At 28.1% G+C, this 135023-nt stretch overlaps 2 protein-coding genes across 5 annotated transcripts; one reads left to right on the forward strand and one right to left on the reverse strand.

The window, feature by feature from the left end:
* The first annotated feature begins 39108 nt into the window (after positions 1-39108).
* On the forward strand, positions 39109-120937 carry LOC129957419 (enoyl-CoA hydratase EchA19-like). Of its 4 annotated transcripts, none has more exons than XM_056069729.1 (8): positions 39109-39222; positions 96638-96960; positions 102383-102544; positions 105531-105613; positions 108444-108588; positions 111410-111559; positions 114109-114282; positions 120686-120937. In XM_056069729.1, exons 2-8 carry the CDS (start codon positions 96768-96770, stop codon positions 120766-120768), a joined length of 990 nt encoding a protein of 329 aa, XP_055925704.1. In that variant the 5' UTR covers positions 39109-39222; positions 96638-96767; the 3' UTR covers positions 120769-120937. The 4 variants fall into 4 exon arrangements, with proteins under 4 accessions (XP_055925704.1, XP_055925705.1, XP_055925703.1 ...); XM_056069730.1 differs by lacking the exon at positions 39109-39222 and adding an exon at positions 86330-86481 and having other exon boundaries at positions 96695-96960; XM_056069728.1 differs by lacking the exon at positions 39109-39222 and adding an exon at positions 86331-86481.
* LOC129956721 (uncharacterized) lies at positions 57674-58309 on the reverse strand. The gene has a single exon (XM_056068656.1). It carries the CDS (start codon positions 58307-58309, stop codon positions 57674-57676), a length of 636 nt encoding a protein of 211 aa, XP_055924631.1.
* Positions 120938-135023: the final 14086 nt, after the last annotated feature.

Genomic DNA, 135023 nt, shown 5'->3' on the forward strand with positions numbered 1-135023 from the left:
ATTGTTTTGATTTTTGGTTTAATCCTTCGTCAGTTTTCATAACGTTTAACATGGTTCGATAATATCAAAAAAAAAAAATGGTAAAGTGCTCATATTTCAGCCATTGTGCTTGAAATAATCTTAAAATAATCAAAATTTAACAGAAAAATTATGTGTTTCAAAAATCATTTTTTAATAAACATAGCAGCCAATATTCAAAATACCACAATTCCATCAAAATATTTATCAAAAACAAATGAGAAAAGATTTTGTTTTCACCGGTTATCTTTTAAATCAACCTAAAAATCTCAATATGTCGCTAAGATGATCATCGAATAAATATTCCACTGGCTCTTTTCCTCTAAAACTTCAGTTTCTTATATGTGTGTTTTTTCTTGCCCATATTCATAACGCTTAATATGGTCCGATAATATCAAAAACAAATAATAACGTGTTTATATTTCAAATATAATGTTTGAAATAATCTTAACATCAACAAAATTTCCATCAAAAATTAACTATATTTATTTTTAATCAATTATCTTTTTGATTATCTTTTGAATTAATCTAAAAATCACAATATGTAGCTAGAATGCTTATCGAATAATATTCCACTGGCTGTTTTCCTCTAAAACTTCAGATGCTTTTATGTGTTTTCTCTTTCGTCAGTATTTATAACACCTAATATGGTCTAACAATATCAAAAACAAATGGTAATGGTGTTTAAAATAATCTTAACATAATCAAAATTTAAAACCAAAAAATAACAAAAAAATTCTGTGTTTGTGACATCATTTTTTTTTAATAATCATAGCAACCAACATTCAAAATCACCTCAAGATCACTAAAATATTTATAAAAAACTAATGGGAGAGACTTTTGTTTTCGCCATTTATCTTTTTAATCAGCCTAAAAATCTCAATATATCTCTGAGATAATTACCAAATAAATATTCCTCTGGTTATTTTCCTCTTAAACTTCAATTTCTTGTGTACGTTTTATATTTCGTGAGTATTCATAACACTTAACATAGTCCGATGATTTCAAAAACAAATAGATTTCTTTGTTTGTGATAAAGAAAAAGAGAGTTTCTTATCCAAAAGATCAAACAAAAACAATAGACAGTAAAGTAAATCCAAAGGAGGGCTGGAATTCCGAGTAAACAAATAAATATGCCATTCTGGAATGGCAACAATAGTCTCCGGAATCATCCTCCATTTCAAAAGCCAGAAATAGGTGACCTCAATAAAAAAAAAATCCATGATTGCTATTCTACGGAGGCTTTAAATCTTGATTCAGGATATTTTATTTCCTTCCAAAAAATTTATGTATATTGACTGGGATTAGACGCTATCTGAAGAATTCTTCGTATCTAGTTTATTTTAAACTCGGCAATAACTGTTTTTATTTCATCCATTCTCTTCTTTTTATTCAACAATAGAGTCCCCCCCCAAAAAAAAGCACTGATGGTAATAAAGATATCCTTTTAAAAAGAAGCAGTGCGTTTTAAAAAAATTAATGTTGTTTCTTAAAAAAAAAAAATATTTTCCTGTCATTTTAAAAATGTTCTTTCATTTTAATCACGGATTAATTTCTAATTTCAACCAGCGGAAATAGTCCCCCCCCCCTAAAAGGTCTCCTCCTTTCTCGCAAACTCTCTAATAAACATGTCATACCAGAGAACTCATTGCCTGGCATTGACGAATTACGAAATATTACCTTTTGGCATGAATTAGTATTTTTGCTGAATCTCTCTTGCCATTCTTGGCGAGTGTTTTGGCGATTAATCCTTGGCATGCGTTAATGGTATCCGAAAATCAAATATTTGTTCTAGACCCGTATTTCTCAACCTATTGAAACAAAAATTTGATTCAAAACTGCACTTGTAGTAACAAAATTCGAAACGTAATTTGATATATTTGAATCATTGCATTTTTGAATTAACGCTTTTAAATGTTTCTGAAAATACAGACTACCCATTGCTGACAGTCAACCCATTGTTGAATTTCGCTCTAACTTTGATAAACTTACATTATTGGCCTTAAATATGTGCATCCAATTTTATCAATCTAGCTCTCTCAGTTTCTAATTGTTGTGCTAAGTTATATTCGAACAGCCGGTCAGACTTCCTTTGAACATATTTTACTGAAAACTGCAAACTGGATCTAAAGACTGCATACCAATTCAATCGTCTAACTAAAAGCATTTCTGAGTTATCTTTGTCACAGACAGATAGACAGACATTTTCCAAAAATTCGTTTTTCTAACTCAGGGTCGTCTAAAACGCGGAAATTCGTCAAAATCTAGACTTCAAATTTTTGGTCAATTTCTATACTTTCTCTATACTACATATACCAGAAAATAAAAAAGGAAAAAAATAAATCGCTTTAAAAGTTAGCTGATTAATTCTCCGAATTCAATTTCTATCTAATTTGGTGACTAATTACCTTTTATCGAATTGTCGGTCAAGGGCATTAAATTTCTTCTAGTGTAAGACTTCCTTTCTAGAATTAATTGCAGTATTACTGACGGCATTTAACAAACTGTAAAGCATTTAGTAAGAAATTGCAATTTAAAACGCGCTCTTAGAAGAAAAAAAAATCGGATATAAAAAAAACGACGATTCTTTATTCTAACTGACATCCGGAAATCCATTTAAATGCTAAAAAAATACGATAAAAAGTAGGTATTTGCAAAACTTTCCTCCATATTGACGATACAATTTTTGCTATGACGAATGCTGATGCCATTTGACGTTAAAAAATTTTTTAAAATGTTAGAAATTAAAAAAAAAAACATATAATGTTCCGTCATAACAGAAACAAAAGTTTAAGGCAGTCCAGAAGTAATAAAAAAATATTGCAAGAGAAAATAAAACACGTCAAGCCATCTCTAGAACAGAAAAGTTAATTAAGTGATGTTTATTTTTTTACTCGCTTGCAAAAATGAGCTGCAAAAAAATAACAATAGTCGTTTGCGAATTAACAAAACTTTATGATGGCTCTTCAACTAACCATTCATATTTTTTATTTACTTCATTTTGTTTTTGTTTTTATATTTGTAGCTTTACTTGTTTTTTTTTTTCGTTTATTTTTTCATTTTCAACTTTATTACATATTTTTAAGCTTTATGGAAAAGTATGACAGCCTCATTTCTTTTGTAGAAGAGGCAGCCTTTCGTCGGGAAATGGAGAAAATAATGTTATTATGTTTATAATCTAACCAAAACCTCCATCAAATTACTTTTTGCAAGGAACGCATTAAATTATGGGCCATGTGTTTTAAGAAATAATGGTCATTAAATTGGTTTTCGTTATTTTCTATTACAAGAACGCCGTTTTTAATTCTTAATGTCAACTTTTGATAAATAAGTCATTATTTATTTCCCCTTAAAACTTAAATATTAAAAAGCGTGTTATGTTTTATGACATAAAATAAAATTCTAAATGGTCATAACATAATTGTGAGACCATAATTTTGTTTCATATGTGATTTTTTTTCTGTACAGCCAGTCTACCTCGCCAACAGTGAACGAAGCAATATTACATGATAGTAACTGTAAGGAATTATAATAAATGTAGGATTAAAGATAAATAAGTTGAATGACGAATTAAATAATTTTATAAACAAATAAAATAATTCACAAAATCAAGTTCAACTAGTCTTGAGCACTTTATCATAAAGAATAATTTTAATTATTATTGTTTTTAAAAGATAGTTTTAAAAGTTTAATAGAAAAAAAACTTAAATGAATTAAAGTTGCAAATCGCCGTTTTGGCAACCGTTTGAGCATAAAATACACGATTAATTCTTTTGAAAAAGAAAACTGAACCGTATTAAACCAAGTTCATATAATATCTGCCTCATTTTTTTATTCATTAAGTTTAAATCATAAAGTCAAAAGTTAAATTGAAAGACATAATTGAAATAAGTTTTGGAACTACCATTTATCGCTATTTCAAATCGAAACATTAATTAAAACAAAATATTCTATTTAATTTTTTTACAGTTTTAAAAGCATTAGGAAATAGCATTCCATATTGAAGTTGATTGAAAACTTTGCAATAAGATAGGGTTTTTCTTTTTTGTGTATCTAAAATTTGCATACTTTCAAAACAGAAAACTTACAACTGTTATTCTTTTGTAGTTAATTTCCGAATAATTGTTTGATAAATTTTCTTGAAAATTTCCATTCAAATCCAACGAATTGAAATTTTGCAATCAGAATTCCTTTTTTTTAAGTTTTTGGTATCCACGTCTTGCCAACATTTCATACTGATCATCGATTAATATAATTCAAAAAATAGGTATCATCTCCAGTTGTTTCAAATAAGATTAACAGTTTTCAATAATAGAGGACAAACTGTTTTCTTTTTAAGATAAATTGGAAACAACATTTGCCACTTTGTCAGATTTGTGAAACACAAAGGAAAATTGCAAAGTGCTTGAGAAGACAATTTTCTCATTTAAAATGATAAATACTCTTAGAACTTAGTTATCTTTCGTTTAACACTAAAGAAATAAAAATTCTTTTCAACTCTCGGGATAATGCTTCGAAATTTAATCACATTCTTGTTTAGAAGCTAATTATCGTCTGTCGAATTGTCGTTAGTGAGCTACAATTTCTTCTTGTAAAAAAATCGTCTTTTAAATTTAATTGCGGTGTTAGGGAAAATCATGTATCAAATTTTAAAGCATTATTAAAAGCTAACAATTTTCAAAATGTGTTTGAATAAAGCAAAAACATCGTGAAACCGATTTGCTTGTTAAAATGGCGCATCTTTATTAAATATGGTAATGTTTATACGCTGGATACTACATATAAATTTTAATATACATCACTTAAAACACTGTTCAGAAAAGATCGATGAATTTAGAATTATCATATTTCGCCTACAGTTATTTCTAAAATAGTAAGAGTTCAAGAAAAATTATTTTTAAAAGTTTTAATTACGCTTTAAAACTTTTAATCAAAACTTTAACCATTTTAGTCATTATTTTCGGAAGATATTATTGTAAATACCACTTTTCCATCACATTAAATATATAAAAACCAGCTTTTCAGTGATGCTAATTTTAATCTTGCATAATGTTTTATAATATTTAAATAATTTTTCAAAATATTTGTAAACATATTTTACAGTTATGCTGTACAGTGTTTTAGCTACTGTGTTTATATTTTAACGAATATGTAGGGTTGTTTTACTGCACAAAAAGTCTCCTGGTAAAGAAGATAGTTTTACAGGCATAGTAATGGATTCCGAATGGATGTCAAATAAGTGATCCTTGGCCTTCGTGACAAGCTTGGCGGTGAAATTGGCCATTAAAATGAAGGACCCAGAATTTTCGAGAATCTTGGCGACACAAATAGCGTTTTAAAGCAAAAATATTGAAATTAAATACTACGAGCTTCATTAAAAATTACTGCTAATTTTTTTTTGTTGTTGTTTTCCCCAGACTGTCGTTTTATTAATGAAGAGAGCTTTAAAATGATTCATTTATTTATTTATTTTCTTTTCGTAAGATATTTTTTAAGAATATTATGGGGGTTTTTTTCGTTGCTTAAAATTCAAGATGATAAAAAAAAAAGCATGAAAAGCTTTAGATATTATTCTTAATTCTTAACTATGAAACTTAAGAAATATTTTTTATTTCTTAATTATGAAAGATTAAAAGCAAATTTGCGATATATATACATGAAATATAAATCATATGTCACGCCGTCGTTTGATATCAGCTTAAAAATACAAGGCACATGAATTAATGTGCACTTATAATAACAAAAAAAATCACTTTTAGTTTAAAAAAAATATTTTTTACTTTGTATTTAATAGATAAGAACTACAATACTTTTAATTCTCAACTAAAAAAATTATAAGCAAATTTGCGATTAATATTACATTTAAAAAAATGTTTATGTCAGTCATATGCTTATGGTCGAATGGAATCAATTTGATGTCAGCATTCAAACCGATTTTTCATAATTAAAAATAGAAAAATAGTTTTAAAAAATCGGAAAATTTAAATTCAAGATAAATAACTTTTAGAGACAAATTATATTTCATATAGCAGGGAATATGTTATACTATTAATTTCGAACTAAGAAAAAAAATTCACAGACAAATTAATTTTTTAAAACTAAACTAATTTTATATATCATATATGTGATCAGTACACAAAATACTATAAATCATGTAATAAACCGTCGTTTGATATCAGCTTAAAAATACTAGGCACGTTAATTAATGTACTCTTTTTTAATAACAAAAAAATCACTTTTGGTTTAAAATATACAATTTTCACTTTGTATTTGATATCTTCCAAGTTCATAAAAAACGACGTGGGATGTAATTATGTTTATCCGCGATATATGATCGCATCAGTTTATATATTATCCAAATTTTTCCTCTTGTTATTATTATTAAATTTATTTAAAATATTTTCTTAATTATTATAATATTATCCATGAAATTTTAAGTATGTTGGTAAAAATTCAAAGAGCCATAGAGTTGTGTAAATGCCCATTTTAATGCTTTTTACTTTGAAATACAATCTTTATTTAATTAATTATCATGAAAGCTTCCTCAAAAGCTTCCTTATTCTTCAAAATTTGAAAATAAATGGGAAGTATTTAGATCAACAAAATTTAGTTAACAACGTATGTGTAATGTAAAAGTATATTTAATATTAGCACTATACTCAATGGTAAAGACTCAGAAAATGAATGGATTTTTCATTTAATTTATAATATTAAATATGAATACCATTTTCTATAATTATTTTTTAATAATACATAAAATTCTTTTAATTTTAGCTACTTTGTTTTTAATTAAAACGAAAATTTAGATTCCACCAAACGATTTTTTAATAAAGGTTTTTTTATACGGTCAAATTTAGATTTTAGATTCTACCAAACGATTATTAAAAACTATGAAAGATTTTTTTTGTTGTAAATTGCCAACAGTTGGAAGAAAATGACAAAAATTAATTGAAAATTGAAAGTTATTATTTAGAAGAAAACTAATAAAATGATTTCAAATATTTATAAAAGGAATGGCAATGATAAAAATAAACTAGCTTTTTCTGAGAAGGAAAATATAGCTTTTTGTTTATAAAAAAAGCAGCTAGATATTTAATGACTTTACTAAGATTTTCCTAACCGTCATAGTATTAGAGAATATGTGCAAAAAAAATCTATTTAGGAGTTTGAATTTCTATAACGAGAAATTATTTATGCATGTTTACTTTCATTTATATAAATTCGATATATATACATATAAAAAAAAAGAATATATAGATTTAAAGAATTCCAGTTCCTGCCTCAAATGTAATTTACAACACATATAAACTACACAATAATTGTACACAGTTGGTAAGAATCGCGGATTACAAAATAAGAGAATTCACAATTTTAAGTTAGTAAATAAAATTTATTGATATTCTTTAGCAAAATTTTTACAAAACAGCTACGTATGTGTACGAAAAACATATGTCCGAGAAAGCAATGTTTCAAATAGAAAATTATTTTGAGTTCTTGAACTGATGTTCTTAAAACATAATTTGCTCATGTTTTTTTTATTATTATTATTAAAGGAACAATTTATTTTTAATAAATGAGCTAGAGAAATACCAAATTTACAAATATGATATGCAAAAAAAAGTTTTAATAATTCCAAATGAATATACAACAAGGCCTCAAGTAAGATACCATTTTTAATTTCTTTTTTTCTAAAAATTTTTCCTGAAAAAACATTTGAGCGTAGAATTTAATTTATCATTTTTTTTCTCCGTGTTCTATATAGGCAGAAAAAAGCACACATTTTTCACAAAGTCCCAGTGGGCAACACCTCCACAAAGCCTTGATTAATTTCTCCCATATTCTAAATTTTTAATTGAGTATTCTCTTTCGTCAAAATGCTTTCAGAAATAAAACTTTAATTGCAAATTCAGAAATTAATAAAAAGCTAGGACTGCTGCAAAATCTTCACAGTTCTTTCTTCTTAATTTCAAAGGAGATGATATTGAAATGATGCATTAATTTAATTTAATTTCTTTCAGCGAGCAGGTGAATATTTTGGAAAAGCCTTATAAAAAAGTCTTCAATTAAATTTTTTCTCCATTCTGCAGATTTAGGAGCTTTGATGTGCTTTAGGCATTTGAATTAATATATGGTATTCAACTTCTCTTAATATTTGAAGTAATCCTTGAATAAAAAGTAATTCGTAGTTAGAAAAAAGCATTTTTTTAAACTTGAAAACTTTTGTGCTTATCTTGTAGTATCTGAATAAATATTCTCAAAGGAAATACTTATTAATTCGATATATATTGCGGATATTTTATGGAAAGATAGCCTTTTTAGAATCGAAATATATTTTTAGAAATTAATTTATTTTTATACTAACTCGTATGCACGGTGTCTTTTGAGATTGAAATACTTTCATATTTAAAATTAGTATTTAAGAACTACTGTTATATAAAATTTTGCAATACATAAAATCGTTTCATCTTCTGAAATGTTTTTAATTAAAATGAGAATATCAATTAAAATAGATTATTTTTTAAAAACTCTTATACTTTTTTTTTCGCTCTAAGATTTTTGTATTTGCTGTATCAGTACTTAAATTTTGTTCGCAAGTACTGAGATGCATAAAAATGTTGTTAATGAATGCTTCAAGATAACTAATTAAAAATTGTAGTGTAATTAAGAAAAAAGCTTGAAAATAAGAGATATTAATCGTTGTTCATGACATAAATTATTAATCATTTGTTTTTAAATATTTATTATGTTCTTTTATAAGTTTATAAATGTGTTCTGGCAATTGATCTTTATATCTATTTTGATTCTTCAATAATAAAAAAAACTGCATAAAAATGTCATTAATATTTTGTATAAAAATGATTTTGGAAAAATGTATAACCATTTGAAAAGGAAAATGTTCAGAATTACATTTAAGTCACTGAAAAAGCAATAAATCAAACTTTAACAGGACTTAAAACCAGCGTCTGTGAGACAAAATGGTTGTTGATTCTTCACGGAAAATTAAAACATTCTTACTAAATTTTTAAAATTAAATGAAATTTAAAGTGTTGGGTTTTGAAAAATCGACTTATTATTGTATTATAAATTACTTATTTATAATATAATAACTTTTTCATAATAACTTACTTATTTATAATTACTTTGAATCGCAGAAGATACAGACATAAATACTGGGAGATTTTAAGAGCAATAATTTCTTTAATATAATTAAATCAATTTTAGAATTTATTTATCTAATTTAAATTTTGGGGAATTTTTTAAATAAAATAAAAAAACGTTGCCAAAAATATTTTAAAATGTAACAGAACTACCAAAAATTAAATGTTGAATAGCTCAAAGTCTGACTGTTGCCTAGTAAGGTAATATGAAGAAATTTCATCATTTCAAAATCGTCTGCAATGAATCGTTTCTTGCATCATGGCAAAGTGATAAAATGAAGAGTAAAACTGAAGAAAAAAATTGATAAATATTTTCAAATATTAAGACAATATAAAAAATTATTCTAATCGGAAAATTTGTTCTTAAATTACTGCCGAAAGACTGCGAAATTCTGGTTAATTTTAAATTCATTGAATATTTAATTATTTTATGCATTTCTAAAAATTAACAATATTCTCTTCCACGTCTTAAATAATAAGTTGTTTTAGAAGAACTTCAGTTATTTTAGAGGCGATGTAGAAAATGCATAGATCACAACAATGACTTTTATTTATATGAAGATTTAAACATACGTAGCTTAATTTATTATTCAAGCGAATCATTTAAATTGCTTTTTGTATACTTTTATCGTTTAAATTACTTTTTATTGCCACTCTATGCATCATAACAAATAAGTAATATTTCTATGATTAATTTAATTATATATATACAGTGGCTCAAACATTGAGAGTACACCTTACTTTTACTTGATAAATCTGACTTTCAATATAAATAACACATTATCGGGAAGTGCAAACATGTTTTTATTTTTACACATAACAAATGGTTTAATTTAGAATAGAAATAAAGAAAAATCAACGAAAAACTTCTAAAAGGAAAAATTTCAGAAGCATTTTAAATAAACATATGCAGATTTTCACCTCAACAAATTGGGAATACAGATGGTGTTCGCACATTTTTATACGATTTTGATGGAGTGTATAGAAAAAGATTACCTTCATATTTTGAGCATTAAATGTTCAGTTTGATAGCCCTTGTTCTTAACTATCATTCTAAATCATAATTTATTTGATATGATATTCCACCTTGGCTTTTAGATCGTTTCTGAATAAGAATAACCTCTTCAGAAAGAGCTCAAATGTATCTTTCCATCCATTGCCTTTTTAAAAGCGATATTTTGAATATAAACAAAAATTCTAAATATCAGACAATAAATAAAACTTTCAAAAGATTAATTGCTGTGAAAAAATGTAACTTATGTTTTATATTCAGACTATTTTTTCTTTCGGCAAAATAAAATTGTCTGAAAAATGTGCGAACTTACGAAAAATATGTCTAAACTATATACTTATAATAAAGCTCAATGTGTATGTGTGTGTGTGTGTTGGCTCTCTACAGGCCAGGTCATTTGACATACAGCTATCAAATTTGGTACATGTATACCTTAGAGGTCGGGAATGTGCACCTGGGGTCCCTTTTTTTGAAATTTTAATTAGAATTTTAATTATTAATTAAAAATTAACTTTCCCGCCAAAAAAATCTTCCATTTTCCTCACTGCCAACTTTTCCGCCAAAAAAAATCTTCCATTTTCCCCACCGCCAAATGAGTAAGGCTTCAGTTTTCTTTTTCTCCCAACAGTAATGAGGCTAGGGTTAACATTTTTCGGCGGATTATTTCAGACGATTCTGTTTATTTTCTTAATATTTTATGCATTTAAAATTAAACATTGTTAATTAATCCACGTTCAAGATTCATTCTGAAGTACTTTTGAATTAAAATAACACAGAATAAAGGAAATTAAAAATGTCTAATCTGCATAGCGTTACCCCAACTGGCGTAGAAAAATTCACGTATTTGCGTTAACGTAACTGGCGAAGAAAATTCACGCATGCGCATTGCGTTCTGATTGCTGGCATGGCAACCAACGGATGATTTAAATTATTTTTAGGTTAGTTGCAGGCTTTTGTAAGTAAATTGTATTTATCTTAGTTATATATTTTTTGTATATGCTTATAGTTTTAAGTACATCGTTTTTTAAGTAGTTTTTTTAAACCTGTTTTCCACCGATTATTTTAAACGATTCATTTTATTTTCTTAGTGTTTGATGCATTTAAAATGAAACATTGTTAATGAATCGATCTGTTCATGATGAATCTGAGAAATTTTTGTTGACAAATTCTTGTGATATTACATAAATTAAGAAAGATATTCTTTAGTGCCCATAAAGTGTAAACGCTCAGTGACTCTATTATCAGTAATCATATTATTAAAAAAATGCTTTGTTTCAGTAAAAAATATTATTATATTAATTGCAGATTAATCATTTACACTTTAATTTAAAGCATAATTTCTACGAGGGGTGACAGGAAATGAGAGAGATACATATCACGCTATGATTGAAGGCCTTTATAATATTATGAGTGAATTATGTGACTATCAAAATGTGAAGTTTTAAAATATTTTGATGAAGAATCTATTAAAGTTGGAATTGCATAAAATATTTAATGGTACGACCGGAGTTTACCTGCTTGGCGAAATTTTTAAAAATCGCCAACATTGGTCTTGCAAAATGTTCAAAAGCAAAGGAGCAGATGTTCAATTATAGTGCATAATAAAGATTGCCAGCTTTGGCGCGTTATCGCAACTTGGCGAAGCAGGGGGTTAAACTCCGGTTCAACCTATTTAATTATTAAAATTTGAACGAACATGAAGATTGGCGAACCGGCTGGTCGCCAAAGGCGTCTAGTTACTAATAAATATTTTCCACTGCTACTTTAATCTAATTTTGCGTAATCTTATCTTAAACTTTTTGAAAAATTATTTATGTGCGATTAAGTTTGTGAGATTAACTTAAAGTCAAACTTTTAATTGGAAAATGGCTCCTCGAAGAGAAACCAGTATTGATGTAAGAAAATTCGTATTAAGATTATTTAAAAAAGGAAAATCTTATCGTCAAATAGCTGAAATTGTTGGTAGAAGTCACACTTGTGACCAGAAAATCATTGTAAAATTTAAAAATGATGGATTGATTGAAAATAAATGTGGAAGAGGAAAGAAAGGTATTCTGAGTGATGTAACTAAAAGGAAAATTCTGAAAGAAATCAAGTTTGATCCTAAAGTAAGTGCAGTCAAACTTGCTGCAGAAATTTCTCAAATCGTAGGCAGAAGTGTAAGTGCTGAAACTGCGCGAAATGTAATTAGACAAGCTGGATATAAAAGTCGAGTTGTTAGAAAGAAACCTTTCATCAGTTTGCAAAATCTGAAAAAGCGTTTGGAGTTTGCAGAAACTCATCAACTGAAGACTAATAACTTTTGGAAGAAAGTTATATTTAGTGATGAAAGTAAATTCAACATTTTTGGCAGTGACGGCCGTCGCACCGTATGGAGAAAGCCTAATACAGCTCCAAATCCAAACAATGTACCTCCTACAGTTAAACATGGTGGTGTCTCCATCATGATTTGGGGTTGTATGGCTTCATCCGGGGTAGGAAATTTAATTTTTATAGATGGCATTATGAACCATATGGTTTACTAAGTTATATTTCACAGCAATCTGAAGGAAGGTGCTAAAAATGTGAGTTCAGATGGAAATTTCATTTTCCAGCAGGAAAATGACCCGAAACACACGGCACATAATGTCAAAATGTGGTAAATTTTTCATTGTAAACAGCAATTACACACACCACCACAATCGCCCGACATCAATGTCAATGAAAATATGTGGGCCATACTCGAAAAAGCAGTCCAGAAGCACAAAATTAGAAACAAACCCCATTTAAAGCAAGTGTTGCAAGAAGAATGGAGAAAAATATCTTCAGATACCACTCAAAAGTTGGTCGAATAGATGCCGCGACGTTTAGAGGCCATTATAAAAGCCAAAGGGCATGCAACTAAGTATTGACAATAGCTTTGTATGCGAAATATTACAAAAATTTCATGGGTGTATTCTCAATTTTTTGAGGTAAAAATCTGAGTATGTTTATTTAAAATGCTTCTAAAATTTTTCCTTTTAGACGTTTTTTGTTTATTTTTCTATGTTTTTACCTTAAATTAAACCATTTGTCATGTGTAAAAATAAAAACATGTTTGAACTTCTCGGTAATGTGTTATTTATATTTAAAGTCAGATTTATCAAGTAAAAGTAAGGTGTACTCTCAATTTTTTGAGCCAATATATATATATATATATATATTACTTTCTAGTATACGTAGTATAGAAAAAGTAAAATAATCGTCGAAAAATTCGAACTCGAGATTTTCAAGAATCTCCATGCTTTTGACCACCCTGAGTTCGAAAAACACATTTCAGAAAATGTCCGTCTATCTGTTTGTGACAAAGGTAAATCAAAAATGCTTTGGGTTGGACTACTGTAAACTCAGTTGCAGATTTCTGTCAAGTTTTGAGTAAAATCTGTGTGTCTAAGACAAAATAGAAGGAGATGTTATCCTTCCAAACGAACAGCAGTAAATTCCTTCAACCATTAAATAAAAAGACTCGTAGAAAAAAAAGCATGGGAAAAAATGATACAATCATCTTAATTCTAGTAACATAATTCCTTCTACGTTACAATGCTGCTGCCGAAGTTTAATATTAATTATTAAACAAACTTTAAAAATGCATGATATTTTGTCAAAACAAAAACAAAATTTTTCAGAGGAGCTGAATTGGGACAAAAACAATCGTGCCGGAAGAAAATTAAACATACTCCAAAATCGTCTGCAGAAAAAAATTAATTAACTGTTGTATTTTTTTTTTTTTATTCTGACAGATGAAAATGTTGCAAACAATAATAATAAAAAAAAACTTTTATGAATATTAAAACACTTTCATCATATCTGTTTCTAAAATCAGTGGTACTTTATTCCTCTGTTCAATTTTATCCATTTTGATATTATTTTCATCTTTATTATTAAATTAACAGTACTTTTTTTTTAAAATTAAAAGATATATTTTTTAAATTTGTAAAATGAAATCACGACCACAGTTAATTTGTAATAAAATCCTCTTTTGACTGTTTGTAAGAAAAATGAATTGGGAAAAAATTACGTAATATTTTAAATCTAATTTAACACCCATTAAACGACTTTTAAAAAATACATTTATTTCGATACATTTAAAAAACCGATTCTCATTATGTTTGTGTTAATAGTTTTGGATTTAAATAAAGATATTTTAATTCTTAATATCTGCTATTGAATTTAAGTCATTAATTATTTTCGTCTAGATGATTCCTAAAAAATTATTGTTTCTTACTTCAATTAATAATTTAACTAACTGAAAAGGAAAAATAAAATTCATAATTTTCATGCCGATGTATATAATACATCAATATGAAGTTGTATTATCAAAGTAAACTATTTCAGTTTGATTTTCACAAAATTGTAACGGAATTTCATGCTTTTTATAATAATTCCCTGCTGAAAATAGTTTAAATTATAATTATAATTTGAAAAATAATTTTTATAATTTATAAAAGCTTTTATTATAAATATTGATTTATTGAAACATAATATATAAAAAGAATGAATGAACATAAAAAAATAAGAAGAATTATTAAAGATATGAGACATTATATACTTTTTAATAAATGACATGGTGAAATTAAAGTATATTTCTAAAGTTTCAATGAAGCGAGTAAAATTAAAATGCACTAAATTTTTTACTTTTTTTCAAAAAAAAATCCAATTTTGAGCAACCATTTTTCAGTAGTTTTCCGCAATTTATTATTCATTTTTAATTTAAGTCTAAGGAATCAATAAAAACTGCCAATAAATCATCAAAAACTATTCCTCAGGAAAAACTTCTAAAAATTAGAACTTTCGAGGCATATAAAAATAAGTTTCAGAAAAGAAAAAAAAACATTATTTAAGAAAATATTCTTTTACAGATGTTTATTTGGAGGAACTTGAATCCTGATTTATTATTTTTTTTTATATTTTTCTTTCTTTGCATAAAAAAATTTTAAAAATATCCCATTAAACATATCAAAGGTATTTTCATTAATTTCTCTCAATTTTAAAATGTTAAATTGAGTTCTCTATAAATTTTACTAAAAATTTTACGGACATGAGATAGTTATTGAAAACTTAGAAACTTAATGAGAAACAAGATTAATTAAAACTTCTTTTTCAGTGTATTTTTCTCTCAATTTTAAAGAGCAAAATTCGTGAAAAGTTACATTAATTTAAATTAATCCACTTTCTTTTAGTTACACAAAATGGAATTTATGGAAATTTTTTTAAAAAGATCAAATAAAAAAGTTATTGTGAAAACGATTCCCTTTTCAGTACCTTTTGAAATATGATGTACTTTAGACAGCTGGGTTGTAATCAGGGTTTGAAATTATAAATTTTATGCAATTTATTACTTACTAGCCGCCTTTGGCGACCAGCCGGTTCGCCAATCTTAATGTTCGTTAAAATTTTAATGATTAAATATTTTATGCAATTTCTACTTTAATAGCTTCCTCATCAAAATATTTTAAAACTTCAAATTTTGATAGTCATACAATTCATTCATAATATTATAAAGGCCTTTAGTCATAACGTAATATGTATCTCTCTCATTTTCTGTTAGCACCCGTAGAATTTATGCTTTAAATTAAAGTGGAAAGAATTAATCTTCAATTAATATAATAATATTTTTTACTGAAACAAAGCATTTTTTTTTATAATCTGATTACTGAAAATAGAGTCACTCAGCGTTTAAACTTTATGGGCACTTAAGAATATCTTTTTTAATTTATGTAATATCTCAAAATTTTGCCAACAAAATTTTCTTAGATTCATTATGAGCAGATCGATTCATTAACAATGTTTAAATTTAAATGCATCAAACACTAAGAAAATAAAACGAATCGTTTAAAATAAACGGTTGAAAACATGATTTAAAAAAACTACTTAAATAACGATGTACTTAAAACTATAAGCATATACAAAAAATATATAACTAACATAAATACAATTTACTTACAAAAGCATGCAACTAACCCAAAAATAATTTAAATCATCCGTTGATAATGGTTGTCATGGCAACAATCAGAACACAATGCGCATGCGTGAATTTTCTTCGCCAGTTACGTAACGCAAATACGTGATTTTTTCTACGCCTGTTGGGGTAACGCTATGCGGATTAGAAATATTTAATTTCCTTTATTCTGTTTTATTTTAATTCAAAAGTACTTCAGAATGAATCTGAAAGATCGATTAATTAATAATGTTTAATTTTAAATGCATCAAACATTAAGAAAATAAACAGAATCGATTGAAATAATCCGCCAAAAACTTTTAATCCTAGCCTCATTACTGTTGGGAGAAAAAAAAACTGAAGCCTTTCTCATTTGGCGGTGGGGAAAATGGAAGATTTTTTTGGCGGAAAATTCGAAAAAAGGAACCCCAGGTGCACATTCCCAACCTCCAAGGTATACATGTACCAAATTTGGTAGCTGTAGGTCAAACGGTCTGGCCTGTAGAGCGCCAACACACACACACACACATTGAGCTTTATTATAAGTATATAGATTACAAACGGCCACCTTGTTCCAAGACGATGTACAAATTTTAGGGAATGGAACTATATTTATCGTTTAAAAAAGTCTTTATTGTGATAAAACATTCGCGATCGTGAAGAAAGAGCATATTTCTCTATTCGTTCCAGAATTCAATGAGATTCTACACCGCATAGGGGTGATACTGCGTGAGCAAAAGGAAGCATTTTTTCAGAGTTCTTTGTTAGGAGAGATTTTCTTTTTTTTTTTTTTTTTTTTTTTAAGAATTTTTCCGGTGCTGGGTTGCATTTTGTTTTTAGATTATATTAAATATTTTTTTCAAATTTGAAACTACATATGCTTCTATTTAGTACTTAGTAAAAAGCAAACATTTTCTATTTGTCATCTTAAATTAAAGCAACGCTGAAAAACATGCTTTGTTTTCTATTCTATTATTATTTATTATTTTTATGTTTTCTATTATTTATTTTAGAGATTCATTCCAGAGAATCCGTTTATAAAATTGAGATACTCTCTAAAATAAGCGAAAATCAAGCTATTCTGAAAGCTTTTGGTTATTTCAATATAGCTTAAAAGCTATTTGACAGAAATGGATAAAAATTGGAACAGTGATGTTTTAAGTCTTAGTCCTTTGACTGACATCAAAAATTTTATGATTTTTTTTTATTACAACTAATATGGCAAACAAAGCATAAAAAAAATTAAAAACAACGTAACTTTTTTTCCTCTTTATCAAATATCTTTAACCCCCGGAAATTATTTTAAGAGAATAATTTCAGAGAGTAGAATCTTGAAATATATTGAAAAAGACTTGAACTTTCATTTAATTTAAGAAACTCATAATTTATCAATCATTTTCTCAAAATTACAAAACCTTATGCGAATTTGAACTTTTTATTCTGGAGAAATTACATATGCACTCGAAATCCAATGCTGTTATTTGAAAAGGCCAAGTTTGTGTAAATCTAATCATAGAAATGGTCCCTTACAGAAGAAAATATTTTATACACTTATAGAGAACATACTTCTATAGCGACAGGCATTTATCGCTTTATTGTACGATAATTAGTTTCTAAATAAAGAGCACTGTCCGAAAATATTTTTGACGGACTCTACAGTGTATTCAACACTAAACAAAATTAAGAGCAGTAAACATGTTTGAAAAGATAATTTCATTTTGCAACATTTTCAAACTCTGAAAATGCTATTAAAACTTCATTATCATTTATTTAAAAGAGGCGGAAGAAATAAAGTTCTTTAAACCTTTTCCAAATGATGCTTTAAATTTAATTGCAATCCAATTTGGAAACTAATTATCTAGCATCGAATTATACCCGGAGGACTCTAATTTTCTTCTAAAATAGAACAAGTAATAAGATCCTATTTTGGAGTTAATAATAGCATTTAGTGAATTCTAAGTTATTTAATAAAAAGATTTCAATTTGCAAACGATTTCCAAAAAAATATCGAAACTAAAACACGAAAGTTGCAATTTTTATTCTTTCAAACTGTCAACAGAAAGTTCATTCAAAGATAAAAAAATTTTTAAAGGCGAGAAAAAATTTGAAAAAGTTCTTCTTCATATTGAGGTACAATTTCTTCCATGACAAATGCTGGCTTCGGACTTTTTGACGTCCAAAATTTAAAAAAGTAAAGGAAGAAAAAAAACAGATAATGCTATGTCATAACAGAAACAGAACCTTTCGGTTGAAATGAAGCAGAAAAAATCTCGCAAAGAAAAAAAAGTAAAATAAATTCCAAAGTCCTCTTTATGATTGAAAAGTTAATTAACTGATGTGTATTTTTTCCTTACTGAAAAAAATCTGCTAAAAGAACAAAATAAGAATAATCGTGAGTAAATTAACAAAAACTTTATGATGGCTCTTTGTAAAAACAAATTGATCATGGATAATTTTTTCATTCTTTTATTAGCTTACATTTTTATTCTTTCATGCATTATTCTTCTTTTGTAACCTATTTCCGTTTGGCCAAATTTTCAGCTTTATTACCCATTTTTAATTTCATAAAATAATATGACAGTCTCATTTCTTTTGAAACATAGATGCATATGGCTGTCTTTTGTATAAAAGTAAACATTATGATGTTTTTTTTCATCTAGTTGTAATGTCCGCCAAATGACTTTTTTGTTAAGAAGAGCATTAAATTATGTAGAGTGTGTTTCAAGAAATAATGGTCATTAAATTGTTTTCGTTATTTTTTATTTAAGAAAAGTCGTTTTAACTATTAATGTCAAATTATAAATGCTTTTTTTTTCTCTTTACAACAGAATTCTAAAAATATTTTAGTTTCATATTTTAATAAGTAATTCACCAAAATAAAGCTTAAGGGTAGTAAAAAAAGAGTTAAAGATGCATCATGCTTGTTTAAATTTACAATGAATTATAATAAACAAACAAATTTACATTAAATATTTAGGAAATTATGTTGATGAATTTAATTCATAACATATACTTAAAATCATTAAGTTAATACAAGCATTCTATTATATTGTAGTGTTTATTTTAATGGGAAACTAAAATTGTGCATAGAATAAAAATAAAAAAAAATTTAAAACATTGAAATATTATCTCTTTCAATAAAATTTGTGCAAGTATTTATCGTTCGACTTTCTATGATAGAGATATATTTTAAAAATAAAAAATGCGCATCTCGAAGAATTTAAAAAAATTTTGTTTAAACAAAAATAAAACAAAAGATAGATGCGTTTCTCCATAACTTCAGAAAATTTTATGCTCAAATAAATTTACACCTTTTTGAAAATTGAAAATTTCATTTGAATAAGGAACTTGGCGTCTTCTAATTATTTTGTCTTGTTTTGTTAAATTGATGAAAATTTGTTAAATTGATCTGGAATATATTTTTATGCATAATTTGCACCAATACTTTCAATTGCATTAATAAAATGTTAGCTATTTTCATTGTTTATTCAAGAATCTAATTGCACAAAATATCTATCCTTTATAGAAAATTGTTTTTAAAAAATCTGTAATTTATTTTTTCATATTCTTTGATCATATCTAGCTGAATTTTAAATTTTATTGTCATTTTTCATCAAATTTTTGTGAATTCTATTAAAGGAACCCACTAAAATATTATGCAATATATTCGATAACCTGAACAGTAACACTTGCTATCCCTTTTGTTCTTTTTAACATCATAATTAAATCACTAACATGCTGTTAGACTTTCTCATATTAAACATGTAAAATGCGCTGCACCATTTAAATATTGGAATAACAATGCTTTTTACACCCCTGTCTCCACCAATAATAAAAAAGAATGTGTCTGATTCTCTCTGTGTGTTGGTGCTTGACAAGAAAATCTATTAGAACTAGAATTATCAAGTTTGGAATAGCTATAATTTGGAAGATGAGAAAATGGGACTCTGAACAATTACTTTTTGAAATTTTAATGTGCTAATTTTGGCTTAAAAATTAAGAGAAATTTTCATATTTTCCCGTTAAGCCTTATTACAGCAAAAATGCAATATTTACAAAATTTTTATAATTTATAAAATTTTAGTGATGCCAATTATACAGTCTTAAATATTTGTGTAATTTTAATTATTGTTCAAAAATGTGAATATATTTAACTGTGAAACTACGAATATATTTAACTGGAATGAAAATTGAATCGTTTTCATTTTTACTACAAATATTTCATCCTGGAATTTTCTTTTTTTTTTAGGTTTTTGATAATTTAGGTGTGAAGTTTTTACTCGTTTTTTTATATTAAATAGGTTTCGGTTTTAAGCATGTTTCAATGATATTCTTTTTAATTCCGTGGCAACTGCATTTCAGATTTAATTTAAAAGTAATCAAAGATTAATAATTTTTAAATTTCATTGTAGACATTTCTGTAATATAATTGGATACATAAAATGTTTTAAAGCTATTCTTTGTATTAAAGTTTTGCTTTATTACTGTAATACATTTATTTATATGGAAACAGCGAAATCCATATTGAATAATCATCAGAAGCATTTACAATATGTAAGTCAAGAAATAATTTTCTTTAATTCATATAAAGCTCCAGTGTTGAAAGATTCCACTACCTTTCATTTCTCTATTTTATGAAAGGATTCTTTAATTCAGCAAATATGTATTGTATTAGTATGATATAATTATGTTTATAAATATACTACCTTGACTTCATTACAGGTTGTATACAAAATAAACAAAACAGATGTGAGGCATTTCAAAGCGTTTCCCTTAAATACTTTATCAATTTAATGTTTGAAAATACAAACATAGATTTAAAAACATGAATATTAAGGTATGAATAAGAGATATGAATGAAATAAAACACCACCACTAGTCTTATCGAACCATCAAGTCATCAAAGGTGTTTGATCATAAATGAAATTCAAGATTAAAATAAATACCGTTACGCAATCAGGACTATCTTCAAACTACGTATTATTTTATTATGATGCGTTTGATAAAAACAAATGTACAAAATATATATTCTCTTATACTTTGATTTATTATTTTATTACATTTAATAATTCGAGTTGCAGACAATTCAATTTCACATTGCAAATACATTTATTAGACAAATGCACGGTTGCAATGATTGAAAGCTATTTCTTGACATATCATATCGTTAAAAACTGTAATATTGCTTCGCTGTGTAATTTGTGTCATGGTAAGAAAGATAATTATGGTCAGTCAATATTTGCATTGTCAATGACCCTTGGCGACTTTTTGGCGGCTTGTCAACGAATATGGTGATTTTGCAACACAAATGAAGGTTTCAAAAATTGCAAAAAAAATTTTTTGCCTTATTTTGATTAGAAGCGAAGATACGCTATCCCTCAAGAAACTTCTTCGCCCTATTATTGAGACATTAAAAAACTAGTTGTTGTCGCAGGTATTCTCTTTGTGGGATACTAATCTTTAGCGAATTCTCTCCGAATGATTTATGCGTTTGTGGTTGTTTAATAACGATTTGCTACTTGTGTATTAATGATTTCTGCAATTGCTGTTTTCTGTACTCCTCAGCTGTGTTTTGTTACCTCTGTTTCATGGTTTCGTGCAGAATAAAATTTCTTTTTCCTAAAATGAGGCTGTTGGGCTTTCCAAAATGCATCTACCTGATGTATTTTCTATAACTGTATTTACTACACAATTCTTGTTTTTTTTTTTTTTTTTTTTTTTTTTTGTTATTTATTGCTTTGTAATACAATGCGTAAGAAATAGCGTGCATATTAGTGTTTTGTTAATTTTCTAAAACGAAAATAAGCTGCTTGTTGATCATCTACGAAAACTTTTAAATTCAGAACTTTTTTTTTTCTTTTAACTTAGAACTAAATGAAAGCAATTCATTATTGTGAAACAGTGTTGGATGAAATATAAGAAAGGTAGTCGAAGTAGCAATTCATTTTTATTAAAAAATGCATTCGCGTCAATAAATCAAAATTGTTTCTGTTTTCCTGTTATTTGCAGTTTTTTTTAAAAATCATCTGCTCCTCCGTTTTCTGGAAAGCAGAAAATTAACAATTGCATTGATTTGTTTTTACATCATATGAGTGTTATGTGTTTTTTAATTATGGTTACTGAATTTGGTAAAAACTATTTTTCAGATTCGTTCTGAAGTACTTTTGAATTAAAATAACACAGAATAAAGGAGGCGAAGAAAATTCACGCATGCGCATTGTTCTGATTGTTGTCATGACAACCACTTTCAACGGATGATTTAAATTATTTTTAGGTTAGTTGCATGCTTTTGTAAGTAAATTGTATTTATGTTAGTTATATATATATATTTGTATATGCTTATAGTTTTAAGTATATTGTTTTTTAAGTAGTTTTTTTTAGACTGTTTTTACTGATTTAAATTATTTTTAGGTTAGTTGCATGCTTTTGTAATTAAATTGTATTTATGTTAGTTATATATATTTTTTGTATATGCTTATAGTTTTAAGTGCATCGTTTTTTAAGTAGTTTTTTTAAACCTGTTTTAGACCGATTATTTTAAACGATTCATTTTATTTTCTTAGTGTTTAAAGCATTTAAAATGAAACATTGTTAATGAATCGATCTGTTCATGATGAATCTGAGAAATTTTTGTTGACAAATTCTTGAGATATTACATAAATTAAGAAAGATATTCTTTAGTGCCCATAAAGTGTAAACGCTCAGTGACTCTATTATCAGTAATCATATTATTAAAAAAAATGCTTTGTTTCAGTAAAAAATATTATTATATTAATTGCAGATTAATCATTTACACTTTAATTTAAAGCATAAATTCTACGAGGAGTAACAGAAAATTAGAGAGATATATATCACGTTATGACTGAAGTCCTTTATAATATTATGAGTGAATTAATTATATGACTATCAAAATTTGAAGTTTTAAAATATTTTGCTGAGGAATCTATTAAAGTTGGAATTGCATAAAATATATAATTATTAAAATTTTAACGAACATTAAGATTGGCGAACCGGCTGGTCGCCAAAGGCGGCTAGTAATGAATAAAATTGAAAAATATGAATTGAATGATCCGCTACATATTTCAATCATACTATATACTAATCATACGCAACAGGGAATGAATAATATGTAGTATGGATAAAACTGAGATTGATAATAATGAATAAAACTGGAAAATATGAATTAAATGAAATGATACGCTACATATTTCAATTTTACTATATATTATCCATACGCAACTGTGAATGAATAATATGTAATATGGATAAAACTGAGATTGATAATAATGAATAAAACTGGAAAATATGAATTAAATGGAATGATACGCTACATATTTCAATCATACTATATATTAATCATACGCAACAGGGAATGAATAATATGTAATATGGATAAAACTGAGATTGATAATAATGAATAAAACTGGAAAATATGAATTAAATGAAATGATACGCTACATATTTCAATCATACTATATATTATCCATACGCAACTGTGAATGAATGATATGTAGTATGGATAAAACTGAGATTGATAATCTATACTCATAATAAAGCTCAATGTGTGTGTGTGTGTGTTGGCGCTCTACAGGCCAGGTCATTTGACATACAGCTATCAAATTTGGTACATGTATAGCTTAGAGGTCGGGAATGTGCACCTGGGGTCCCTTGTTTTGAAATTTTAATTAGAATTTTAATTATTAATTAAAAACTAACTTTCTTACCAAAAAAATCTTCCATTTTCCCCACCGCCAACTTTTCCGCCAAAAAAAAATCTTCCCTTTTCCCCACTGCCAAATGAGTAAGGCTTCAGTTTCTTTTTTCTCCCAACAGTAATGAGGCTATGGTTAATATTTTTCGGTGGATTATTTTAAACGAGTTTGTTTATTTTCTTAATGTTTGATGCATTTAAAATTAAATATTGTTAATTAATCCATGTTTCAGATTTGTTCTGAAGTACTTTTGAATTAAAATAACACAGAATAAAGGAGGCGAAGAAAATTCACGCATGCGCATTGTTCTGATTGTTGTCATGACAACCACTTTCAACGGATGATTTAAATTATTTTTAGGTTAGTTGCATGCTTTTGTAAGTAAATTGTATTTATGTTAGTTATATATATATATTTGTATATGCTTATAGTTTTAAGTATATTGTTTTTTAAGTAGTTTTTTTTAGACTGTTTTTACTGATTTAAATTATTTTTAGGTTAGTTGCATGCTTTTGTAATTAAATTGTATTTATGTTAGTTATATATATTTTTTGTATATGCTTATAGTTTTAAGTGCATCGTTTTTTAAGTAGTTTTTTTAAACCTGTTTTAGACCGATTATTTTAAACGATTCATTTTATTTTCTTAGTGTTTAAAGCATTTAAAATGAAACATTGTTAATGAATCGATCTGTTCATGATGAATCTGAGAAATTTTTGTTGACATATTCTTGAGATATTACATAAATTAAGAAAGATATTCTTTAGTGCCCATAAAGTGTAAACGCTCAGTGACTCTATTATCAGTAATCATATTATTAAAAAAAATGCTTTGTTTCAGTAAAAAATATTATTATATTAATTGCAGATTAATCATTTACACTTTAATTTAAAGCATAAATTCTACGAGGAGTAACAGAAAATTAGAGAGAGATATATCACGTTATGACTGAAGTCCTTTATAATATTATGAGTGAATTAATTATATGACTATCAAAACTTGAAGTTTTAAAATATTTTGCTGAGGAATCTATTAAAGTTGGAATTGCATAAAATATTTAATTATTAAAATTTTAACGAACATTAAGATTGGCGAACCGGCTGGTCGCCAAAGGCGGCTAGTAATGAATAAAATTGAAAAATATGAATTGAATGATCCGCTACATATTTCAATCATACTATATACTAATCATACGCAACAGGGAATGAATAATATGTAGTATGGATAAAACTGAGATTGATAATAATGAATAAAACTGGAAAATATGAATTAAATGAAATGATACGCTACATATTTCAATCATACTATATATTATCCATACGCAACTGTGAATGAATAATATGTAGTATGGATAAAACTGAGATTGATAATAATGAATAAAACTGTAAAATATGAATTAAATGAAATGATACGCTACATATTTCAATTTTACTATATATTATCCATACGCAACTGTGAATGAATAATATGTAATATGGATAAAACTGAGATTGATAATAATGAATAAAACTGGAAAATATGAATTAAATGGAATGATACGCTACATATTTCAATCATACTATATATTAATCATACGCAACAGGGAATGAATAATATGTAATATGGATAAAACTGAGATTGATAATAATGAATAAAACTGGAAAATATGAATTAAATGAAATGATACGCTACATATTTCAATCATACTATATATTATCCATACGCAACTGTGAATGAATGATATGTAGTATGGATAAAACTGAGATTGATAATAATGAATAAAACGGGAAAATATGAATTAAATGGAATGATACGCTACATATTTCAATCATACTATATATTAATCATACGCAACAGGGAATGAATAATATGTAGTAAGGATAAAACTGAAATTGTTAATAATGGATAAAAGTGGAAAATATGAATTAAATGGAATGATATGCTAGATATTTCAATCATACAACATATTATTGATATGCAACTATGGATGAATAATATGTAATATGGATAAAACTGGATATGATAAAAATGGAGAAGGCTGGAAAATATGAATTAAATGGAATGAGTCTACGATATATAAGTTCAATAAAACTACATATTATTCATACGCAACTTGGGATGAATGATATGTAATATGGATACTACTTTGAAAATTTACAAAGAATTTTCGAAAGGTACAAATTAATCGAAAAAGAAATATACAGTTTAGAAGAAAGTGAATAACACCGATGCAAAATTCTGTGGAGATTTTAGGCTATATAAGGATAAAAAAGTTCTGCGTCTTAGAATCTTGAAAAACTGCAAATAATGCCATAGAAGTTTCTGCTTTCAATGCTGCAAGAATTTAAGTTTTGAAAATGTTTCATGAATTTATTTTCACTGCTTAGAATTGATAGAGATTTTTGCGCAGGAGAAAGCTGAGTCAACTAAATTGCAGTCAATGAATTCCACTAATCAATTTTTCAAGTCAATTTAGATTACTTTTATTAGCAGTAATGTGGAACTTCTTAAAATATGATATAACCTTTTTTTTCCAAGAACTTTCTTTCTTGATTTACTTAACATCCAAATAAAAATTCGATTATCTAGACTCAAAATAAATGCAGTTATTTTCTTCTGAAATAATCGTGCACCGGAAATGTCTTATTCGGAAATAATACTAAAACAACAGGCGATAAAATAGATTCGAATAAGCAGCTGGAATTCTGAGTAAACAAACAAATATACTCATCCGAAACGACAACAATGGCGTCTGGAATCATCCACCATTTCGAAAGCTAGAAATAAATAGCCTCAATAAAAAAATTCCTAAATTGGATTGCCACGGGGTTTTAAATCTTAATTTAGGACAACAAAACCCATACTATCTTTATTTTATTTCAAGAAATTTATTCATCTTGAATGGGATTAGACATTTCCAAAAAAGAATTTACTGAACTTATTTATTTATTTAAAATATTTTCACCGCTGTCTTTATTTGATAAATTATTATTTCTTTCAAATGCTACGTTTGCTATTTCATTATACTTGATTACAGTTGATATTAATCTATATACTTATAATAAAGCTCGATGTGTGTGTGTGTGTGTGTGTTGGCGCTCTACAGGCCAAGTCATTTGACCTACAGCTATCAAATTTGGTACATGTATACCTTAGAGGTCGGGAATGTGCACCTGGGGTCCATTTTTTTGAAATTCCATTTTCCTCACCGCCAAATGAGTAAGGCTTCAGTTTTTTTTCTCCCAACAGTAATGAGGCTAGGGTAACATTTTTTGGCGGATTATTTCAAACGATTCTGTTTATTTTCTTAATGTTTTTTGCATTTAAAATTAAACATTGTTAATGAATCCATGTTTCAGATTCATTCTGAAGTATTTTTGAATTAAAATAACACAGAATAAAGGAAATTAAAAATGTATAATCTGCATAGCGTTACCCCCAACTGGAGTAGAATTTGCGTTACCGTAACTGGCGAAGAAAATTCACGCATGCGCCTTGTGTTCTGATTGTTGCCATGACAACCATTATCAAAGGATGATTTAAATTATTTTTAGGTTAGTTGCATGCTTTTGTAAGTAAATTGTATTTATGTTAGTTATATATTTTTTGTATATGCTTATAGTTTTAAGTACATCGTTTTTTAAGTAGTTTTTTTTTAATCTGTTTTCAATGATTTAAATTAATTTTAGGTTAGTTGCATGCTTTTGTAATTAAATTGTATTTATGTTAGTTATATATTTTTTGTATATGCTTATAGTTTTAAGTACGTCGTTTTTTAAGTAGTTTTTTTAAACCTTTTTCGACCGATTATTTTAAACGATTCATTTTATTTTCTTAGTGTTTGATGCATTTAAAATGAAACATTGTTAATGAATCGATCTGTTCATGATGAATCTGAGAAAATTTTGTTGACAAATTCTTGAGATATTACATAAATTAAGAAAGATATTCTTTAGTGCCCATAAGGTTTAAACGCTCAGTGACTCTATTATCAGTAATCATATTATTAAAAAAATGCTTTGTTTCAGTAAAAAATATTATTATATTGATTGCAGATTAATCATTTACACTATAATTTAAAGCATAAATTCTACGAGGGGTAACAGAAAATCAGAGAGATACATATCACGTTATGACTTTATAATATCATGAGAGAATTATATGACTATCAAAATTTGAAGCTTTAAAATATTTTGCTAAAGAATCTATTAAAGTTGGAATTGGATAAAATATTTAATGGTACGACCGGAGTTTAACCCCCTGCTTGGCTCAATTTTTAAAAATCTCCAACAACGGCCTTGCGAAATGTTCAAAAGAAAAAGGAGCAGATGTCCAATTATAGTGCATAATAAAGATTGCCAACTTTGGCGCGTTATTGCAACTTGGCAAAGAAGGGGGTTAAACTCCGGTTCAACCTATTTAATTATTAAAATTTAAACGAACATTAAGATTTTCCAACCGGCTCGTCGCCAAAGGCGGCTAGTCTCATATAAAATACACCTCAATAAAAACACGAAAACGAGTGCATCTGTAATAAGTTTCGAAACTGAATTAAATAATGGTTTGAATAGTTATCTGCCCATTATCTAGTTTATTATCAGCTCATTATCTATATTTATCATTATTTGTCCCTATATTAGTCTCAGTATATTATCTCTGTACTAACGAACAATTTTTACCTTATATCTAATAGCATTCAGTAAAAAAAGATGATTTGGTTGAATTAAATGAACTCTTAAAAGAATTCTACAATCTTTATTACCAAAAACTTTTAAACGAAGTAATAAATTCTAAAATCAAACATTGAAATTGAAATACACTTCCTTATTAACTACAATTTTAAAATTGAAATCGTTACTTAAATCTCAAGTTAATCATTCAAAAAAAATGTTCACTATAAGAAAAATATGAAACAAAACACAACAAATCGAACAGGTAATTTAAGAGTTTTATTCGAATGAACAACTATAAAAGGAACATCTGGTTTAATTATTAATCCTAAAGTACTCTATTTACTGAAAAAAACTCTTCTTTCGTTTGATACGTGATTTAATCATCAATTCAGTTTTATTTGGATTTTTTTATTTCACCTTTAAATTAAATAGTTATATCAATTGTTCAATTATTTGAGCATAAAGTGTTAAGTTTTACTTGAAGTTTTTCGGTGAAAATAGTTGCAGATCAAATTAATAATATTAAGGAATTTAAAAGAATAAATATTTGATTTTTAATTTGTTTATTAATGAATACATTAATGCCGAATATTAAAAAGATATTGTGCATCTGAAAATGAGTAGTGCTTTTTTTTATATGTTTAGGAATCATGCGTCAAATAATATGAGACGTTGTTTTAGAAAGGCATTTTATGTGAAAAAACTAATCATATAATATTTAACAGTTTATATTAAGAATAAATTTTTAAAAAAAACTTACATTAAAAACCTATTTATACAATTCTCAAAGACTAAAGTAAAAACTTCTACAAATAAAAATTGGGTGTATAATCAAAATCTTGATAAGCAACTTCGTTTATTGCATATTATTATTACTAATGCTAATTCATTTAAACGTACTTATTTTAAATTTTTTCTAAGATTGTGCTAATATAATCTGCATAATTTTGGGAGCAAAAATTAAAAATTTATCAAAAATGTAATAAAAATCATACATTTATGGCATAAATTGAAAATAAATTATATATTCCACAGTTTATACGACTTATGGACTTGCCGGTAGGCAATAAGTAAAGGGAAACCTTTAATGTCGATTAATATGGTGATTGTGCATGCAACATTTTCAAGTTCAAGAAATAATTTTCTATTAGTGTTTTGATAAAAAAAAAATTAATTCGAAGGTGTTCTATAATCTATTGCATTTTTAAAGAAAGGTAAAATAACTTTTTTCACACTGTTCTTCATTGTCGGCTAAATTAACATCACAGAATTTGTCTTTATGGATTTATCAATTCTGAATAATTCTGAAGTTATGATATCATATCACCTTTCGAATACCCCTCGATGATAATTTGAGCACTCATAATAATCCAGAAGACTTCAACAACGAAAACAACGTATAACTGAAACTTTGCGCCATATAAATGAAATATTTATTACTACAATGTTATGAGTAAATTCGGATATGATGAAGATATAAACAGTGCCTTCTTATAAATAAAATCAGCGGGGGTGGTCTCCACAACTCTCTAGGACAGATGCCATCCCCCTACCCCTCATATGTGGAGTACTCATACATATGTAGAGTATGTGTACGCAGATAATGAAGTCGAGAATGCATTGCATGGCACTGACGAACAATAGTTAGGAAAGCCATACATCTGAGCTCCGACCCACCACGAAGGCACACGGAAAAATTACTGGATGACAGAACCGCAGCAACAGTAACACTGGTAGGAACTGTGGTTGAATCCTAAGGACCATCACCGGCGACGTTACAACCCTCCACGAAGGTAGTATGTCCCTACATCAATGGGAGGAGCCAGATCCCCCACCTATTTGTGTACCTTACAAGGTTGCGAGATCCAACCCCCATGCCGAAAGCATCTTAGCCTCATTTCGAATTGCCCCCCGGGGATTTACAATAGTTAGGAAATATCGATCTCTCATGTGATTTTTGCATTTTTAATGATATTAGCTTGCAATCATTAACGAGATCTTTGGCATCCACTTAGGACACAATTCAAATCAAAAGACTGAAGCCAAAATTTGACAAAGAACTACAATTGTAGTCTTAAGATTATGTATAAAATATCATTTATTTAAATCATCATGTTTTTGAATCATTGCGTTTACATAATTACGTAAGTACCGCCCAAAAGACGGTCAGCCCTTTAGCAAATTTCCTTCAAAGTTTAATAGATTTACATCTGAGAAGCAAAACCAATAAACCAAATTTCATTTATCTAAACTGATACGTTTTGAATTATCGCTTTTCTATGTATGGAAAATATAGATAAATCACCTCAACACACCTTAAAAGATTATATATATATATATGAATCTACTTTGAATAAATTTTGTTTGACAGAAATCATCAATCTTGCAATAAAATTCAATGTGCTAAATTTCAAGTATCTAGCTCAAACAGTTATTTTAGTTATCATGTTCACAGACACATAATTACAGAAATAAAAGTGTCCGGATCTGAAATATGAAAGCTCATTAAAATTTCGAGAGCGAATTTTTATCGATTACAATATTTTCCTTTTACATGTACCGTACACAAGAAAGTAAAGAACCGAAAAGCAATCACTTTTCCCGTTAAACACATTACACATAATTTTATGCATTTCTTGTAAAATGTAATTTGTTGAGCATTACTGTTAAAACATGTAAATGTAACATATTTTTTTATTTGCGATTTTTCCACATGAAACTACCATATGCCACCTTTTCTACAAAAGAAATGAAAGTGCCAAACGATTCTATAAAATATAAGATGGGTAATAAAGCCGAAAGCTTTATCAAAATGGACAAAGTTTTTAAATAACCGATTCAAGCAAGAAATAAAATGGCATGCTATTGAAAAAATGCCCTATGGTTTCATGAAGAACCATTATAAAATATTCTTAATTTGCTCGCTCTTATCATTATTATTATTTTACATTTTTTTTCAACAATCTTGCAACAATAACGAACTGCAGTTAATTAACTTTTCTTTCCTAAAAAAACATTAGCGTGTTTATTTTCTTTTAGCTTCATTTTTTCTCCTTCTGTTTCACCAAAAATGTTTGTTTTTATTAAGATGAAACATTATTTTTTTTTCTTTCCTTTACTTCTTAAAATAATAGTCATGAAAGGATCCAACACAATAATTTGTCATTCAAAATATAGATTATCAATCAGGAAAACAATTTAGAATTTTTTTCCTTTCTTCTTAAATTTTACCATTGAATATATTCGTTGTTGTATTGAAAATTAGCGTCATTTTTTTCTGTCAGTGTTTTTTCCTTACAATGAGTTGGGAAATTACAATCCTCTGCTAAATACTTTAGTATTTTTAAAATCTTTTATGAAATAGTATAATTAAGTTGAAATTAGAGTTTGTTAATTAATCTATGCTAGAAGAAAATTGCGCCTCAGGAAATACAGCTCGATGTAACATAATTAGTTTCCCGATTGGACTGCAATTAAATTCGAAAAAGAATATAGAAAGCATTTAAATTTTTTTCTTGCGTGCTGCTTCAACAGAAAATGGATGGAACTTCAAAAGTAATATTATCGCTTTGCCTTTTCAAATGCATTAACTAACCCTAACTACAATGTATGAAATATCTGTTTTGATATAATTTATCATTAAATGAATAGTTTGCATTCTATTGGAAAATTTACGCGTCTATATTCAAAGGAATTTCAATAAATATATCTCTGTGTTATTTAAAATTTAATTTCATTGTTATAAATAGGATTATATATATAGTGAATGAAACAATTGAGAGTACACCTTACTTTTCCTTCATAAATCCAACTTTCATTATAAATAACACATTAACTAAAAGTGCAAACATGTTTTCATTTTAACACATAATAAATGGTTTAATTTAAAGTAAAAACAAAGAATAATCAACGGAAAATTTCTAAATTGAAAAGTTTCAGAAGCATTTTAAATAAACATATGCAGACTTTTATCTCAAAAAATTGATTATATAACAATGAAATTTTTATAATATCTCGCTTAGAAAGAAAGTGTAAGTATTTAGTTGCATGTGTTTTGGCTTATATAATAGCATTTAAACATCGTAGTACCGATTTGACCCATTTTTGGTGGTATCTGAAGATATTTTACCCCATTCTTTTAGCAAAACTTGTTTTAAATGGGTTTTATTTCTAGTTTTGTGTTTTTGGACCACTGTTTCAAGTGTGGCCCTCAGACATTCAATGGCATTGATGTCTGAGTACTGTGGTGATGTGTGTAACTACTGTTTACAAGGAAAACGATACCACATTTTAATGTTATATGCAGTATGTTTGTGGTCATTGAGGCAGAAAAATGAAATTTCATTCTAAACCCAAATTTTTAGAACTTTCATTTAAATTGCTGCGAACATATGATTTATCTAACCTGCTGAAGAAATTTCTCAAATCATAGGCAGAAGTGTAAGTGTTGAAACCGTGCAAAAGTAATTAGACAAGCTGGATATAAAAGTCGAATTGTTAGAGAGAAACCGTTCATCAGCTTGAAGCATTTGAAGTTTGCAAAAACTCATCAACTGAAGACCAATAACTTTCGGAAGAAAGTTATATTTAATTATGAAAGAAAATTCAACATTTTTGGATGTGACAGTCGTCTCACTATATGGATAAAGCCTAATATTGCTTTCGATCCAAACAGTTTACGTCCTACAGTTAAACATGGCCGTGTCTCCATCATGATTTGGAGTTGTATGGCTTCATCCGGAGTAGAATATTTAGTTTTTATAGATGGCATCATGAACCATATGATTTACTTTGCTATATTTCACACCAATCTAAAGAAAGATGCTAAAAATGTGGATTTAGATTGAAATTTCATTTTCCTGCAGGTAAACGACCTCAAACATACTGCACATAACATTAAAATGTGGTATATTTTTCATTGTAAACAGCAATTACACACACTTCCGCAGTACCTCGACATCAAAACCATTGAATATATGTGGGCCACATTCGAATCAATGGTCCAAAAACACAAAATTAGAAACAAAACCCATTTAAAACAAGTGGTGCAAGGAGAAAGGGGTAAAATATCTTCAGATATCACCAAAAATGGGTCAAATGGGTATCACGACGTTTAGAGGCCATTATAAAAATCAAAATACATGCAACATACTTACACTTTCTTTCTATGCAAAATATTACAAAAATTTCAATGGTGTATTCTCAATTTTTTGAGGCAAAATTCTGCGCATGTTTATTTTAAATGCTTCTAAAAATTTTCAATTTAGAAATTTTTCGTTGATTTTTCTTTATTTTTACTCTAAATTAAACCATCTGTTATGTGTGAAAATAAAAACATCTTTGCACTTCTTGTTAATGTGTTATTTATATTGAAAGTCGGATTTATGAAGGAAAAGTAAGGTGTACTCTCAATTGTTTGAGAGACTGCATATAGTATATAATGTAATCATTTGAGATATCGTTATTGGAATAAAAGCAATATTTATGACTTCGGTGACAATTTTGATAACCAAGAATATCGACCTTTCTTTCTTAAAGTAATAATTTGGAAAGCATTTATTTAAAATTTCATTTTGTTGTCTGATAAGACTGAAAAATATCAATTTAATGGAATCTGTCTACTACAAATTACCTCACTTGCAAATTACTCGTAATGTTTTATAATATGATATAAAAGCGAAAGTAAAAATTCTACTTCGGAGTTTATATCTAATGGCAATTTTTCGCACTATTTTTAACAGTGGAAAGAGCATCATTTTGAATGGTTTAATGGAACAACAAAATAAAATTTTTAAATAAATTCTTAAAAATAAAAGCATTGTTACAGTTTTGTTTTAATCTAAATTTTTTAAAAATTAGAAAAATTATACGATATTAAAAATGTCATTAGTTAAAAGATATTTGTTTTAGTTACATGGAAAGAATAAAAATCATTGTATGAGATAATATTTTAGAAAGAAACACCGGAAACATCAAACGATTAATTTTTAAGTAAAATATTTTAAAAGTAAAATTTCTGTTTCAGGTTTTATATCTAAGGCAATTTTTCACATTAATTTTAACATCGGCAAAGGCACGCATTTTAAATGTCTGATGGAACAACGAAATTTGTTTAAAAAATATTTTCCTAAAATTAAAAATATTGTTACAGATTCTGTATTATTAAAATTAGAAAAACTATATAGTATTAAAATTCTCAGTAATAATAAGGTATCTGTTTCAATTATATTTGAGAAATAAAAATCATTTTTGTGTGATAATATTTTTGTAAGAAGAGCCGAAAAGACCAAACGATTATTTTTAACTAACATATTTTAATTCACCTTTGAACTTTTATAAGTTAACAGCGATATTTGTCCTGTCGAACAAATATTTATCTTAAAATAGATGTATTTAACTGGATTTACTTCGAGATAAGTAATGATATTTCTAGTGAAGCTATGAAAGCCTAGTGCTAATCATAAAAGATAAGCGCCATAATGATGACACGGGTGATGTTTTCCTTAAAAAATGACCAACACCAGTCCATTCTCCAGCTCCTCCAACAAGAGGTACATCCCGTCAGTGGTGTCAATACAATCTCATCACTATTGCAATATCTTCAAGGGAAGTAATAAGCTACTTATTTGTTCGGCAAAGTTTTATGCATATGCTTCTCTTGAATTTTTCTACCTTTTCCGATATAATGTGAAAATCTATGTTTAGAGATTAAATACTAAAGATTCAGGTGAATTTCCTTCTCGAATTAAAAAAAAAATGTAATTTACATTGCAATTTAAAAAAATTTTTCCCATATTCCATTTATATATGTACTCGTTTTAAAGATGAATTCTTTCACTTCCTCCGACATAATGCCTAGATATAGTTTTAGAGACTAATTATCAAAGCTCAGATAAATTCTCTTCTAGAATTTCAAAAAAATATTTAAAGTTACATTACAATTTTGAATCCAATAATAGTAATTTTTAAAAACATTTTTAAATATTACTTTATTACATTTTTAAATATTACTAACACATACTCCGTTTATACATTATTAGAACATTACAAGAATTCACCTCCTATTAGAGGTGAATTCTTTGCTCAACTTGAGGTAATTGAGGTTCACCTCCTATTAGAGGTGAATTCTTTCACTTCTTTCGACATTAGAGACTAAGTAATAAAGGTTCATGTGAATTCTCTTCTCAAATTTTTTTTAAAAAAATTGTAATTTACATTATAATTGTTAATCAAATATTTATAATTTTTTAAAATATTTTTTTTAATTTTGAGCAATATTTTTCGTTACTTTAATTACACATTATTCTTGCACATATGTTGCGTACGCGTTATCTACGCTGCTTAAGTAAGAATAAATTTTAAAAATAAAATGAAGGTAGACAAAACATGCCTAAAATATTTTGGTGAATCTGATCCTCCCATGCGCGTGCTGAACTTTGAGCATACGCAAACAATTCAGCTGCCAAACAAAAGCGGAAGTATAACTGAATTTCTTTCATGCCGGTACACTTGACCTATGTAAATGAGAGCTGAGAATAAAAGTATAGTTTAAAATCCGCATGAATCGTTTTTATTTTTAATTCTGAAGATGAATATTTGGCAATTATATCAACGATAGTAAACAAACTTCAGATAACCGCTGCTATTTCCCCATAATGTGATCACATAACGAATGTTTCAGATTAGTGATTCACATCTCCTTTAAATTTTATCAAAATAAATAAAGCATTGAATAACAACGTCTAATCTCTTTTTTAAAGCTGATTATCGACGAATGATTCTCTGTCAAAAATTAAAGAATCAAAAGTGATTGTCAATCAATTCTTCTCACTCCTGGACGGTGAGAAAATAATTTACTTTCTTGTATTCAAAGAGTACAAAGAACAAAGTATTGTAATTGTTGAAACATTCGAACTAGAGATTTTGTCGAATCTTCTCGTGTCAGACTTTCCTAAATCCAAAAAAGACATATTTGGAATTATGTCTGTCTCTCTGAGTTCTATCAGTGAGTACACATTAACTAAAAAAGGTTCCGAGATATACTTATAAAATTTGGTATATGGCTTCTTCTCCAAATATGTAGATTTCTGACAAATATTGAATGACATCTAGTAAAATCCAGGTATAAGTAAACATAAAAATCGCAAAAATTAAGAATTAGATAGATAAAATGTGATATATAGGGTTAGTATCTAAAATGTGGATACATATCAAATTCAGGACAAAATTTGCCAAAGGATTGTCCGTCTGTCGGTCTTTACTTTTGCTTACATGCAAACGAGATAATACAAAAGGGTAACAATTTTAATGTAATTAGGGTTACAATTTTAGCATCTAAAATGTAGATTCTTATCAAATTTGGAACAAAATCTGTCAAACTGTGAACCATCTGTCGGTCTGTGCACTCGAATTCATGTAAACACAATAACTCGAAAATGCAGTGGCTGAAATAAAGGAAATGTGGATGTGATGTGAATACAGTTATAATTTTATGTAAAATATTGGTTTAAATCTGTTAGAAAAAGGCAACCAAAATGCAAATTCAAATTTTTTGGCACTTGTGTACTAACTGCATGTCAGTGCTAAACAAATAATCGAAGATCGCACGCAATATTCAGTAAAAACTTTAGATTCACGCCAAAGATTTAGATTACATAGTTGTTGCTCATCAATGTCATGAAATTAATATTCAAGCTTGGTTTTCTTTTCTATACCACTTAACACATAATTGCCAGGTGTGAGATATTGAAAATGAAAATCTGAGCTCTCGTGTCAATTATGGCCTTGCACAAGATCATCAATTTCATGCGGGAGAAAATAGTAAAAGTACCTTTATTAGAGAATATGCGAGAAGCTTTTGTGAAACCAGTTCCACTAGTTTTGGTAAAAAATATTGAAACTATTTGATAGATAGACAAATAAATGTTTCCAATATTATATAAAAGCCATATAAAATTGGTATTTTGGGCTTTGATATATTATTGATGTTTCAATAATTGCATAAAATATTTTAAAAATTATAATAATATGTATTTTTTTATATATATTTTCAAAAATATCAATTGACATTTAAGTAATAGATCAATAAATTGAACAATATAGTAACAATATTTCGGTAACATTTTGCTAATTACTGAATTCATATTTAATACATTGGAGTATTCTGTTTATGTCGAGACATAAAATTACATTTTTAAATTCAGTTTCATAAATATCGTAATTCGTAAAAGTAACTGAAAAGGAATAAAATTACTAAAATACATTTATTATTGGTATTCTTCCATAAGATTTCAGTTTATATTCCTTTTCACCGTTGAAAGAAATTAAATTAAATTAATTTATCGTTTTTTGAATCCCTCTTAAATTAAGATGAAAGTTGGGAAAATATTACGGTGATCCCATTTTTCATTAAATTCCAAGCAGGCAATTAACCGCGAAAATTTTATTGAAATGTAAAAGCTCAAATTAAAAACTTTAAATATAAGCAAAACTGATAAAATTTCGTTAGAATGTTTTATTTTTTTAAGGAAAAAAAATGGTATTTTTAAATTTTGGTTTATAAAACTGATATGCTAATTTATTCATGGCTACACATAGTGGAAAAACTTTTTTTAAAGTCCTATTTTTCTGTTGAGAATATTACAGTTTTTTATAGAAGTATTAATTGAGTTGATTTTCATAAAATCGTTTTAATATTTCAGCTGACATTTAATTGACAATAAATTTCTCAAATTAATTTTAAAAAATAGTTACACAGAATGAATGTTATTAAAAATTCAATCAAACAATTGTTTTATTTTTATTTTTAACTGTAATTATTTATTTTTAACTGTTACTCTCCTGATTTTAGTTGCAATCGCACGTTGCAACTTTAACAATAATATTTTTAATTGTCTCATTAAAATTGTCATTCAATTTAGGAATTTTTATAAAATGCTGGTTAATGCTAAATTTGTGATTAATTGTAATTCTTTCATTGAAGTTGCTGAATCTTTTGTAAATACTACAAATACTTTTTTTTGCATCTGTCTCATATTATTAGATGATCTAACACTCACAGTTTCTTTTTCTCACAATTTTTGTCAATCACAACATGAAACCACAATTTAAAATGAAAATAAAAAAGGAATTTAAAACTCATTTTTAATGGAAGAAAAACGAAGACAGTATTCATTCTCTAGAAGTTTATTAAAAAAAAGTTTTAAAAAAAACTTCCGTTATCTAATTTTTATATCTGAATGATGTATAGCTTATTATGATGACAAAATAACATATGCAGATTTAGAACTTGCTATATTCTGACCCCATTTTTGTAACCGCATGCAAAATTATTTTATTCAGTCAATGATAAAATTCGACGAATTTTGAATCCTCTTTTCTTTATTTTTTTTATATTTATATATCAAAAAGATACATTCACCATGACAGGTGAATCAGGTGGCTTCATCTTCTCGTCGGCCACCTGCTTTGGAAGAAATTCTATACAACAAAGAAGAAAAAATAAAATAACACCTGCAACTTGGTATTATTCATAAATTTATTGTTAAACTCAGCTCGCTTTGAAACTGAAATGTGTCAATATATCTATTTGTATGCAAAACAATCATTGTGATTGCATAACGGAATAAATAAAAGCGAATTATTCTAAAAGAAACTGTCAAAATTAGGTACCGCATTACTTCTAAGATGATGTTATTAAACAGGAATTAGAAAGGTAAAAATTCCAATTTTTCATAATTCTTACATTCTAGTAATAGTTTCAAAAAATAGTAAAATTTTGATTTTTCTAAATTATCTAACTTTCATTTCTGTAAAGATTGATATACTAATCTCATTTTCATAGAGTTAATTTAAGCAGGTTAAATTCTTCATAAACATATAACAAATTTTGCCTTATTAAACATGCATATACGAAGAAGAATTTAGTTTTTACAATGTAGCTTTAATATTTAATCGAAAATATTAATGCCAGCTTCAAACTGCATTCATTATTTAATAGGTATAGGCAAATTGCTATTAGAAAATATGCTGCATTTATGGAAAGCAGAAAACTAATATTTTTAAGACAAATTATCTTCACCAATATTTAGGTCATTGCAAATCAATATTATCATTTACAATTTTACTTCTGTCTTTATTGGATTGGTTACAATTTATCAAAAAGTAAAACTGATTGGAAATATCTATTTTACCAATTTATAATTGCTTAATAAAAGTTAATTTAGATTATATTTTGACTATGAGAAAATAAATGTCTTTATCTAGTTAATTTCACTAGAATTTCCTCGATGTTAGAAATGAAAGAATTCAGAAGTAAAGTTACTAAAAACTTATAGAATTTTGTTGAATACTTTTTCCAGAACTTCATAAAACGCCTTCATTCACAAAATATATATGAATTAATACATAAAAAATTTAATAAAGATGCTAGGATATATATATTAAAATTCAAGGAAGTTAATAACTTCAGCATATGTCTAATTTAATCAGTGGAAGTTTCTCGCATTTTCTCTAATAAGCTTATTATACTGCAGAACGACTTACATGGAATTGGCTTACAAAAGTAACGAAAACTTTTGGCGGGAATTTAGCATTTTGATTCAATCTAACTTGTAATACTTCGCGAGTTAGTCGACGATTAATCCCTGGCATGCGTTAATAGCATCTTAAAATCGAATTTTTGCTCAACCGATTGGATCAAAGATTTGACACAAAACTGCAACTATAGTCACAAAATTCTATACAAGATATATTTAAAGATATCTTGTACAGAATTGCAATTTTGAATTATAGCATTTATATGTTTCTGAAAGTACAGACGGAGAGACAATAAACCTGTGGTTGAATTTCACTCAAAATTTGGCAGGTGCCTACCCCATATATGTTAATTCTGTGTCCCGAATCTTATCTATCTAGCTGTCTTCGTTTTTTACTTATTGCTATAACTTGCGGACAAACTTCTTCTAAAGAGATTTTGCTCAAAATTTAATAGAAATCTGCAAATTTTGTGTAAAGACTGTACACCAAATTTCAATCGTCTTGATCAAAGCGGTTTTTAGTTAACCTTTTCACAGACTGACTAACAGGCAAATATTTTTCGAAGGGTTTTTTTTTTTTTTTTTTTTTTCGAATTCAAAGTTGTCTAAAACTCTTAATTTCTCTATACTACGTATATGAGAAATTAAAAAATAAATAACGCATAAAAGAGTGCTATAATAAACGAAATTGTCGGATGTTGAGTCAATTATAATATCAAACATGTTTATTTGTAGAATTCTATGCCAAAATCTGACACTGAAGTATAAAATAGCATTAATTAGTATAAGTAGCTAAAACATACATTTATAAACAACGGCGTGTATGTTTCATAATAATAGCTAAAAATTTAATAATTTTGGAATGGAACATATACTGGGAAATACTAAAAATGCTAAAAAGAGAAACTGGGTTAACTAAGCGTTTGAAAAAGGATTCTTGCGACGTTACTAGAAAGAAATTTTTTTAATACGAAATTAAATGAACTGAAATAAGTACCATTTTGATTTCTAACAATCACGTCTGTTGTCCACTTTCTTGAAGTTTCTGAAAAGAATAATTATAGTAAATAGCATTTCTGAAAATTAATTTCTTGAAATTATAGAAAATGGCATAATTGCATAAGCCATTAACTATAATATAAAGAAGAGACATAGAACTTTGTTTTGTTGTTGTTTCTTATGACACTTGCCATAGACAAGCCCGCTGTTACGAAGACAGCGATTTTAAGCCGGTGGGGGAGGGTCTCTTGTTTTTATAGTAGCGCCATCTAGGGCCAAGAGAACGACTTAGCTACACACACGTCACAATCCAGTACCCCCAGTGGTATTTCTCTCGACATGGAGGACTTTGTGACCACGACAGTTTTATACGCGCATTAGCCACCAAGCACGCGGAGAATCTTCGGTCGGCGGGGTTCGAACTCGCAATCTAAGAAACTCGAATCCAACTCTCTATCAGCCAGGCTATCCCGACCTAGAACTGTGATTTAAATGGATTTAAACCTATACCCCCAACAGTGGTAAAAAGGATGGCTCAGTGTTTTCCTTAAATATGGGAATATTAATATTTTTAATATAATATTAACCATGAGCATAAGGACAGAATCATGTTTCTACAAAAAATATAATGTTCGCAAAAGTCAAAATTAAATTAATTTATATCTGGAATATTTATTTTCAATTTGTCTTGTTGAAATAAATATTAAATCAAATAAAACCAACGATATCCCATTTTATTTTTAAGATTCTAAAACGCCCTTGTCTCTTCTGCCCTAGCTTTGTCTCAATGTATCAATATAATTAAGCAAAGTAACTGAAAGATAAATAAAATTTCAGAATTTTTAAGCTCAGAAAATGTCCGCTGTCAACCATAAGCATCTTTATCAATTTCAATTTCTTCCAAAATAACTTCGGAAAATCCCAGCTGCAGGTAAAACTTCCACGAGAATTGTTATTTATCATAAAAGAGCTCTCGGCTCAGAGCACATTTAAGCCTTGAAGTGTGAGTGAAACTATTCTAATTAAATGAGAGGAACAGTTTTCAACAAACTATCACACAAAACGCTGAGAGAGAAAATTATATTCTATTCATTTTCATTTTCGCCTTCAAAATAAAGATTAACGACTGCAGGTCCGCGCAGCGCTCTCTGGTGGTAAGGTAAAGATCTAGAGTTTTGACGAACAAAATGAACTGCGTTTTGAAAGTTTCTGGAAAAGGAAATCATTTTGATAAATTGCTTAATTAAGGAAAAAATCCATCACGGGGAAATAACAGGAAATTCTTCGCGCAAACTCTTCCCTCCTTTATTGCAGTTTGTTCTGACCTTGATTTTAATTTTCGCTGAGAAGTAATTACAAAGGAATTTTGATTGGTTCAGGAGAAAATAATGGAATTGCTTTCACGTCATAAAATAAATAGAATGTAAGGTAACCAATCAAAAAGGAACGTGAAATTCCTTTATGAGATGAGCTTTATATAGCTTACTACGAGTGGAGGAAATAAGTAATTCAAAATGGATGTTCCTTACTTAAATTATTAGTATTATAGAACTGTAGAATTGTATTTAAAATGTATTGTTCTATCAAATTTTTCGTGAAAGAACGGGCTTGGCGCACTGGATGGTAACTACATAAATAACTCAAAATCTAATTTATCTTACAAAACATTAAAAAACTTTTTTCTTTGCAAATACATTTTTGTAAATCGTATTTAAATGTACAAAGAAGTGTATTTCGTATACTTAGTACTTCTGTATACTTTATAAGAAGTATACAAGCAGAAAGTATTGTAATCGAGATTTTATTGAATCTTAGTGCTTTAGACCTCCCTGAGACCGAAAAGCACGCTTCAGTAATCATGTCTTTCTATGAATGTCTTACCTCAAAAATATTTTAAGGACGGATGAAATTTGGTATATAGATTTACCACCAAATCTGTAGAAATCTCCATCAAATTTTGAATGAAATCTATTCAATAGAAATCCACCTATCTGGTTGTCCGAGAATAAATGAACACGATATCTACAAATCTAAAGAGCTAGATGGATAAAATTTGGTACACAGATTTAGTATTTAAAACATAGATTTCAATCAAATTTGGAACCAGATCCGTCAAGGGGTTGACGGTCTATCAGTCGGTACATTTGCAAGCATGCAGTAACCTTCGGTTCGTCTAGAAAACATATCCTATTGGAAGCTTATAAAATATAAATAACACTTACACTTGTGTTTTCGAGAAGATTTTTCTCATCTGGGATTATAATTCGTCGTCAGATGGCTGTCAGTTTTGTTGCCAATCTCCGCAGTCCGCGCTAAGTATCCATAAATAATATCTGTAAATCTCTCTTTCTCGAGATTATACTAACATACTAATATTACAGATTCATAGCAATATTAAATATTAATTTAACCCTCTTTTAACAGTTTCGTTGCACAGTTATGGAGACTAATCTGATGTTTAAAAATCCAGTTATTCTTCTCGCAGATTTGATTTTGAAAGTATTTTTATTGCTGTTTCTACATAATATATACAAACATAATCTTTAAATGTTTATTTAATACTATATTATGTTCTATACTTTAAAAAATCAATATAAAATGAATTGATGTCGAAATATTCAGCTTAAAAATTCACCCTTATAGGCTATTAATAACATAATTTTGTAAGTCATGCAAATAATGCTGCCATAGAAAAATAAATAAATAAGTAAAAAAATGCAATATCTTTTTCAGACAAAAGAAGAGGAACAAAAAAAGCGTTTATGTAAGAATTGACTAAAAAATTCTTAAAGCAAAAACTGTTATGGTTCTTTAGCTTAAAAGGAACATTTTGGCGTAATTAATAGACGACGTAAACAGCATTATAATGTTGTTTTTGAGAAAAGAGATGTTTTTCCTATTTATCGCCGTCGACGTTCTTACACATAATGATGCACTAAGGGACTCTAGTCTTTATTTTTTCTTTTTTTTTCATGTTAAAATAAAAACTAATATCGCTTTTTTTCCTCGAAAAGAGCAGCATATTTATTTCTAATTCTTCTTTGAACCAGCAAATCATAATTGCGCAAAAATTACTATGGTTATTGCCAAGAGACATTAATAGCTATTTTTTCGTCTGCGTTTATTTTCTTCTTTTAACAATAGCCATTTTTTTATACAATGTGAAGTTTTTTTCCCATTAACTATATTTTAATATCTGAGGAAATAGTTTATTTTCTCTATAATATTTTCAGAAGACCGCTGGGTAATTATTAAAAGAATATGCAGTTTGAAAGCTTTATAAGTAAAGTAGAATATTATTTTTTTATTTGTTTTTTAAGTTTACTATAATTTGTAGTATTATATTACTTTTAGTTTTAAAATTTTATTGGGGGGATTGATTTTTGTAGAAGTACTTTAGAGCATTACTCCTAAAATATAATAATTTGAGTTTCTTTTTATGATTTAAACAGTGATTTGCAAGAGAATAAGGATTAAACTTAAATAAAGGTTTAATTTCTGTCGTAAGGAATGATAGCAGTTTATGCAGGGGGATTCAAAATTCATGGTACAAATTTGAAGTGGACGTAGAGAACAAAGAAACGAATAATATGTACATAGAAATCCCAAGTCGCATTCTTTTTTCTTTTTTTTTTTGTCATAAATTCAGAGTGCCTCAATTCAACTGCAACAAATTTTTTCGTTTCTAACTTTTACATTAGCGAAAATATTTTCATAAGATTTTCAATAGCGGCACTTTTATTTTAAGCAGTCATTTATTGTAATAGACATGTATGGACACGGTTCAGGCGGGAAACGTAGGAAACAACATGAAAGGAAAGAAGAAATGGTGTTATTCGTTTGTTCAGTTACCGGTAGGAGGCAGTAGGTGGCTAGGGTTTGAGAGTTAGGACGTGGTGAGTAGTTACTAAACATAAATCTTAGGCGTGAATCTAGCGATCTTGCTGAATCCAGCAAGCGACCTTTAGCAACTTTTTGGAACCAAAATTTGAAATTTAATTATAATCACAAGATCATCCCAAATTTCATTTATTTAATTCCTTACATTTTTGAGGTATTGAGTTTATATGCATGATAAAGTATCCACCGATAGACGATCAGGCTTTTGACAGATTTATTTTTAAATTTGTAAAGAATCTTCATTTTAGATGCTGAACCTGTGTTCCACATTTTATTTATCAATCTCATTACGTTTTGTAATTATCGTGTGCAATTCTACTTTGCCAGCCGGACAGACAGTCTTCCTCTGGATGGATTTGGTTCAAGATTCGATAGATATATAAAAATGTGCTGTAAAATTCATATACCAAATTTTATCTTCCTAGGTCAAAGCATTTTTGAGCAGTTGCCTTCACTGTCAAACATAATTCCAAAAATATGTTTTTTGATCTCAAGGATGTCTACAGCCTGAGATTTTTCAAAACTTCTAGAACGATTTTTTTATCGTAACAGTATTTTCTCTTTGTATACACTTCATATGCAAAAAAATAAAAAAAAGATAAAATCAAATTGTCGATATAATTCATCGCAGTTGAAAATCGGAGCATAGTTAACGTACTGAAAATAGTTGTTTAAAAATTTCAAACGATAAGAAAAAAAAGAAGAAAAATCTAAAACTGACTGGCTTAAGTTAGTAATCGTATTATAAACAAAAAACATAGAATCAGTGATTAAAAACAAAAAAAAAATTAACTTCTCGTAGTTCAATTTCATTCTATTACTCATTCAGTCGATATTTCATCTCTCCTCAAAATTGTTCTGAAAATAAAAATTTAATATACATTAAAGAATACTTCAAATATATTTCCATCGACCTTCGTTTGAAAAAGTGAAGAAAAGCGTCGAAAAAACTGGTACAAACGGTGAAAAGCGATTTCAATTAAAGGTTAATATCAGTTCACTGAACAATGTTTTAAATAAGAGCAGTTTTTTTTTTCTTATTAAAGGGAAAGAAAGATGAAAAATATTCTCTTTTTCTATCTTTAATTAATAAAACATCCATTAATAATATTGAAATGGAAAAAAAAAATCAAAGGAAGGAAAAAAGCTTTTAATCTCTTATGTTAAATATCGTGTTTTAATCTCCAGAAAAGTACTTGTCTTTTAAGTTTCACCTGCCTTTTTTCACACAGTTTGGTTGAATTTCATTTTTTTTTCTTTAGTTTTTTCCCCGTTGATTGGATATTTTGGCGGAAATATGTTTTCAATTTAAATGATCCCCACTTAAAAATTACAAGTATGCTGCTTCATGAAGTAAAAAAAAATTAATTAAATGTGCGGTGATATTTTCTTTTTCTGATTATTATATTTATCACCAAATATTATATCTTTTAATTCTTTGTTGGAAAGGTTGGCCTACACTGGAGTTAAGGGAAATTAGAGTACGAAATATATCAGGGAATTTTTTTTCCATTCTCTGCTTCAAAACCTCATTTTTTTATATGAATTTGCTCGAGAATCATATTAGAGAGAAATTACAAAAAGAATGAATCTTAAAACAGAATAAGAGCAGAGAATTTATTTAAAACAAATTCTAAACATGAAACTTATAAAACTGGGCTTTTGCATTTCTAAATAAAAAAATGAAGGATAAATATTGAATTTGCATACAACGGGCCTTTTGTAAAAAAAATTATGCAATATAAATCAGGATTATAATAAATACAATAACTGATAGCACTTCGAAGCCATAAATCATGAGTATGATTAATAAGCACTTTGAATCCATGAATCATGAATAGGATAAATACATTACCTGTTAGCACTTTGCAGCCATGAATCATGAATAGGATGAATACAACAAGTGATATCAGTTTGAATCTATAAATCATGAGTATGGCAAATACAAAAATGATATCACTTTGAATCCATAAATCATGAGTATGATAAATACAATAAGTGATATCACTTTGAATCTATAAATCATGAATATTATAAATACAGTAATTAAAATCATTTTGAATGAAGCATGAATATTATAAATACAATAATTGAAATCATTTTGAATGAAGCATGAATAGGATAAATACAATAACTGATACCACTTTGAAGCCATACTTTTGTGGTGAATAGCATATAAGCCAGTTAACAACTACGCTGCATAGGCAATTGCTTTTGCATAATGGTTATGTTACTAGACTGCGAACACAAGGTCCCAGATTCTATCCTCGCGCATATCGATCCCTCAAATTGGTGACCTCGGACGATGAACTTCGATCTTCGTACAGCTGTTGTGGCGCCATCTACCCACAGCAAATCAAAGTCGTCAGACTCACTTGACGTAGCAACCACTCACCCACACACACTCGCTACTCAACTGGGCAGAGGCCCATTAGATAACAGCTAAAATACATCACCACTCAACAGCCATATCGTTCGTCTCACTGGAGGGAGAGTCTGTGGTGAATAGCATGTAAGCCAGTTAACAACTACGCTGCATGGGTAATTGCTTTTGCATAATGGTTATGCTACTAGACTGCGAACCACAAGGTCCCAGATTTTATCCTCGCGCATATCGATCCCTCAAATTGGTGACCTCGGACGATGAACTTCGATCTTCGTACAGCTGTTGTGGCGCCATCTACCCACAGCAAATCAAAGTCGTCAGACTCACTTGACGTAGCAACCACTCACCCACACGCACTCGCTACTCAACTGGGCAGAGGCCCATTAGACAACAGCTAAAATACATCACCACTCAACAGCCATATCGTTCGTCTCACTGGAGGGAGAGTCTGTGGTGAATAACATATAAGCCAGTTAACAACTACGCTGCATGGGTAATTGCTTTTGCATAATGGTTATGTTACTGGACTGCGAACCACATGGTCCCAGGTTCTATCCTCGCGCATTACAATCCGCTACATTTTCCTGCAAGGTGCTCATCGCAAGATGCTTTGAAAGCATGGATCGTCTTGCCCAGATGAGTTTTGGAAGTGAAATAAGACGTATTAGGGTTCAGAAGACATTCCTGTCAGGGTAGAAATGTGTGGAAAGCTCCGAGAATTATAGTCTGAAACTGACAGCCAAAGAAAATTTATTTAGAATTCAGTATGTGTATATATGTATATGCATATTGAATATTCCTCTTTCCTCCAAAATCACTCAATTCTTTCTTGAAATTCAATACTCACTGAGGAGTATGCCCAAAATAAGAAAGACATTTCTTAGATATGAACATGTGACAACTCTTTCTGCAGAATATTTAGTGTCAGAGAATATTAATAATGAATTGTTTGTTTGTTCCTCATAAAACTATTGCCTGATTGTCAGACTCCCGCAAAAGCTGCATACAATCATCCCTGTGCAAAAATAACATTCTGTAAATATTATCCAGTAATTTGAAGGATTTACCCTTGAACCTTACCGATAGTCATTGAAGGGATACCTCATAACAGGAAGTATTTTCCAGTTATCTGAAAAGTATGTTTTGGACCGTTTATTCATCATACAACAACAGTTTTTCCACAGCCGGTTAATCAAGAAATGCTAGTTGTATTGATATTTATTGCAAAAAAAAAACTTTCATCATGGTGCGAGTTAAAAAATGTTGTCATACGACAATCTTCATACGACAACAATTATCCAAAACCGATTGACCATTCTGATGATGAAGATTTGGTAAATGTATGAATTGCTCGCATGGTATTGTAGAACAATAGTTGCGAAAAATATATTCTTTTTCGTGTGAATATTGAATTTTTATTGAATCTATTGCGCGAATACGTATTTTTTGGCTCCTTTTTTGCCGATCAATTCACACCAAAACCTGATATGAAACTACAGTTGTAATCACAAGGCAACATATCGAAATTTTTTTTATACACGTCACTGTGTTTATGAATTGTCGCATTTATATGCATGCGAAAGTACACATTTTCAAACAGTTAGCTGTTTGACGAATTTGGTTATAAATTTGATAAGTATCAATATTTTAAATGATAAACCTGTGAAGCAAATTTTATTTACCTCTCTCTATGGTTTTATAATTATAGAATTCACTTGTATTCGAACAAGCAGACGGACAGACTTCCTAAGAGTGAATTTCGTTGAAAATTATCTACAAAAATCTACATGAAATCTACAAAATTTGGTTGCAATTCCATATACCACATTTCAGCCATCTAGCTTAAAGTGGTGTGTTCACACATAGATGGAATGACTGATAAACAGACATAATGATAAAAATATGTTTTTTAGTTTCAAAGAGGTCTGAAACATGAAGATTTGCCACAATCTTGTTCAAGATTTTTGTCGCCAATATTTCCTCTATACTTCGTACATGAGAAAGAAAAAATGCATAAAAGTAAATACTTTTTTCAATTCCTACTGTTAGTTCACACTCTCTTTATATATATCTTGTTCAAATTTTCAATCGTCAATAAAATATTTTTTATTCATCCACTCAAGTTCAAATACATTTTTTTAAACTTGTAGTGGATGACACTTGATGTTAATACAGTTTTTTTTTCAAATATTAATTAATTAATTAAATTTGTCCAGTAATTTCTATTTGGTCGCCAAATTCGTCATCATGTCGCCAAGTTAAATTGATATATTACAAGCAATGAATGATTACAATTATTGAGTTATTGCCACTTAATATTGTAATTCTGTCATATGCATATACATATTTATTTTAATTGTAATTATTTATTAAAAAAATAACTAAAATAAAAAAAAATGTTGATCTAAATAGGAATTCACTTAAAAAAAATTGTTTTATATATTACTTGTTTACAAAGATTCTAGGTAATTTTACGGTGCTTTGCTATTATGTAACTTTGAAATAAATAAATGAATTTTATCTTTTCAGTACAATGGAAATATTCGCATTATTGAAAAATGTGTGAGTTCAAATTTTCAACAAAAAAAACACTTTCTTTATATTAACTTCCCATTTGATAAAACATCCAAAACCGATGCCACTCCCCTGTCAAATTATCGAATTCCTCTATGAAAGTCATAATGAGGCAAAAATTTTTTCTGCTGATAAAAATAACATTTTTTTTCCTTTCAAAACACTCTCTATCTTCTATTTATATTTATAATACCCCCATCAAAGCTTTCTCTTCGAATTCGATGCGAATTAATTTTCCCTTTACAGGTAAAATACAGCTCAGTCAGCACTCAATTTCTAGAGAAAAACACCCACCCTAAGTATCGGATAAACTCCGCGGCAATTAAGGGCCATCCTTGCGAAAGCTTATTAATAATAAAGTAATAAGGAGTTTCTGATTTTTTTTCCACTTAGATGAAAGATGAAATCAATAATTCATCAGAATAGTAAACGAACCGTGAAGCTGCAGCTACTTAGGTAACTTTAGGAGAAAGAAAATATTATTTTTTCTCGCTAGTAAAGACATTATGATGGGAAAAAATGGGTCGTTTCTTAATTTTTTTTATGTGTTAGTCTTTTGCATCTTATCATTGAAAATAGAAGGGTGTGGTCGATGCTTTTAAGGAGAAAAACATTAGATCAGTTTTATGAAATATATAACATTAAAAAGGGGAGAAATACATAATTATTTAAAACGATTACACCAATTACATATGAGTATAGCTTCTTTATAAACTATTATTGATTATTCAAATTATAACTTCTTTGTGATCTGTTATACGATTATTTAAAATGATTACACTGGTTACAAATGACTATAACTTCTTTGTAAACTATTGTTGATTATTCAAAACGATTACACCGGTTTAAAACGGCTACAACTTCAAGTTATTCAAAACGATTACACTAATTACTATGGCTATTACTTCTTTATAAAACAATATTGATTATTCAAATTATTTGTACATAGCATTGTTAAAATGACCATAACTTTTTTGTGAACTGTTATAGAATTAACTTTTATACGATTATTTAAAATGATTACACAAGTTACAAATGGCTGTAACTTCTTTGTAAATTATTATTGTTTATTCAAAATGGTTACACCGGTTACAAATGGTTATAACTTCTTTGAAACCTATTGTTTGTTATTCAAAACTATTGCACTGGTTTCAAATGGCTATAACATCTTTGTAAACTATTTTTGGTTATTCAAAACTATTGCCTCGGTTACATATGGCTGTAAATTCTTTGGTAATTATTATCGGTTATTCGATACGAATCTACCGGTCTGCAAATGACTATAACATCTTAATAAATGATTGAATGAAAAATTGTGAATACAATACAGAAGAAAACTAAACTTTTTCACTTGCATAATAATTGTTCCCGTGATTTTTTGGTCATTTAGGTAGTTTATTTCATAGCAGACACAGTGAAAAATGTTCGAACCATTAAATGACTTTCGATAGAAACATACATATGGTTATTTAAAAGCTCTGAAATTATTTCTTGTATCTTCATTCCATTAAGATAAGTAGAGCTCTTGTCTTAATAGCACCTATCCGGACAAAAGCGAACGAAGTATTGCCTCCCAAGATAGTAAATTGGTCTAATGTAAGAATGCCCCCGTGTGACCAAGACATGTTGACAAGACATAGCAATTATAACTTATTCAAGCTTTGTTTTTCTTCTTGCCATAAACTATAAGGACTTTATAATCATTTATAATTTCAAAAATCTTTTTAGCAATGTCTCGCATTTTCAGCACAATTGAAAAATAAACAAAAAAATGTTGCTCTCTTTAGAGGCAAACGTCTATTAATGATGATATTATAGTAAGCTTCCTTCTTCTTTATCACTAAGTATACACAGAATGCCGATTTAAATTTTGAGTACCCCCATTCTAACTTTGAAACGACAATATTTATAATCATAAAAGTGGTCCTAATTGTAATATATCTAGACTATACAATCAAACTATTTATGAAATATCTAGCCGGGTAATTCCACGATAACACAGAACAGAAAAAAAAATCTTCTCTCACAAACAGAAAAAAAAATCAAGAGAAAAATTGTAATTGTAATTAAGTACAAATTTCTCATTTACTCAAGTAACAATCATATTTCTGTTTACATTTTTTTACATGTCTCCAAATCTTTAACATCAAGATACAAAATGGATTGATTTCCTCCTTTCCGGTTTAAATTCAGCTCTATATAACTGTATATCAGAATATTTCTCCACCGAAACAGTTTCCTCAAATTATTAAATAGAACTCAACAGCAATTAAGTGAAATTAATGAAAAGCAATTAATGAAACAGCCTATTAATAATAAAATAATAAGGATTTTTTCATTAAAAAAATAAATAAACAATTCATTGAAATAGCAAACGATTTTTAACACTGCAAAATGAGCAAGAGAAGAAATATTATTTTTCTCGCTGTAAATACTTAAGGATAAAACATTAATCTTGTCATATTTTTTGCTTCGTGTTGTTAGTATTTCTTGGCATATTAGAATAGGTAGAAATTGATATTTGCACTTTCAGTTAAAAACAATTATTTTTAAGATGGATTAGATTATTTTTCTTAAAATTTTTTTTCTGTCAAGAATAAATTAACAACTCATCGAAACAGCAAACGATTTGTAACATTTCAAAATGAGCTAGAGAAGAAATATTATTTTTCTTGCTGTAAATACTTAAGAATAAAATTATTCTTATTCTTGTCATATTTCTTGTTTCGTGATGTTAATATTTTTTGGCATATTCGCATAAACGATTTGAACTGATATTTGTTGTTTCAGTTAAAAATAATTATATCATTTTTAAGATTGACCATATCAGTTAAAAGTTCTCAGATTTGATATATCCTGCATGCTCGTCCACAGAAATTCAAAATCTTGTTGTTGTTGTTTTTTTAATTTGATACCTTGTAAGTAAAATAAAAAAAAGATACGAAATCTCATAAAAGTATTTTTTAATTAGAATTATTTGTAATCATTGTATCCAATATGGAATGTTTTTAAATCATAAAATGAAATATTTCAATTTATATCGTTAAATTAGATCCTAGATGAAACTTTTAATCCTAACTAAATATATATTGTAGTAAATAATGGTAAAATAACATCTTATGAAGTCTGATGCACCAATTGAATCTGTTTCACTCTAAACCAATTTTGGTAAATCAATCATTCTATTTACTGATTTAGGCACAAATAGCTTAATTTATAAAATATTTGAATTATTTTTGCTATTAGTTTCAAATTGGCTGTTTTAGATCACAATAGCTTGTATCCTATATTTATTTTTAAAAAATAGCATGGCTAAAAATCCAGGTTCTCAAAAATATAATGTACTGAAATGCATTACAAATTTCATCACTTTATTGGCAATTTTCTTATATTTATACCTTCCTTTTTAATATACTTATAATCATATCTGTCTAAACTTCCATTTCTGAATTCAATCAAGAAACTTCTGTCACATGAAATATTTAATACTGGTTGTTTTGTTTTTTCTTAAATTGAAACATTAACTATTACTACATCCTGGCATAAACTAATGTGACCACCACCAAAATGTGCCATTATCAGAAATAAGGAAGGGTAGGGCAACAAAAATGAAAAATATATACTTACGGATCTGATAAATAAATATTAAAGCAAAATGTTAAAATGACGAAATTTTAAGTTCATGTTGAAATTCTTTTTTAATTTTATGAATCATGCTGAATTTTTAGGGTCACACTCAAAGTACAGAAAGCTGTACCAATTGTATAACCAAAAATTAATATATTCCTTAAGTTGCATATATACTAGACTTTGAGAACACTTGATCTATCATAACAATCAAATTCTATGAAGTAAAACTATTAATCTTTTGTCTGAATATAGTATTTTTACCAAATCTATTGCATGATCTTTGACGATTTTTCCCTGGTAGACAGTTAACCGTATCCGAAATTTTCATTTGCGTTTTAGACGCGTTTTCTCCAACCGATTGAAATAAAAATTTGCTGAAAAAATTTGCTGCACAAAGCTGAACTTGTAGTCACAAAATGCCGTATTAAATTTGATACATTTAAGTCATTGCATTTTTGAATTAGCGCGCTTACACGTTTATGAAAGTACAGACCGACAGACAATCAACTCTTGGTCCGCGGTGGCTTGATGGTAAGGTCTCGGCTTCGGAACCGGAGGGTTTCAGGTTCGAGACCCGATTCCACCGAAGAACCGTCGTGTAATGGGGTCAGTTGCACGTTAAATCCGTCATGACCAAACGTCCTCCCGCTGGTGTGGTGTGGAGAGGGGGGTGCCAGCGGAGGTGTCGTCCTCGTCATCTGACCCCGGTTCAAAATGACGAGGTCCGTCCCAAAATAGCCCTATTGTTGCTTCAAACGGGACGTCAATATAACTAGACTAAACAATCAACTCTTTGTTGAATTTGGCATAAATTTCAGCAGATGTAAATGCTATAAGTGTTGTACCGAATTTCATCTACCTAGCTCTTTTAGTTTTGTAATTATCGTGTTAACTTACATTCGGGCAGCCGGATAGACAAACTTTTTCTCAACGGATTTTACTCAAAATATGATGGAAATCAACAAATTTGGTGCAAAGTATATCAAATTCATCCTGCTTCTTCAAAGCGTTTTTGAGTCATCATTGTCACAGACAGATAGATGGACAAACATTTTCCAAAAATGTGTTTGCCAAACTCAGGGTGGTCTAAAACATGGAAATTCGCCAAAATCTCGAGTTCGAATTTTTTAACGATTACTATACTTCTTCTATACAACGTATACGAGAAAGTAAAAAGAGCTAGTGTGCCATTATTAGTTGCTCGAAATGACCTTGGAGAGTTTGAGATTTCACTCCAATACACGACAATTAGTTGACTTTCTGAAAGCTGGCAATCAATAGTCTACACCTACATCCGATCTACATCCGATCAATAGTCTAGTCTACATCCGATCTCCCTTGAAATAAAAGTAGGTATACATCCACAAGCTAGCAATTAGCATCTAAACGATGGAAGTTTTTGAATAATTCTGTTTAAGATCATAGCCAATGGATGCAGCCCGCAACTTCTTCTACAGATTTATATTCCTCCGTCGCATAGGGCCGCGGTGAACTAGTAGTAAGGTCTCGACTTCAGAACCGGAGGAATTCCGGTTGAAGACCCGATTCCACCGTTGAACAGATGTGCAAGCACTTCTGGAGGACGTTAAATCATTTCGGGGCCAAAAGTCCTCTCGCTTGCGTGGCGGGAGTTCTGGAAGGGAGTGCCAGCTCAAGCGTCGTCCTCGTCTTCCGATCGCGGTTCAAAATTACGAAGTCCGTCTCAAAATAATCCTAGCGTTGCTTTAAAACGAGACTCTAATATAACTGAATTGACTTTCTCAACTGCAATTCGACTTTACCCAAAATGCTGATGGTGGATTCTGGCTGTTATTGTGTTATTCAAAACGCATAAAATTCTTATTCCTTTCGTTTGGTTGAAACCTTTTCATGGACCTACCGTTGAAAGTTCTGTTTCGCATCCTGCTTAATTTAAATAGCTACTTGGACAATCTTTGAGATATATTCGATAATTAAAAAAAAAATGGGATTCGAAATTTAAATTTGGAACATTATAAAATGTTAAAGTTCTGGAATCGATTCATCCATTTTAATTTTGTTTTTAAAATTTAGTCATATTTATATACTAGTCGCCTTTGGTGACCAGCCGGTTCGCCAGTATTAATGCTCTCTTAAATGTTCATTTAGTATATTATGTAACTTTTTCTCATAATAGGATTTTCAACAAAAATTTTTAAGCATTAAATTTTGATAGTCATATCATTCATTTATACTATTACGTAGACTTTAAGCCATTCTGTTTCTTGTACTACGCATCTCTCTCTAATTTTCTATTAGCCCCCGTAAAATTCAATTTTAAATTAAAATTGAAATGATAAAACCTCGATTAATATAAAAACGTCTCTTTAGTGAATCCACACGTCTTTAAAAAAAAATGAGAACTGAAATCAGAGTCGTTCGGCATTGAAGTCTTATGTGCACTACAGAGTAATTTTCATAATTTATAATACTTCAAAGAATTCTTCAACAAAAATTTCACAAATTCAGTGAAAAATTCAGTTTTTAATTTTATTTTTAAAAGGATATAAATGCAGTCAATAATAATGTTTTAGGTTTATAAATATATTTCAAAAAATTATGAAATTTAAATTTTAGGCAGTCTTTTGGCCTTAAGGAATCATATTCTTCTAAATTTTCTTGACTCTCCAAATTTCAAATAAATAAATAAACTTTTCTATCTTCTGCATTCAAATCTAGCTGATTCCTTAAATTCTTAATCTATATCTATATCTTAATATACTTATAAATAAAGCTCAATGTGTGTGTGTGTGTGTTGGCGCTCTACAGGCCAGGTCATTTGACATGCAGCTACCAAATTTGGTACATGTATACCTTAGAGGTCGGGAATGTGCACCTGGGGTCCCTTTTTTGAAATTTTAATTAGAATTTTAATTATTAATTAAAAACTAACTTTCCCGCCAAAAAAATCTTCCATTTTCCCCACCGCCAACTTTCTCGCCAAAAAAATCTTCCATTTTCCCCACCGCCAAATGAGTAAAGCTTCAGGGTTGTTGTTTTTTTCTCCCAACAGTAATGAAGCTAGGGTTAACATTTTTCGGCCGATTATTTCAAACGATTCTGTTTATTTTCTTAATGTTTTATGCATTTAAAATTAAACATTGTTAATGAATCCATGTTTCAGTTTCTTTCTGAAGTCCTTTAGAATTAAAATAAGACAAAATGAAGGAAATTAAAAATGTCTAATCTGCATAGCGTTACCCCAACTGGCGTAGAAAAATTCAAGCATTTGCATTACCGTAACTAGGGAAGAAAATTCACGCATGCGCATTGTGTTCTGATTGTTGACATGACAACCATAATCAACGGATGATTTAAATTATTTTTAGGTTAGGTACATGCTTTTGTAATTAAATTGTATTTATGTTAGTTATATATATTTTTATATATGCTTATAATTTTAAGTACATCGTTTTTTAAACCTGTTTCCAACCGATTATTTTAAAGGATTCATTTTATTTTCTTAGTGTTTGATGCATTTAAAATGAAACATTGTTAATGAATCGATCTGTTCATGATGAATCTGAGAAAATTTTGTTAACAAATTCTTGAGATATTATATAAATTAAGAAAGATATTCTTTAGTGCCCATAAAGTTTAAACGCCCAGTGAATCTGTTATCAGTAATCATATTATTAAAAAAAAAATGCTTTGTTTCAGTAAAAAATATTATTATATTAATTGCAGATTAATCATTTACACTTTAATTTAAAGCATAAATTCTACGAGAGGTAACAGAAAATGAGAGAGATACATATTACGTTATGACGAATATGTCACGAAGATTGGAAATAACAAGGCTGTTAGGTTGAACAAGTAATCAGATTTATTCAAGCAAAGTAACTCTCAAGCGTACAGGACCGATAACTCGCCCACAACTGGTGACACTTGACTTTATATACACTCTCAGAATGTTCGAGAAACATCCAGATAGAGCATTTAAAGAAAGATCTAGAATCAACTAGAAACTAGAGAAATAATAAATAACATTTTAAATTAAAATTCCAGTCTTTGGATAAAACTGACTTGGCTGGTATTCGAACCTGGGTCGTGAAGGTCTACAGTCTCGTGTCTTGCCAACCAAGCCACAGGAATTGATATCAGTAGTTCATTATGCGGCATTACTCCCCTTCAAATAAAGACAGCGCCCCGCTGTCAATCAGGTTAAGGGCTTTTACTCTGGAACGTGTCATGGGACCCTTGTAAATTTCTTGATTTTCGGCAGGTACGACATTTTCATTTTGACTGTCCTCAATTTCAATTTGCTTGTCGGGATCATGGTATGGTTTCATTCGCATTCGGGATTCAGGGTCAAAATCTTGCACCTCGTATGTTACGTCTGATAAACGGCGTAAAACCTGGTAAGGCCCAAAGTACCTCCTTAAGAGCTTCTCGGAGAGTCCAACTTTTCGGACTGGAGTATAAATCCATACGAGATCTCCAGGAGCATAAGATACCATTCGGTGTTTGGCGTTGTAACGTCGACGGTCTTTATCTTGGGCACCCAGGGTTCGCACTCGGGCTAACTGTCTTGATTCTTCAGCCCTAGCAACCATCTTAGCGACGTAATCATCATCTACATCATTGGGAGAGAATGGCAACATTGTATCTAACGTCGTTTCGGCGTCGCGTCCATGAAGTAAAAAGAAAGGCGTAAAACCTGTCGTCTCCTGTTTAGCGGTATTATAAGCAAAGGACACAAACGGTAAAATTTCGTCCCAATTTTTCTGCTCTGTATCCACATACATGGACAGCATGTCGGTCAAAGTTTTATTAAAGCGTTCTGTCAGTCCATTTGTTTGAGGGTGATACGCCGTCGTGAAACGATGATCGATATTGCACAGGTCAACAAGGGTGGAAACAAGTCTTGCTCGGAAAACGGCTCCCCGATCCGAAATAATTACTCGTGGAGCTCCATGTTTTAGAATAATTTCTTCGAGCAAGAACTTTGCTACTTCTTCGACTTCGGCGGTCGGCAAGGCTTTTGTTATGGCATATCGTGTCAAATAATCTGTGCAGACTATGATCCATTTGTTTCCCCGACCAGATTTTAGGAAATCTTCCGAGGAGATCAACCCCAATGCGATGGAAAGGTGCTATAGCTGGAGGGATGGAAACTAATCGTCCAGGTGGTCGTTGAGGAATAGGTTTTCGTCTTTGGCAATCCCGACAATGCATGACATATCGGACAACATTTCGGTACATCCCTGGCCACCAAAATCTTTTGCGGATTCGGTCGTAAGTTTTTGCGAAACCAAGGTGGCCTGCCGTAGGAGCGTCATGGAAGTGTCGAAGTATGTCGACTCGTAGATGTTTCGGAATGACTGGTAGCCACTTTTGTCCAGCTGGATCAAAATTCTTTCTGTATAGAACCCCGTCAATTAATTCAAATCCTTTCTTTTCTATGGATCGGCTGTTGTTGTCAATGTTAATTTTTACAAGGTCTGGATCTTTTTTCTGTTCTATTGCAAGGTTCATACTCGTGGTAACGGCTAGGGATTTGTCTGTTGTATGAGTCTCATCTTCCACTGGATTTCTCGAGAGAGTGTCGGCATCCCTATGCTTCTTACCGGTTTTATATTGAATGGAAAAATCATGTTCTTGAAGTCGAAGGGCCCATCTTGCAAGCCTTCCTGAAGGATCCTTTAAACTCATAAGCCAGCACAACGAATGATGGTCGGTTTTAACTGTAAAATGTTTTCCGAATATATATGGCCTAAATTTGTTGATTGCCCACACAATGGCGAGGCATTCCCGTTCGGTAGTGGAATAATTTCTTTCGGCTTTTGTCAAAGTTCTGGAGGCGTATGCGATTACTTTTTCAGCTTTATTCTGGATTTGCACCAAGACAGCTCCAATACCATAACCACTGGCATCCGTATTAATTTCTGTAGGGGCATTTTCGTCGTACATTCCTAATACAGGATCAGACGTAAGGGCTTTCTTCAGACTGTTAAAAGCTTTCATTTCTTCATGACCCCAATGAAACTCCGCACCACCTTTTAGCAGCATCTGCAAGGGTTCAGCGAGATAACAAAAGTTCTTGATAAATCGCCGGAAGTATGAGCAAAGGCCAAGAAAACTCCGTATATCATGTTCGTTTTTAGGGGTAGGAAAATTGCTAACGGCTTTCTTGGTGTGTTTTTGACGGTCACCAAAAAGTCCTAGTAATCCATTTTTAAACGCTTCCCAGGAATTCAAGTTGTCTTCGTTGTTTTCAAACCACTGCTTAGCAGTGCCATCTAGGAAGAAATATACATTGGCGAGACACACCATGTCATCCCACTTGTTGAAATGGGCAACTCGATCATACTCCTTTAGCCATTTAAGAGGGTCCTCTCCAGGCGTTCCGGAGAATGTCGATGGGCTCCTCAGTTGTTGGGGCGTAGGAACAGTCACTACTACGGGCTTGGCTTCTACCGACATTTTTGTCCTTTTTCTGCTTTCTGGAGAGTAAAATCCAAATTCGGGAGATAATCCTCTCAATCGAAGGCTCCTCCGTAGGTTTTCGCTATCGTCCACGGTTGCAGGAATAAGTGAATTATATGACTCTCAAAATTTGATGTTTTAAAATATTTTGATGAAGAATCTATTAAAGTTGGAATTGCGTAAAATATTTAATGGTACGACCGGAGTTTGCTTAGCGCAATTTTTAAAAATAGCCAACAACGTTCTTGCGAAATGTTCAAAAGCAAAGGAGCAGATGTCCAATTATATTACATAATAAAGATTGCCAGCTTTGGCGCGTTATCGCAACTTGGCGAAGAAGGGGGTTAAACTCCGGTTCAACCTATTTAATTATTAAAATTTAAACGAACATTAAGATCGGTGAACCGACTGGTCGCCAAAGGCGGCTAGTATTACAATATTAGAACAATCGACAATTTCATAATCTAAGCTAATCACTCTTGAGAAACTCTGAGCGATGATTGACTTCGTTGAAATGGTCGATCGTTTTTATAGAATAGTGAAATTTTCAAAAGTCGATCAGCTTTAGTGATTGATTTAGTTGATAGGAGACCAACTCTTTTTATTTAAAATATTAGCGTCTTAAGGATATTTTATTAAGTATGACTCACAGGGCACAGGATATACGCAAAAATTTAAAATTCTCAATTCATCAGCATTCATTGATTCAAATTATAAAAAATATATTTATTTCATTTCGAAAATTTGTAAGCAGATGTCTATTATTAAATGTTTGCAAATTAGCTTTTGGGCTCCCCTTGGAGCAGTTTTCTTGTCGATATTAAACCATATTTGCCTTAAATAAAACTGTTGCATTGAATTACTAATATAGGTATAAAAAATGTTTCCTTGCATCTACTTTTCAAAAAATATCATGCTTCATATTTATTTAAGTTCATACAGAAACGTGCTAAGAATTATATTTTTATATATTTAATTTGGAATGATGATTTACTTATTTTTTTAATTTTTGCTTTTGTCAATATGATGGCAACGAGTTGATAACATTTAATTTTTGTCCCATTAACGTTCAACATGCTCGTGCGGCTTAAATTTTATTTTTATTTTGCACGAAATAAATTGTTGAAAAATATGATGAAATTATTTTTTTTAATTCATTAAAAATAGAAAATTAATTTGTTCGTTAAAACATTCGCATCACTGAAAAGATTAATTTTTGAATTTCAATATGATGTAAAAATCAACTTTGTGATGTTATATTTTAGAAAGTTATAGCGGAAAATCGCCAAACTTTTGCTTAATTTTTAATTAATTAAAATTAAAATTAAAAATTCAAAAAAAATTGCTCCTAGGTACACATTCCTAGCCTCCAAAGTATATATGTGCCATATTTGGTATTGAAGTAGAACGGTATGGCCTGTAGAGCGCCAGCACACACACACATTGAGCTTTCTTTTAAGTATAGAAAATATAAATATAATAGATATATAGATATAAAAAAGCGATAACGTGCAAACAAAATATGCATCTAATAGAACCGCAATAAGTTTCTGTACATACTAGTAAAAATTCAAGTAAGCAAGTAAAAAATCAAACAAAGAGAAATGTTGGTACAAAATGAACAAAGAAAACATGTTTGAAAATTTATAAAAATTAGGAAAAGAAAATAATAGAAAATCGGTGTTACTGAAAAGTTAATTTGTTGCACGTTAAAATGAAGTAAAAATCGTTTTCAAAGTATAATGTTTTTTAGAATTCACTGAGGAAAAAATGTGTTTTGTGGAATAAAATTTTGATCATTTTCAGAAACTAATTAAAATTTTAGAAGCCTCTTTTTTAGTGAGTTGCTTAATGTTCAAGAAAGAAATGTATACAAAATTTTGTATCCTTTAATCAAAAAGGTTGTACAGTAGAATGCTTTGTATCCCCTCGTACATTTCTCATCACTGAATTTACAGATAGTAAGCCTGCTTATAAATATTGTCATGTTGATTTTACTTGTACATTTATTGATATTATATTTTTATATTGACAATTAGTCTAAATTATCAGTCCTCCAAAAATAACAAATTTTATAATGGCGAAAGCTACATTTTAGTGATTCTATTTAAACAGGCAAAAGCAAATATAATGTTGATAATTTATCTTATTCTGAATGCATTAAAGTGACCAGACGCTCACCTTTCACATGATTATATAAATTTCCAAAAACGATATTTTAAAATATATGCAAATAAAGGCATCATTTGCAAAACAAATTGCCAAAATTAGAGATAAGAGCTATTATGCGGCAAAATCTTTTGTGTGTGTGCATTTGCTTCGCCTTTTAATAAAATATTCTATTCGCATAATTATATTTTAATGCCTTGATGGAGCTTTTATCTGAAAAAGAATTAATTTCTTTCCCGGTATTTCAGTGAAGTCTGAATATAGTTAATACAGCAGAGTTAACCACACAAAGTATCGAATAGGCTTAACAGCGATTAAGAACAATCTTTCCGAAGTTCATTAATAATAGAATAATATTCATTTTTTTTGTTATTATTATTAAAGAAGAAATCAATAATTCGTCGAATATTAAACGCTTCAGCTATTCAGAATGGGGGAGGAAAGAAAATATTATTCTTTTCACTAGAAAAGATTTAATGACAAAGAAAAAGCTTGCGCCATTATTTTTCGCTTTTTATTTTCCGTCTTAGCATCGAAAATAAAGATGCATTCACTATTTTCCATTTTTCAGAAATAACAAGCAATTGCTTTTAATTGTAGTTACTATTGAAAGCAATAAATGGTTAATAGCTAATAATTTAATATAAATAATTATGAGTGGTTTTGAATACATTTAAAATAACAATGATTATCTTTTATTATTGACTCATTCGCGCAGACAATTATATGTCAAAAATTTATTTTCAGCAAAAAAAAATCAATTTTATATTTTTTTTAATTAAGTTAAAAATTTAATAGCAACTACATAATTTATAAACTCAGTAAAGCTTTCAAAATCGGTATAATAAATATAAATTAATCAATAATAAATTTCCTGATAAAGAGTGAATGATTGAATAAGAATATTTATTTAATATTTATCTTTTTACTTTTATTGCTTTGTATAAACATTCGATTTTAATAACGGCTATTTTTTTTATACACTGATTACCCATTTTTTTAATAATGTGCGTTCATCACGAAAATAGAAAAATCGTCTGTTCTTATAAAAACTGTTCTGAAAGAATGTTAGTCCAGAATTCTTAGTTCTTAATAAATAATTTTTCTGGTTTCATTAAATTTTTTATTGGATTTATACGTTGATAGATGTAGTACATAAATGTTTCTGATTTGTGAAATGTTGCGAGAATTTAAATAAGAGTTCGCGTACTAGTATCGATAAATGTATAAAACATCTATATAAACATATTCTATAGAATATCTACCTAGAAAGCTTTTCAAAAAATATGAAAATTATTTGAATAAGTCATATTCTCTTCCTAAACATACTAAAGAATGAAAACTGCTATTTCGATAAAATTTGTAAATAAAATTATGATAAAAAATGATATTGAAAAGGCACGCATTCTATAAAAATAAAAATGTTATTTGGAAAAATAAAAGAGTGTTATTAAAAATCTTTTATTTAAAATACATGCAAGAAATGGAAGTTAAAACAACAAAAAATTAAAAGAAAAAAAAAAGAAAATTAAAGAAATATTTTCTAAAACCTAAATACAAAATAAAGTTATTTTAAGAAAAAAATTAATATTAATTGCATTTAATTTTATTTTTTTATGAAAAAAAATCACAGTTTTATTTCGTATATTGCCAATTTATCACTTGATTGTGTTAAAATAGTATAAAAATTCGGTAAATATTAATTGTTTCATCCAAATATTAATTTCATCTAATAATTAATTGTTCATTAATTGTTTCAACGAGATTTAAAACATTGCCTGTAACATAGATATCAAATTATGTAACACCTAGTATATTTTTTGTTTTTGTTATTTTCCATTCATTTTTGTTTGGTTTGAATCTCAGAGGCGTAATTTGAGAGTTAGTGCTCCAATAAGCTCTGATCACTTAATATCGTTTTCTGTTTAAGATTTTATTTTATACTAGCCGCCTTTGGCGACCAGCCGGTTCGCCAATCTTAATGTTCGTTTAAATTTTAATAATTAAATAGGTTGAACCGGAGTTTAACCCCCTTCTTCGCCAAGTTGCGATAACGACCCAAAGCTGGCAATCTTTATTATGCACTATAATTGAACATCTGCTCCTTTGCTTTTGAACATTTCGCAAGGCCGTTGTTGGCGATTTTTAAAAATTGCGCAAGCAGGAGGTTAAACTCCGGTCGTACCATTAAATATTTTACGCAATTCCAACTTTAATAGATTCTTCAGCAAAATATTTTAAAACTTCAAATTTTGATTGTCGTATAATTCACTCATAATATTATAAAGGCCTTCAGTCATAGCCTGATATGTATCTCTCTCATTTTCTGTTACCCCTCGTAGAAATTATGCTTTAAATTAAAGTGTAAATGATTAATCTGCAATTAATATAATAATATTTTTTACTGAAACAAAGCATTTTTTTAATAATATGATTACTGATAATAGAGTCACTGAGCGTTTAAACTTTATGGTCACTAAAGAATATCTTTCTTAATTTATGTAATATCTCAAGAATTTGTCAACAAAAATTTCTCAGATTCATCATGAACAGATCGATTCATTAACAATGTTTAATTTTAAATGTATTAAACACTAAGAAAATAAAATGAATCGTTTAAAATAATCGGTCGAAAACAGGTTTTAAAAAAAATACTTAAAAAACGATGTACTTAAAACTATAAGCATATACAAAAAAGTATATAACTAATATAAATACAATTTACTTACAAAAGCATGCAACTAACCTAAAAATAATTTAAATCGTCCGTTGGTTGTCATGCCAACAATCAGAATAATGCGCATGCATGGATTTTCTTCGCCAGTTACGTTAACGCAAATGCGTAAATTTTTATACGCCAGTTGGGGTAACGCTATGCAGATTAGACATTTTTAATTTCCTTTATTCTGTGTTATTTTAATTCAAAAGTACTTCAGAATGAATCTGAAACATGGATTAATTAACAATGTTTAATTTTAAATGCATAAAACATTAAGAAAATAAACAGAATCGTTTGAAATAATCCGTCGAAAAATTTTAACCCTAGCCTCATTACTGTTGGGAGAAAAAAACAACTGATGCCTTACTTATTTGGCGGTGTTGGAAATGGAAGATTTTTTTGGCGGAAAAGTTGGCGGTGGGGAAAATGGAAGATTTTTTTGGCGGGAAAGTTAGTTTTTAATTAATAATTAAAATTCTAATTAAAATTTCAAAAAAAGGGACCCCAGGTGCACATTCCCGACCTCTAAGGTATACATGTACCAAATTTGGTAGCTGTATGTCAAATGACCTGGCCTGTAGAGCGCCAACACACACACACACACACACACACATTGAGCTTTATTATAAGTATATAGATTTATATTTGCTAATTAGATTGACTTTGCCTGTTTATTAAATATTAATTATGTCTAAAATTTGTAGTTTTTCCCCAACTTTGATAAGTATAGTTTGTATTAATTACAAACTAAAAACTTCTTTTTTTTTTCGTCGTATCATTTAATTCTTACAACATTTCAGTAGGCTATAAAAATCAAATGCATCAACTTCATAAAAACAGCCTTTTTCAAAAATATAAAGCAGATTTACATTTTTTTATTTCTCATGAATTGCAATAGATACAGATACAACAGAGGAAAATTCAAAATGTTATCTATGCATTCAACATCACAAGTGGACTACTCTGATCCTCCCAGAAACACACGGATAAATCTGAATGAACGGACCGTAGGGCAGCATTGGCAGGCACTGAAGTTGAGTCTTAAGGGCCATCACCGGCCACGGCAAAATCCCACCCATGGCTATACGTATCGTCATCTCTAGGAGGATAGCCGACCCGACACCATTTCTGTAACTATCTAGGTGGCGAGAACCAACTACCATACCAGAAACTCATCTTCATTTCTGAGGTATTTCCTTATAGGATTATGCCTTCAACATGAATCATGTTATATGACAAACCACTTATTTCCACACATGAAGTAACTGATCATTGAGCTCAATGCTGTAACAATTCGATCTTGAAGATGCTGCGAAATAGCGAACAAGGTAATTAAGCTCATATTACACCGCTTGTTGCGAAATTCCAAACTGTCTTTTTCCTTTGCTTATGGACTTCCTACAGTTATGATCGAAAGCAGTTCAGTTCGGGACGTGGGAGAACGATCGGTGTGTTTATCTTTATATGTGCTATCTTCTATGAATTTCTTACATCATCTGTAAATATGTTGGTGGGAGGGGGGGGGACTGCAAGCAAAACAGCAAAATGCAAGCTGTATAGTAACAATGGATGTATATTGCAATGCATAAAACAACTTTCCCTGAGATATCGTCGTTTTTCATTTTCTTAAGGAAACTTTTGTTCATTGTATTTTTAAAGGTATTAGACCTTAAATGGTACATTCTTCATATTGCTTTTAAAGAGACTGTTCGATCGCATAGAATAAAAATTTTGAATTTTCATCTATTCAGTGTGGCATCATACGGATCTCAATTTTCATTTACTAGAATTGCCATCTACTAGAAATCCATATTTTATTTCTATATTACGATAATAAATATATATTTCAGATATTCTCCTATATGTTTAGTGTATCTAAATTTCTCTAATACTTTGTATGTAAACACAATTATTAGCAAACACAAATAATCAGATCAAGGATGAATTCTATCAAAATGAAAGATACTCTTATGAATATATAACGCCGTTCACTTGTTAAGCTTATGATAGGAAAAGTGATTTTAATTTCTCCTTAATGGATATCAGGTCAATGCTTTTCTATGACAAGAATGAAGATTCTAGAAAATGCAAGAATTTATCTTTGTTAGGAGCAGAGATCTCAAAATTCTTCAGGAGAATTCCATGTGCCCTGTCGCAAAACGATATCGCTCTCATCAGCAAGCTAATAAGCTGTGGATGCTGAGCATTAATACTGTTGAGTAATTACCTATGCTTTGTTTGCTTGTGATGTTAATTTCTACAAGTGTTTCTTCTGTGTATATCATAATCCTGTTATTTTTACCTGTATGTCAGTAATTTTTGGAATATTCATGAAATGTAGCCTAGTTTTCCATCATCTATCTTGTTCAAAAGAATTTATTTTACATCTACTGGACGATTTCCATAACATTTTATTCTGTATAAGCCATTTTTTTTTAAAATATCCTTCAGGCAGAACACTTTTATTTCTAGCTGTAATTTGGCGAAAATAACATATAGCTATAAAAAAAGTATGATTGCTTTCTGCTATTGGATGGATTTTCTTTTATACTTATTATTTCACTTTTTGTCATTTTTAGCACCCAGGTACTTTTTCCCTGGAGAATTTTTTTTTTGTTTAAAATAATTAGTTTAATTACCAGATCAGAATACGTACAGAGTTCAAGAAAAAAATTATCCGTTCAAATCCTCCATTTTCTGCTTAATTACTTCGCCTCTTTTGGAAGTAAGTCATTTTCTTCTGCAATTAATTCAACTCGTTTTTGGAATGGCAACTAGAACAATTAGAAAAAATATAATAGTTTCCTAATCGGTTAAGAACAAGATAAGCTATTTGTTAAGCTTAATTATTTTTAAAGTGACATGCCTTTTCTGTTTTTATTCAATAATGGTATGAAATATATGAATTTGCGAATATAATTTATAATGTTAAATTAATCCATTTTTAACATAATTTCTTTTAAAAATATTTGTTAATATATACATGTTTCAAATACAAAAGATAAGTTTTACATTGGGGATTTTATTGAAATTAAATATAATTCATTTCTCTGACCAACCAACTAAATAAGACTAATAATAACCAGCGGGACTGGATTCGTATATTCTCTATTAAGCTAGTCATGAGAGAGAACAGCATTATTCAACAATGGGAAAAAATAGTTACGAAATATTAACTTTGGCGTGAATTTAGCATTTTTACTGAATCTGTAGCGTCATTTTTGGCGAGTTATTTGGCGATTAATCCCTGGCATGCGTTAACAGCATCTAATAATCGAATCTGTGTTTTAGAATCATTTTTCTCAACAGATTGAAAAAAAATGAGACAAAATTACATTTGTCAAATTGCATTGAGACAAAATGCCATACCAAATTTGATATATTTAAGTCATGCCATTTTTGAATTATCGCGTTTATATGTCTCAGAAAGTACTGACCGACAGACAGTCAACCTGCATTTGGATTTGGCTCAAAACTTGACAGCTGTCTACAATATAGATTTTAAATTTGAATGCCGAATTTTATCTATCTAGCTCCCTTCGCTTTGTAATTATCGTGTTAACTTCTATTCGAACAGTCGGACAGGCAAACTTTCTCAGAATAGATTTCAGACAAATTTTGACAGAAATCTGCATATTTGGTGTATAGATAATATATCGAATTTCAACCGTCTACCTCAAGCATTTATGTTATATTTGTCCCAGACAGACAAGCATTCTCCAAAAATGTGTTTTTCAAACTCAGACAGGTCATTTCTTGACGATTATGATACTTCCTTTATACTAAGTATATGCGAAAATAAAAAGACTTACTGTTGCAACTATATAACAGAGTTATTGTTGTAAAATTCAATTTATTTGAAGAGACTTGGCGCATTTAAAGTTTAAACGACTTTATTTTGAATTTTAAAAAAAATATTGCCAGACTTATTTTATCTACGGTTTTATGAAATTACTTCAAATGAGTGTACTTAATTTCAAATTAAATCCTTTAATCTTCCTTTAAGATTTTATGTTCCATTTTTTTGTACTAAGTAATTAATAAGTCAAACAAAAAAACCCCATTTTAATAAAAGTCGCCGTTTTTAGACACCATTCATATAAAAACCATATGATTAAAGAAATTTTATAAAATCTACTTTATCTACATACAAATTATGCATATATTTCTTATTAACTTCTATAATATTCAATTAGCTTTTATTAACCTTTTAATTTGTTTAGCACAAATTGAACTATTAAATCTAATAAGTACTTTTATCATTACAGACAAACATGAAACCTAACTAATCTGATTCTTTTAAACGCAACTAAAATCTACATCACCTCATTCTAATTAAAAATCCACTTTAAGACATATTTAATCGACCAAATTATAAGCACTATCTTCAAGGAAATATTTTATTTCAAATTAACATCCAGCCTTCCCCTCTCCACCCACGCTAAACAGCAAAGAAAAGGGCGAAAGTTCATATCCCAGAACAAACAAGAAGACAGCCCATCCTCCTTAAAATCTCGAAGCAGCAGAGCCTTAATCTAGCAAGTAATTACACAAAACGGCTAGTAAATATGAGGCGCCTCCTGGTAGCGTGATCCTACACTACATATGCCTGCTGGCCTGCAATCTAATTTAGTTTAAAGGTACACTCATAAATTTCGGTAGCTGCACTGTTCCTAGCGGGGAATTGCCTCTTACGGAGCGGCTCAAGTGTTTGACGGGTAATTAAGACGAAGGGGATAGTTAATGTCAGGTAAAATCCCTGTTTTGGATAAAGTCGTGCGTACAGCACGTGTTCCAGATGGATGAAAACGCAATAAAAACATTGTTATGACTTTGGTGAGTGAAGATTCCCCCAAAGAGCAGGTGTTCTTTTTTTTTCTATATCGTCTGCATGGTATGGTGTTCTGGTCCTTTTATACCATGGGGATATTTCGTGTTTGTAACGGGTGGGGGGGGGGGTTATAAGTTTCGTAGATCGTGAGTAATTTTGTAGACTTATTTAAGGTTTTAAAAGTTTAAGCGAGAATTAAGATTGAAGTTAAATCTCAAGAGATAGAAGAAAAGGGGGGCATTTTTTTCGTGCGTGTGTGTCAGGATAAAATTTGCATATTCGCTTTGTTCAGTATAATAGCTGGAAAAGTTGAGTTGTTTTAACCTTCAGCGATGAGTATATATATAAATTATTTATTATGGAAAGTTAGATAAGACCAAACAGGTGGTGGTCGTAAAGGTTTTTGATAAACCCATGAAATATTTGAAAGCGATTTAATATTTTGTTATATTAATAAGATTAAACGAATTAAATTTTATGCAATAAAATGTGAAATTAGCATTTAAATTGCATCCCATAAATACAAAAGTCCATTTACAGTTGCAGTGAAAAAATACTTGAGCTTAATTTGCTAATAGTTCCGTACTTTAATAATTAATATTTCGAGAAAATCTCGGAGTAGTATGACATGAATATAGTTAATGGAAAATGCGCTCGATAAAGCTTAAAGGAGAAAGCATATTTAAAAGAGGAATACTTGATAATGGTTAATATGCTTAAAATTATTATTTGATATCCTTTAATAACTGTAATATCTCATATTATAGCTAACTGAATCAAAACCAAAATAATTAGGAACTTAAGAGCGTCTTTTAAAAGAAGGGCAAGTACAATAACGCATTGATATAATCATTTAAAAAAAAAATTTTAATCTTCAAAAAATTTTAACAGTATTCATAAAATAAATATTTCAACGTTAAAAAAATATTCATAATGAATCTTCCACTTACAGGTAATAAATATCGTATCAACACATTTTTCATTATTTATAAAATGTTACAAGTGATATTAAAGAGGAGATATAAGCAATGTTATTCAATTCTCTCTATTTTTACCTTGATGGCACAATGTAGTAATACAGAGAAGATGAAAAAAATGAACAATAGGGAAGCAGAGAAGGTAAACACGACACACAGACCATAAGAAAGTTATAAATAGAATTTCTGATAAAGTTTGTAATGCTCACCCGTATCAACAGATGATGATAATATGGCGAATTGGTATGAGCGAGGATAGAAACTGAGACCTTGTAGTTCGCAGCCCAGTAACATGACCACAATACAAAAGCAATTACTCTTGCAGCGTAGTTGTTAATCGGCTTATAATCTTTCCCCACAGACTCTTCCCTCAGTGAGTTGGAGGTGAGACGAACGATATGGCTGTTGAGTGGCGATGTATCGTTGCTGTTGAATTTTTTTTAATGCGCCTGTACCCATTTGAGTAGTGCCAAGCGTTATGGCGATCATGTGATACTGCTGATGCTGCGTCAAGTGAGTCTGATGACTCTGGTTGCGGGTAGATGACGCCACAACAGCTATGCGAAGGTTAAAGGTTCATCGTCCGAGGTCACCAGTGTAGTGGTTTGGGACGAGCGAGGATAGAACCTGGGACCTAGTAATTCGTAGCCCAGTAACATGACCACAATACAAAAGCAATTGCTCGTGTAGCTGTTAACTGCTTATAAGCTTTTACCTCAATATGAAGTTACACTGAATGCAAGGAGAATTTTAACATTCCAGTAATAGTGCGAGTGAATAGACATCCAAAGTTATATGTGAACATAAAAGAAATATAAGATGGTCCCAAAGTCTATACTTGATGATAAGAAATTGTTATAAAAATTATAATCTGGCATTTTATTGTTTCAATATATTATTAAAATGTTTATAAAGTGTTTATAAACCCCTTGCATTGGTAAATTTCATTGTGATCCCATTTAGTGGCTCGAAAAATGTGAAGGAGTTATTTCAATTCTCGCCAAATACTATCTAATGTTTCATCTGTCACATTAGATACAAAATCTGCGATACTAACTTTGAATGTATCAATATTTTTAAATGGCGTTACAAACATTTTGTCCTCATTTAACCCAAAACTTGACAATGAGTAGTAATTTCTAATTTAATTCATTGAGCCAAAAATGTATTGAAGCCATTTTGATAATAATAAAATTTTGATAACAATCGATAACAGATGGAATCGAACAATAATTTCCAAATTAATTTATGGACCCAAAAAATGCATTAAACTTTTTCCTTCCTGGAAGCATAAGCTGCAGTGGACTGGTGATAAGGTCTCGTCTTTTAGACGGACGGTTCTAAGTTCTGATTCCCCCGAAGAATCATGGCGTAAGCTGATCCGTCCAGATTAAATCTGTCGGGGCCAAATGTCCTCCATCTGGTGTGGTGCGGAAAATTAGAGAAGGAGATGTCAGTTCAGGTGTCGTCCTCGCCATCTGAACAACGTTCAATATTACAAGATCCGTCGCCAAAATAGCCTTAATTTTGCTTTAAAATAGTACGTTAACTAAACAAAAACTAAACCTCCGTATACGCCACTTTGATAACAATAAAGAATGCTGTTTTATGTAATACTAAAATGGACATTGAATAGTAACTTCGAATTGAATTCATGGAACCAAAAAATACATTAAACTTTTTCCTCCATGGAGGCTATTTTGATAGCAATTTACAACAGTTTAAACTACTATTTATAATTAAATATTATTTAAAATATTATTTTATGTAACCTTAAACTTGACACTAAACTGCAAAGTCCGATTTAAATTCATGAAAACAAAAAATACAATGAATATAAAATTACTATTTCAATATTAGTTGCATCATCAAGAATATTCCATGACAAAAAATTTATCGATTGTATTAAATCTGTCTTCCGTAATAATTTTTTGTAATCAGCGAAGGACTTCACTCTGTACTTACTTTTCTTCTGATAATTTGTATTATAATTTTAAAAATGTTGTTTCATTTGGATTTTCTTAAGTATGAAACTACGTACATATGTTGTGTGTGTGTGTGTGTGTGTGTGTGTGTGTGTGTGTGTGTGTGTGTGTGTGTGTGTGTGTGTGTGTGTGTGTGTGTGCGTGTGTGGTGAGGAGGTGAAATTTTTATTTAGCTATAACTTCCTTAATATTAAAAATAGAAATATAAATAAAATTAACCAAATTGTCGCCTCATTAAGACAAACAACTTTTGTATTTAAGGCTTTTTTTTATAACTGCAATTGCTACGAAGTTAGTGACTAAAAAGTGATATGCAACCCTTATTTTGACTACTTCTAACTTCAACAATTTATGTTGCCAGTTTGGAAATATATAATAAAAGTTTTCTTTCTTTTCCGTAGCTTGAGATTGTTTAAATGCACATGGAGTAAAGATTAAAAGCTTAAATAAAACTAAGTAGTTAATCCTAATGTTTGCCTATGGCATGCAGTTAATAATAAATACAATAGTGCGGGAGAATATTTTTAAAAAAACTGATGATAAATTTCCTTTTATTCCAATTGATAATTATGATTAAGATATTTAAATGCGCTCAGATCTTAATTTTAATTTATTTTTTTTAAGCAGACGATTTTTTTTTTCCTTTTAGTATAAGTGAAAAATTAAACGATAAATGCTTACTTTCTATCATAAAACTGTTTTGTTTGATTTAATTGAAAGAAAAATATTAGCCCACTATTATTAATTTCTTCAAATACGTTTAAAATGCCAAGATGAACTTTTCTTGCCGACTATTATTAATTTTTGGCACTTGCTAAAAACTTCACGACTTTTCAATAAAATAACCATTGTAACAAGCCTAGATTAATTTTATAATATTTGTTCTTTGATATTATTTAATTTTTATTAAATAATATCAATAATACTAAATTATTCAATAGCAATATTAACATTACCTATGATTGTGTCAATATATATTTCATTTTTACTTCATCGCAAACGAAGTATAAAGAAGATATTGTAATCGTCAAAAATTCAAGCTCAAGATTTTGATGAAACTCATTATTTTCACACCAGATGAAACTATATTTTCACAATAACCGTAGAGCATTCTTATTGGTTAGCCGTAATCGTAAAGTGGCGCAATTAATTGTGGGAATCAATCCACTTATCTCGGTTACGAACTAAATTTATATTTTGTAGTATCTCACGAAAAATTCGAACTGATAGGGGACAGGCAAGCATTGATGATTTTATGAACTTTCAAATGAAATAAAATTTAGCGAAATCGTAAAGTGATCGGGGCGGGGAATTCTGCCAAGGTTTTTTTTTCCATAAAAAATGCATATACAAATAAAGCATTTTCGATTTCTCTTGCAAACGAATAGGTAGTGAACTTTGATGACATATCTAGAGGTCACGAGTTTCAAATAAAATAAGAACAGACAAAATCGTTTGTATGAATGGTTATGGCTGGGTAACTCAGTAGGGTTTTTTCTACAGAGAATGTACAGTGAAATATCTTTCAATTTTTTAAAATTGAAAATATGGGTACATACATCCTTTTATATCAAGTGTAGAGGTCATGAGCTTGCATATTAAGCAAAAATCGGATCAGTAGTTTGAGTTGAGAAATTGGTTGTTTGGTTTTTATTATTATTATTTTAAATATATAGATAATCTTTACTATTTTCGATATTATTTTTCTTATTTTAGACGATTTTTCGTAAACGTGCCCAGCTGACCCCCATGCTGCAATTTCTACAGACAATATGCTTATTCATGACAGGCATGAACCGGTAATGGAGAAACATGTATTTAGTTTTCCACTACCGAAGAATTCTCTTTGCTGCTGGATTACAGAGTCTTTTCTATAAAAATTAAAATTTTTCTGATAGAAATTACTGCTACCTTTATTCCCTGAACTTCAAAAAAAGAAATCAACAAAGCTGGCTCTGACTTTTAAAATTCTCAATTTCATTTCCAATCCAACAGGGGAAGGGGGAGGACTGAAACAGAGAGGAGAAACAACAATATTATTTTTTTAATGCGTCTTTTCTCTTCACAAACATTCTCACAGTCGAAAAGTATGGTCACTCAAATGAAAATTTATTTCCAGTGAAGAAAAGCTGCGACAAGTGAGTGTTCTCAAGTCACCTCAAACTCGAATTTATTCTGAAATAAAAACGAAACAAAACAGGAAAGGAAGAGAGAACGCACCGTTGCCATTCCCGTGAAAGAAAAAAGGATGCCTTGTAGCAAAAATCGCTTATTTGCGAGTCATTTTCCTAACAAAGGAACAGCTGCTCCAGTAAATGAGTGTTTCATGCCAGAGAAAACCGAGCCACGCGGGGGAAACATTTATTCTTTCATTGGCCCCTGCAGAACCTTTGCTTTTCTTTTTTACGTTGCACGTTTTGCGCGAGGAAGTCCTGTGGATATGTTTAATTAAAGTAGTCCGACTTTTATCGCCATCTTTCTGACTGCTTTTTTTCCCCTGAGGTAACTGCGGCGGAGGGATATATTCCACTCTTTTTCCCTCGATATATATTTACACATATAGATATAAAGCTGGAGAGAAAAGGGGCCATTCACATATCTTTGTTTTATTTTGAAGGGAGTATTTCTCCCAAGGTAAAAGGTATTCTTGCTTGGATTATTTCAAATTAATCTCATATCAGAGATTAAAAATTTAATTATATGATGTACAGTGATATATATTTTCATCTTTTACGTTATTTTCATTAACCTGATTTGATATTATTTAATAATTAATTGTTAATTTAATACATTTTAAATACCTATAGCATCTTTTACCTATAATAGAGACTATTTTATCAAAGAAATCTTAACTCAAATAACAGCGTTTTCAATTAATTTTATTACAATTTTAAGTTAGAAATTAAATTATTCAATTAATTTTATTACAATTTTAAATTAAAAATTAAATTCTTTTCTGGTGTCTCTTACATTTATTAATATCAATTTATCCAATTTCGTTTGAAAAAAAATCTTACATACAGATTTAAAGGCATAATTCTTTAATCAAATTTTATATAAAAAGACAAATTTATTAACTATACACTTGAAGTAATCCTGAAAACAACAACAAAAATAAAACCACCCTCCAACCAGCCAATCATTTGAGTTCGTCATCTGTAATTACATTTAAAAATAATGATATCTATATCTATTATTAGTCATCAACGAATCGACGTAATATCTTTTTTACTAGAGAAATTTCAAAACCACTACCTCAATATTTATTCTCTTTAGGGATATATTACAACATGGTTCAATCACTGTACCCAATGTCAGAGATATTGGTTATATTAAATTTTAGTTAAATCGTTAAAATATAGTTTGATATCCAGAATACCGACATATTGTCAGACATTAAAGCCGCTTTATTTTAATTGTCTTATTTATATTTTTCTCATTATGTCCATGAATTTTATTAAGGGAGACGATCTCAAGACATTAAAGCGCTACTAAAAACTCAAATGTGAGTTTTATCTATCTTCTAGATTTCATTGGTTTATTCATTTTGTAAACGATACGGAATCATTTATTTTTCGCCTTTGACAATGAAAGTAAATCACGTGATTCAATATATGATAAAATAATGAAAACGATTTCTTTTCAAGCCAGCAATTAATCTATTGTTGAAAATCGGGTAAAAATATTTTTTTAATTACCAAAATTGAAGAAAATTTTTATACCGATTAATTGTTATCATTAAATAGAAAACATTTGTATTATTGAAGCGTTGTAAAATAATATCTTCTGAAGTTATTGTTGATAAATGCCAAAATTTAGTTTAATTTTGATTAATTAATATTCACTTAAATGTTCAGAAATAAAATTTCAGAATTGCTCTAATACACATACAAGCACACATTCATCTTTATTATAAGATGGCCGCTTTTAGCAACCAACTGGTTCGCCAGTATTAATAATCACTAAAAGTCTTCAATTAAATATTTTATGTAACATGGTCTTAATAACTTCTTCGGAAAAATGTTTTTAAGCTTCCCTTTTGATAGTTCCATAATTCATTTTATTTTAAAAACCTCATACCGTTCTGTTCCTTTTACAATGCATTTCACTAATTTTCATTCAGCCCTCCTAAAAATTCTAAAGAAAATCCATACACTGTGTTATATCTAGACTTTTAACAATATAACCTCATTTCTAACCCAAAACATTGTAAAATTAGGTCTTTTCTTATTAATTTGCTAATAGTATATTTTAGATATAAATTTAAATATTTTACAAATTTTTCGCAATAAATAAATCGTTTGCGTTCCTGAAATCTGCTTTGCCAATAATGACTTATGTTAAAAGTTTAACTTTATAAAAAAGTAAACTATTTTGCAAGTTTCATTATTTATATGATTTAATGCGAATTATCAACGATAATTCCGATTGTATAACAAAAACAAAAATATCTGAAACATTAATAGTGACTTTTAACAATAATTTTGGTATTCTTTCAGAATTATAATGCTTGCAAAACTCTTTTTTTTTATTATCGTTCTTGATACATTTAATATGTTCAGAATTCTTACGATTCTGGTTAGTAAATATGCTTAAAATATTTTTCTAAAAATTGACAAAGTATGTAAAAATTATTTCTAAATTAAAAACATTAATATCATTGGAAAAAAATAATCTTTTGTATTTTAAGGAGATGTAAAACTCCTTTTTGTACTGTAATATTTTCGGAAGTGCTTCTGGAAAAATGCTGAAAAAATGTCGCTTCGTTTTCAATTAAATTTTAATAAATTTAAAAAAAACAGTTCCTAGGTACATATTCTCATCCTCCAAGGTACATATGAGCCGAATTTGGTAGCTGTAGATAAGTATTCTGGCCTGTAGATCACCAACACACACTCATTTTTATTATTAATACAGGTGACGCTTATTTCCCATTGTCTGCCATTTTGAAGAAATCTCAAAAATACTACTACATTGTACATTCTGTGTGGGGAAATAACTACATTAGAGTCTTCCAATGCGAATCATTGTGCCGATTTTGACAATTTTATTCTTATTTGAAAACAATGACATTTAGATAAATCACCAATGATCACCTTCTCCTTTCATCATCCATTTCCTAGATATTTTGCAAAATTAAACTTTGAGAAGACGCCTCTCCCCCACTCTTAACAACGGGACCGATTTCGCCAATTTTATTCACCAATCATTTTCTCCATTTTTGTTGCGTTAATATAATTTAAAGCAGCCCTTTCATTTGATAAGGTAATTTCTTGTGACAAGATCATGTTCATCAAAGTTGGTTCTGGCATAGCTGATTGAATTCTATTTATCTGCTACAAAATCCTATATGACTATAATTCTATACGAAAATTCTATGCTACTAGCATGTGTAGAAATGTTTCCTTTAAAATCTGTTTTTAACTATATAGTAGAAGATTTGTTCGTCTAGACAAGCTGTTATCGGTTAATTATATCTCGAGTAATATTGCCACAGATTAACTCATAAAAGTTGCTGTCGAAAATTTCATTCATTTCATTTTGGTCAGGCGAATAGTTTTAGGAAGAACACTCTAACTGATTTTAAACAAATTCTTCAGTTTCTAAAGATTACCAACCTATAACGGATTTTTATAAGACCTCCCATCATAAAAATTGATTCCAATACCAATTTTGGCATCTTTAGGCCAATAATCCAATAGCTTCATTTAAAAAATTGAAAAATATTGATCAGTCTTTTGCACCTAATGATTTCGGTTGATTAGAAGACCGAATAATTGATTACAGCATGCTGACATATTGATTGCATCTCTTCGTCCTTTTCTAATTCCCGAATGGAAATGAAATGTATTTATAGCCTGATTAGCTATATATTTATAGCCTATTGCCAGAGATCTCAATGACCTTTCAAGTAATGTGAGAATTGAATGTTTATTGAATGTTCTTGCTAAAACTGGCATTCAAAAACTCGTAAATATATTGAGCTTTATCCATAAATATAATATATTAATTTATAATATATATAGCGATGATATTATTAAATACTTTTGGAATAGGTTATATTGGAAACTTTTTGAGTCAGTTACCTCTGGCCTTTATCCAATGCTTCATTATCAATGTTTTGCGTCGATACTGGTCGTCCACAACCGGTATCTTTATTTCAATTGCGAGATAAAAAAAACATATGGCAGCTCATACTCATATATTTCTATAGATCTATTGAATTCATCTAGTATGAATACAAATTTCAATCAGATAAACAGTTTCGACACTATATCAACCATCCCCAATACATTGATGCAGTACAATCTGTTAATTTATTATGGTTTTATTCTGATAAACATTTTCTAAATCAAAAAATTTCTTCTTAATTGCCAAATTTAAAAGATCTGAGTTGTATTTTCTTACTGAATTATTTAAAAAATTATTATGGGAAAAAAATTTTTAAGGCATGAAAAAAGTTTTGTGGTTCTTGCTAAAATTTGAGGGGATAAAATCGGTTGGTAAAGAAAAATAACTAAATGCAGATTCAGAGTCAATTTTAAACAATTTTTGGCTAGAAAAAACATAGAAAATTATTATGGAAAAAATTTTAAAAGCACAAAAAAAATTTCGTTATTCCTGCTAAAAACTGATCAAATAACATGGTTTAGTAAAGAAAAATAGCTGAATGCAAATTCAGAGTCAATTTGAAGCAATTTTTAGCTAGGAAAAAAATATGAACTAAAATTTTCTAAAAGTATTCTTGTTTAGACATTTATTGCCGGCGTAATGGCATAAGGATCGGGCTTCTTCCCCGTGATCTGGGCACCCTGGGTTCGAGTCCCGGTTCAAGCATGGTTATTCTTCCTCTGTTCTATCTGTGAGTTGTGCGAATGTGCCCTCCTATAAAAAGGGATTGTGCAAGCGAATGAGTCATGCGTGAGTGGCAAAGTCATACTCTTGGCCCTAGTTGGGAAAACAAGAAGCGCACTCCATATCGGCTTAAATCGCTGTTTTCATAACAACGGGCTTGTCTAAGTGCTATAAGAAACAAAAACAGATACTTACTTTTAAAACTTTTGAGAGATAATTATGTAAACAAAAAGGTAATTGATTAATGTTCGTTCATACTCTTAATTTATAAGCATGATTTTTAATTGCTTTTTTAAATATTTTTTTTAAAAAAAAAGATATCGACATTATTTGTTTCTGCAATTACTTATGGCATTGACAGAACTGGTGGTTTTTTGTACATACCTTAGAAATGACGTTTGCAGACCCTGCTATTTTTTAGTGGTGCAACATTGAACTTTAATCTTTCACTTTGAAAGTCATTTAGAAACTACTGCATTGCATAAGTTATTTTTAAGTCAGGTAAATATTATGTAACGTCTCAAAGTCTAATATAACTTAACGGATGAAGTGCAAATTACTTGAATTAATAAGTCACTGTAGGACGATTCCAGTGTGGTATTATAGCAATAATTGTTTCTCATCTATCACTATCAAACTTGAAAAACGAATTTTGTAGAGCTGTATTTTTCTGTAATAGTCTCTGTAGCACCAAAAGTTATCATTTCGTTTTTTGTTTTTTAGAAATTTTAGCAGAATTTTATCCTTTACTTAAGGCGTTATGCTAGGCTCTAAACCAATGTCATTATGTGAGTAAAGTTTCAAATAAAATGCACTTCAAAAAAGTATATTCAGCTTTAAAAATATTTATATTTATTAATTGTACGGATATTTGATTATCCGGATAAATTTGGCCTAGTTAATGTACATAACTGAATTGTATTATAAAGAAAATCATGAAGGAAAAACTGTCGTTGATCGTTGCTTTATGGATCTTCTAAAGAGGATCATTTTTTCGTTTGTTTTTAAATTCAAATTCATTCTCAAAAATTAAGATCTCGTTTTAACATAAATAAAAAATCATTGTAGAGATATATATGATCAATATCGTCTCTTAAATAATTGACCGGATTGGTTGAACTTGGAAGATTTATTATTTACATGAGAAAGAATGCTTTAACTTTTCAAAGTATGAACATTAAATAGATATTCAATTAATTAAAATTTTATCATTTTCAGTAGGAACTTTGGAACATATTATCCCACAAGAAATATTGAATACATAAATATAATTACACACATTTTTAACAGATGGCGCTAAGTGCACTGTTCACCTACAAATAAAATCTAAAAGCTACATGGCAAGAGTTTGACAACAGTCTTTTAAAAATAATGTATCATTTTTGATTATCATCTAAATTTTTTTAAATTTAGAAATCATGTGTCAAACAGAATTGGTAGTGAAGTAATATTACGTTATTTCGTTACAAAGAAAACTGTAACAGAAAGACCTCTATTGTTGTTGAAAAAATATGACGAACATGCCCATCGAATAGAACTTGCGAAGTACATTTTCAGCGATTAAAAAATGACAAGACCATGATAAATCACCAAAAAAAAATCCAAGATTAAGATTCGGAAGCGTTATTTGAGGATATATTAAATGGTGAATGATATAAGCAAATGTTGATCAATTTGGATGAAGCATTGGAGGAGAAACATCCGGAATATGACGAAATACAATATTGCTTTTAATGCAATATAGTGCTATTCCATATGCTGTTAGACCATTGAAAAATCTACTTTACTGAAGCGTTCCTCCAACCACTATATTCACCAGATATTTCTCCTTCAGATTATTATTTACTTCCCTCTAAGCAAAGAGCGCTTCTCGAGAGAAGTTCAATTCCTACGCAGATATCAAAAATATGCTTGGTAGCTGTACTATATCTAAACAACCAGATTTTTTTTCTTCTCAAAATTTGTTTGTTTGCCTGAAACAAAACAATTGTTACAGTTTCAGAGAGGAAATATTTTAAATATAAAAAATTATCTTTAATTTTTATCACGGACAAGTGACATTGTTTTTTTAATTTAAAAAAGGAGTCATATTTTATGCACCCATTATTTGTTACATAATCTTAAATTCAAAATTTTACATTTTCAATAATAAAAATTTCCTTTTTGGACCGTTTTTACATTAATTTTTATTATTATTTTATTATTTTTCCAATTACAATTATTTCTATTAGCAATTGAACTGATGCAGACGATTTTGAAATAAAAAAATTATAAATACTCTGTTGCTAAGCAACAATGAAACTTTGAACTACTTTATCTTTATTTTTTGATTTTCTATTTTATTTTTTAAATATTTTTGACAATAAGCTCATTTAATCAGATTAAAAATTTCTGTCATCAAAATGTCTTGTCATATTTACCTGCATTTTCTACAAAATAATAAATAAATAATATTATAATTGAGAAAATATAGAGCTTTAAGTATTAATAAATTTGGAGTTTTAATTATATCTAAAAGAAAACATAAGTGCAGTGCTTAGATTTAAAAAAAGGCAAGAAAAATAGTTTTGCAAGAAAATGAAACAGACGTTGGATTATATATTGTGAGTGAGGGGATTTGTAGTTAATTATTTACTTAATTAATTCTCTCAAAAATTCAATAAAACCTTTTTTATATTTCATTATTTATGAACAAAATTTGTAGTACTTATATAACAAATATTGATAAAAAGAACAGATTTCAGTAATTTTTAAAAATCGTTTGACACAATTCATATTTTTATCATAATTTTTAAAAAATATTTCAGACGATAAATGAATTTTTTATTATAATATTTTATGTAAAAGTATTATTACTTGAAGAATTTAAATATAAAAGTTATTTTAATTCTGAGAAACGTCGGATATATCAGTTGGTATGTTACAAAAGCAGAATACTATACATAATACTAGAACTAACATTGTGCAATAAAATATTGATTAAAAAACATAAAAACCTTCAGAAACTGATCATTAGCATATTTTTTTCTAAGTTTGTTAAGAAATGATCATGAATGCAAATTTTTAAAAGCCGAAATTACATTTTTTTTTTACAGACAATTAAAACACGAAAGTCTAATCAACTGCTGTCTTGATGGGAAATTCGAAACATTATTTTCAGATTAGACGTTCTTTAGGAGATAAATAGGAAATAAAAGCCTTCTTATCTAAAAATTTATACAATTTTTCACAAAATAACAGCATTTTAAGAATCATACTAAAACTAAACTAATCGCCGAATAAATGTTGGAACTACCAACTCGCCATGCTGTAAAATAGGTCTTGGAAGCATTAACTTTTAAAATTCCATAACCGATAAAGAAAAAAATGGCTAATTTAATTTCTTGCCTTTCCCTCTGCTTTTTAATGAATCCTGTTAAAAGTTTATGGCACAAAAAGTCAACATTAAATTATCATTAAAAACTTGGGAGAAAAAAGATAATTTTTCAAAACAACTCTTCAGATAAGACCCCCGCGTATTTACTACGTCGTAAAAAATATAAGATCCACTTATAAGATTTCACAGATAAAGCCCTAGAGTGTTATGATTTAAGGTGGTTATAATTTCGTCTTTAGTTCGGATGCAAAAAAAAGGCTTATCGCCTGTGAAATTTAGTTACTTTTTCTTAGCTTCTTTATTTTGGAAGCTTAATAAAAATGAAAACCTGCGAGGTCATTCACAAATTGCGTACTCGAGCTGTTGTCGATTGCTTGGGTTTGAAATAAAATGGAAACTGTTGATTTGTAGATCATTTGTATTTTGGATTTTTTAGAAAGTTAATGTCTATCACATATTATCACATAACTGCATCGTACAGCATTCATGAAAAAAAAAATAACATAAAAGGCTCATCAAAAAGCATAGAATTATCGAATTCAACTTAGAGCTCTTTAATAGTAATGAGTGCTTACTATAAAGAATTTTTTTTCAAAATCTATGGAATAATGGAATTAGGATGGATTAATTAGATGTAATTAAAATAATGGATTAATTGTATATTTAATGAAAATTTTAATGTTTCTTCTCAATTATCTCGGAGTATATTGTTGCAAAAAATTCATTTTTACTCCATTTTAAACTTCAAATACTAAATTTAGTGATATCAATTTTATTTCAGTATAATGTTTTTTCTAATTTAATATATTTTTGAGAAATGTTTTAAATACATTTACATTACATTAAATACATAATTTTTTTTTTACATTTATACAAATGCATTTCAATGAAATTAAATAAATTTTAGGTTTGCAAACTACCGCCGCTGTTATATAATTGTGAACAAACTTCAAAAATTAAATAATAAACAATCGAGTTTAAAATATCGCTATGCCACTATATTTTGGACCAAGGCTCAAATACAGTGGCTCAAAAAATTGAGAGTACACCTTACGTTTGCTTGATAAATGCGACTTTCAATATAAATAACACATTACCGGGAAGTGCAAACTTGTTTTTATTTTTACGCATAACAAATGGTTTAATTTAAAGTAAAAATAAAGAAAAATCAACGAAAAATTTCTAAATTGAAAATTTTCAGAAGCATTTTAAATAAACATACGCAGATTTTTGCCTCAAAAAATTGAGAATACACAAATGAAATTTTTGCAATATCACGCATAGAAACAAAGTGTCACTATTAAATTGCATGTCTTTTGGCTCTTATAATAGTCTCTAAATGTCATGGTACCGATTCGATCCATTTTTCGTGGTATCTGAAGATATTTTACCCCATTCTTCTTGCACCACTTGTTTTAGATGGGTTTTGTTTCTAATTTTGTATTTTTGAACCACTTTTTCGAGTATGGCCCACGAATATTCAAGGGCATTGATATCAGGGTACTGTGGTGGTGTGTGTAACTGTTGTTTATAATGAAAAATACATCGTATTTTGACATTATGTGCATTCTGTTTGGGGTCGTCGTCTTGCTGGAAAATGGAATTTCCATCTAAACCCAAATTTTTACCACTTTCCTTTAGATTGCTGCTACCATATGGTTCATCCAACTTATTGCAGAAACTTTTCAAATCATAGGCAGAAGTGTAAGTGCTTAAACTGTGCTAAATGCCATTAGAAAAAAAAGTGGTATTGTTAAAGAGAAACCGTTCATCAGCTTGCAAATTCAGAAAAAGATTTGAAGTTTGCAAAAACTCATGAATTGAAGACCAATAACCTTTGGAAGAAATCTATATTTAGTAATGAAAGAAATCTCAACATTTTTGGCAGTGACAACCCTCTTACTGTATGGAGAAAACCTAATACTGCTTTGTATCCAAAAAATTTACATGCTACAGTTAAACAGGATGGTGACTCCGTGATGATTTGATGTTACGTGGCTTCATCCGGGGTAGGAAATTTAATTTTTATACATGGCATTATAAATGATACGGTTTACTTTGATATACTTCGCAGCAATCTAAAGAAAAGTGCTAAAAATTTGGGTTTAGATAGAAATTTCATTTTCCAGTTAGACAACGACCCCAAACATAATACACATAACTTCAAACTATGGTGTCTTTTTCATTGTAAATAGCAGTTACACCCACCACCACAGTACCCCGACATCAATGCCATTGAATATTCGTGGGCCATACTCGAAAAAGTGGTTCAAAAACACAAAATTAGAAACAAAACCCATTTAAAACAAGTTGCGCAAGAAGAATGGGGTAAAATATCTTCAAATACCACCAAAAATGGGTCAAATCGGTACCATGACGTTTAGAGGCCATTATAAGAGCCAAAAGACATGCAATTTAATAGTGATACTTTATTTCTATGCGTGGTATTGCAAAAATTTCATTTGTGTATTCTCAATTTTTTGAGGCAAAATTCTGCGTATGTTTATTTAAAATGCTTCTGAAACTTTTCAATTTAGAAGAATTTCGTTGATTTTTCTTTATTTTTACTCTAAATTAAACCATTTGTTATGTGTAAAAATAAAATCATGTTTGCACTTCCCGGTAATGTGTTATTTATATTGAAAGTCGGATTTATGAAGTAAAAGTAAGGTGTACTCTCAATTTTTTGAGCCACTGTATATATATTTTTTTTAAATTGATTAATTCTGGGTAATTAATTATTGATTATTAGTTATCCAATTAAAAACTATTAATTGATTAAATAATTTAATTAGCTAATTTTGATTTGAAGTAGTAAATATTTTAATGAAAAAATTTCGTTAAAATATTGAAAAGCTTACATTCTTTATTTATAAATAAGTAAAAATAGTTTTGTACAAAAATAAATTCCAATATTATTGAGATAAAATTTTAAGATTTTGATTAATTTTTAATTGCGAGTCTAAATATAATCTTGAATTTCTTTTCTTGGTAAACACCTACAACTTACATGAAATAATATCACATTCTGGTAAGTCTAACTGCCTTCTTATTGATGTTATTAAAATTGTACCTCTGTGTTAAATTTTGGTTTCATTTGGCCTAAAAAAAGGAACAAAATTCACTTTTCTTTGCTGAACAACGACGTTCCGAGAATGTTTCGGTAAGCCCATTCCCCCTTGTTCTTCAGTAAAATTCAATCGGGGGGGGGGCTTGACGTATGTTACATTTATTGTCTCTGTTACTCCATCAATCTCTAATACTTCTGGTTTATATTTCTTATTCATAACAATACAAAAAATTTCACGAAATATACTAAATGATCGAGAAACAAATGATGCCAATTTCCTTGAAACAAACTACGTTTCTCCATCAGACGATTTTAATAATGATTTTCCTTAAACTTGTTCTCTTTCATTTCATCTATACAACGAATAGATGTCAGCAATCTTTATTTCAAACGATTTTGTATTATTACAGTTTTAAATTTAATTACTTCATTTTAAATATAGAAAAAAGTTTAATATTTGTTTTTTCAAGCTTAGAGAAATATATTATCTTGCTGCCAGAAGAATTTCCTTATTTATGGTAAGTTTTTCCCAATTTTGGCATAGTTCAATCAATGAATGCAATATTAGGCAAATTTTAACTATAAACATTATAAGGATTAATATGCTAACAATATTAATAGCATTATAATTCGAACTAGAGATTAGAATCTCTTTAACATTTTTTATTAAGATTGGATTTTTAATTATTAACATGATTAATTATTAATTTAATAATGCGAAGATATTTCAAACATTATTAATTGATTAATAAAATTAGAAATATCATGATTAAGATATTTTTTTCTATTAACCTCTCTAACAGGAATCAATCTCAGTTATTTATTAATCGGAAGTTTGAAGCTTCAAATGAAAATAATAGTGTATTAGATATTAGCAGATTTTGTCAGATTTTTGTCTTTTTAGGCTTTAAATGATTAACATGGAATGATTTTTTTTATATTCATTTTTTTATTTGAACGAGACTGAAAAACATGAATTCAATTGAATAAATACATTGCTAATTAAAAAATGTATATATTACGAAACTAAAGCTGAAAATTCTGCAACGGAGTTAATTATATCCAAATCAAGCGATCGATTATTTTGATAGTTGAATTCGAATTCCATGGTAATATTTAGAAAATTATTATAGATAGTGTATCAAATTGGATTGAAAAATATAAATAAAATTAAAGGAGAGTATTTAGAAAATGTTACTGATTTGCTTTAAAAATAATTTTTTTGGGTCTTAATATAATAAAAAGACTCTTTTTATTATATAAGTCTTTTAATTATATAATTATATATTTTTATTATATATTTCATTATTTCTATAAGAACATCAATTTCCGTTGGCAAATCATAGAATCATCTGGTGACGGTTAAACATATTTTTGCATTTGATTAAACTTTCTGCTTGGAGATGGTTTCTTTATTTTGCTTATGTCTTATTTCCTCTGAATGAATAGACTTTTTGCTGACGTAGCAAATCTTTATCAGAATATTTCTAATAATATTTTGCAGCTCTTTCGAAGCATTGTATTGAATGCAGCTGAAAAAAAGTTCGATGAAGCAGTCTAAAATTCACATGATGTTGCCATTCGATATTATGTTATAGCGATTTCTGTGGCATGTATGTTTGAGAGTAGAGAAAGAGAGAGAGAGACAGATAGACAGATAGACTGATCGGTAGATAGATATAGATACATAGATTGATCGATAGATAGATAGATATGTACATATAGATAGATAGACAAATAGATAGATATAGATATAGATATATGAGATCCCGCGTTACTTTGAAGATCTTTGAATCTGAAATTACTTATCAAATTAATTGTCACTAATTCTTTATTAAAACCTTCCTTAAGGTTCCGAATTCCTGAACAAAATATAAAATAGTAGGAGCAAAATTTAAAAAATGTGAAATTGTGTGTGTGTGTGTGTGTGTGTGTGTGTGTGTGTGTGTGTGTGTGTGTGTGTGTGTGTGTGTGTGCGTGTGTGTGTGTGTGCGTGTGTGCGTGTGTGTGTGTGCGTGTGTGTGTGCGCGCGCGTGTGTGTGTGTTTTAGAAACTAAACTACTTAACCTAAAGCAACCAAACTAACTTTGATGGTTAGGAGCAATTTTTGAGGGCGGAAGTAATTGGATGAGCAACTCGGGACGATTTTTTAAATTTTTAATTAGAATTTTTATTAAAAATTTGAAAAACATTTTGAGGGGTTTTCTTTTTTTTCTCCCTATAACTTTTCACTACAAAACCAAAATAATTGTAAAAATATTTAAAATTAAAAAAAAAATTCAATAATACTAATTTTTATCATATAATTTTTTCTATATTTAATCATTTCTTTAAAAAATATAATGAACATATTTTTTTAACGAGAATACAAAGATGGAAAAGAATTGTAAATGAATATCAAACATATCATGAACGACAATGCAAAAAAATAAGAAGTCTTGAACAATACCGAATTATTGATAAAAATCAATATTATATTGCAATTTTTTTTTTTTTTACAATCTGAATTACTATTGGTATGTATTGAAAAAAATAATGAAACGTGCAAAATAGTGAAAATGAACTTTTGTTCTTGGCCCAAATTATTATTGACAACGCAGATTTCAGGATAGCAGACGATATTTTTATTTAATTCTGAGAAAAAACTGTAAAGGATTTATATTTATATTTAGATAATTAAATGATTTTTCTTATTAACATGAAGAAAAAGGTCAAATATCACATTTTTTAGGTTAGAAATTAGGTTACGTCGTTAAAAATCTGGAAATAGCTACTCTATTTTAAACGAATTTTTAAAAAAAATTGTTAAAAAAAAAGAAAAATGCACAGTAAAATGAGCAAAAGGGAGTGAATTGAATTGAAGATTAAATATATTTTGATAAGAATAACGAAGCTGAAAAATATCTTACTGACGAAGTCATTAAGGCCAATTTTACATGAAATATTTGATTAGAAATTTTAGCAACCATTTATACTAGTGAACCAACTGGTTGCAAAAGGCAACTAGTATTAAATACGTTGTTATATTCTTGCACAAAAATGTATTCATTAATATATTTTTCAACTATTTATATCGTAACATTAATCTTTGCTTTAGACTTTTATATGCGAAGTATTTCATATTTTTCTCTGAAACACTGTATAATAATCAAAGATATAGGTATCTCAAATACAAAGCATATTAAAATAATAAAAATAAATTTAGCTTAAGTTAATTAAAGATTATTTAGTTATATTTAATAATTTTCAGAGTTCTTTTTAAACTTTGAAACCAAAGGAAAATTAATGGCCCCGTAATAGTGTACTTGACTCGGTAAAGTTACTCCACAGCTAAAAACATAAGGAATTTAGATTTCAATGGAGGATCATGATTTCTTTTCCATGTAGCTACGTAGCATTCTAGAATAGGCAAATTTTAAATCTTTACTTGCGAAGCTTAAAAAAGCTTATTAAGGATTTTAATTAGTTATCTAATTTCACTTTCGATCTCATCATTACTTTTAATTTCGCCTGAAATAATGATATTTTTTTATTCATTTCATACCAAAAATCCTCCCAATCTATGTTTACTAAAAATCAGCTACTCCCGCCATTCCAAAATATCCGGAGAAATCTGAATGATCGAGTTGATACGACATTTAATTCGGGTACTGAAATGGACGTAAAATATTCCCGTTGTGGTGCTGCAAATGAGTCCATTCTAAAGGGTGACCTAAAATTAACGCAAGATTTGAATTGGCCACCAATCATGCATTAAAATGTTGGCAATCTTATTTAAAGAAACCATTTGACTGCTGATAGCCAAGGGTTAATAAAAATAGACCGTTACCCGATTGAACAACGGGTTTTCATTGTTGAACAGAACTTCAAAAATAATGAAAGTTTGGCTGCCACAGTTCGAAAATTTGGGAATTGGCCCCCTAGATGCTGTGATTTAACACCCATGGATTTTTTTGGGGGTTATTTGAAGTAAAAGGTTTATGCCAACAAGCCCACTACATGCGTGCATTGAAGGAGGAAATTCAAAGTTTTATAAACGTAATTCAACCACATTCAAGAAAAATGGTCGAGGAAAATTACGACAAAAGAGTGCGTGTGTACCAGCAAAGCCGTGGAGGTCATTTGCAGTATGTATTATTCCTTAGATAATCCTATCCTTACAGAAAAAAAAACTGTGTGTTTTATTTATTTCAAATCTTGTGTTAACACATTGTTCTATCGTGTAACGCTATTTTTTTACTAACCCTAAACTATTAGCTGTCAGATGGTTTTTTTAATAGGTTTACCAACATTTTGCTGCACGAATGGTGGCAAATTCAAATCTTGCGTTAATTTTGGTACAGACACCCTTTATTTAAGCAGAACGATTCGTCATTGGAGTGTAGGTAGCTCGATCCCACACCAATATTATAACCATAAAGGGAGCGAAAACCTACTTCCTTATACGGCAATTTCTTGTTCCAATATCTGAGGTACTCCTAGTGAAATCCAATCTGTATTTATAAGTATGAATGTTTGCTTGTTTGTTTTTTATACAAATCCACATTTTTGTCTGAACTTGATGATATTTATCAAAGGCTCTCTTCAAGACATGAAGTAAGTCATTGTCAGCTTTTCAAGGTCCAAAAGTTAGTTAAAATATTTTTGTTAAAAAGTAAGCAAATTTTTTATTTTCTTATAGCTATATCTTCCGAAAATATTATTTTAGAAAAATTATTGTTACATTAATCTAAAATTTAAAAAAAAAAAAATATCACTTGTTTAGTGACATTTGTTTAATTTTCGTACAATTTTTTTTTCTAATAACATACAATACAATTTTTGAATTTGAATTTAATCAATCTTTTAACAATGACTATGATGCTGAAATGAAACTCATTTTATTGTTCCATCAAACCATTCAACCGCTTGCTTTCACCAACGTTAAATTTAAAAAATTTTAATGTACTATTTGTAAATTAACTTGGAGTAGGATTTTCACTTCCACTTTCATTTCGTAGAATATACATCAATATACCAATTCCATTAAGTTCGTATTCTTTTTTCTTGTAAAATAACAAAGGAAACTTTTAAACAAATACATTCCATACTAATAACTTAGCTTGCGGTGTTTTGAAATGAGTGAGGATAGAACCTGGGACCTTGTGGTTTGCAGCCAAGTAACATGAACATGATACAAAATCAATTGCTCGTGCAGCGTAGCTGTTAACTGGCTTATAAGCTTTCACCACAGATTCTCCCTCTAGTGAGTCGGAGGTGAGACGAACGATATGGCTGTTGAGTGGTGCTGTATTATATTATTAGCTGTTGATTCTAATGCGCCAGTACCCATTTCAGTAGCGCCAAGCGTTATGGCGAGCATGTTTGGGTTGCTGCGTCAAGAGACTCTGACGACTTTGGTTGCAGGTAGATGGCGCCACAACAGCTGTGCGAAGGCTGAAGGTTCATCGTCCGAGGTCACCAATGTGGTGGATTGTGATGCGCGAGGATAGAATCTGGGACCTTGTGGTTTTCAGCCCAGTAACATGACCATGATGCAAAAGCAATTGCTCGTGCAGCGTAGTTGTTTACTGGCTTATAAGCTTTCACCACAAGCTAAAGAAATAGATATATTAGAGGAACACGCTAATCGCTCAAGGAACATAGTTTACTGTCATTTCAAGTTACAACAAAACGTGATATTTAATAAAAATGCTTTACTTGTACTTATCACTCAATCATTTTTTATCATGTGTTCGCTTGTACTCGGATGCTCAGACAAAGACTTCTTGGTAATGGATTTCAAGTAAAATTTAGTGCAAATGTGATGTAAAGATCTCGTCCCAAATTTTATTCATCAGGCTGAAAGTGTTTATGATTCATAATGCTCATATAGACAGAACAACAGACATAATTCCAAATATATCTGTTTCGGATCGAGGAAGGTCTGATATTTCGAAATTTATCAAAATTTTAAGTTCGAAAGTATAGTTTCTAATACTTTTTTCTGTACTTCGCATATGAGAAAGTAGCAAGGCAAGAAAGATTGGTTTTTTTCCACTAATGGCAAATAGAAACGTTCAAAGTGATCCCATAAGGAAGAAGGAAAGCTAACAATTGCTCAAATTATGAAGGAAAAATATACAAAGCTCGAATGTTTTTTGCTTCTTCTCATTTCTTATTAATGATGTATCTGCAGTCATTTCCCATTTATAAATTTTCAAAGAATTATGGAAAATAAATCGACTCATTCACCTTGGTATGCATCACAATAAGCTACAATTGACCTTGTTTGTTTCCATTAAAGACTAATGGAAAAGATTAAAGATTAATTAGATTTCATATTAACAGTCTTTAAAGCAATATAATTAATAAATTAGAAGTATTTACAACTTTAAATAGTCATTAATAGTGAACTATCAAAGATAATACCCATCTCAGTTTTATCAGTTCAATAAATCGAGTAATAAAGTGTTTTATTTTTATTGAATCAAATATTGAATAACTTTAGATCATTTATCTTGTTATTCTTATTTTCGTATAATTTCACCCCATGAAATGGCGCAAATTGTTCTTGGAATATCGAATTTAAATCAGCAAAACAATGTGTAGCTCAAATTCAGTTTTGGATTTCATATCGTCTTCTAAATCTGCCTTCAAGACATAAAATTTTACATAACAGAGAACATAAAATTTGACATAAAAACAAGACATAACAGATCTATTACGATCTGGTGATTTACTGATGTTTGATGCATCCTTGTTGAAAATTTTTTTGCTGACTCTAAGCATTATGTGAGTGCATTATAATGTTCTAAATATTTGTAGGGAAAATAAAATATTTTTATTCAATATTTGTTGGGGTCTTTTTTTTAACGATTTTTGAATGTGTAAAAAACTTCGAAACCTTGTACTTTAAAATATCAAGAATTTTAGAAACTTTTTTTTTTTCAAAATTAATGTTTAAACTTAATTTTCTATCAATTATGACGATAGGTGAAATCAATTTTGAAGTGGAATCACATGGAAAATTTTTCAAAAATAATTTATTTATAGATAAGCTCAGAGATATTTGCATACCAAATGTTTTATGTGTTGATAAACATTGCGAAGGAATATGATTCTTGGAATTTAATGTACCTATCAATCGCCTATGACAATGCGTTTCCTGTGTAGAAAAACATTGGAAGATGGAATTCGATGTTGATAATTTTCTTTCTGTAAATTATTTCGTAAAGAAACCTTTTTCTTTTTTTTCCCTCCTTTCTTTTTTATTAATGTATGTTGAGAGACAAGGAGACAACAACATGTTTGATTCTCAACATACTGTATAGTTTCAGGTATTCCCTGCCAAAAGTACTTTTTTCTCCTTTTCTTCTTTTCTTAATCTCGTCAAACACAATCTTTTTTATTTAATTCTTTAGATTAATCGTATCCATCCATGTGATACAAATACATAATATTAGGCGATTATAATTTCGCGCCCTTCACTTAGTATATCTATGGAGTTTCTAATCACTCTGAAGATAATTTTACCTCCGCTGTTACATCTTGTCACCTCCTACATCAGGAACATATTGATAACTCAAGTGGAGTAGAGAAGAAAAAAAACCCAAAGAGTAATCAAAAGAGATGATAGATCTAATCAATTAATGGTCCTAAAAGAGAGCAAAATATTTTTCCGTGTCTTCAGAAATTCTCTGGATGAATGAAATATTTTAGAATTTTTTGGGGTTTAAAGAGTTTAACTAACTATTCTGTCTGTCCATATAAATATCAAATAAAACTTATTACATTCATTTAAATTTAATTTTATTTAAATTTTTATCCCCGTTCATCATATTATGATAGAAAAGGACTTACCAGGTAACCCCTAGAAATCTAAACTGACAGTAATAGCCGGAAATAGTAGGCAGAAAAGCTAATGGTCATCACTGACCTTAACCCAACTATAGGGTCGTGATGGCCTGGTGGTAAGATCTCAGGTCGTGAGACTTAGGGTTTTAGGTTCGAGACCCGATTCCACCGAAAAACCGTCGTGTAAATGGGTCTGCTCCATGTTAGAACCGTCAGGTCCAAGCATTCTCCCGCTGGTTTTATGTGGTGTGGAGAGGGAGTTGCTAGCTCAGGCGTCATCCTCGTTACCTGACCGCGGTTCAAAATTACGAGATCCGTCCCGAAATAGCTTTAGCATTGCTTTAAAACGGTACGTTAATAAAATCACATTAAACCAAACCAACCTTTCTTGTGAGACATATATTGAATATCAGAGTGGAGATAACTTCACATCATTTCTATGCTTACTTACACATCAATTCCTCATTTACGACTTTGTCGTGCCCCAGCTGAACTCTTCAAAATATACAGAGTAATTGAAAATTTAGTTGATAAACTGTTAGAGGGGCTAGAAGGTACTAAAGCAAGCCGCAGTCGCTTGCAAACGTCAATTGGATTATTTATAAGAGGCAAGAATATAATATCAGTAATGAGTGAAAATCTCTATTTCTTGATATTTAATTCTTGAACAGTATATATACAAATAGGCTCTATCATAACTGCTCTAAACTCTTACCGTCTCTTATTGTATGCACTTCATAGTAGCGACGCATGAAATTTGGTAACCATGGAGACAGAAAGTATTCGTAAACTGTTCCCTGTTTTCCTTGCATTAAATTTTAATGAAAATAAAGAAGTCCAGGCACATCACTGCCAAACAACAACTGTTAACCTGTTCAACCAGCATTTCATTCCATGTTTTTTTTTTCCATTCCATTTTTCCATTTTTATTAAATTTTATTAAATAATAATTATAATTATTATATTATTATTAATAATAATTTATAATTATAATTATTTTATAAATTATTAAATAATAATTATAAATTTTATTAATTTTTATTAAATTTTATTATTATTTCCATTTTTATTAAATTTATTTTATTTTATTTTATTATTTTTCCATTTTTATTATTTTATTTATTTTTTCCATTATTCAATTTTTTTTTTTTTTTTGTATAATTATGGCTTGTTTTAGAAAATTGTATGGGAAAGAAACTGAATAACTCAACAAAAATTCTTAAAGGATCAAGAATTAATATTCAAAAATGGAATATCAAACCGAACCAAGCATATTATAATATCAAAATACTAACTTCTAAGCAATTGCATCTATCCTCATTTACACAAGCCACATATGGAAAGGGATATAGAAATTATCGAAGTCAAGTAACCAGAGGAAGTGATTCCTTAAAGTTTTCTCGCATATTCTCTAATAAAAATGTTAATCCCCTCAGTAAAAGAAAATTTAGACATTGGGTAAGGCAGAGAATGCCTTGGCATCGGTGTACAGCAATTACAAAATATCACCCTTTGGCGTGAATTTAGCATTTTTACTGAATCTGCCGTGTCATCTTTGGCGAGAATTTTGGTAATCAATCCCTGACATGGAGTTAAAAGTATCCTAAAATGGAATTTGGGATTTAGATTCCAACCGATTGAAACAAAAATTTGACATAAGTCTCAAAATCCCAAACCAAATTTGATATATTTAAGTCACTGCACTTTTTACTTATCGCTTTTAAGGCCTTTTAAGTACAAATCGACAGAGATAGTCAATCTCTTGTTGAATTTGACACAAACTTTGACAGATGTCTACATTATAGATGTTAAATATGCGCACCGAATTTTATCTATCTAGCTCTCTTCGTTTTGTAGTTATTGTGTTAATGCATCTTCAAACAGCTGGATAGACAAAAAATTTCTCAAACTACAAAAAAAAAAAAAAAACTTTAAATTTGGCGTGCAGACCATATACCAAATTTCATCCGTCTAGCTCAAAGCGTTATTGAGTTATGTTTGTCACGGACAGACAGACATAATGTGTTTTTCGAACTCAAGGAGGGGTAAAATGTAAAGATTCGTCGAAATTTTAAATTCGAGTTTTTTGACGTTTATAATACTTTCTCGAAAAAAATATGTTTTTTATAAAAATCAGCTGAGTTTGTCAATAATACCGGAAATACTTTAGAAAGATTGAATTAGTTAAGAAAAAATCAATTTTCTGAAAGGTACTTCAGGAAGGTATATCAATTTTAACTTAAATTCGTATGTTTATAAAGAAATAAAAAAATATTTTTTATGTGAATATTTTTAATTTACAATGAAGTATTTGGTTTAAACATTATTTCTCTATACCGAAAACAGCTCATTTGCACAGCGAACTCCTATATGGAATATCTTTATAAAGAAGTTTTAATAATTTTTAAAACTTGTGATTGTAACATGCATTTAGAGCATGTGCATTTAGAGCATGTGATACATCCAAATTGGTAATTATGATTTTTATAGAAAACATTCAAAATCAATGTTTACTTTGATTTTGAGTAGTATTACAAAATCATACACAGCTTCATTCCAAATGTATTTTGATTTGATAATAATATAAAGATAAAAAGAAAAAGAAAAATTACTTCAAATAATTTTTTTAAATAAAAGCAATGGCATAAAAGTCAGTAGGTGCGTTTCTTCCTCTTTAGTTTGAATATTATCGAATCATTCATGCTTCCTAATTCTAATGAGAATTTTTGAGTAACTCACTAAATATGTTACTTGCCGAAAATGGAGTTAGTAAATTTTTAAAAAAAAATCGGTTGTTATTTCTTAATATGCATATTTTTTTTTTTTCCTTCTTTCCAGATGAAATTACTCTGAATTATCTATGTTCATAACGTAACGATATTTTCATTTGGATAGGCAAAAACGTATTGAGGTAGTATTTAAGTGTGCATAAGTCATTAGCAACTCCACTCCAGCAACACTTACAAATATGAATGGTTTCTCCGACGAAGAATTTGACAGCGAATATTTGGTGAATCTCCCAGAAGACAAAGTTTTGCACAAGCTAGGAATAAAACAATTCTTTAATGGGACGAGAGCATCAATTATGAATGGAACTGACTTCTTACAATGCAGAGCAAACGACATCAAACAGCTTGATTCTAATATCAAAAGAAGTGGAGGTGAGTTCTATTGCTTCCTTTGAAACTGAATTGCACAATTGTAACAAAGATTTATTTTCTGAACTTGCCTTTTACTGCCTATTTTTAGAAAGTTTATTGTATTTTTGTATCGATAGAAAAACTTTTTTCTTAGTAATTAGTCTCCCGGATGTTTTATTCATTTTTATGCCTTCAGCCCCTTTATTTTTCTTCCATTTTAAAGGGATAGAGGAACTTCGAAATTAGCTATTAAAATATGGAATTTATTTCTTGATATTTCATTTCAAAAATACATGCTTAAATGCAACTGCAATGACATTATAAAATATATTGCACAATAAAATGAATATTTTATGAGGTCAGAGGTGTTGGTATGTTTTTAATGATACTTTCTCAAAACAATATTCTTTTCATACTTAAATATCTTTGAAATGTTTCAGGTGTCTTACTTTTAAGAAAATTACATAAAATGATTAATAAACTTTCCTGATTAAGATTAAAATATAATTGGGATAATAAACAGCTAAAAGTTACTTTTACTTAAGAAAACCATCCAATGCTTGAACATAAAATATTTACAAAATTAATTTTTGAGTAGTATTACAAAATCATACACAGTTTCATTCCAAATGTATTTTTATTTGATAATAATATAAAGATAAAAAGAAAAATTAAAATTACTTCAAATAATTTTTTTAAATCAATGTTTTTTAATTTTTAAAAGTTATAACTTTTATTTTTTTAATAATAGTATGATTTATTTTATAAAGATATTTGATATATTTATATTCTAATACACATGCATAAAAATTTCATGACTATCTTTCAATAATTTGTCAAAATGTCTAATAGAATTCATCCTTTTTTTAAATGACATACAATTCTTCTTGCTTCTTATTTTAGAGATACAAAAGCCCTTCAAGAGTAAAGAACGTTAGAACTTCCAGTATTTGTCTTAATTTTTTTTATTCTTGCAATAAATTATCATAAAATATAGACAATATATTTGTGACTGGATGAGACAAGCGGCTATGTAATGCAGTTATTCCTTTGAGATTATTGCGTATAAGCCTGTTTTATTTCTTAAGTCACTTCTAAAAGGTTGTAATATATTTTACTACTATTTAATTTCATTATCTTAAAAAAATTATTGATATAAGTAAAGGAAATGGATGATCTTCATTGCGTAAGTTATACCTTTTTATATTTCTTTTGTTTTCCTAAAACTAACATTCCAATTTAAAGCTATTTGAGAACTATACATTTTTGTGCAAATGTTGCGTAAGTTGAAAGATGAACTGCAACATATCTATTGCCAGATGATACATTCTACTATTTAATAGATCAAATTAATTTTCTCTTATGTATTTTTAAGTTTTTAGAGGAGAGGATCTTTAACAGATGTCTTACAAATCTATCCCCCATGAGCACATATATAAACTAATTTGAGTTTATGAGGCATGGGTTATAAGATATATTAGACATATAGGTAATATTGTGAATATTAAAGAATATCGAATATAGTATTAATAAATACCCATTGTTTAACAATATTCAAGATTTACTGAAATATTTTAAATATATTTACCATTAAATTCTAATACTTAAATGTTAGTTTTAACTTAATAACTCATTTTTTCGAGATCTTAAAAATTCACTGGAACATTTTTTTTTATTAATTTCACTTTATATTGTATAGCATTAAATAAAGAATATAATAGATTCTACATTCAACAAAATTTAGCTATATTGTAGATTCGGCATTTAATAAGGTTTATCAGTGTTGGAAAGACACTACTTTAAATTAGATTAAATATTGAGGAACATGGATTCTTGAGCTTGTTCATTAAAAGTCATTCCATTGCCTTAATATCCTTTCTTTTTCGAGGTTTCAGTCGTTAAATGGATGAGATAGGAATTTGCTAATTGGAAAGTCTCGATTTCGAATCTCAAAGTAAATCTGCAATTTCAGCAAGATAAAAATGATAAAACAAAATAAGTGATAAGCTACAAGATTGTTCAACAAAACATAAGTTATGTTGCTACTGGCGATAGGCGAGGATCGAACTCGCAACCTTTGGGTTCGTAGCCGAGTAACAAGACCACTAGACAAAAGAAATTTCTCATGTCTCGTAGCTGTTATCTGGCTTATAAAGCGTCACCACATTACTCCCCCTTCAGTTCGTCGGAGGTGAGACGAACGATTTTTTGTCCTGTTTTTGCTGTTATTAGTGGTGATATATTGGCTGTAGCGTCTTATGCATTTTTTTTGGCTGATTATTTATCAGCTTCATATGATGGACTATGATCGTCTAGTAATAAGACATAGAAGATAAATATTGATGGTTCGAATTTGCATAAGATATTTTTTGCGAGTGAATTTCAATATATATTAAGTTCTAAATGAATCAAAATTCCTTATGCTGATGTGATAAAAACTTTGACGAAGTAGAGTAATACTTGAAGTGCTTTTGTTAATTACTCGGGTATCAATATTTCTACCTAATCATTTACTAAAATAATTAGAAAAGTTATCTTTAAAGTTATGAGAATCCCATAAATATACAAAGTTGCTAAAACGGTATTTTTAATATATGAACTTTCAAATCACATGCTCAAAACAGATCATAGTATAAATATAGCTAAGAGCTGAAACTCTAATATAAAAAAGAATGCAGAAAAGTTTCTCTTCCCATAAGGAATTCAGTAGTGTTCCATTATATGCGAAAAAATATATGGCCCAGGGGCTGATGAAATAATTCGAGATTTAGCAAAAGCCCCCTGGTTTGACATAGTTTATGCAATCTAATATCTATTTCCAAACAGCCTTAAGTTAAATATGAGTAATCATATTATACTGATTTCTCTCTTTCCCTTTTAATTGTATCCGCCTTATTAAGAATATCACTCATATGACCTTTATTTTATTTTACTGTTATAAATTAGTATATCCTATATTTCTTTAATTTATATAATAACTTCCCTATTGTAACTGTGGAAAATAGCAAACACATTAGAGGAAAAATTCCTCTTTTATACTATTTTTACTTGATAATTACTTTTTAATTAGTCGTAATGTCTTCCAGACATCGTGCCATGAATCATGTGATAATAATTCCATTTTTCATTTGTGGAATCTTTTTCGCTTTCTTAACTGCAACTTTCTTTCTACAAATTCTACGGCATGAAATTTGTAAACAAATTCAGTAGCGCTTATTCAAAATGAATACACCTTAAAATTATTGATAAGTTTATCACATATTTTTACATTTTTTTGTAAAGTTTTTAATATATTGCATTTTTTTTCCATTACGAAATCAATTAATTGTTTCCTATATCATGCGTTAATATGGCTGTTCATTTAAGAAATAAATTCACTCAAAACGTTCGAAACTTTTTAGCTATTAAACAAAGTTATGTTCCAATGGTAAGACATTATGCTGATTCGAATTCTTCAGGTAAAGTGTGACGAACTTTGTTTTATATTGTTTCTTCTATATACTTAATTCTTTGATTTTACAGTTAAAGAAACCGAAATATTATTTCAGGGTATTTAGTTTTGGTACTCAAAATCATGGATTAGGAAAAGTAACTTTTTTATTGTATGTTATTTTATATAATTCTTGCATTACAGTCTATTTTACTCCTGCTTTTTAATGAGAATGCTTTTTTACACATTTCTATTTTATGAAATTCGAAAATTTTTATTTTTAATTTCACCACAGAACTTTATTAACTTAAAAGATTTTTATGTAAATAGTGATAAAGATATATACTAGTATACTCATAATCAATCCCTTTTGTAGATATGTTATTAGGGAAATTAAATTGTAGAAGAAGAAATTATTATTATATTAGGGGAAACAAATCATAGAAGATTATGAATGACTTAAATTCTTTTCATTATTTTAAAATTTATTCTTATTAAACTTTTCTTCTTTGTAGTTTTCTTCTTAATTCTTGTTAGTAATTTTATCTACACACTGTCTTAAATTTCTTTGTAATGTGAAATAGTTTTTTATTTTAATTTTAAAAAAATTATAAGATTTTTAATCTGTCTTACATTATTTAAATTCCATGGTTTATCTCTCAAATTGTTGAATTTGCTGTAAATAAAGATAAATATTCAAAAGCTCTATTTGGTATTTAGTGGGGGGGGGGGGGGATATTTTACAATAACTAAATGTTAAAATATTTTAAATTTATTTGTTTTGATACAGTTATTCATGGTTTCATTTGTTTAATATCTTAAGTTCTTTTGAATTGTGAACTGAATTAATGCTTCTAAAAATTTGACAGTGGTTTTCATCGCTAAGGATTTTCACCATAATTATCATATTAAAATTTTTTAAATGTTACTAATTTTTAAAATTTAATACATTTGCAAAATTATTGAAATTTCTATATGCCGTTTCCATCATTTAGTAATGGATTATTATGCTTGTTAATTTTTTTCTTCACATGATAATTATATTTACAAAAGCTGAAACCAAAGCTTCTACTATTTTCTAAAAATATTGTTGTATTTTTATATGATGGTATTTTACCTGAAGTTTTAACTAAAGCTAATACTATTTCTCTTTGAGGCATTTTTGTTTTTTATATATTTATATTTTATTGGTGCCAAAAATACTTATTTATATTATAAAACTGTATAGATAATGGAAATTGAAAGCGATTTTTACTTATATATTTAAATGGAGTATTCCAAAAAGTAAATGGGACTTAGAATTCAATAGGATAATGCAATTATGAAAAAAAAAAAATCATGGTTAATATATATTAAAAATTAAAAAGTAGAATATAATAAAAAGGAAAATTTTTAAAATCATGTTTTTTAGTATATAAAAAAGAAAATTCATTATTTTTAAATCAAAAATATGAAGGCTGTCATCAATTATAGCAATAGTAAATATCATAAGATTGAAAATTCTTAAGATTCAATAAAAACTGACAATACATTATAAACATGATTAGAATTCCTACTTTCAGTATTTCATCTGTTTTATTTTTGTTTTCACCTTCATATTTACAGATAAAAAAAATTAAAAAATGATTTTGTACTTCTTTGTTCCCTGTTGATACTTACTTTAAATTTTTATTTTTCATATAAAATCCATATTTTGCATGTAAATTATTAAAAAATGCATTCATGTGTAATAATTATCTTTATTTTATAATTAATATGTGCTATTTGCTAATATTAATTATGTAAAAAAAACACTTAAAATTATTTTTCAAGGAAAAGCATATTGTTTATTATCTTGTTCAATAATACATTTATTTTGTTGATTAGTATTTATAATTAAAATCCAGAAGTAATTTCTAAAACTTTTCATGTGTAAATGAGTTATATAATCAAACACTTTATATTTATGTGTTGATTCATTAAAAAATGCTTAATTTTATTTATTTATTATTATTATTATCCTTTCTTTTCCAGATTCAGTGATAGTAACAAAACAGAAGAGACTTTACTTGATTGGTATAAATAGACCTGAGAAACGAAATGCCATTAACGATGAGACAGCTGCATTATTAAATGATGCTTTTGACAAATTTGAAAATGATGATGAAGCATATGCAGCTGTGTTGTTTGGGAAAGGTTTTCATCTTTTTAAAAAATTATTTTGGTTATGACATTATTATTATTTTTTATTTTGATTATTAATATATTGTATGTGTCTTTTATTTCTAAACAATTTAAGAAGTTTGAAATTAATTCTTTATAATTGTGTTTTTTTTCTGTAAATTTGAAATAATCATTTAGTATTAATAGTTTAATATTATAAAAAATGATAAATAGCAAATGTCCAGTATCAGAAAGATGACATAGTAATATTATAGCTTCTTTTTATATTCAGTAATATGCATAAAGCTTTCTATGATGAGCAAAAGTTAGGAGTAATACTATGTGTTTCATACAGTCAATATGTATTTTGTGTATGTTCAACAAACCATGAGTTTTAAATTCCAAAATTCATATTTATAAAGTATCTATAATTCTCACCAAGAATTTTTTTATGTGAATAAATCCCATCTTGAAAATTTATTTTTACTCTGAGTGATCTAATATATATACCCATATTAATTAAAATCCTGAGCTCTATTTATGGGGCAGCCAATATTCAAAGACTGATCACATTTCATTTTAGCCTTCTCTAGGAAGTCAAGCAAAATCCTATAGTTTTGAACTGGCATTCACTTCCTAGTAGCCAGATTTTGAAATCAAAGTGTCACATTTTAGGATATTTTGATTCTTCCTTTGATTTCTTTTTGGGATAGAACAAGTAATTCAAAATTAATCTTAATGTTTTTGATATTCTAATATATTTATAAGTCTTTTAATACATATCTTTAAAAAAAATTTTTTTTAACTGATTTTTGTTCTCTTTATGAAGGTAAAATAAATTCTTTTTCAGGATTTAGTTTCAATTAATAGGAATCCTAACCTTGATACTTTTTTTAAACATGATTTGAAAGTATTTTACCTAAATTGAAGCTTTCAATTAATTTGGTTGTAAATGAGTTAAAGTTTGTGTAATAAATATAATAGTTTTGCCTGATTATATTCTAGGTAAAGATCTGGCACAAGAAAAATTCATTTGAAACATTAATGGACTATAACATGGGATTTGTGTTGATTCATTCAATACTAAGGAAAGCCAGTTCAACCTTTGGTTTTAAAAAAAATTAATTGGTCTTTCAAAAGGAGTGGAATTTGTGATGAAAATGCATTGATGACTATTTATTTCAACAAAATGATTATTTGTTATAAGGATGGAAAGAAGGGTGAAAACATTCCTATCTCCTCTAAAATAAGTTCTTACACCACTCATATTGTTTACCTTTCAAACTACTTGAAAACTTTGCAGTTTTATCTTTGGGGCTCATCAAGTTTGGAACTTGGCTCCTAGTATAGTACTTAATAAGACATTTTATAATTGTTACAAAAATAAAAATACAAGACTTGTATGTATTAATTATCTTTATGAGTGTGTCTGTTTAATATTTGAACTAAATCCCATTTTATCTCTCTTTAAAAAAAAAAAAAAAAAAAAAATACTCTGCATGTCTGTGAGTGTGCTTGCTTCACTATTTCCTTACAATTTTGTAGTTAAGCATCTAATTCAGGTTTTAACACAATTTCAGAAGTCAGTTTTGTCCATTTTAAACTCGTCATTGAATTGTTCTTCTAAAATAGTTGTAAAGCTTGGTGGCTTATTTTAAAAGTGCTTTTAATAGATGTTATTAAAATGTGAACAATTTGTGCCAGTAAATGCAGAAATGGAAGGGGTGTGTGTGAAGAAATATGATTTAAAAATATAGGTAATTCTTGACTTAAAATCATTGCTTTTCATTATATATATATATATATATATATATATATATATATATATATATATATATATATATATATATATATATATATATATATATATATATATATATATATAATATGAAGCTAGTTGTTTCATAATTAACAAAAGAACATTTTTTTTATCTGTTTGTCAGTTTAAAGGCTTTAAGTATATTTAAAAAAAAAAAAAAAAAAAAATTCAGCTCACAAAATGCCACAAAATCTCAAGATTGAAATTATAAGAGTTAATTTTCAATCAAAAATGTTTGCTTAGTATTTTACAGTTCAATAAGGCTGTACATTTGTAACTCTGAAATTTTTTTGTACTCCATCAAATAATGTTACTTGAATTTTAAATGTTATCTTTTTACATATTGTTTTTAGAAACATTTTGTTTGATTATATTAATAATTAATATTGTTACTGTAAAACATATTAAATGTTTATTCATATTGTATTTCATTCAATATTTTGAATTGCAGTTAAGGATAATAGAATACAAAATGAATCATCCAATACTGATGATATTTTGAATTCATGAAAATGTTTCGATTATATGATGAATAGTTTTTCTTATATATAATCTGTTTAAAAGACTCATTTATTCCAATAACATTTTTGGAAATTCCACATTTATTTGTCTACATCATCTGTCATTCAAATGCATTCTTACATTAATAATTTTTTTAACTTTGAGATATGCTTCCTTTAATCCCTTATACTATCTTTTTTTAAAAAATCTTTATTTAATATATCTGCATTTATGAGCACTGAAATAGTAACTATGGAAGCTGTTAATCTAAGAAAAACAATTATTAAAAAAGTTCTAATATTGTAAAGTTAACCATCAGCAGATGCTTTAAACATAGATAACATAAAAATTGTTAAATGGCATGCAAGATTAACTATTTTTATTGCATACTAATTTGTATACTTGGTACACTTGCAATATTTTATTGACCGGAGGAGCATTAAAAAAAATTAAAATATATATACCAACAGTTGTGATTGTCAATTATTGCTGTTGTCCAAAAAAGTGCTTGCATGTGTAATTGCTATGAACTATTTCCATGTAAAATATATCAGATGGAATACTTGTATATAATCTGCATATGATACTATATACAAATAACAATGATTTAAAAATTTTAATTATTTATTGATTTAAAAATATAATTTAATTAAATTATATTTGAATAATATTAATAATAAATTTCATCTTTCTTCTTAGGTGGCAATTTTTGTTCTGGTTATGACTTGTCGCACGTTGCAAAAGGCAATTTTTATGGTATAACTAGCAATCAAGGGCCAATTGTGAGTGTGATTCTTTATTTCCCAAAAAATTATTTGAATCTAAATATATTATCAGAAACAAGAAATTTCAGAATTTGAAATTTATTTCATTAATGGTTTAATTTATATTAAATGAATATAAAATTATCCATCCATCAATTGTACACATCCATTAACATTTTTGATTAATTTTTATATGTTTGTTTTTAATAAATTTTAAAATTTTACTCTATTTAGCAACTCTCTATCTTTTCAAAATATGTTTTTTTAATCATAAATAATTATTGAATTTAAGGAAATTTAAGAATTAAAATTCATATTTGAAAATTTAAAGTCATATTTTTTTTTAAACATTTTACAAAAATAACAATTATTTTTTAAGCTTTTCCCATTTGCTGATAAATGTTAACATAATGTAAAATTCATTTTTTTTAACACTATCTTTAGGACTAAGATTAACTAAAATGAAGCAGATCATAAGGAATATTTTCCTGCTCAATTACTGAGTATTTTTTTAAACTATTTTTGATACACAAATCATTCAAGTAAAAGAAATAGTTTGAGAAATAAATAATACAAAGATCCTTCATTGAAATTTAATTATATTTAATTAATCACAACACAAAATCGAAGTTTAAATCTTCCATATTAATTATAATCAGGGGTGTTTGTGCTCTGGGGAAACCCTGGAATTCCGGGGATTTTGAACTTCGATACCCGGAAATTCCGGGGATCGTCGTTCAAAAGGAAGTAGGAATAATAATGAATTATTTATTTTGATCTGGGTAATTTTGTTTGCTTTGAAAGCAGAAAACGCAAGGTCAGTGTGTGTGGTGAAAACTTTTCCTTTCTTTCTCCAAAGGCAGTGATAATGCGTGAAAAGGGGGGAAAAACTTTTTTGTTCTTTCCTTATTGCGAGTTATGACTCATTCCCCCGGTTCTCGGACATTCTCTTCTGGATTCTTTTCGGCAAGTAGGCGCGGCAGAAAAAAAAGGGAGAGACTTCGTTCGACCAGATGTGCGATCACGTGACCTGGGTTCAAAGGTATTAATTTTGCAAAAAAAGTAATTCATTGAACTTTTATAATTAGAGCATTCAATACTTCATAATCGTAATTTTTCATTTCTCCCCCCCCCCCTTCTCGAAACTCCAAAATGTCGGTAGTAAGTCCGTAAAAGTTTCAGGGGATTTTTTGGGGTCCCACAAACACCCCTGTATAATGCTTAGAAAATGAAAACATGTGATATCCTTTTATATGAATAAATAAAATTTGCATCTATGGCAGTGTTTCCAATTTTTGAAATATTGTTTCACTGTTTTCGTGGAATAAGTGGTCAGAGGATTAAAATCTTTAAAAATTAAAGCAGGAGGATTATTATTTAAATGTATACTCCTCCAAGTTTTTTTAGTATGTGTTGCTCATGCTCCACTAAAAACCAAATGTGAACCTTTTTTGTATATTTTCTTCACAGTTTAAATATTATACTTAAATATCAAAAATTGCAATTTAGGGCCTTTAAATGTGTATTCCACAAAACTTGAGTTATCTGTTAGGAATAATTAAGTCCTTAACAGTTTAAAATAGTACTTTTATTACATTAAATATAAAGTAAAAAAATATATTTAAGTTGCTATACAATGATTTAAAACAATCCTTCAGAATGTCACTTGTTTTGCTTGCTTGTTTTTCTAGAATTAGTTTTCAAATGTTTATTATAAACTTTGAATACTATGAGCGAACTAACAGGTTTTGGAAAATATTTAATTTCTTTTAATGTAAATATTTTTACTATAAATAATATAATATTTTTTATTATTTATTTATTTGTTATAATTTTAGAATATCATTTTAATCTTATATATTAAGTTTAGTTATATTTTGAATATATGGAATTAATTTTGCATACTTTTAATACTAAAAAATATAAGATATTCCTGATGAATATCATTCTTTTTACTATAGAATTACATTTTTTTCACCATTACCATATTCGAAGTGAGCAGTGGACTGTACTTTTGCTTAAACTTCTTTATTTACACTATATACACTCCTTTTGGGGTGAGTAGTTCATATTATACATGGCTGATTGCGGTATTGCATTGCGGTTGGCTTTATTAAGCCTTACAAACTGAAGTTGTCTACAGCTTCTGCGGGGACTGGGGAGCCAATGCGGGTCAACAGTCTAATGAACCCCTGAAAGACTCGACTGGAAGGCACTGCCGTAATTTTAAGATTGCCAAATTTGGCGTTAAGCGACATTCGCGTGAACACCATAAATATTCTGAAAGAATTTTCTTTTAAACATTGCAAGAAAAAAAAAAATATTTAGAGGTATTTAGATAAAGAAATTTTACTGTTGGCCTGTTGAAAAAATTATGAACTTTTATTACAGTTTTCCTGCTTTATGTGTTTCTGACACTAAAATCTTAAAAACTAATCAAATTATAAAGCTTTGGACCTACTAGTTTAAATGCTACCTCAAATCAGATTCACCTATTAATGAGTGACACTTGTTCAAGGCGATCACTGCTTAGCTTAAAATAGTGAATCACAAAATTTCATAATTCTCTCAGTATTGATCATAGAAGAGTGGAGTATTTTTATTTCAGTGGTTAATTTTCAAAATTATTTTATTTGGTATGACTAATAGAACAAGGAGAGCTGAATTTAGGCACTGCAATTTTTTCAAAAGTCCATTTGTTGCCTTCAACAACATAAAATATAATTTTTCATGTTATTTACTGCATTTTTTGTATATATATCTTATTTCTGGTGATTTAAAAATTACCTATTGGACCAAAACCTATATAATTTCTATTGTAGTTTCATGGAAAACTTTCTTTGCCTAGGGTCCTTTAAGACGACTATTAAAAAAGCCTGTTGTTGCTTCCATCAGTGGATATGCTGTTGCTGGAGGGTTTGAAATGGCTCTCTGGTGTGACTTACGAGTTGTTGAAGAAACAGCTGTGATGGGATTTTTTAACAGGAGGTTTGGTTAGTTTTTACTCCTTTAAGATATCAGTGTTTTTTTGTGAGTGTCTTCTTATTTACCACCTATAATTGTAAAATAAATGTATAATAAATGTTTTTCCAATGATATTTTTTTATATAATAATGGTTATAGTTTCGTTAATATCTATAAACTGTGACCTGCATGATTAAAAAATGCTCCATATGGCATATTGGATTTAAACCTATTAAATTTTGATCATAATTACTTTTTAGTTAGCTATGAAACACTTTAAAAATTGTATTAATTTTTTTTAACTAAGGACTAATTAGTTTGTTTTCCTTCAATTATTGCTGAATGTCTTGTACAAAAATCATTTTTCATGTCATATTATTTTATTTATTTATTTTTGAATAAGCTTTTCCAGTGTTACCATCTTATTCCTGTACAAATTTTAATAATTTTTTTTAATATTTTACATTATTCCTTTTTAATAAATGCATTTATATTCTTATGCATTCAAGCATATTAAATAAAATTTATGTATGTCCATTATTGCTGCTGTGTAATTAAAATCCAAATCTTAAAATAAAATAAGGATACATAAATCAGGCCTAAAACATTTTCATGGTATGGTCTTTCAAATTGACGTTTATGGATCTCCTCTTCACATTTTCTCAAATATAGTATCCAGAAAATGGATTTCATTGATAAATGGAACATATTGTTATTATTTCAATCATGGTTAATAGTGAGTGCTGATGGCAATATTTCCTTGTGAAACTTTTCGGTTTAGGGACCTTTAAGATCACTAACATAAAGCATCTGAAAGACTTTTATATTGTAAAATTTTTTATATTCTTTTTGTTGGAAAATAAAATAAAAATTTCTAAATATTGCTGTAGACAATTATATCTATTATGTTTAAAATAGTGAGGAAGAATTAGTAGCAGTGTAACTGAGATTTTCTTCAATTAATAACATTTCTTAGGTACTTCTATTGGATCTGATTTTTTTAGACTTTTTCATTTATACTTTAATTTTATGTAGGATTTATTCATAAAAAAAGACAAATTTATTTTTAATTACTGATAGAAATTTCAAATTGGTCTTTATTAACTTAACTAGATTTTTACAAAAAAAAATTTTAAAAAAAATAATAAACTGTTGATTTAAGTAAAATTTAGAAACATTTTTTTCCCCCCTTTTAACATTTTAAATTGCATTGCAAAAGATATTTAATTTGATTAATATTTAAAAAAAATATTTTTTTATTGTTACAGGAGTGTTGAAAATTATTTATATAATTCTATAAGCCTAACCTCAACATTTACTTAATTACATTCAGTATAAGAATGATAATTCCTTTTACTACACAGCTTGCATCTGAAGTAAACTTCATTTATCAGTGCTTGAACTTTCCATTGTTTATGAAAATTGATTAGTATTTGTGTTTTATGCTCAGATGTAGTTCTTAAGAAACTTTAGACCTGATACAGTAATAAAAATTGGGGTTGTCTTAACAGGTTTAAGTGCCCTGGGTTAAAGTAATTTTGCATTTCATTAGAATTTTCACTAGTAGTTTGACCTATAAAAGTACATATCCATTAAAAAAGTTTTTTTTAATATTTTATTATTGTTTTATAGTTTTGTAAATCAACACCTTTTTAGAATAGGATTGTACTAACTATGCATCTTGATCATATACGTTAATTTTTACAATTGCATTTCAAATGTGTCTTTTTTTTTTTTTTAAATTCTATGTATTTATTTTATGAAAAAAATACACTTATCTACTTAATACGTAATTTTAATATTTAATCGATGCAAGAATGTGCATTTTTATTCTTAGTGTAAAAAAGATATTTAAATGTTCAAATTTTATATTTAAATTGTGTATGCATATATATACGTATAATCTCTCTTCACCTTATGCAATGCGTTACAATTATATAGTTGATTAATATAAATATATTTATTGTAAATCATAAGTTTTTATGGTATTTATTTGGCAAGTTCATCAACAGTTTTATCTATATTTCTTAATATATCATTTTATGAATAAAACAATTTAAATATTTAAGTTGCCCTGATGATGATCAAAGTTATATTATTTAAATTAATAACTCTTTATCTTTTTATAGTTGAAAATGACTGATTACTACACTGTTTAATATTCCCTTACTTGTCTCTATATCATTTTTTAATTAATATGCATGTTTTTGTAAAATTGTGAAATAAATACTGTCTATTATAAACATTAATAGTATTTTTACTTTCAACAAATTTAAAACTATAATTAAATGTTTTTGTCCCAAAATTGTAATAAATCAATATAGTACATTTTTAAGTGTTTTTGGATCAACGGCACCTCATTGTTACAGCCATATTAACTCATTAATTAAAATGCCCCAGAACAAAACCATAAGATGCTTAAAAATTTCACTTCCATTCAATCTTGGCAAATTAAAATATTACTAACAATTAGTTGAATCATAAAAGCATATGTATATAGATTATTTTTATATGTTCTCACATTTTTTTTCTTATACCAGTCAATATTTGTGTTTATCATTGGATCCAAAAATGTATTTATTTTTCACTTTTGTTTTGAATATTAATCTGTTTATTTGTAATTGGACTTTTCATGGATGAATTCTCTTTGTTTTTCTGTTGCTGCTACATTTTAAGCCTATTTAATCATACCACTGCGACAAATTGAATTAATTCATTTAATCAAGACTATTAATGTCAAATGTCTTATTTGATAATGTTATCAATAAATTAGAACCCTGTATAATAATTAGAAATTTGGTAAACACATTTGGTTTTGTAGTAATATATTTTCTTAATTTATCATTTCAGGACTCCCTCTTCTTAATGGTTCTACAGCAAGACTTCCACAACTGATTGGTTTATCACGTGCTCTGGATTTGATACTTACTGGTCGTCCTGTACATGCCAAAGAAGCCTTAGAAATGGGTATAGCTTCAAGAATCACTGCCTGTGGAACAGGTAAGACAAATATATTTAGTACTCAAGGTACTTGTAAATTAATTTATTAAGAATCTTATATTTTGTCATTCTAACAACTTTTTAGCATACAGATACGATTTGTTGTAAGTCAAAAATGGTGTTTCATTGAGTTGGTATTAGATATCTGTAAGTTTGTGTGCAGTTTAAAATAGTTATATTTTTATAGAACTATTATAATTATTTCAACTATTTTACAATCTTTATATAATATTTATTTTGAGACTTTAAACAATATGTGATAAGAAAATAAAATATGTGAGATGAATTAAAAAGCCTTTTTCTATTTAGAAATTTAATTCATAATTTTATAAAATAATTCATTATGGAGATTCATTGTTGAATCATGACTTGGCTCTAAAAAAAGTTATAGATTCTATTCTTTAAAATTTTCCAACCATTTTAAACTAGTGTATGTATGTTAATAAACATTCTTAAAATTTTAACTTTTAACATGTGAGTTGCATGAGTTCTCCTTAAGGTCTAATTTCTGTAACTTTAATAGCCAAACATTAAGGTTCAATATTGCTTGAAAACTATGCATATGAAACAAATGTCTTCATATCTATGTATTAGTATACTGTGTGCATGTTGTTCGAGTACTAAATATGGTTTTGATAAAGAATTCTGAATGGTCTCTAATAATTAAGCATTCTGCTTTCCTTCAAGAATGAATAAAACTGACACTATACGACATATTTGCTTCAAAGTGGATATATATATGTAACATATTTTGATTGAAGTAGAATGCAGGTTCGAAACAGTGAGGAGACTTGGCATTTTTAATTACGTTTTATTCTATTTCAAGTGGCAGGCATGATTATATACAAGAAAACGCAGTGCGTTACACACAGAAGTAAGAAAAGGAAAAAAAGGGCCAAACAAATGATCACTAGCCTTATATAACATTGGATTTCTGGCCAGGTGCCAATTCAATACACATGTGACCTTTGACACCTTTTGAAGGGTAAAAGTATCACTTTCATTTAATACGTAGTTGTAGTTCTCATGGCGCATTATTTTTACAAAGGGATTAATTTAACCGAAAGTGGAATTGGAGCACAAAATAAGTGAATATTTTAGAATGAAGTTACTATGGGCTAAATTAAGTTTAAAATATCATTACATACATATATATATATATATATATATACTAGTCAATATATATATATATATACTAGTATACTAGTCAATTTGACTAGTATATATATATATATATATACTAGTCAATTTGGGACTTTCTGCTAACTTATCAAAAATATTAATTATGTTAATTTCTTTTAAATCGATTATGCACCACTTGAGGATTCACTTAATAATGTATTTTTATCCATCAAATTTTTTATAAATATTAATGCTGTCTAATTATCTGACTATTCTGCTATTTTGTACATGTACATTCTTAATGGAATCCAATTTAATGACATTATATTGTTATTTTAAAGTTTAACACTTGGGCATCTGTTTCAAATTGCATGTTGTCTTTACTGTAATGCAGTTTCACTTTTTGATTCCTCATATAAACTGTGCAGATATTAAACAAGATCCTTCTTTAGTTTTCAATAGTGGAAGAAAAGGATGTGATAAAATATTTGATAAAACTTTGAAAATAAAGAAATTCATTCATGAAAAATTATGGAAAAAAAATCAATAATTTGTTAAAATCCAGAAGGAGAAGATTGCAACATATTTGAATTAGTATCACTGAAAGAAAGAAAAAAAATCTTGATTCTGAAATGATGTTAAAACTTTTTTTGTACAATAATATTGCAGAGAAGCAAGAGTTATCATGTATTATATGTTTGAAGAGTTATTAAGGAAAGTACCAACAATTCATTTAAATTTTAAAGAATTAATTTTTTTAAAAATTGCTCTGATGTGTGTATTTTGACTCACCAAAGTATTTGTGCTAAATTTGGTAGTTGTAAATCAAATGGCTTATCTTGTAGTGTGCTAGCAACACAGAGAGTAACATTCTCCTTAAATATTAACAGATATATGTAACTAAATACTTATCCTTCTTTGAACAATAACGTATTTTAATTCAGCTAGAGGACTTATCTTTTATTTAAGTCATTAAATAAGCAACAATTCTAAAAAAATATTCTTAATATAAAATTTTTATGAAGGCATAAATGTTCAAAACCTCAAGCTTTTCAAGTCATTTGTTTGAAAAAAAAACTTAATTGCTGAAGCTTTTGGTTTAAGATTTGCTTTTATGGAAGGTGATCTTTATTTGTTAATTTACTTTTCCGTTTTTTTGGGGGGGAGGGGGGAATTGTCACAATTTATCTCATATTTCTCAATAGATTTTTTTTATTATTATTATTTAGCACACGGATATATATATTTACTTCATAATTAAAATCTATACCCTAAAAATATGTTTCATTGTGATATGAAATTTACTGTAATTAGTTTCATGTTCACTTATTTATAACTTTTTAGTATTATTCATTTTGTGCTTTGTTTGTATTTATTTATTTTATATTGTCTAAAATGTGTAAATTAACTGCATTTAAAATTTTTAGGACTTGGAAATGCTATAAATCTGGCTAATAGTCTTTGCAAATTTCCTCAAGAATCCTTGCGGACTGACAGATTGTCAGCCTATAGATCTACATATGATATGCATTCCCTTGATGAAGCCCTTAAGTTAGAATTTGAAAATGCTTGCAAAATAATAACTTCTGAATCCATTAAAGGTTAGTTTTCTACATTTCAATATCTCAATTAAAGATATATATATATATATATATATATATATATATATAATTTGTTTAAGTAGGCTTCCAAACTTATGGCCCAAACATAAATTCATTTAGTTTCAATTTTGAACATCAAATTCTTAATAGTTTTGTTTCTAATACATGAAACTTCAACTTATATGTACTTTTTATTGCCAATTTATTTTTATTTATAAATTTCTTTAAACAATGATTGCATAATGCAACCGTTTTATATTTGCATTGAAATTGAATATATGTATATAGATAAAATTATGTCTTAAGTATTGTTAGAAATAGTTGCAATATTTCAATTATGGCAAATATGTTGCTATAAAAAACAAACTTTCTACAGATTTTTTGATACACATCTAAATCACCTAATATGAAATGAGCAATTATCATGTCCAAACCATTCTTAAGTCACAACAATAAATAAATTTAAAATTTAATAATTATAAATTTTTTAATGAAATTTATAAAATATGTTTAAATGTGAGCAAATTCTATTGCATCTACTGTCTTAATATTGATTATCAACAATATATACTTAGATATTTTCACTTATTGAATGTATGTTATTAATTCAGTTGAAACACAGTTTATGTCAAATCAACTTCATTATTCTAAAAGGCATGTATAGGTAAATTAAATATATATTATTTATTGGAAGGGCAAATACTTTCAACAGCAAATGCTTCAGACCTAAGACATGTGTTATAGATTATATGAGTTATATTAAGTAATTATATCTGTAGTATTTTGTGTTTGTAGTGAAGTTACTCCAAATATGATTTTCATTTTATACAATTTCATGATACATTGTCAAATGGAAGTTTTAATTCTTATATTTGTTTTCTGTAGAATTAGGTATTCTTTACTAAGATTTCCTTTGATCTGCTTTGTGTTTTTGGCAGATAAATTCCTTTAGTACAAAAAAAAAAAAAAAAAAATCATAGACATAGGATTTCTATTTCAGTTAAAATGTCTGATCATAATGTAATAAAAAATATCTCATAATTTTTAGAACATATTTAATAATTAGGGTATTCAGTTTCTGTACTTCAGTTGAGACCGATCTTTTAATATTTAATAATTTTAGTTTTTCATAATATTTCTTTAATATAGAGCTTTGAAGAATGATATTTTTTTAATTTTCATATTCTTACTCATTTGGTGGGGTTTTGTGGGAAAAAAATAATTTTATATAACTTTGGCTAAAAGATATTTCATATTAATTTTTAAAAATTGTATAATAAATTTTAAATGGTAGTTTCAATTGCTACAAATTAATTTTTAGCATGTAATCCAGTCTTTTTTCATTTGAACAATATTACAATAAGTAATTATCAGGTTTTTCTTGCAGATTAATCATTTATTATTCTGATTAAATAAGCATCTCAAAAAATACTTAAAAAATGAAATAATTTATTTTAACTTGTTAATAAGAAGCATTTTTCCCTCTTATAATGGCTTGAAAAATAATATTAAATTTAATATTTTGTAGGAGAAGGTTGATTGTGCGAAAAAATTTTGTAAAACAATTTTCAAAAAATTATATAAAATGTAACATATTACATCTTATATACTGATAATAAAATTATATGGTATAAACAAATGTGTTTCTCTGAAAAAGACAAATGAAAGAAAAACTTTTGCTGTATGCACTCTATGCACTCTTTTCTCTATATATCTAGATTTAGATTTTTAAACTTTTTCCCTCTCACAATCTTTTTATACAGTAAAAAAAAAATTAAAAAAAAAAAGGCCATTGGTGACATTTGGAAACAAAATAAGTTGTTGATGCATTATTTAATAAAACATAAAAATAATTTTAGATATTTGTTTCTACTAATAATAAAGGAAAATGCATGCATATATACTCTATATAGCAAATTATTAGATTTAAAGCTACACCATATGATACAAATATACTTTGAAAGGTGGAAAATGCCAGTGTACTTAAATTACTAAATTTTCTCTTTTAATAAACTTTTAAAAACTCTTTTTGTATATCCTTTACAATGATACTTTTCATTATTATTGAATCAAGAAATAATGATTTGGCATTTTTTTTTTTTTTTTTTTTTTTCCATATTGCATATGACTCCATTACGAGCATAATTTTTTTGTTGTTGCTGTTGTTGTAATTGTATTTAAAGCTTAACCTAATTGTAATTATTGATGAGAATTTGTTATACTTTTTGTGCTTCTAGGCATTACTGCTTTTTTTCTACAATTATGTTTTTAATTCATTAAGTAAGTTATTGAGTTAGTTAAAGAAGAATCATTTTCCATTTCTGATTAAAATTAAAATTCTAGTGAAATAAATTGAAAGAATTTGGCATGTGCATAATATAACATGAGTAAAATTTCTAAAATGGTCCAAGTTGTCCAATTAGTGCAACTTCAGAGTTTGAATTTCTAAATATTTTGTAGAGGGACCATTAAAACCAGATTATACTTTTTTTAAAAAATCACCCACAATAGGCTTGTGAAGACAGCTAATAAAAATAATCAAATACTTTGGGATTTACTTATTAATATTGGAAGATCTAAAAGAATCATGCTGTATCAGTATTTCAGTTCAAAATAATTCATAACTATGTAACTCTTGCTCTGTGTTGAGTAAACTCCCACAGTTTTAAGAAACCTTAATAAAAAAGAATATTAAATTAGCACTTAAAACTAATCTTGTATTGTTCAAATAGAGTTTCCATCTAAAATGGACTAGACTTTTAATTATAAAAGAATGTTTAAACATTTATTTATTAAATTAAATTTAAAATCTGTTAAAAAATGATAAAAATGTTTTAATAGAATTTACTTTTTAAGCACTTCTGTTTTTAATTATCACTATTTTGTGAAACAAAATGCTTTATTTAAAATGAATATTTTGATTTCCTAAATATATATATATATATAATATATATTAAGAAGTAGTGTTCTTTCTGTGTATAGTAAAATAAAAGCACTTATCACATCATTCACCTATTCTAACAGCATTTTCAGATTTTCAAATACTATCTATTTCAGTTGATATTGGTTACAGTCATTATTTAATTTTACCATGTAAATATTAATGTGTCTTCTATGGGTTACAATCACTTTCAATCAATATGATTTGTGAAAATTTTCTTTTAGTTTGGTCACATTGGAGTTTTACATAAAATGAAATAGAACTATGGCTTACAGATATCTTTTTATCGTTAAAGATGTTTTCATCAATTGTTTGTAGGTCATATTATTTATTAATTCATTTATTTTTGCATAAAAATACAATCACATGCACCAAAAGAAATTCCATCTTTTTATTGTAGCAGTATAAATTTTTGTTTTGCAATTTCTTCTTGGAAACATGATACCAACATTCATTTTTTCAAAATGCTTCTTAAGTTTTTAAACCTAATAACAATTTTAAATTTTAAAATTTCATAAGAAACATTCAAAATATTTGACTTAGTAATTTTAGCATTACAGTATAATACTAGAATAAGAATTTACCTATTGCCTTGGAGAAAAATATCAGCTCTATTTGAAAGATAGTCTTCTATAAGAAAATAAGGGAAGAACCTAATACTTTTTATTTTTCTGTACTAATTATTGTTTTAAAATTTTTAAAAATATTCTTTTTAACGCTATATATAGTAAGCTAATAACACTTATTTCTCAATTGACTAAATATTTTAAGTTTCTGTCTCCAAATATTTTCTGAAATCATGCATAAAATTTGTTGATTTATAAAGCAACTAAATATAAAAAGTTTATTAATAGAATTTCCTGCCTATTTTTAATCTTAAAACGCATTTCTTAATTTTTACTATATGTTTCAAAGTTTATATATATATATATATATATATGTAATATTATTTGTTGTTAAGCATGATGCAGTTATGACCAGCAGTGAAGAGACTTTTTATCTTTTTAAATTTCTTTTTAATCCATCGGGAAAGCATAATTATTTACAAGCAGAGACACGGACAAGACGTCCGCCACAGAGCAGTACAATATCCGAAGTGGGGAAAAAGGGCCGAAATAAATTATCCCTCGCCTTATATAACCTTAGATTTTGATAGGGAAAATATTTCTTCATAGTATTAATATATTAATAAGATTCTAATAGGGATTTCTCACACATGTCAATCACATGTAAGGGAAACACAAAGATCTTTTAAGAAAGAATGTGCTTACTGGACATTTTTACCCCTTCATGCCGAGCGTGTGAAAGTATCGGCGTTTAGCTGACTAAGCAATTTTATGAAGCTTCTCTTGAATTAATTAAGTAGAGAAAGTGGAATTGGATCACAAAATAAAGGAATATTTTAGAATGAAGTTACTATGGGCTAAATTAAGATAAAATCTTGGAAGTTAATTAAATTGAAATTAAGAGTTTAAAATATCATTACATATATATATATATATAAATCTGGTTTTATGGAAGTAGAATTCAATAATTTACAAATTTAAATTTTTCAAACATCTGTAAATTATGAAATGTTTTGTAATGTTGATTGTTTTTAATTGACAGCTTGCAATAAGTTAGCTTTTAATAAGCTTTTTAATAAGTTAATAAAGTGCATATAATAAACTATAAGACACATTCTTCCAATTATTATTATTCATTCAATTTTCCTCAATGTCTCATTATTTTATATATTATGATTATTTCTCTTTTAATTTCTTCATTATTAAACAAAAATAATTATTAAACTATTATATAGTTATATATTTATCTTTTTAACTAGAAAATTGTTTTGTTTGTTATTGCTTCTGAATAGCATTCTATTCTAATTGAACTTTATAAGGTTTACAATATAAATGTACTTGAATAAAAATGTACATGCTGTTCTAGCATGTTAATAAACTCATCGGCTACTTCTACTTTCACAAAATAATTCAGAAAAAATGTATGCAAATTCATTAAGAAATTATTTTACATTCCAAAAGGTTATATTTATAATATTCTGTCTAATTTGTAAATATGTAAATTAAATTTTAGTAAAGCTGTCTTCGTTTATGATCTGTTTTTTTTTTAAATGACAAACATTTGCAAAAGTAATATAAGCAGTCATAAATAAAATGAAAAAAGTTTTCTCATAAAATCAATAAGTATTAATTCATGCCATATGTGCCTTTTGAAAGTAATATCTGTAACTGATACTTCTTCATTAATACCAACAAAAAAAAATGGTTTGGTATCACAAATGAAAATTATGATTGTGCTTACTATTTTTTGTACTGTAATTTTTTAATTAAATTATTTTTTCTTTAAAATTGGAGATGTATAATATCATTGGGCTTATTTCATTTTACACTGTGCTTCTGTAGTTAAATATTTTTTCTTTCAAACTAGTATTTCTCCAAACTCTTTAGCTTACAGTTTCAATTTATGTATATATATATGTAATAATTTCTAATTAATTTGTTTCAAAAATAATATCTTAATAACTCAACTTCTGACTTCATTGTAACTTTTAGTTGTGGAAGACATTATTTTTCTACAGAACCAAAGCACTATATCAGCAGATTTCGTACTAAAATTATATGAGTTCTATGTACTTTCTCTTTCTGCTTTCCTGATCAACTCTCTGCACAGTACTCATCATCGCTTTAACAAAGAAATTTTGGTAAAAAATAAAAATTTGAATATTTCCTTAAAATTATGAGGAATGTAAATTTTTGGAGAACACCGTACATATTTCTTCAAAAGATGTTTAAGCCTGTATTTACCATCTGTGGATGATTTTTGGAATGTTTTTAGAAATAAGAAAAACTAAAGTTGTTATACTTTTAATTTATACAAAGCTTATTTTTATGTTAATGTGTTATTTTTTCAACTTTTTTTTCTGAAGATTAATTACATGAATAGATATTTTATATTTTCTTGATATATATATAATTTGAAGTTGTTAAATAGAAAAAAGAATTGAAAAAATTTAGTTCTTTTGGTTATTCTAGTGGTGTTGTTATATAAGAAAATTATTCAATTACAGGAGTGCATTTTGTATTTTTAGTATATCTATTTACTTATTTAGTCTTTCACAAAATGAAAATGTACCTTTCAGTGCTGATAGGGAATTCTAAAAGTTTTGTTAATTTAAATTTAATCTCAAAGTAAATAGTATAAGAAAACTTGAATGTTAATTTTTTTAACATTTACAAGAAATTGCTAAAGCATCACTTTTCCTTATCATATATGGTTTTAAACTAAATTTGGCATTTAATTTTGTATGTAAAAAAATAGAAAGTGCTGCCAACACTATGCATTATGTAACTAACATTTACTTCATTATATAAATAATACATTGACTGGTATAAATACTTTTTTTTATAAATGTCCTTAACTTCTAAATACATATTTACATGATAATTTATCTTATAGGTGCTGCATCTTTCATGCAAGGAGTAGGTAGGCATGGAAAATTTCACTTAGACAATCAAGAAGAAACTGATAGTAAATTGTAAATTAGTATATTGTTCCTATTGAAATTAATATTATAATTGATTTCTAATTTATATTGTTGGAAGAATATTAAAGATACCCATTTTTATTATGAAAATTTTTAAATTTGTGATATGATAATTTGTAAATGAGATTACTTTATATAAATAATAAATTGTTTCTGAGCTATAAGAGATTTTCTTTATTTTACATCTTTTTTAAGGTTCTTAAAAAAAAAAAGGCAACAATAGCAAACCATTTTTTAAAAATTATATTAAAGGGAAACTTTTCTGGCAATTAATGATTAAAAGCTTATTATAACAGATGTGAGGGCTTCAGGCTGATCTGATGCAGTAATAAATTTTAGAAGCACCTTAATATTGTGTTGCTTACAAAATTTGATCTGAAACTTAATCATTTATAATGAGAATGATGAGTCATACTTCTGAGGCAAATAGTAGAATTTTTAATATTTAAACTTGTGTTTAAATTAAAATAACAATTAATGTAAAAGATAAAAAATCACTTGGAACTCTTAAATTTCTCAGTTGTTCTGGATGTTCTAATATTTTTGAAAATAAAAAAAATATATCATGTAATTAAGAGTTTAATTAAATCACTGTTTAAGGAGTTAATATCCCTTTATGTTTTTATTTAACTGCAAATGATGCAAAGTTCAAAGAATTTTTCAGCCAATTTAGATACCTTGAAAATGTTTAATGCTTGTGAAAATATTGTAAACATTTTCTACATTACTATTGTGTAATCTTTCATGGATATTAGTTGCACATTCTGTTCAGAGCCAATGCTTGATAAAAAAAATTTTGAATAGAATATTGTGTGCAATGTTGTTTATATACATATAAAAACACATTTTAGAAGTTGTGTGGCCAAATAAAAAAAAACTTTTGAAATTTAAAAAGATTTGATTTATTTCACCACAGGAGGCATAATTTACACACAAAGAATAAGTGGTAAGAAATACTTTAATTTGCATTATAGCAATGAGTAGAACAGACCCAAATTTTTCCCTTCGGTGATTTTACTATGAGAATTTGATAGAGACTTCTTTGACATATGCCGCTTTAGGAAAAGGAATCTTTTGTATCTTTAAAAGGATGTTGTAAGCAATAAGGACTTTTATCTGAGTATGAGAAAATGCTGAAACACTAGTTTTATAGAGTGCATGTAGAATTAATTAAATAAAAGTGAAAATTGGATCATGAAACGAGAACATTTTAGAATGAAGTTAATATTGGGTAAATTAATATAAAAATTAAGGCTAAATTAATTTAAGGATTATATATATATAATATAATGATATTTCTTAATTTAATTTAAATTGTAATTAATTTCCTAAATTTTTTAAATTCAGACTTAATGATTGCTTGTAAAATGCATAGTGGCAGGAAGGTAATGCTCCAATTTATTAAAAATACTATCAGATTTGAAAAAATTATTAGTGCTCAAGATTCTGACTGAATTATTAGTGACACTGGCTGCAAAGACTGAAATTGAAGAAGTAAGAACCACAGCTAAATTTTATGTTGGAACATACAGCCTGAAATTTAGATTTCAGATTAAAGAAAGAACTCCCAGAGGGTTATGGGAAATTTTTGCTCTCTTCGAATATTTGAACAATACCAACAATTTTAAAATGAATTGTAACTATTTATATAGTTGAAGGATTTTTTTTTTAATTACAAAAAAAGGGAGCAACTGTAAGGCTTCCAGAAATGTTACCAATTTCACAGACTATAAAATATAAGTTTTAAATGACATACACCAAACTAACTCTCTATCTCTTTGTTAATCTGTATTCATTATATTCAATTGATACAATTGTTAAATCACTAAATCAATGGTTTTGCAATGCCATCTGTAGATGTTTCTAATTATTTCTAGATAGTTTTAATTACCGTCCTGCTCTGTTACTTCGTATGTGATACGTAAATAAATCAAGAAAAACTAAAATAAACAACATTATAGGTGTTTGCAGTAAAAAAAAGCTCTTACTCCAACAAGGCGCAATATGGATTCTTTTGTTTTCTCATGATTGTATTCATATATAACATATGATGGATTTTATCATATGCTTTTCCATTTAAACCTCTTTTTTAATATTAATGTCAACATGATAAGATTGCACTTTTTTTTTTTTTTTTTTGAATTTTCAACATAATATCATATGCCTGCAAGTTCTTCATATATGTGAAGCAGCTTGGCCAAATTTGTATTTTTCATTTATAAACCCTAATATCTTTCCTAACCTATCCTCAAAAACCCACAAATTATGATATATTTGAAAATAAATCTTATCTTATGAATAATTTTTTAAAGGGAATTTTATGTTCAAGCATCTTCTCTGAAAACAGTATCTTATCCTTAATAATTTAAAAAAAAAGGGTGAAAATACTTAAGTTGTTCAAAAAACCCATCTTAAAACAATCTGCCAAATATCATCTATCCTGTCCATTCAGGATGTTTGAATACAAACTATATTTATCTATGACAGGATTACTGAACGTTCTGTTCTCAAAATAGAATCAAAGTTTTAATTTACAAAAAAAATCAAAGGATCATTAGCTAATACCATGTTAAATTGATTATACACTGGAAATTTTTTGTTAATATTTTTGTGTCCGTATTTTTTATTTTTTTTTAATTAATGTTATCAATGTTTCTATCTATTAATTTTTTTCATTTATATATGCATCAGTAATTTTATATATTGTTAAGATTTGGGTAAAATATCCTTGTTTGGCAGGGTTTTTTTTTATTTATATATTTTTATTATTTTGTTTGTTAATTTTTGTATTTATTTGTGTTTGCGTTTCCTACTCAATTGACCTGTAATTGTTAACAAACCATAATGATTTACAGCATAGAAGTAAGATTTGGTATTATTCTCTACTTCACAAATAATATTCTTGAAGAATTAATTGTATGCATTTTTTTATATATATATATCCAGCATTTCAACACTTACAATAAATTAATTTGAAATTTTTACTTCATTTTTGTATGTGTTTCAATTCTAGTTCATAAATTAACATTTCTCAGTAATTTTTAATATAAATTTCAAGATGCAGATTTATATTTGTAAAAGATGTGGTATGATCTGCATTTTAACTCAGCTTTTACGAATTAGCATTTTAAAATTTAAAAGCTATGCCTTTCAAATATGGAAAGTTTGAGACATATGTTTCTAGGTTTTTAATCTTTGTTTATGTATTCATTAGTTATTCATTACATAAATCTCTTTATCTTAGTATATAAATTGAAGTTGGTAAATGTTTTAGTATCTAAGTTCATTTTTGTGAAAGTCATTTATACACATTGGAAAGCACTTAAAATATAAATTTATTTTACATTTGAATCAAATGTAAAAATAGTGTATTCAATACTACAAAGTTCACAATACCTATCTTTTGAATTTCTGGAGGAATATCTTTCACAACAGAAAGCAATTTCTTTTGAGATACAATTTTAATAATAAGAATATGAAGAATTTAAATTGTTCCTTTTGAAGAAAGCTTTAACTTCTATTGTGTCAGTTTTGTCTCATGTACTTAACTAATCTAATTGACAACCTTTCTGGAACTAAGTATATTTTGTACTATTTTCATTTAATTCTTTTATAAGGTCACAAAATAACTTATACTTTCTAAGATAATTTTAGCAATGCTCTTAATTATGAAGATAGTTCATAGCCTATACAAGATAATTCTAATCATATTATTATTTTAAACAATTTTAGATTATTTCATCTTGAAGATCTGCCAATAAATGCATAACATTTGTTTGAAGTGTCTTAACTGACCTACAATAATGAAATTGGAAGTTTTATAACTGAGTCTTTTTTGGGTGCAGAAAGTTTAATTGATGTTTTGTTTCTGTTTGTTTAAATTATTAATATGTGAGCAATACTATACTAAATTTGAGTAATAAAAATGAGTGACTGCATTAAAAGTTAGATTTTGAAATTTTTTCAACAGTACATGTTTTGATTCAAACAACACAAAATATAATTCTTCACAGCATTTAAAGTATTTTTTTATTTAGAATTATATGTTTATCTCTTACTGCCCATAGACTGTGATTATAATGGGAATGATGTACATTCCTGCAGATGTAAAAACAACAACAATACAAAAACAACAGCTTAATTGCACACATGAACATGTAAATCAGTCATATATTGACTGTTAAATTTTTTCATTATTTGCAATCACAATCCTTATTTTCCTTGTTATTATATGTTTTCTTTATAAAATAAAAATTTTTTGGCCCTTTACACACGCTGAAAAAAAAATCCTATTTTATTCAACTCCTTTCATTTTGATGTTGCAGCAAATGTTAATATTTTTATGCAAAAAAAAGAAAGAAAAAAAGTGACTAAAAAATGTTTATTTATTTATACTGGTATAAAATTTATCAAAAAATTTTAATGCTTCTGTACATGCCAGAAGCAATGGAAAGAAATTATGTATTAAATAATACTAATTGAAGAACATTACTATTCGTACATAATATTAGAAATGAGTTATCGGTCCAACTTTGAAAAGTTATCCAATTTTTACATGACTTTATTTTAAAAATGGTCAAATGAAAGGAATGCCTATTTCTTTTCTTAAACTCTGAATAAATTACCCAAAACCATATTTATTTAATTTGTTTTGACTTTTTTTTTGTTATTCTAATTGTATTTACATTTTTCTTTCTTCTGTAATATCTAATTTATCTTATGAATTTTAACTTGATTTTTCCTTTTATAATTGCAGTAAAAAAGATTTTAAAGTTTATGCATTACTTATCTTATTTGAAAATCTACAAGTAGTATATTCAAATTTGTTTAAATTGAATTAGGAAATAATAGGATAAAATATAATAGCATATTTCCGAAAAAAAAATAATCAAAATATTTATAGTAAAACAGATGAATGATAAACTTACTGAATTACTAAAGCAAATTAAATGCTTGCTTGAATTAACTGAAAGATATTATAGTAATCTTTTATTTATTGTTCGATAATCAAAAATTAAGGTAAATATCAGTATGGAAAAATACTATTCCCCAACAAAGCAATGTACGTGCAGTATTGCAGAATTTGCAAAAATAATGTTGAGAAATATTTTTCATAGTATTGAAACAATATAAAATCCAATGTTTTTTACAATATTGGGCCCAATTTTTCCATAATATTGGATTAAATTAAGTAGTATATTATTTAACAGTAGATAATATACTTTATAAAGTTTACAGCTTTCCAGATCTATATTTTAAATTATATTTTGCTATTCAAATGTGCATATAATCTGATAGTCTAAAAAACTTCATGCAAAATTATAAATGTAGAAAAATAAAATTATCATTTTTTCTCAACATATTGTTATTTTACAAATTTTTTTAATAATCCAGGAATCAAAATTTGTTTTTCTTTCCAATTATCATTCCTTTTGGATTGCAATCCAGTATAATGCCCATTGAATTCATTAGAACTTATAATGCTAAATAAAATATGGCACTTAAATAAATGAGATAAAAGTATAAAAAAGAATATAATTAGTGCTTCTAACTGTTGATGAGATAAAATATCCCGTTTGTTTTAGGAAATATAATTTATATATTGCGATTTCCTCTAATATACAATTTTATTACGTTGAAAATGTGGTATTACATCCTATATTAGTCAAAATATTGTGCAATAAATATATGATATTATTCTAAATTCCCCAAAGTATAGTAAAAGTATCTTAGCATTTTGTGCTAATAGGATTCATAAAAGTAGCAAATTATCTTCACCCTTTATATTATATAATTATGAACTGCTTTAAAGAGTTCTAGTAGATTCTTTGAAATAATAATTTTGAATCAACTAAAATCTTAAAATTGGTATTTTTATGATAAATTTACTTTTTCAATATTTTGGGAAATTAGTGTTTCTGAAATATTAATACATGTTATGTAAAATTTTTGGTCAGATATTATTCATACATAACGATCGTAATATTGGGGAAATATTGCACAATATTCCTGTGCTACAAGAATACTATAATTTTTTTGGCTGATTATCTTTAAATAATTATAGCGCATAGCAAGAATATAGGGTTTTTCGTAGGGTGGGGGGGGGGAAATGTGGTGGTAGCTTTATAAGCCAGTAACAACCTCCAGACAGGAGTGATCCCTTTTGTCTAGTGGTTATGTTACGCGGCTACGAACCATTAGGTTACAAGTTCGATCCTCGCTATCTTCATTAGTTACATGTCAATATGTACAGTTGCAAGTTCTAAAGTTAAACAGATTATTTGTATTAAAATTTGTAGAAAAATGCCAATGGAAAAAACAAAAGGGAAATATTTAAATAATGAGTTGAAAGATGAAGGGAGAATAATCCCACTGTTTAATCTGAAAACCACTGCAAATGAAAAATATTTATTAAATGCAAACCATTTAAATAAATATACATTTCGAAAAGGACCTTTTAGAAATAAAATACAGAATTTAGAAATAAAATACAGACATAAAGGAAGTCATTTAAAAAAAATATCAATATATGTCAAAGCAGAATCTGAAATATATTCTGACAGACAGAAATTTATGTTTCAAATGGAATTGCTATGAATAAAAAAAAATAGTATCGTATGGTTAGGAATAATAGTATAGTATCGTATAGTGTGGAAAAATATCCTTCAAGTAATTTTCGAAAATTTATTTCAGGAATGCACTATTAGACGACTTTGTGAATCGTAAGAAACTTAATAATATTTAAAGCATTATATTATGAGGAAGTGGAGATATATAATTAACGAAAAAATTTTGATCTATTTAATTTGTATGATTTATTTTCAAAATTCAAAAGCTGTCTAAAGATTTACTGTCAGAAATTAGTCTTTTTTTTTTTTTGTGGCTAATATGTGAAGTGAAATGATTTCCGCTAGAAATCGTTTGAATTTATTTAGTTTTAAAAATAATGTGTGGCAACTGATCTTTGTGAAAGTTTCGGTTCTTAAACATTCGTTCTTTGTTCTTAAAGAATGAATTGAAATTTGGTGGTTTGTTTATTTTTTCTGTGTGAAATTCGCTCTCTTTCGTCATCCACTTAGTTTTCAGAGATGCATTTTATATTCTATATCTTACTTAAATATCGTATTACATTTCGGTGTCTTCAAGTTTTCAAAGATATGTTTAAATTTTCTTTTCTGTTATTCGTATTTGTTTAATTACGGTAGGTGGTTAACGTAATGTATCAAATTGGTTTTTCATTTTATTCTGTTGTGTTCTATTATGTAGATTATAAAATATATGTTTCGTTCCATTTTTCCATTTCGTTTTCTTTTCTGATTCCTGAATAAATAATTTTCGTTACTTCTAACTTTTTTGTTATAAGGGTTATTAAAAATTTGAAATCTATTTTTTATATTATTAAATTGTAGTCTTTGTACCAATTTCGTTTCATATGTACCCACTTATGGAATATTTCCATATAGCCTTTATGTTAAGAATTACTATCACTAGAATGTTATAATTAAAGAATACTTCCTTTCTGGAAGAAACTTTCTACTTTTCTTTTTGGGATTCAGTTTTTGATTTGTAAAGAATTGAAAATTCTGAATATATTTGAGAACATTTTTATCAATATGAGTAACATTTCCAAACAAATAAATAACTGTTAAAGGAAATATATTAACAAATACTGTTTTATTGTTTATATATTTAGTTAGGAAGTAAAAATAAAACTAATGTAAAGAATTTTCTGGCTTATTAGAAAAGGATGCAAATTCTGTTTGAAATTTTCCACAAATATGTAAAATGAAAATTCAATATTTTTGTGGCAATTATTTGGAAATTTTTGAAAGAGTTGCAAAATAGAAAGTTAATGAAAGCAAAAGATTTTAAAAATGGTGGATAAGTCTGAGTAGAATTTTTCTATATAATAGCAAAATAAATAAATAAAACTCTAAAGAATAGTTGCTATATACAAAATATGAGGAATTCTAAATGTATTGAAGATCAAATAAATACAAAGTAAGTGATTTTGAAAATTTTCTGTGCATTACTTCCATTTCTAATGCTTAGAAATAAAATGAATAGTAAAAATATGTAATAATATTCTGAATTAACTAATTTAATTGCATATGAAGGACGATAACTTATTTACAACTTAAATTTTATATTTGATATTAATTAATAAAGAGCTGTAAGAAACATGCAAATTATAAATAAATAATTTTTTGAAAATCATTCATTGAACTTGGAATTCCACAATATGTAAATGAATTTTTTTTAAGGTTTGATTATCTGGTTGAAAATCTAAATAAGAAATTTCTAATCTATTATCTTTTGGAAGACCAAACAAGAAGTTGTAAATTTCTTATTTCAAGATTTTTTTTTTTTTTAATATATATATTTGAAATTGCATCTTCAAGTCTGGTCATTTCCATAATTCAGTTATAAATTTACTTTGGTTTTTGATGTGTCTTGCACATTTATGCATTCATTCATGTTCCATTTAATTTTTTGTTTATGTAGGAAGTATTAGTAATTTAATAAACATGTATTTTGGAATTATATACATTTTTTTTTATAACGTTGCTGATATTTATAATAATTTAATGGATAATTGGGATTTATCAGAAATTCTTTTTGAAGTTTGAAATGAGATAGGACTGATATATAATGTGAAAACATTTGTTTCTGGAAAATTAGGAGTATTTTGACGCAAAAGATAACAGAAGGTAGCTTAATCACAATCAGAGAGGGAAAAAAATTTCACTTAGGTATTTACTACCATGTGCTGATTATCATGTGAAGTATGAAGTATATAAGAACTTTGGTCTCTTATTTTTCTTCATACACAAAGTTTGCATGCACACTTAAATATGAAAATGTTCTGACACAATAGATTACAGAGGTTCAGATAGCTTGTTTACAATCAGAGGTGGAAAAATTTCCTGATATATATGGCAAAAGATTGTTCATGATATATAATTTTATTTTATTTTTAATTTGACCTATTTTTAAATGAATGGCACAAATTTGGGTTAATTGGAACATTCCATGAGCTTTGTCTGTCGCTCAATCAAAAAAGTAGTGGACTGTAGTTTTTAAAACCATTTATTGTAAAACTCAACAATGATATGCTAATTAAATTATTAAAGCATTAAAAATATTGTAACATTGGATCATGCCTTTGCTGAAGAGGAGGTAAATGTGAACAATAGTAAAATAGATGGAGAATTTCATCTCCTGCTTAGTAGAGGAGCATCTATCTGTGCATCTAGCTCGTACGAGAACTCAGTCTGAACTGAGAGGTTTCCTCTTTTGCCACCCCAGGTGAGGCTGGCACTGCAAGTGAGCATAAACATCCCGCCATGTGTTGGAATTAGAGTGTATTCAAGTGTTGGAATTTTAAATTCCAACACTTGAATACATTGTACATATACAGTACTTAACTTTTCTGACAATTGTTATGAAAATTTTTAAATAATATTTTCAGTAGAAAGCCTAAATTCAGATAAATGTGTTCAATCCAAACAATAATTAAGCAACATGTTAAATACAAATATGCATATAAGATACAGAAATAATATATGCTTCATGAAAATATTACAGGATTGAATTATAATAATTGAAATACAATACATAAAAACAATTTATAAGTATAATGATAAAATATATAGAGATTATATACTTATTAAAGACAAAATATATAATTATCTGTTTTGACAGGTTGTAAACAAACTTTAGATATCTATCTCTTTAAAGTGTCATTTGCTGTTCTTACATTCACTATATGTACACATCCATCCTTACCAGGTATTACATCAATTATTCAACCAAGTATCCATTTGCACTTAGGTAAATGCTCCTTTTTTAGTATGAATATTGTGCCTGGTTTTGCATTATTTTTTACAAATTGTCAATTATGGCATTGTTGAAAATGGTTTAAATAATCACAACTCTACCTTTTCCAAATGTGTGTTGAGTTAATTTTTTACTCACTACCACCTAGATAAGTGATTATCTGACACATTAATTAAACCAGGTTCTGGAATTGTACTTTTATTCATCCAATAAGAAAATGTCCTGGTGTTAAAGCTTCCAAGTCATTTATATTATAATTGGAGTGATAGGAAACAAGTTTAAAAAGCCTTCAATTTCTACAATAATGGTGTTAAATTCTTCCTTTGTTAAATTTGCTTTTCTAACCACCCTTTGAAAATGATACTTGAAAGATTTCGTGCCAGCCTGCCAAAGTTCGCCAAAATGAACTTGGAGGAATTAATTTCCATTTAATAGCATTAGAGACCAAAAAATTATGCAAATTATCATCTATATTGTGTAATTTTTTTCAATTCAGCTTCAATGTGAACGAAATTTGTAGCATTATCAGAAAAAAGTATAGAACATTTCCCTCTTCGTGCAAAGAATCTTTTTAAAGTAGAGATAAAGGCATTACAAGTCAAATCATTAATCATTTCAGTGTGTATAGCTTTAGTGGCCATGCAAACAAAATAGTTATATAAACCTTATGAAGTGTGCTTTTTTTGTTGACCTTTATATTTTATTAAAAAAAATGGGACTGTAAAAACAACACCCATGTTAGAAAACAGACTACTGACATTAACTCTTTCTGAGGGAGGGTTACCCATTAATTACTCTACAATAGGAGGTTTATTTTTAAAATATATAACACAGTTATGCACCACATTTCTAGCTGGATTTCTGCCATTAATGGGCCAAAATTTGTCTTGTTAGATGCAAAAGAGTTTGAGGACCAGCATGTAAATACTTTTTATGATAATATTCCATTATCAAACAAGTTAGTTTACTTTTGGCTGCCAAAATTATCTGATGTTGCTGACTATAATAGCTTAATTTAGCATTAATGAGTCGACCTCCGACTATACGTAAATTCAGATGTAGTAAATAAGGCGCATTTTCCTGGTTGCTTTAGTTCACATACAAAGCCATTGTCTGTGTTTTGTTCAGACACAGATGTTCAGTTTTTGATCCATCTCTAATGAATAAAGGACCATTCCACCATACATTACTGGATTGAAGGAAATCAGGAGACACGCCTCTAGAAATGAGATCTGCCGGATTCTTCTCATGTTTCCAAATAAAGTCCTTGGTTATCTCTTGAATGGTAGCTACCCGATAACTAACAAATGTTTTTAATTCTTGGGGACGTGTTTTCAACCAATTCAATACAGTGATAGAATCAGGGTACAGCACTACTTCAGAAATTTGAATATTAAGAGCTTTTATTACTCTCTCGATCAATTTTAATAATAACAGTGCTGTACAAAACTCTGGGAATTGTCGCAGGTTTAAGTGGAGTGGCCCATGATTTGCTACACAATAAGTTTGCAGAATTTAAGATGCTAGATGAAGAACACTGCACATAAATTGTAGCTTCATATACTGCGGTAGAAGCATCTGGAAATCCATGGATAACTACTCTGTCATTAGAAGGAAAATGTCGATTGATTTCCAGTTGTTCAATGTAAGGAAAAAGCTAGATAAATTCAATCCGTGTACAAGTGACATCCTTAGATAAAGGGTCATCCCAACCCAGTTTCAGTCACCGCAGCTTTTGCATAAAAATTTTAGCTCTTGAAACAGCAGGACCAATCAAACCTAGAGGATCGTATATCCTAGGAATATCTGAAAGAATATATGAATTTTGCACTGAAATGGTTATTTTAAATGAAAAGCAATCGCGGTTTGGTTTCCACAAAACACCTCAAGGTTTGACAGGCTTCATTTCTTTAGAGTGGTTAAATTGATAATCATTATCATTTGGAATGTTATTGAAAAGGCTTTTAAAGTCAATTAACAATCTTTCATTTTCAAATCTTTCCTTTGAGGCCTCAAATAGAGAATCAAATGTATCTTTAGATTATTCTAACTGTTTAGCTTCTGCTTTGAGAGACGCTCTTAAATAATACAGTTTCTTTCTGTCATTTAAATTAACATTATTTGATACCAACGTAAGGAATTGGGTTTGAAATGTTGGCTATTCACAAAATAACTCCGCAAAATGATGGGAGCGGGATTTCTGGAAACCGTACTTCACTTTTGATGCTTTCAACAGTGGTTCTTTTAAATTGAATGGAGATTTAAAGAATCCAGAATAGAAGTGATTCTTACCTTCAATACTTCAAGGTGGCTTTCCAATTGCTCAAAATCATTTGGCATTTCTTGAAGTTGACTCAAATCCGGAATTGGAAAGAATTCTTCAAGAAGTTCGTTTAATTTCTTCTGTAGTGTTCCGATTTTTTTCAGTTAAATTTGTAGTTCGCATACGGAAGATCTATCGCCGCTTTCGAGGATTGCTTCCATTTTTGTAACATTGTCTTTCATCACGCCTTTTGCACGATTAATTTTTTCCGCAATATCCATTGTCGTTGCCGTTGTCGATATTTTTCAAAGCTTTAAATGGGCACTAAGCCAGTAACAACCTCCAGACAGGAGTGATCCCTTTTGTCTAGTGGTTATGTTACGCGGCTACGAACCATTAGGTTACAAGTTCGATCCTCGCTATCTTCATTAGTTACATGTCAATATGTACAGTTGCAAGTTCTAAAGTTAAACAGATTATTTGTATTAAAATTTGTAGAAAAATGCCAATGGAAAAAACAAAAGGGAAATATTTAAATAATGAGTTGAAAGATGAAGGGAGAATAATCCCACTGTTTAATCTGAAAACCACTGCAAATGAAAAATATTTATTAAATGCAAACCATTTAAATAAATATACATTTCGAAAAGGACCTTTTAGAAATAAAATACAGAATTTAGAAATAAAATACAGACATAAAGGAAGTCATTTAAAAAAAATATCAATATATGTCAAAGCAGAATCTGAAATATATTCTGACAGACAGAAATTTATGTTTCAAATGGAATTGCTATGAATAAAAAAAAATAGTATCGTATGGTTAGGAATAATAGTATAGTATCGTATAGTGTGGAAAAATATCCTTCAAGTAATTTTCGAAAATTTATTTCAGGAATGCACTATTAGACGACTTTGTGAATCGTAAGAAACTTAATAATATTTAAAGCATTATATTATGAGGAAATGGAGATATATAATTAACGAAAAAATTTTGATCTATTTAATTTGTATGATTTATTTTCAAAATTCAAAAGCTGTCTAAAGATTTACTGTCAGAAATTAGTCTTTTTTTTTTTTTTTTTGTGGCTAATATGTGAAGTGAAATGATTTCCGCTAGAAATCGTTTGAATTTATTTAGTTTTAAAAATAATGTGTGGCAACTGATCTTTGTGAAAGTTTCGGTTCTTAAACATTCGTTCTTTGTTCTTAAAGAATGAATTGAAATTTGGTGGTTTGTTTATTTTTTCTGTGTGAAATTCGCTCTCTTTCGTCATCCACTTAGTTTTCAGAGATGCATTTTATATTCTATATCTTACTTAAATATCGTATTACATTTCGGTGTCTTCAAGTTTTCAAAGATATGTTTAAATTTTCTTTTCTGTTATTCGTATTTGTTTAATTACGGTAGGTGGTTAACGTAATGTATCAAATTGGTTTTTCATTTTATTCTGTTGTGTTCTATTATGTAGATTATAAAATATATGTTTCGTTCCATTTTTCCATTTCGTTTTCTTTTCTGATTCCTGAATAAATAATTTTCGTTACTTCTAACTTTTTTGTTATAAGGGTTATTAAAAATTTGAAATCTATTTTTTATATTATTAAATTGTAGTCTTTGTACCAATTTCGTTTCATATGTACCCACTTATGGAATATTTCCATATAGCCTTTATGTTAAGAATTACTATCACTAGAATGTTATAATTAAAGAATACTTCCTTTCTGGAAGAAACTTTCTACTTTTCTTTTTGGGATTCAGTTTTTGATTTGTAAAGAATTGAAAATTCTGAATATATTTGAGAACATTTTTATCAATATGAGTAACATTTCCAAACAAATAAATAACTGTTAAAGGAAATATATTAACAAATACTGTTTTATTGTTTATATATTTAGTTAGGAAGTAAAAATAAAACTAATGTAAAGAATTTTCTGGCTTATTAGAAAAGGATGCAAATTCTGTTTGAAATTTTCCACAAATATGTAAAATGAAAATTCAATATTTTTGTGGCAATTATTTGGAAATTTTTGAAAGAGTTGCAAAATAGAAAGTTAATGAAAGCAAAAGATTTTAAAAATGGTGGATAAGTCTGAGTAGAATTTTTCTATATAATAGCAAAATAAATAAATAAAACTCTAAAGAATAG

Source organism: Argiope bruennichi, chromosome 11 (assembly GCF_947563725.1).
Source record: "Argiope bruennichi chromosome 11, qqArgBrue1.1, whole genome shotgun sequence".
Lineage (NCBI taxonomy): Eukaryota > Metazoa > Arthropoda > Arachnida > Araneae > Araneidae > Argiope > Argiope bruennichi.

Coding starts and splice junctions, on each gene's coding strand:
- LOC129956721 (XM_056068656.1), bottom strand. CDS start 58,309: ATGCTGTCCATGTATGTGGATACAGAGCAGAAAAATTGGGACGAAATT.
- LOC129957419 (XM_056069729.1), top strand. CDS start 96,768: ATGAATGGTTTCTCCGACGAAGAATTTGACAGCGAATATTTGGTGAAT. Junction 105,614..108,443: donor CTAGCAATCAAGGGCCAATT/GTGAGTGTGATT, acceptor TTCTTTGCCTAG/GGTCCTTTAAGACGACTATT. Junction 108,589..111,409: donor ATTTTTTAACAGGAGGTTTG/GTTAGTTTTTAC, acceptor TTATCATTTCAG/GACTCCCTCTTCTTAATGGT.